Source organism: Diospyros lotus, chromosome 7 (genome assembly GCF_014633365.1).
Source record: "Diospyros lotus cultivar Yz01 chromosome 7, ASM1463336v1, whole genome shotgun sequence".
In the NCBI taxonomy this organism is placed as follows: domain Eukaryota; kingdom Viridiplantae; phylum Streptophyta; class Magnoliopsida; order Ericales; family Ebenaceae; genus Diospyros; species Diospyros lotus.
This window is the reverse complement of record NC_068344.1, coordinates 31,980,898-32,122,961: the sequence shown is the minus strand read 5'-3', so window position 1 is coordinate 32,122,961 and position 142,064 is coordinate 31,980,898. Positions and strand designations below refer to the sequence as shown.

The 142,064-nt window shown below is 34.4% G+C and overlaps 15 protein-coding genes across 28 annotated transcripts in view; 6 read left to right on the top strand and 9 right to left on the bottom strand.

Annotated features, from left to right (window-relative positions):
* Positions 1 to 2,204: 2,204 nt before the first annotated feature.
* LOC127806714 (protein RGF1 INDUCIBLE TRANSCRIPTION FACTOR 1) lies at positions 2,205 to 3,984 on the bottom strand. Its single transcript, XM_052344176.1, has 4 exons — positions 3,873 to 3,984; positions 3,484 to 3,729; positions 3,245 to 3,385; positions 2,205 to 2,846 (listed from the first exon to the last, which is right to left on the bottom strand). Exons 1-4 carry the CDS (start codon positions 3,873 to 3,875, stop codon positions 2,502 to 2,504), a joined length of 735 nt encoding a protein of 244 aa, XP_052200136.1. The 5' UTR covers positions 3,876 to 3,984; the 3' UTR covers positions 2,205 to 2,501.
* An 11,131-nt stretch (positions 3,985 to 15,115) lies between these two features.
* Positions 15,116 to 17,983, bottom strand: LOC127805953 (probable flavin-containing monooxygenase 1). Its single transcript, XM_052342807.1, has 5 exons — positions 17,015 to 17,983; positions 16,498 to 16,735; positions 16,134 to 16,309; positions 15,656 to 16,014; positions 15,116 to 15,564 (listed from the first exon to the last, which is right to left on the bottom strand). Exons 1-5 carry the CDS (start codon positions 17,450 to 17,452, stop codon positions 15,177 to 15,179), a joined length of 1,599 nt encoding a protein of 532 aa, XP_052198767.1. The 5' UTR covers positions 17,453 to 17,983; the 3' UTR covers positions 15,116 to 15,176.
* Positions 17,984 to 21,398: 3,415 nt separating this feature from the next.
* On the top strand, positions 21,399 to 23,798 carry LOC127806507 (protein CHLORORESPIRATORY REDUCTION 6, chloroplastic). Of its 2 annotated transcripts, XR_008024427.1 has the most exons (5): positions 21,399 to 21,708; positions 22,192 to 22,323; positions 22,495 to 22,703; positions 22,795 to 23,065; positions 23,356 to 23,798. XR_008024427.1 is itself a non-coding variant. In XM_052343856.1 (4 exons), the coding sequence occupies exons 1-4, from the start codon at positions 21,495 to 21,497 to the stop codon at positions 22,999 to 23,001; spliced, it is 762 nt and encodes a 253-aa protein (XP_052199816.1). In that variant the 5' UTR covers positions 21,399 to 21,494; the 3' UTR covers positions 23,002 to 23,354. The 2 variants fall into 2 exon arrangements, 1 of the variants encoding a protein (XP_052199816.1); XM_052343856.1 differs by lacking the exon at positions 23,356 to 23,798 and having other exon boundaries at positions 22,795 to 23,354.
* Positions 23,799 to 31,664: 7,866 nt separating this feature from the next.
* On the top strand, positions 31,665 to 34,630 carry LOC127805813 (uncharacterized). Its single transcript, XM_052342599.1, has 5 exons — positions 31,665 to 31,814; positions 31,917 to 31,966; positions 32,059 to 32,155; positions 32,549 to 32,613; positions 32,723 to 34,630. The coding sequence occupies exons 1-5, from the start codon at positions 31,754 to 31,756 to the stop codon at positions 32,906 to 32,908; spliced, it is 459 nt and encodes a 152-aa protein (XP_052198559.1). The 5' UTR covers positions 31,665 to 31,753; the 3' UTR covers positions 32,909 to 34,630.
* A 128-nt stretch (positions 34,631 to 34,758) lies between these two features.
* Positions 34,759 to 37,815, top strand: LOC127805812 (40S ribosomal protein S11). The gene is made up of 6 exons (XM_052342598.1): positions 34,759 to 34,856; positions 34,980 to 35,020; positions 35,116 to 35,216; positions 37,022 to 37,166; positions 37,272 to 37,361; positions 37,467 to 37,815. Exons 1-6 carry the CDS (start codon positions 34,845 to 34,847, stop codon positions 37,555 to 37,557), a joined length of 480 nt encoding a protein of 159 aa, XP_052198558.1. The 5' UTR covers positions 34,759 to 34,844; the 3' UTR covers positions 37,558 to 37,815.
* A 4,539-nt stretch (positions 37,816 to 42,354) lies between these two features.
* Positions 42,355 to 49,347, top strand: LOC127806985 (probable protein phosphatase 2C 27). Its single transcript, XM_052344635.1, has 4 exons — positions 42,355 to 42,728; positions 45,997 to 46,194; positions 47,329 to 47,540; positions 48,473 to 49,347. Exons 1-4 carry the CDS (start codon positions 42,561 to 42,563, stop codon positions 49,032 to 49,034), a joined length of 1,140 nt encoding a protein of 379 aa, XP_052200595.1. The 5' UTR covers positions 42,355 to 42,560; the 3' UTR covers positions 49,035 to 49,347.
* Positions 49,348 to 50,505: 1,158 nt separating this feature from the next.
* LOC127806989 (putative glycerol-3-phosphate transporter 5) lies at positions 50,506 to 54,502 on the bottom strand. 3 transcript variants are annotated; one of them, XR_008024555.1, is made up of 4 exons: positions 53,354 to 54,502; positions 51,879 to 52,808; positions 51,008 to 51,233; positions 50,506 to 50,889 (listed from the first exon to the last, which is right to left on the bottom strand). XR_008024555.1 is itself a non-coding variant. In XM_052344644.1 (2 exons), exons 1-2 carry the CDS (start codon positions 54,300 to 54,302, stop codon positions 52,258 to 52,260), a joined length of 1,500 nt encoding a protein of 499 aa, XP_052200604.1. In that variant the 5' UTR covers positions 54,303 to 54,502; the 3' UTR covers positions 51,859 to 52,257. The 3 variants fall into 3 exon arrangements, 1 of the variants encoding a protein (XP_052200604.1); XR_008024557.1 differs by having other exon boundaries at positions 52,040 to 52,808; XM_052344644.1 differs by lacking the exons at positions 50,506 to 50,889; positions 51,008 to 51,233 and having other exon boundaries at positions 51,859 to 52,808.
* A 404-nt stretch (positions 54,503 to 54,906) lies between these two features.
* Positions 54,907 to 64,511, top strand: LOC127806790 (uncharacterized). The gene is made up of 6 exons (XM_052344305.1): positions 54,907 to 55,259; positions 58,219 to 59,196; positions 59,613 to 59,786; positions 63,360 to 63,502; positions 63,751 to 63,861; positions 63,955 to 64,511. The coding sequence occupies exons 1-6, from the start codon at positions 54,966 to 54,968 to the stop codon at positions 64,037 to 64,039; spliced, it is 1,785 nt and encodes a 594-aa protein (XP_052200265.1). The 5' UTR covers positions 54,907 to 54,965; the 3' UTR covers positions 64,040 to 64,511.
* A 122-nt stretch (positions 64,512 to 64,633) lies between these two features.
* On the bottom strand, positions 64,634 to 67,375 carry LOC127806791 (uncharacterized). The gene is made up of 4 exons (XM_052344306.1): positions 66,906 to 67,375; positions 65,276 to 66,129; positions 65,122 to 65,193; positions 64,634 to 65,037 (listed from the first exon to the last, which is right to left on the bottom strand). The coding sequence occupies exons 1-4, from the start codon at positions 67,242 to 67,244 to the stop codon at positions 64,743 to 64,745; spliced, it is 1,560 nt and encodes a 519-aa protein (XP_052200266.1). The 5' UTR covers positions 67,245 to 67,375; the 3' UTR covers positions 64,634 to 64,742.
* A 1,522-nt stretch (positions 67,376 to 68,897) lies between these two features.
* Positions 68,898 to 70,342, bottom strand: LOC127805931 (probable E3 ubiquitin-protein ligase RHY1A). The gene is made up of 3 exons (XM_052342779.1): positions 69,915 to 70,342; positions 69,584 to 69,705; positions 68,898 to 69,320 (listed from the first exon to the last, which is right to left on the bottom strand). Exons 1-3 carry the CDS (start codon positions 70,077 to 70,079, stop codon positions 69,008 to 69,010), a joined length of 600 nt encoding a protein of 199 aa, XP_052198739.1. The 5' UTR covers positions 70,080 to 70,342; the 3' UTR covers positions 68,898 to 69,007.
* Positions 70,343 to 80,345: 10,003 nt separating this feature from the next.
* Positions 80,346 to 81,163, top strand: LOC127806478 (uncharacterized). Its single transcript, XM_052343814.1, has one exon. The coding sequence runs from the start codon at positions 80,455 to 80,457 to the stop codon at positions 80,893 to 80,895; it is 441 nt and encodes a 146-aa protein (XP_052199774.1). The 5' UTR covers positions 80,346 to 80,454; the 3' UTR covers positions 80,896 to 81,163.
* Positions 81,164 to 92,586: 11,423 nt separating this feature from the next.
* LOC127806189 (homeobox protein knotted-1-like LET12) lies at positions 92,587 to 101,898 on the bottom strand. 6 transcript variants are annotated; one of them, XR_008024364.1, is made up of 7 exons: positions 100,849 to 101,552; positions 98,906 to 99,026; positions 94,494 to 94,687; positions 94,275 to 94,406; positions 94,050 to 94,186; positions 93,763 to 93,977; positions 92,587 to 92,923 (listed from the first exon to the last, which is right to left on the bottom strand). XR_008024364.1 is itself a non-coding variant. In XM_052343314.1 (7 exons), exons 2-7 carry the CDS (start codon positions 101,401 to 101,403, stop codon positions 93,938 to 93,940), a joined length of 1,179 nt encoding a protein of 392 aa, XP_052199274.1. In that variant the 5' UTR covers positions 101,404 to 101,452; positions 101,779 to 101,898; the 3' UTR covers positions 93,496 to 93,937. The 6 variants fall into 6 exon arrangements, 4 of the variants coding, with proteins under 4 accessions (XP_052199274.1, XP_052199272.1, XP_052199276.1 ...); XR_008024365.1 differs by having other exon boundaries at positions 92,587 to 92,913; XM_052343314.1 differs by lacking the exon at positions 92,587 to 92,923 and adding an exon at positions 101,779 to 101,898 and having other exon boundaries at positions 93,496 to 93,977; positions 100,849 to 101,452.
* A 7,508-nt stretch (positions 101,899 to 109,406) lies between these two features.
* Positions 109,407 to 110,720, bottom strand: LOC127805763 (peptidyl-prolyl cis-trans isomerase CYP28, chloroplastic). Its single transcript, XM_052342528.1, has 2 exons — positions 109,965 to 110,720; positions 109,407 to 109,774 (listed from the first exon to the last, which is right to left on the bottom strand). The coding sequence occupies exons 1-2, from the start codon at positions 110,632 to 110,634 to the stop codon at positions 109,566 to 109,568; spliced, it is 879 nt and encodes a 292-aa protein (XP_052198488.1). The 5' UTR covers positions 110,635 to 110,720; the 3' UTR covers positions 109,407 to 109,565.
* Positions 110,721 to 117,626: 6,906 nt separating this feature from the next.
* LOC127806087 (receptor-like protein 56) lies at positions 117,627 to 135,475 on the bottom strand. 5 transcript variants are annotated; one of them, XM_052343093.1, is made up of 8 exons: positions 135,064 to 135,475; positions 134,797 to 134,955; positions 126,352 to 126,510; positions 124,715 to 124,873; positions 122,905 to 123,063; positions 121,082 to 121,237; positions 120,024 to 120,173; positions 117,627 to 119,875 (listed from the first exon to the last, which is right to left on the bottom strand). In XM_052343093.1, exons 1-8 carry the CDS (start codon positions 135,437 to 135,439, stop codon positions 117,714 to 117,716), a joined length of 3,480 nt encoding a protein of 1,159 aa, XP_052199053.1. In that variant the 5' UTR covers positions 135,440 to 135,475; the 3' UTR covers positions 117,627 to 117,713. The 5 variants fall into 5 exon arrangements, with proteins under 5 accessions (XP_052199053.1, XP_052199054.1, XP_052199055.1 ...); XM_052343094.1 differs by having other exon boundaries at positions 124,748 to 124,873; XM_052343095.1 differs by lacking the exon at positions 121,082 to 121,237.
* Positions 135,476 to 137,543: 2,068 nt separating this feature from the next.
* LOC127806090 (uncharacterized) overlaps positions 137,544 to 142,064 on the bottom strand; it is a 4,786-nt gene continuing 265 nt past the window's right edge. Inside the window, exons 2-4 of one of the 2 annotated variants that reach the window (XM_052343102.1) lie at positions 140,777 to 141,071; positions 138,443 to 138,564; positions 137,544 to 138,239 (exon numbers count right to left, since the gene is read on the bottom strand). In XM_052343102.1, coding sequence (XP_052199062.1) covers positions 138,099 to 138,239; positions 138,443 to 138,564; positions 140,777 to 140,897 — 384 coding nt within the window. In that variant the 5' untranslated portion in view covers positions 140,898 to 141,071 and the 3' untranslated portion in view covers positions 137,544 to 138,098. The remainder of the gene's footprint in view (positions 138,240 to 138,442; positions 138,565 to 140,776; positions 141,072 to 142,064) is intronic. The other variant, XM_052343103.1, reaches the window with a different exon arrangement.

Below are 142,064 nucleotides of genomic sequence, written 5' to 3'. Positions count from 1 at the left end.
GGATAATCTTGTGCAGTAATGAAAAATTTAGATGAATGAGAAAGTAAATCTAACTTCACTTCTTGAAAAACAAATTAACTAAGGAGAAATCGAAAGTAAATAATAATAACCTATATATAATCATATATAGTTGATGAAAGTAAATATTGAACTTGTTTATCAATTTCAAAATATCATGTGCTCTAATCCAAATGAAACGTGCACTAATTAAGGAGAAATCGAAATGTAGCGCCATCCTAATTAACTAACTCAAATGTCACTTGGAAGGCATCCAAGCCCACCACGTGGCCATTAATATATAAGCATGGCTCAATTAACATGATTTTCATTCAATTAACATGATTCTAATGAAAATCATGTTTGAATCATTCTATCCCATGTATGAGTTATAAAAATTCTTAAATTTTGTATAGTAAATATGCATTAATCTTTTTTTTTTTTTAAATTACGCACCATTACGGGAGTCCCCACCAATCTGCCCCCAAGCCATCACAAGAGAAATAAATCAGGATATACACCCACATGACCCAAGAATCGAACCTACGCTACCTGACGACATAGGCATGCATTAACCCCTTCTTTAGTTATTATTCTGTTCGACTTCTCATCATCGAACACTCACACTTGCGATTGAAATTTAACCAAGAAATAAAAGTCTCAAACTTTTAGGAGGTTGACTAATATTACCGTAGGCCACATTTTCTTCACAACATCAATAATTAATATATCAATAAAATTGCAAAAATAATAGATATAATTTTGCGCTGAATAGTTATATTCTGTGACATTAATTATGAATAGTTTCTATACATGTTTGGTCGCTTATACAGGGCATAGGGCTGCAATGGGCTCCAGGCCCAATTACCTATAACCAATCGAGGCCCAATCATTATACAACCCGTTACACCCATAGCAGAAGTGTTACATGCTCGTCCAAGAGATCATGGCAATGAGGGATTAAAATTCTTACTCTTTCTTTAATTAGTATCTATACGATATATATATATATACACAGACTATTTAATTAAGCAATTTTTTATTAATTAGCACCATCTGCTAAACATTTCCCTAATGTTAGATGGAGCTTAATTAATGTCATTTTAAAGCTTTATAAAGAGATTAGGGAAATATTAATAATGAAATTTGTATACAGACCAGAAAGTATTAGATAATCATATTTTTCCCATTGTTAGCAAGCTTCAGAGTGCCACATGGAAGATGATACATATATATTATATAAATCCAAGGGTAATCAGGTAGCTAGGATGCATGTTACCGCCCCAGTGGCCTCCTATGATTGGACTTCCATGAGCTTATGACACAAAAGTTGGGTACTTAAACCCTCACAAATTAAACAACTTGAACTGGTTCAAGGTTCAAACATCATGATACCCTTTCCATTGCTTTTAAATAGTTATCGATTCCATGTGTTGGGAGGTTTGACTAGTCAACGATTGCATGTTTAAACACACACGCTCTCTCTCTCTCTCTCTCTCTCCCTCTATTTTGACCAAAGAGGATCAGTTTGACAAAGATCCTTGTAGGCTTAAATGATAGTACCATTTGTTCTATATAAATATATAGCATATATATATATATATAGATTAAAATGCGTGCAACTTGAAAAGTAAAATGATCAATAGAGAACAACTAGAAAATTCTTTTGATCTCAGTTTATTAATTCTATAAGATTTAATAAGCTTGGGCTAAGAAATGAATGAGTTCCTTGCAAATTGTATGACAGCGGAATTGAATTCCAGAGCATGTAATAAACCTTAAAAGGGTACTATAAACTTGGCATTCCTCATAAGCTCCAATGCGGTTTTTCCCTTCTTCTTAGGTTCATTGAATCGAATTGTGTAAGCTAACTAGCTAGATCAATTATCCCCTTCCTTATGCTCTTGGGATTTTACTTTGTATGTGTTTCTAAGATTTGGCTTTTGAGCATTTGTTGATTGCATTGGGATCTTTTGTTGGCCAGAGGTTCCCTCTAGAGCTCATTTATGTTCTATCATTTTTGGATTTTCTTTATATATATATATATGTTAATACCCCTTCAAGTTTTTTCGGAGGTCATGGACGATTTTTATATTCTTTTAACCAATTAATTACCCTTTATGGTACGGTTGATCCTCTTTTAATTATAAGTGGAAAGCAATTCATTGAATACATCAAAAGGGTGTGATGAATAGAACAAGGGAGGCCCTCCAATTTATGACTTGAATCCATAATAAATAAATCATATAACATGACGAAACCTAAGAAAACAATGTACAAAACCATAACTTGGAATTGGGAATCACGTGATGCCATTAAGACAAAACCCCCCGACCAAGTAATTAATTAACCTAGAAATACTCAGAGAGAGAGAGAGAGAGTTAAAAGCAGTAGCTAGCTAGCATGAGTCAAGTGGCAAAAATCTCAGAAGAAAAACTCCAAAGTGGCAAATTAAGAAGAAAAAAAAAAAATCAAAGAAAAGGTTGGTCTTAATTAATTATTGCTTAACACAAAGGAGACCTATGGGGAATGCCTTTTCTTCTACTCATGCTGGTGGCCATGTCCTCCTCCGAGACCTTGTTGGCTGTTCTTCCACACACATAGAGTACTCCGCTCCTTTTCTTACGAACAAAGTCGGTGCAGATCACGCTCATGCTCTCGGAGCCTGACGAGCCCGAGGACCAGCTCATTGGCTCGTCGCAATCCACGATGGTCGAGTGAGGAGTCTCGTTCGTCGTCTCTTCGTCTCCCATTTCTTGGGGGACGAAGAAATCCGGGCTTAGTTGCAACGTATTGCATGGTCTTAGATAGGGAGACAGATCTTTGTAGTGTTTGAGCACGAAGTCCACCTAATTAATCCATTGGAACACCATCAAAAAAAGAAACTTTCTTTTTTTCAATTTGTTATTATTACTTAACCAAAAAAAAAAACAAGAATTCTTTTTTATCACATAGTGTATGCCATCTGTAATCAACTTAATTGTTTTGGGTTTTTGTAGAAGAGTTAAAAAACAAAAGAATGAAAATTGTAGGAATTAATTGTTCTAGTACAATTCTCCAATATAAACATGTTTTGTTTACAGAACTCGAACCATATATGAGAATTATGTATTAATTATTGTCGTTTGATTTTAAACCAGAACACATAATATTTTGGCTCAATAATGTATAATTTGGACTGAGAAATAGAAGTTAAATGGACTATGAAGTTTAAGTGGATGTTACATATATATATATATATATTTACCTTGCAGCCTAGAGAGCAATGGATATAAGGTTCTTGGAGGCTTCTGTCACAGGAAGTGCAATAGTTTCCGGAGCCTTTGAACTGCCTATTTTGGGGTCTCTTCTTGATGAACACCACCTTGGCACTGTTGATCGTATAAGCCTAAAACAAATTAATTCATTTCTATTAATTACCCAGATCACATAAAAAAAAAGGTTAGTGAGGGAGAAAACTAGGGTTTTTTGTGTTTGCTAAATTACTTGCACGTTAGAGCAGTCGATGAGCTTCTCAAGATCTTCCAACCGGACCACATCATGATAGACATAGCGACGAACTTGAACAAGGCGATGGAAGCGATGAGAAGGGACGCAGTGAGGACAAATACTGGTGCAGCAATCCAAGCAGAAGACGTTCTTCTCGTTCTTCTTCGCATGTTCGTGAATTGAGCATGGCACAAAGAACTTCTGAGTGTAGAGGGCTTCCAACCATGCTGGCTTCTGAATTCCCTGAAAATTAAACCATCCCATTTAATTAGTTACACGGTTAATCCTGCAAGCAATTGATTTCAAGTAATAAAACCAGAAGAGATAATTAAAGATGAAAGAATCGAGAGAGAAAGAAATCGAGAGAGAGAGAGAGAGAGAGAGACCATGATCACATAAACAGCTGAAAAAGTAGGGTACTGGTGCTGCAAGGTGTAGCTTAGTTTGGGTAGTAATGGTGTTAACAGAAGAGGAAGAGACGGAATGGGGACCGGAGATAAAGAGTATTTATGGAGGTTCACAAGGGAGGAAAGGGCATATATTTATTCCTTGGGCAGATACACAACATTTTGTCAATTGGTGCACTTCTCACATTACATATACATACATATATATATATATAGAGAGAGAGAGAGAGAGAGAGAGAGAGAGTAAATAAAGAGAGGGCAGTAAGATATGAGGAGAACGTGGGCGCTGTTCCCGGGTCTCCCATACTAGACTCTCACTTTAAACAAGTATTTCTCATCTCCTTGGCTTAAGAGCTCTAACCCTAAACCAACCAAGCTCTTCTTGAACCAGCTGCACCCTCACCATTTCTTTGTTTTTTTTTTTTCAAAATGGTTTGGCCAAGGAAATGTTTCTGATCTAGTTGATGGATCGACATACAAGATTAATTATCCATCGCCTTTGGTTTGGTGGAAGCTTCATGGATTAATTTCCATTATGCATTAATAATTGTTGCCTCGATGTTCATGGATACCTGAAGGTATATAAACACTGAACAGTGGAGAACGAATTGTATGAACAAGGAGGTTTGGTTGGTACGTAGTTTGGTTCTATTTGTGGACTTCTCTTGGTGAATTGTTGGGATTGTTTCATTATCACTTTGTCACACAAAAGGTTTTGTTTCTTCCTTGGGCCTGAATTTTTTCTTTTTCTACGAACATATCCTATGTCTTCAAAAAATTTCTTTTTTTTAAAAAAAAAAAAAAAAAGAGGAAGGTGCAAATTAAATATGCCATTACAGTTGGTGACCTAAAATAACCCAAAAGTTCAACTGTCACCAGCTATTCACTTGTTAATTAAAAATTACTACTTGTAAGGTTGCAAGCATAACTTTCAAGGACATGCTGTGCTTGCCCTAGCATACCAAATTTTAATTTTAGTCCTAGATATAAAATTACAGGAGTGGAGTGTCCCTGAAATAATTTACATGGAACTCTTTTTAGATATGTTAACAAATAAAGATGACATAGCTGAATTTGAAAAACTGGTAAATGAATAATGTTAGTTTCTCAAAACATAAAATACAGAAATAACAGAAACCCTACTTAATATTCTTTGTCAATAATGTTAATATATGGTCATGATCATTTCCAAAAAAAATTAATCAAGGGATGGTGAGGGTCTATTAAATCAAAAATTGAAGCTGCTTTCCTAAAATATTGATGCATCTATAATAATACTTACTTCTTTAGCATATGATGAGTTGGGCAAATATTGAACTGTATATATGAGGAAATATACTTGGTCAACATTGAAAATTTAAAAAAAAAAAACCCAAAAACTGAAGTGTGAAAGGATTTTAATTATAGCTTGTTAGAAGAAAATGTTTTTGAAAAATTTTTAATTTTTCCCTATAAGATTACAAGAAAATGTTTTTGCTATATCTGCAAAGCATCTGGTCATTAATTTGAACAAGGGGAGATCAAATCACTAAAATTGATGAGAAAAAGAAAGACATGCAGGAGAAATTCCGGTTCACGGGGAATCAAACATGGAAGCATTCAACAACAACTCCACTAATGAAAAACTGTGCTTTTAAACAATAATGCAGTTTTGCTGCAAGCAATACTATTGACAGACAATCACAACTCATTAACCACTAACTAGCTAGTTTGCAAAATTAACGCCTTATTATTAATTAATCAATTATTAAGCTCCTAATTGCTAATTTTGAGGACCTCTAAAGCCCTTAACCAAGACCTGATCTTGGAGTTTGAAGCCTCTCATTGAACATTATCTTAATATTATTTCGCTTGTACCCTTCTGCCCTATCCCCCATTATGATATCAATATTCATAGCATGTGAAATCACACAATTATACGTCATAGCCAAAATTTTTAATATATATATATATATAGATATATCTTCTCTAGAAAGTTCAATTAATGTTGGTTTAGCATAGCCAAAATATGTGATTGCATGGATGCATTAGACAAGAACTGGTTACCTAATCCCAGATTTCAATGTTACTAAGCAACGCGTTGATTGAGTTTTGGGCTCCTAGATCCCATTGTGTGGGATTAATCTACTACAAAGTGCATTTTCAAACTTTGGGGACCAAATGATTTTTTTCCTTAATCTTCCCCACAAAATAAAAGTCCAGAATTAGCGCCCTAAACAAAAAGCATTGAAACTTTAAAATTGTGGGTTTGAACAAAGCGTGAAAACACCAAGTCTGTCTGTCTAATTAATAATAATTAATCCAAGAAACAAGTGCTAGTGACAACCACACCTAATGCAAGTCTACATAATGTTTTTTAGCTTATCTGTTAATTTTTCTAGGAAAAACGCTTTTCTAGGTTTGAATTTTATGTTCATAATAATGGCGCTCTAGGTACATTCAGCAGCAATGTTGCTTTGCACTGGTATAATTTAAGGATCCTATATATATATATATAAGGAACTATGTATATGTATGTAAAAGCATATACAATAACTGACCAAAATTAAATAAAAAAAAAGAATCTTTTTTTTTTCGTTAAATAAAAAACAGAGATTATTACAAAAGGAGCAAAAATAGAGAAAAACCTGGGGAAGAGAATTTTACAGCAAGACTACACCAAAACACATCAGTCACTAAGCTAAAGAAGGGCCTTCCTACTTAATGATCTCTTGTCTTTTCCTTCAGCAAAGATCAAGAGCTGTTAATTGGTGCTAATTTCACTTTTTTGTTTTTGCAGTTGGAAGTTATTATAACTATAGTGTTATTATAACTATGGTATTTCTCAGTATCACCCAAAAATTCAATGTTTTGTCATCTTTATCTTTTGAATGTGAATTGGATAAATTCACAAATTATCTACAATAGAACACAAAAGTTCATCGTGTTTACTTGATTATTGGATTATTAATTTGGTAATTAATTAATGAAAATAAGTCACAAAAAATATAATGGCCTTTTAATTATCAATTACTACCTACATCACAATTTTTTTTAGCTTGGTGAACTACAATTTTATCGCACACAAATATAAATGCACTGCTCGCTTGACCATTTCAATAAATACATATGTTTACAGAATTTTGGTACAGAAAAACCAATTTTGTTATGGGTTTGCTCCTTTTAGATCAATTAATTAATTATTAAAGATCCACACCATTTTGTTAAAAATATAAGATTTTTACTTTTTCATTTTTCTTTTTATAAATACACATGCAATGAAGCTTGTATCTACGTTCCAGTTATTAATCCAAGAGAAGCATATAAGAAGGTAGAAAATTAAAGCTGGTCAGAAAATTCTAAAGGAAAGCCTCCAAGGCCTTAAATTAAGAATTAAATTTTCAAATTATTAATGTGCATAAATAACATCTTAATTCTCCAAACTTCTTTCTAATTTTTTTGCATCTATGATTAAGTGATTAGATTCGTAATTAAGCTAGAACTCCTCAGCGACACTGTGTACTTCATGTTTTTTTTTTTTAATCAAAGAAAAGATTTAATAACAAATTTAAGGTATATAAGAACGTCCATTTCTACATATAAATCTAAGACTCAAGTTGTATTTACTCTTTGAAAGTACCGTATGATATGTTTCTTTTATTTTATTATTTTATACATTTAGTTTGGTCGGATAGATAATCCTGTGCCACTGTACAAGTGCACTGCATAATTATATATTTGGATTGTAAAGCACAATGCTTGGGAGATAAAGTTTTATATAACTCATAAGCATCGAGTACTGTGCTTGTCACACAAGGATGATGCATTTTCCATTTGAACTTCTGAAATTTAATTGGGAAGCTTTAAGTTGTATGGCCAAAACTTATTCAGAATAACTAAACATGGTAAATTCAAATTTCCATGCATTTTTGTAAAGAAAAAAAAATTCAAACAAAAATATTGTACAGATTTGATATGAGAGAAGCTAACGAGAGAATTAAGAAGTTAATTAGGGAGGTAAATGAGTTTTAATTAATTACATTTAAAGTTAAGGATAGTATAAAAATGAGATATAGATACAAGTTTTATTTAAAAGTTTATCAAAATAATTATGTAAATGTGGTTAATTGGAAACCCATTTACATCCCACGCCTAGCAATTTTTTTTTTTTTTTGGTCCAATAAAAAAATGTATTTTTTCATGAGTGAAATTATACTAACAAAATATTTAATGTAAAGATACAATTAAAATTATGTTTCTTTTTAAAATTCACTCATTAAAAAGCAAATGCACTATCATAATTTCTTTTTAAATATCATTTCCTCTATTTTATACAATCTAGCTTTGCAGGCTTCTTTTAATTGCTTTTTTTTTTTTATGTTTTTAGTAAAAGTCCCTTGGTAATTGCCTTTTGAATTGGCCAAAGATGTGAAGAAGCAAGAAAGGATACTTCACCATTAAGTTGAAGGTTTTCTTTATTTTTTTTATTTTCTTAGTTTCAAACCCTAATAAACTGAAAGTTGCATTAAATAGTAGACAGAGGTCAAAACCTTCTCATTCTATACCAAATTTAGATAGATTAATTAAAAAGTTAAAATTTATATAATTGACTTCAATTAATAAAATTAAATTCAACAATGTAAAATTGAATTTTAAGAAAAAAAATAACTCAACCATGTACAAATAACACCTTCAAGGAATTGGGGCAGGTCAAGCGATCACCTAGAGTCATTTCCCAATAAAAAGGCAAAAGAAAATGATATATATATATGTTTAGGATGTTTTATTATGCATATGTCCCTGCAATACATATATACACGCAGACACACACACACACACACACATTGTAAATTTGAACAGTGATGAAGGTTGCTGAGTAAATGAAGGTCACGTGCAAGGGGGGATCCAATGGGACTGCATGTGAATCCAATTTGGGCAAAGCTCTTTTGCTCTGAGTACTCAACTGACCAAATACTCATTCATTCATAATAATAATAATAATAGCAAGATTAATAATACTGTCTCTTTCCAACTACTTATATTCCCACATTTTTCCTCTGCACTAATATTTTGTTCTTAGATTATTAGGGTAATGCTATTTGTGGATAGATTTTGTGTATTTAATTATATATTCTAATACAAATTAGGTGATATTTTTTATGAAATTATCAATTAATTTTCAAAAACCATACACTTTTGGTAAAAAAAAAAAAAAATCACTAATTTTATCGGAATATACAATAGAACATACAAACCCAGCTACAAATAGCATTTCTGATTATATTATATGTTTTTTTTTGTCTGAATGGTCAAAGGTCAAGGGATCCACAACTGCACGAGGGGGCAGAGGAACAAACAGCAGGTATCAGCGTGTGAGCCGCACGAGGGGCCATCTCTCTGTCGCTCTCTCTCTCTCTCTCTCTCTCTGAATATATAAAAATATATATAATTAAGAAAAAGTTTGGAAAGAGTCTGAAAGCTTATTACTTTTTTTACTGTTGAAAATCAAATGGGTGAGAGTCATCTCACGTGGGCTCTAACATCTACGAGTACATGCCCCCTTTATTTTATGCACTTTTATCACATGCTATTTCTTCTCTTCTGCTTCTGGGTAGATTGTAAGAGGGGAGAGAGAGAGAGAGAGAAGAATTTTGATTTATTTGGCTATTAATATGACCTTTTTTTACATGAAAAAGAATCAATTTGGGTTTTTTTTATAATTTTTATATGATAAGTTTAAGCAAATATGTAAGAGAAATTAGATAGACCACTGATGCATTCAACGAACTAAGAAATGGTGCATTTGGGAGAGAGAGAGAGAGAGAGAGAATGAAAATGGATTGGAAAGTGTTTTTTTATATATATTGTGAAGAGGGAAAATAGTAATATAATGAAATAAAAATTATATATATTTTTACTCTTCCAACTAAAGGATAAAATATTTTATTTCTAATCCCACTCAATTCCATTAATTCCATTACAAAACCCTAAGGCCGGGAACTACCTTAATTTTGAAAAAGTATAAAAAAAATAACCAAAAATTATTACCAAATGAAAACATGTACACAATTAGAAAATACTGTTCAAATCATACCATCACTGCATCACAGTGTTATCCATACAAAGCACTGATGGAATGGCTGCTACCCTGACATTACTCAGAATTTGTAAGTTCCATAGATCTCAATTATCACAATAACTTTGTAAAAATTCAGCAATTGTTTGACAACCTGTTCAAACAATCCTTCATGGTTCCTGGAGCACTTACTGTATCAATAAAAATGGAATCAACACTTTAATGAACAAGAAATCAACACAAGAGTATAAGACAAAGTGAAGATGGGGGAAATGATATTCAAACAGACTTAAGCCAAGTCTCAGTGTTTGATAAGATCACCAGATGCTGTACAATCTCCTCCATCTCATCTTCTGTCCGAACAGAGTTAATATTTTACACAATATTAACCAAGCTTGGACTGCATCAGCTCGTTTTCTAGTAACCAACAACACATCCCTTTCTAGAAGAGCAGTTATACTGTCCATATCTCAAAGCCCTTTACAGTTTCACAGGGCCTCAACCCCTTCAGATTTACAATATTTGTATCCTAGGAGAAAAGATGGACAACCTTCATAATTAGCAACTCATCGCACTGTGGTCAAGGGCAAATCGCAGCAATTAAGCCAATTTGTTTCATTGCATTACATCGGTCCTTGATGAAGTATTATAATCAGTAGTCAGTGAGCAGATAAATGTCCACCTATTTGAATGGAGGACGCAAATATAGGAATTTTTATTCTTTTTTTCTCAACCCAATAGAGAAACAAAATTGCACACTCATTCTTCTAGCAGTTACAGCTACAATAGGATCATTTTACAAAACCTAGTCACAGATTGCTTGGAGTTGAGGCAGCACGCATCTTAATTTAAGCCACTGAACACATTTTTTATAGAATTGACAAGTGAAGGCAAAAATTTAAGAGAGCATTGATTTTTAACATAATTTTTTTGTGTGTTCATGTATGAATATTGTAACACCCGAGAAGAATTTTGAGGATAAAAATGATGTTTGATAAAGGGCATTATTGGAATTTTGGGAAAAATAAGACTATAGGGCACACTGACACAGCTTTGGACGACCGAATTAATCAGAGGGAGTACCTCGGACCCTAGATAGCCAAGGAAAATGGTATAGTATCGACGAGCAATTAAAATTATGATTTTTAGTGATGAAAGAAATGAGATCGAGAACAGTTTTCGATACAGCAAAAATACAGTTGTCAATTAGGTCGTATTACCGAATTGTTATAAACGATGTCCAAAAAGTCAAAGGAGGGTATCAAGGACTAGTATTCGATGTATAGAACAACCCTTAAGAGGTTTCAGGTTGAATCGAGTGGATTTGAGGTCAAATAAATCAGTCGGGCCTAAGTGTAATTTTCTAAAAATGCCCGAGGGAGGTCAAAACGGTAAATTTTTGAAAATTTCAAGGGAGAAATGAGAAGTTCTAATCTTGTGGGTCTTAGTGGTATAGTTGGATAATTAAGGGGCTTGAGAATAAGGGCCAAAATGTAAAAGGAAATTCAAAGGGGGCCAAATCGCAATTTTTGAAAATCTGCCAAAGCATGGCAGATTTGGCCGAGATTTTGGCCTGATTTTCCGGCGATTTGGGCAGCCTAGGGTCATCAGGGAGTGGCCTAGGGTAGCCTAGGAGGCGTGGGGAAGAAGGCTTGGCTGGAGATCGGCCACGTGGGGGCGGATTTTGGCTATAAATAGCCAAGGGTTTCGGCAGAGAAGGAAGCACCAAATCGAGCTCGTTTTCGAACGATTTTTTGAGCTTTGATAGAGGGCTTTTGGTCTCTTGGAGACAAGGATCATTTTGGGATCGATTTGAGGCGTTTTGGAGTAGGTTTGAGGGGGTTTCGAGTTCGGCCGAGGGTTTGAGGTGGTTCGCCTAGCCGGACCTGCAACCGGCCATTTGGGCCACTTTCTGGTGGCCTTTCGGCCTGATTTTGGTGGGGATAGGATCGACTTCTCAAGGGCTTCCAGGGGGTACCAGTTTCGAGGCGATCGGAGCAACCGCCGGCGACCGGCTCAAGGTAGAAGACGACCCGCGCGTGACTGCCACGCGCCAGTTCAAGCCAGTCAGCCACGCGCCCGCGCGTGAGGGCGCGTGAGACTTCAGGTAAATTCGAAATTTTTTATTTATTTTAAGAAAATTAAATTATGAATTATTATGTAAAAATATTTGATAAAATAGTTGTGTAGATATTTATTTTGGATTATTAGAGAAGAAAATGGGAGAAAAATAGGAAAATTGTAAGAAAATTAAGGAAAATTATAATTGTTGGATAAATGTGATGATTAGGGTGCCTTGAGGGTTGAGACGAAGTGACTCGTGCGAAGTTCGAAGAAGGCATGCAAATCGAGGCAGGCACGCAATCAAGGCGTACCGCGCTTGTCGAGAAGAATTTAAAATTTCGCCAAAGGTGAGTGTTCGCCCCCAACTTTGTTTTGACTTATGAGTGGTTCTACCCGAAGGGACCTTGAGTGACATGTGAATGATTTACTGTGAATGCTCATCCCTATGGCTTGGTGTATTATGGTTGTCCAAACAGTTATTTACACATGCATTGAATTTCGTACAATAAATTGCATACATTGAGATGTTGATTTTTATGCATGTTATGATTTTTCGGCATTGGCTTGTTTTGTGTTGTCCATGTGGGACGTGGGTTGGTAACTTGTGACGTAGCCCAGAGTGACAGCACTCGGGATGCGTACCTAGGATTAATGCTAGGTGACCCACTTGGGACGGGGCTGAGACGGACCTCACCCTACGGGACCCAAGTGACGGGGCTGAGAGTGGACACCACCCCGGTTGTTGGCTCAAGTGGCGGGGCTGCGAGTGGACACCACCCCAGGTTCCTTTGAGCAATAGCATTAATGCCGAGGTGACGTCGATTCCGAGGATAGTGCTGGTGTGACACTCTTGGAGCTAGTGTTGCGTTGGGTTTTGGAATGCTTTTGAGTTGGAGCGTAAAGCCTAACAATGACAATGGGGTGATTCCCGGGTTCATATGTCGAGGTTGTCCCTCTTAAGCAGGATGGTTTTGCCAATGGGCCAAAGTGGTTGTGTCGCCTTTAGAGAGATTGCATTTTCCCTAGTTAGGGTTAAGTGCTATGTGGGATTCTCTTAGGCTGGTACATGTCGGGATTTATCGATTTTGTATATGATTTTTCATATCTGCATGAAAACGTTTTTGAACTCTCACTTAGATGATTCAGCATCTAATTTGGACTATGTCCCTGGAATATTCAAACGTTCCAGATGAAAGCGGTGGCGCCAAGGGAAAGAATATCATCGAGATGTAGCGGCTATGTTTAGTTTTCGTAGGTTTTGTCCATGATTACGATGTTCAGAGGTTATGTAATATTTCGATATTTTCATGTGAAACATCGATTTGGTTATTGTAAAGGAATTGTCGGTTATATATCATTGAGGTTTCGATCTTGCTTCCGCTGATGTGATTGTTGATACCTGTCTTAGTTTATTTATTATTAAATTTTGATATGCTAAGAAGGTACGATCGGGATTGACGGGAAATGATTATGACGAAAGTATATGTATTGAGAGACTTATGTTGTGTGTTCGATGTTGAAAAAAAAAATATTCCCGAAATCTCGAGTTAACGCTCGTTGTGAGAAAACGGGGCGTTACAAATATGAACATGTAAATCTCATTTGCATGCACAAAACATTTGCAATTGTAAAGTATGATGAAGCATCAACTAAACGTTGTCGTGTTTTATAAAGGGTGGAGGGCCACTTGGCAACTGCTCAATGGTTGCTCCAAAACGTTGTCGTTTTGGAGCAACAGAGTATGGAGGGTCAAACAACAACCCCCCTCATCATTTCACAACTTGTTTGATTTCTCCCTGTACCATCATATCCTTTAGCCTACTACATTTGAGGCTGTTTATCTGATTTTCAGGTTTTATCTCTACCATTGCTTCTGCCTATTTATATTTCTCTGTCTTCTTGAGATTTGCGTAGCATAGCTTCCGATTGTTTATACCGATTAGGGTTTCATTCTCTTCATTTTTACGATATTCTCTGTACAGTTTTCTTCTTCTCTCTATTAGGGTTTGTCTCTTATCTCTATTTGTTGTTGTTATGGGGCATTTTTGTTAGAGAGCTATCATTTGTCCGCGAGTAAATGAGAGAAATGTATATGAAGACTATAATTATTTTTTCAATTAATATAGTGAGCTTTTCTCGTCGGAATTCAACGTGAATGTAGCCCTATTTAATGGATGAATAATAGTAATATCGTTGTGTGTTATTTGCGCATGCTTTATTGTTTTATTTCTGTTTATAGTTATGTATTAGTTCATCAAATATTCTCCTTTTCAATATTTTGTTTTTAAATCCAAGAGTTGAGGCGGCCCAACAGAAATAAATAGTTTGATCCTGGTACTTAGGTCTTCCCGGTAACATTCATTTTCATCTCAGTCCCAGATGCAGTATTACAGTTCAGGCATTAAATTTAGTGAAGCATGCCAGTTCACAAAAACAAGGGATGTTGCTTTTGCAGACATTTATGGGCCCCAAAATAACAATAAGCCAAAAGGAAAAGGGCAATTAAATTAAAGGTATCTAGTGATTTTATTAAATAGGAATTCCCAATTAAGCAATAAACACTAGGAATGGACAAAATCTGCAACAATAGAAAAACCAAACATGTGCCATTTGCCTAAGAAAATTTGAGGGGTTAAAAAGAAAAAACAAAGATTGCTGGGTGGCGGACTTGAAGAGAAACGAAAATCTCGGGGCACCCTGTTGTTGGGTCGTAGCTGCATTAATGGCTCATATTAACAGTAAAGGAACAGCGAAACCTATAAAAACTTAAAACTTTCTCTCTACTTTCTAGCCTACCAAACAGGAAAAGTGAGTACCCGCTCTAGAATGACTGCTGGCCTTGCACTGGCTCTGGAGCAAAACAATGGAATAGAAGACTTGGGCCGGGACAAAATTGGGAATGATGGGAAAGGGAGGGTATATTGGGAAGCAAGTGTGATGAAGTGAACGAGGAGAAGAGGATAAAGAAGCAGCAATGGCCATTGCAAATTTATGGCTTTATTTTTCTTCTTATTTTTCCCCTCCATTTTCATTTTGCATCTAATTCACGCTTTGTTTTTTCTTTATTTTTTGTAAGTTAAAAAAAAAAAAAATTGAATAGAAATGCCAACATAACTTCTGCCTCACAGACTTCAAATTGATTGAACAAGGAAATCCAGATTTATTCAACTTAAGTTGAAATGTGAACTCAGTCTCTTAAGTCTCTTACTTTCTGCGAGTCCTGAATAATCCAATGGTCCATATGGTTCAAACAACTCTGCAAAGAGCCCCTTCTTTCTTCTGGGCTCACGTCCCATGTCTCTGCACAGCTGATCATTGCACCATATGGGAATTGAAATGCAAGTTTTCCAGAAATACTTGCCAGCATATCTCTTCATGTAATTTTCCCACTCTACTATTTCCTTCTCCATCTCTCTAATGCTAGGCAATTCAAAGTTTCCACATAGAAACTGTGCTAGCCATTGACAGCGGATTTCAGAACCCTGAAGATTTGAGTAACTCTCTGGATATCCTATTATTCCCAGTTGTGGAATTCGTGGCTCAATGATCTGTCTGCAATGACAGAAAAGAGGTATCATACCAGGCAATTTAGAAGGAAATAAAAAAAACAGAGTGATCAGAAATAATATCCCAGTGAGAGGACCTGTAGAGTGGAACTTGTTTGGCTGCTGGCCCCCTTATGCAGTTTCGGAAGGTTGTAGACATGAACATGTTCCTGAGCTTCTCATCTCCATTAAAGCCAGTGGCAAGGATTACAATGTCTGCTTTTAGGGGCTCATGTTCATAGTCTACAATTAAACCTTCTTGGCAGAACCTTATGCTTTGTGATTTCTTCAATATGATGCTTCCCTCCGCCACTTTTCGGTAGAAGCTTTCAGGCAGTAATGGGACCTGACATGAACAAAACTGCTCGAGGAAACTATGTTTCGGTATCATTCCATATTTCTTCAACGGAAGTTCCCACCTGAAATAGCTCTCAACAAGCTTCGATATCGCCCATCTCTGAAATATGAACAAACAAACAGGATAACATCATATAATTTTTTTTTGTTTTTGCAGAGAGATAACATTGTATAAATCACTTTCAGAAGTACAACATTTTTGTATGATTAAGTGATTACCAAAGGTGAAAGCAAGGTGGCCAAGATACTGTGCAGGGTTGTTTCACCAGGCTTGTGAACCATCAATTCTGAGAACCGGCTAAAGAATAAAAAGTCGAGATTGACAGTTGAGGAATGGCTATGGGGGAGCATCCAGTAAATAGTCCTTTGAATCAATGTGCAAGGGTTATCAAGTCCTAGCAAATTTCAGTAGGAAAGACAAAAAAATCTATTTGAGTTTATTTCACAATGCACCTAGACAACTTGAATAAATTCAAAACTTCTTGAGTTCAGTCCAAAATACAGAAGAGTGAAGCCACAATTGCAAGTATTTGAAAAGCAAGGTATCCTTCATTTTAACTGCCTAATTAGGAAGATGTCTCACCATTTACACTTGCACATTCGGTTGCAACATCAATAGCAGATTTCTGTGAACCAATTATTGCAACTGTCTTTCCTTTAACCAGTTCTGCAGCACGGGCATTTTCCAATGCAGAATACTCCATTGAATGCACCACCTTACCCTTATACACTTCTGGACCATGATCAGGAAGGAACTCTGGGATATTCGGGAAACCACTATGTTTCCCAATGCAAAGAATCACAAACTCAAATTGGTATTCCTACAAGCAAAACCATTTATTAAAATCCTTCGAATTGAAGTGACATTTGTGAGATCCAACATATCATCATCTTGATCCATTGCCATTTTTCAGATTCCTCTTTTCTTTTACTTCAACATTCACAAGAAAACATTGCTACCATACTTTGAATTAAAAACTTAACCTGGCATGCCAGTTGATTTACACTTGTAGTTCTTAGAATTAAAGAAATGCTGAAAATGCAGTGATTTATAGAAAGAAGTTGGTCTTTCAATGTAAATTCTAAGTGATATGGCATACCTCTATGCAGCCTCTTTCGGTGTTCTGGAGTTTGAGGTTCCATTTTCCTCTGGCGCTGAAGGCCCTCCCTGTTCCACCCCACAGATACCATGTTTGCATCTCTTCTTCAGGAACTCCAACATAATCTAAGCTAATAACTCTGCAATTGAATCTAATATAGGGGAACAAATTGAAGTGTTGAGCATATGATTCAAGATACTCCATTACTTGAGTGTGACTGGGATGCAGTTCCTTTACAGAAGCCGGCCACGGAAAATCAGAAAACTGGAAAGAATCTCTTGGGTTTTGGAGTTTAGTTGACTCCATCGTCTGACTCCAAACACCTCCGATGCTATCTTGAGCTTCAAAGACAGCAGGATGAAAACCATTTTCTATGGTATACTTACAAGCTAGAAGGCCACTTATCCCTGCACCGACGATCCCCACTCGTTTCTTCATTTGTCAATTCTTGCTCTTGGAGCTGGAGGTCCTGAAACCAACTCAAGGGTACTCCATTGGTTTCCAAACACGTTGAGACCCAATTAAGAAATTCATCAAACAGATTGCAGGCATTTTGAGTTGATTTTTTGGGTCTTTCTGGGAAAGCAAGTTTCTAGATCATAAAGATATTCATCCACTCTACTTTCGCATATTTTTTATTTATCAGAGACTTGGCTAGTATCTTGAAAATGAGATATTTGAACCTAGTGAAGATATGATCCAAGGAAAATCACACCTAGTGGACAAGCTGTTGAGATTCGTCAAGTGGATAGAGAAAGGTGAACAAGAAACACACATTGGATTTAATGAGTTTTGAGGTCCATACTCGATGCTGTGGCGAGAAAGAAAAGGACATAACTCGGATAAAGAGAAACAATGTTCAGACAGAAGCAACCTTATTAAAAGCTATCAGTTGAATAAACTGCCCTTCAATTGAATGTAAACAGATTCTAGGGTCTGCTTCAGCTGCATTTCACCAGTTTTTATCTGCATAATCCAGCTGAAAACAATGACCTTTCTTCAAATGACTGAAGATATCAAGGGCTTCATTTGTTTTCTCCACGTTAGTACATCATTATTGCTCCGAACATATTATTAGAGTTTGTTGTATTTTGGTACGTCTATATGTTTTGTCTTGTATTGTTATTGTATAGTTTTAGTTTTGTTTCAGTTGACAAACTAGGTTAGTAGCATTTTTGTAATTATACAATGTATTAGTTTTGGAAAATTCTATCCCCAGTCTGTGAAATTGCTCTTCACAGCCCACCCCATGCAAAATGCTCTACTAATTTTAAATTTTCAATTTTAACCCCACAACAGCAAAGAGAAGAGAGAGAGAAAAAATGGGTCGACTGCCATGGCCGACCCCCCCCCCCCCCACACACATATATATACACACACACGATTCAGCCATAACAGCTACAGCCATAGAAGCTGACTCACTTGGCGATCGTTGCACAGAGAGAAATAGTGGGTCGGCCATGACCGACCCCCCCACACACACATATATATATATATACACACACACACACAAATATATATACACACACATGGCAGCCGCGGCCATGGAACTTAGCCATGGCAACAGTCTGGGAACCCAGTGTTCCCTGACTCGGGGTGATGGTGGCGATATTGCAGCCGCCACTATAGCGGTTGACGAAGGCAGCGATGCTGCCATCGTCGCCGAGGTGGGGAAGGGTCGAGGCGGAGGTTTCAGAAACCTCTGCACCTCGCTATGTGGAGGTTTGATAATCCTCCGCACCGCGAGGTGCGGAGGTTGGAGAAACCCCCACACCTCGCAATGCAGGGGTTGCTGAAAACCCCCGTACCATGAGATGCGGAGGGTTCTGATGGCTGCGGCCATGCTTTTGTGTGTGTGTGTGTGTGTGTGTGTATATATGTGTGTGTGTGTGTGAGTGTGTATATATATATATGTGTGTGTGGGTTGGCTACCGACCCCCCCTCTCTCTCTCTCTCTTTCTCTGTGCAACGGTCGCTAGGTGAGTCAGCTTCCATGGTCGCGATTGCCATGGCTGAATTATGTGTGTATATATATATATATATGTATGTGTGGGTCGGCCATGGCAGTAGACCCACTCTTTCTCTCTCTTTTCTCTCTGCTGTTGTGGGTTAAAATTGGAATTTTAAAATTAGTGGAGCATTTTGCTTAAGGTGGGCTATGAAGAGCAATTTCACGGGCTGGAGATAGAATTTCCCATTAGTTTTTGGTATTTGAAGAAAGGTGACTAGGCATTATTTTCAATCTATCTCGTTTGCAAAATGGTATTAGAGCTATATTAGAGTTTTCCTTCTCCTTTCATTTGCGTCGATTCATCTCGTTGTCAATTCTTCGATATTCTGAGTTAAGTGATTTGTGTCGTGGTTTCGTTTTCTTCTCCGACGATTCTTTTCAACATCGTCGTATTATCAAGTTTTCTTATTCTTATTTTATCTCATCGCGATTTCTAATTATCTTGAATGTCGATTTTTTTCCAATCATTTATCTTGTTTCTCGTGGATTTCATCCAACAATCTTGCGATTTTAAATAGATCTTCTTCTTTTTTTCTATTGTCTACTAAAATTTCTTTTCTTATGACATCTATCGCTCATGATACATCTCCCTTATCGATGAGTCATTCCGCCATCAACAACGATTCCAACCCTTTCTTTATCCATTATTCAAATAGTTCAGGTCTTATTCTTGTCACTAAGTCTCTAATTGAAAAGAACTATGTTTCTTAGACTTGTCTGATGACGATCATTTTATCTATGAAGAATAAATTAGGTTTATTAACAATATAATTGTGCCATTTTCAAGTGATATTGTTCTATTTAATATCTAAATCAACTGAAAAAAAACTATGTTTCTTGAACTCGTTCGATGACGATCATTTTATCTGTGAAGAATAAATTAGGTTCATTAACAATACAATTGTGCCATTTGCAAGTGATATCATTCTACTTAATATTTGAATCAGAAGCAATAATATTGTTATTTCATGAATTTTAAACTCTAATACATATAATGAGTAGTGTCAAATACCTGTATCAATCCATCTAAAAGCTGAAGGAACAAAAAAGCAGGCGGCAATTCGTGTGTCTGCTTCAAGATGGCTCAAGGCTCAATGCTGCAAATTTGTTGGGAGTTGAAGGCTCTGATTTTTTTGAATCTGACGCAGTGAATTTCGGACTCATCAAGAAACCGAGCATCCTGTACAGAAGCCAGAAAAGTTGCCTACGGCACTCAAACAGGATCGGCGGAACTAAATGCTTGCTTGATTCTTTCATCGGAAGATGTGAAGATGGGCAGCAGATCAACTAAAATGATCCATTTATTGCACGCTGTCTGAACACCGAGCAACAGCCAGCTTTAATGGCGACGACGAAACTTATATTTTTGTCCTTTTTTTATATATTTTTTTGATAATTATTTAAATTTTTTATTATTTTAATTATATTTTTATCTATATTTTTTAATTAATTTAAGTTTTATACTTTAACTTTTAAAAAAAAATTAAAATTCTTTATTATTTTAATTATATTTTTAAATATATATTTTAGAGTCAACTAAACCCTTGTACTTTAACATAAATAGAATATACGTTTAATTTATCATTTCACTTTATTTTTTTTATATATGAAGGTATTAGAATTAAATTAATTTAAAAATATAGATTCACTAATATAATTGAAATAACGAAAAATTAAAATTATTACAAGAAAAAAAGTTAATTGTAAAGGTTAAATTGATTAGAAAATTATGTTTAAGAGTTAAGAGTGCAATTGAAATAATAAAAAATTTAAATAATTATAAAAAAATATAAAATACATAGATAAAAAATATAAATTTGGCATGTAGTAGTGATAGCTTCAGAATTCATACTTAGAAATCTCTAACTTTAAACTTGATATTCAATAATTATTTAGGCGACCATATGGCGTAAGAATTGAGTTAAAAATAATAAATTGATATATCGTTTATTATATCTATAAGCAAATTTAAAACTAAGTCCAAGTAATTAAATATATTTAGTACCATACCTTAAATAAATGAATGAATAATAAGGAATTAATTGTAACTTTTTCACCATGCTACAAAAAAAAAAAAAAAATACATTATATCTTGAATCAATCAAGTTTTCTTTTTTAATTTAAAAAAAAATACACGATAATAACAAATCAAATATTTTAATTGATGACTGGGATGATTGTATGAATTTTATATTTCTAAAACTAAAATAGACAATTTGATAAGGTGAATTATGTAGTCATTTATTTTATTTTATTTATTATTATTATTATTATTTATTTTTTTATTTTATTTTTTTTTTGGGGGGGGGGGGGGGGGGGTAAGTATATATAGTTATTTATTTGTTGTGTGGATATGAGTAGGTTGAACACAAGGACACCGAGAAAAGTAGATCAAGTGATTTAGCCAGACAAAACAACTTCAACCTGCCTTAGCCACAAATTTTACAGAGCCAATACCTGGAGTCAGCCATGGCTACTACCAGACCACTGTGCCCTCTTCCTTCACCATTAAAGCAGACCATTCCCTCTCTAACTCCACTGATTTCCTGCAAACCCATCTCAGATTTCACCTCTTCTTTTCACGCAGCATCACACTTGCGCCACCCAAGAGGACCAGTGACAGCCTCAGTTGCATTCAATCCATCGGGAAATTTTGACCTCTCTCTCTATGATGATGAAGATGGTCAGTGCTTGCCTTCATATCTTCTTAGCTCTTTGCCCGTTTTCTTCCTTCGTATGAAATCTTCATGGTTTGATGTTTTCAAAAGTTCCGTTTTTTCCATTACTAGAATGTGACGCTATTCCAAATTTGCATGAATGGTGGAAGATTTGTTCAATTTGAAATTAGAACTTTAGTTGTTAATGTTGATGAGAGAATTTTTCTATCAAGATTTTTCTTGGAAGCAACATATGGAAGAAAGTGATAAATTGGAACAGTTGTCAGTTGTGGTTCAATAGGTGGAAATGCAGATAAACTAGCAATTTCGGAACAGATAAAGCAAAATTTGGGGATTATAATTCTTGAATCTTGCAAAATTGCCAGAAATTTGTCATATAAACATGGTTTTTCAGTACTTGAGACTACCAGTGAACAAACAAATTTAGTCATAATCACTCAAATGATTTGGTGAAATTTTTTGACTTTGGAGAGCCAATTGCTTGACAGACTCATCAAAAGTTCCACCGCCAATGCCACCAACAGAAGGGCGATTTGAAGTAGTTCTTGACAATGATGTTATTCGCCGCCTTGACTTAGCCCCTTTCCACGCTGCAACTGGAATCACCTCATCTCAATCAGGTAAAAGCATCCATTGCAAAATGTGCACCACCCGCTTGTGCTTTTGCTTATTCCAGAACTGAATGTTTCCTGCTTGTACTGATTGCTATGTGATAACTAACGAATTAGAATTCATGTCATCCACCCATATAGTGGAATAAAGGCTTGGCATGTTCTTATTGATATGTGCAGTTGAGCCAAAGTTGTTTCTTGAACGAACAATTGGCTTCACCATTAACTATAGGAAGGAAGATCCACATGATCCCCGGGAACTTTCAGAATTTCCTGATATAAGGCTCTGGTTCGTTAGGCTAGACGCTGCTTATCCATGGCTGCCAGTTTTGTTGGACTGGCGAGCAGGGGAGCTTGCTCGGTATGCAGCCATGTTGGTGCCTCACCAGGTACTTAAACCTCTATTAACACAGTGGGTTGAATTCATAACATTGAGAGATTAATCCTAAAGCCTGAATGTTTCGGTTGTTTGGTTGGCAGATGAGCATGAGAATGGGGGTAGTCTTCAACCCTGAGGCGCTTGAATTGTTCATCATGAAGAAAGTTTTCATTGTCTACTCATGGCTGAAGGAGCATAACATTCCAAAGCCGAGATTGAAGGCAAGTGACATGGCCAGAATGCTTGGATTTGGGATTGGAGATGAACTGTTTGACTTGATTGATCAGAACCAAATTGCTGCATCCTGATTAAGAAGAATCCTACAAACTCAGCATTCATCATATACTACAAGAAACAGAAATCAGGCAAGAGGTATCGATAGAACCATTTTCTTGGATTTTGAGGGAATCGAAATTCTAAAAAGGTTTGGCCGAGGAACTGAGATTTGGCAGGCAGACGTTAGATCATGCCACTTGAAATGCTTGTAATGATCAATTGATTAGAGCATAAAATCATATTGCAGTAAAGTTTGAAGCTTGGTACTTGAGCTCACAGTAACGTACAAACGGATGGAAGAAATTCCAAATCCTTAACAGATTGGGTTTCTTCCAAAACTTGGTAAAATTTAATATGATAATACCATTTTGTGTTTAAATGTGCAGTTTAAAGCCTCTTTATGACTAACTCAGTGTCAGAAGAATTCGCTCAATGAATTAGCAAAAGTTAAGTGAAGTAATCAGTTAGAGTGCCACCATGCCCCTTGTGGATTAGCATTTCAAAACCGAAGGACATGAAGCTGGGCAGCTATATATGCTTTGGGCAGCCAACATGAGCATGTGGGAAGTTGCTCAATTTAGAATGGTGATTTCAAGCAAGTGAACTTGGGCTGTACTTGACAGGACCAAACATTACTAGTGGTAACAGCCCAAAGGGCTCACAAATCAAACCAACCCAGTGTCAACGGGTTGGGTTTGTTCCTTTTGGTAAAGTTTATGGTTTTGATCTGATTCAAAAATGAACTACTCTGGCTAGATTGGTTCATTAATATAACGATTGTTGTATATTTTGGGTATGTACTTCAAAAGTTGGCTCAATGATGTACGAAAACACGTTGAGGGTGCTATTTCAATATTTTTGAAACATTTTTTATATCAAAATGTTAAGAAATACAAAAAAAATATTTTTTTGCTCTTTTTACAATTTTAGAAACGTTTCACCAATATTTTGTAATATTAAGAAAATATTAAAAATCGTTTTGAATTTGAAAATATGTTTTCATCCAAAAAAGATTAGAGACAAAAAAAATTCGTCTCTAATTTAAAAAGTTTTATGTTAAAAATTATATAATTTTTAATATTTTATAATTTTTATATAAAAAATAATATTTATAAAAGGACACCTATATCTTTTTATTTACGTGTTTCTCCTGCATTTTTGTTTTCTATTTTTTTTAAAAATGTCATTTTTCTGTTTTCATTTTGTATCATATATGTTTTTTATTTTCATTTTCGTACAGCTTAAATTAAGTCAAAAACTAAAATAAATATTAATTTTCACAAATTAATTAATATTTTCTTTACATGTAAAATTTATTTTTTAAAAAAATAAAGAGAATATTAGAAATAATATGTAGTAGAACATACAAGTGTGGAAACATAAATCATTCTAAACACACAAAGCGTTTAGATAGAATTCAATAGGACAATAATACAACAGAGCAATATTCTAGCAAGCACAATTAATTTGTGAAAATTTTGTATACTTTTCAATTATTATATTATTAATGTTGTGACATGCATATTACACGACAAAAAAGATATACTTTAATTGGGTCTCCGTCATCTAAAAATAAAAAAATTCACATAATCTTCTCATTTCTACATATAAAACTAACCATGGACTATACGTATAATATTTAAAAAAAATCATGCAAGTCATGTCCATACGTCTTGGGATGACGTCCCCTTGTGAATATCGTGCTACCGCACCCTTTTAGTGACGAGAAAGTAAATCTGGATATTATTCACCAATAATTGTGTTGGAGACGAGAAAGTAAATCTGAATATTATTCACCAATAATTGTGTTGGAGAAGGATTCGAATCTGAAGATCAGACTAACCCACATCCTCCCCTATCTGCTGAGACCACCCTTGGGGTATGCCCATACCTCTTTGATCAAAACAACACTTAGTTGAAAAAAACATTAATGCAAAATCCTCCACTGAAATTACCAATAAAAGTCAAATTCTTGACATCGTTATGGACATATATATAACCAAAATTTTACACAATCAATATTGTCATGTTGATAGAACATTACATGATTTTGAGCCATGCATAAGGCGTGGCAGAAGAAGGGTCACGTCTCATTGTCCCATCACCGCAAGGCATTTCCATGGCAAGGGCCTCCCATGGTGGGGGCTGATGCCATGTGACAATGCATCACAGCCCATGTGATGTGAGGGGCTTGCCCAAGTGGGCATGGCAAGGGGAAACAAGAAGAAGAAGAAGGAGGCCCATCTCGACATACAGAAAGGCAGACTGTTAATTTGAACCGAAAGCATCGCCCCATTTGTGAGACAAGTGCACCAAAATTTCAATGCTGCATGCATCATCCCGACTTTTGTTTGCTTCTGCATGCATGTACAGTTAACAAGATGGATTCCTACTCTTGGAGTTTTCCAGGTTCTTGATGTGTTGCGAGGTTTGTTGGGATATAGTTTCCACATCTTGAGAAAACAAAGAAGTTGTCGACTTCTAGGGCTTGATTTGATTGTCAAGTACGTATATTCCCCACATTAATGGGCATCAAATTTCTCTTAGACTATTGAGTCCATCGATCTTTAGTTATAATTTGTGAAAATATCTAAAATTTACCCAATACATGTTTAAATGATTATGATTATTATTGTGTCATCATTTTAATCATAATTTTGTTAAGAGTTTGTCTAAACCCTAATCACATAGGAACAGGATTTTATAATTTCAGTTTCTAAGTCCCCACAAGAAAGATGATGAGATGGTATGTGCCAAATGGTGGTGTAAACTTTAGGAGCAATCATTTTCCACAATCATTTAAGGAGGTAAAACATTCTATATTGTGTCTTCACTTATAATGTATAAATGCGCTTCCCATGATGGTCTTGCACTGCTTGGGGAAACATGAAAATGAATCAAATTTGATTTTGTCTCTCTACAAGAATTCATTTGATTTATGTACCATTAATCTACCCCTCTCTCTCTCTCTCTCTAACAAACCATCTAATTATCTATGAAATCTTCATTCTTGCCCTAAAAGTGGGAGAGTTTTGAGTCTGAATTTAGGTTTGAATTCAAATGGATGCTTAATAATATTATCACTAACAATTTATTAAAATTATTTATAATAATTTAAAAATATATTTGTCGGGAGAGTAACGCAATATCCAACTAATTTAATCCTTTCCCCAAAGAATAAAAGAAAAAATATATATATATATTTGATCAGTAAAGGTAAAAGTGAGGCCTATGAGGAAGAAACCTTGCGATGTTGGGGTATGTCAGAGGCCCATCCCACCCACCTCAAGATGGGCCCCAGTGTTTCATCCTGTCCAGAGGCCCACAGCCATAGGGACCAGCCCAAATGCCGAAATTTAATTCTCTTGCTTTCCGGTCACGTGACTCGGAGTGTGCGCTTCCATCAACGGCTCCTGTTCCCTCCACAAAACCGACCAATTTGTTGCTTTAATAGTTGCTGCTTGCACCGCACAACATACCTCCCTATGTTTTTTCTTTTTCTGAAAAATAGGAAAAAAAAACTTATCTGGATAATAATATAACAGTGACAATTTTACACTACTCTCTGACTCATATAACCAAATATATTGTGAAGTATTGGTATCTTGTAACAAAAAAAAAATATATACTTTAGATATACTTATCAAATATTTAAATACGTAGATTCTATAAAATATTGTAATTCTTAAGTCGTTGATAATTAATAAAAAATTTAATATAATATTTCAAACAATATATAAAAAAAAAAAAGGATCGATTACCATGTCACATGTACCATAAAGTTATCTCTACATATCATTACAAATCACATGCAAATTTAATGCAACCTTATCTCTAAGTGTAAAAAGACATATTCTCCAAATACAATAAATTTTCTCTTACACATTCTCTCATCATTTATTGTCACATTTCTGCATTTTTATTCTCTAGATATATATAATATTATTCTTGTATTCACATATTCTCCGCTTCTATTAAAGTTTTCGACTTCTTCTAATTTAAGCATTAAAAAAATCTTTTTTCAAATATATCATAAGTTATCTTCTATTCCGATTAAAAATTTTCAAACTACCACCATATGTTTCTCAAGAAACCAAATGCTCTATCACTAAATCAAGTCATTTTTTTTTAACAAACTCTCTTTCGTACCAATATTGATCAATTTGCATTTGGTAATCTTTTTGGGTTTTTGTTTTGTTAAATTAAATTGAATGGTAAACTTTTGGGTTTGTGTAAACTAACAACCATATATAATTGAAGTGGCAAGGTTGCACAATTTCTTGAGGTGTGTGAATTAATGAACTTAACTGGGCTTAATTTTGACTTGATTTAAGAGAAAGTGGGATTTCTAACTGGCCTGTCTTGGCCTCGCCCGGACACATCTTCACAAAACCTGTGTCAATTAAAGATGAAGTGAAGCAGAAGGAATAACAATACCTGGGGTTTTGAACAAGGAAGGGAAGACAATTGATGCAGCCATTTTCCATACTTTTTCAGACTCAGCATTAATTAAAATTTAAACTGTCTCTTTGTCTCCCAAATCCCAATTCTATAATATTATCATAATATTCTAACCATGCATATCATTCCAACATAAATACACATCTAATTAGATCTAACCACAACCACCCACCCAGCCCTTTGTTTCCCACCTTGCCTTAAACGCCAAGATCGTTATTGTTAAATTAATTAAGATAATGGGGGCACTATATGATAAAAGGCAATATTAAAATGAAGAGAATTAATATGCTTAATTATCACATTTTGAGAAAGGAAATTAAATAGCGGGCTCCTTCTCTTACCCTTCTAAAAATTGATTTCAACACACTTTTGCACTATATTTTGGGACATAATAGGACTGTATGACAGTTCAAATAACGAGCATGAATACATAACTAATCTCACATTAATGAATTATTAATGTAGATTTATATTTACATTTTTATCGGGACATATTTGGAGTAAAATTCAAATGCTTTATTAAGAGTGGGTTAGGAACGAGTATAAGGCCGTCACTTCATACATAATTTAAATGTATGTAAATTAATAAATTTAATTATTTGATATTTAATAATTCAAAAGTTATTAACTATGAGCTTATAAATGGATGGTTGGCCCCCATTTGAGTATTGCACAATCAAAGTTCAACTAGATAAACAATAGCTATAAAAAATAAACAGAACCTTCTACAAGGAACAAGAGAATGTTGATGACTTCACATTGTTTTGGCATTAATGAATTGGAAATATAGCTAGGGATAACGAAAGTTATTAGGTGGTTTGTTCAATCAACTTTTTTAACATTAATATTTTATGTAGATTCACAAAGTCAAAAGTGTAAGTTAAGGCCATTGGTTTAGTTAAATAAATGTCAAGCTAGCTCCTCGACCGTGGCACCTGGGTTGTGTAATTGTCACTTTAATACACATTCCTTCTTTTATTTGTCGCATCCTTAATTAAATAAGATTAGTTCAACTAAACTATATAATTGGTGTTTCTTTTCTTTTGATATTTATAACAATAAAAATCTGCAAATATATATATGATTTTTTAAGTATGTATTAAATGAATTCATCAGCATAAATAATAATCTACAAATTGGGTCAAGTAAGAGAAGGTCAGTAAATATAGAGAAATTAATTTAAGAGTTAATAAGGCTGTTATTGAATTCTAATAAAGAGTATATAGTCAATCTCTTAACTGATCTCTATATGATAGTTTGAATATTATGAGAACATATTTAAATCGTCTTCTGTGAGTCAATGTGAAACTGACTTAAGCTGGCTATTTATTGGAAAAATAAAACTATTTATTTTCACAAGTTATTTAATTTAAAGCATCATCTTTTCCATAATTCTAGTTTAAGTAATATATACGTTTAGAGCCTTGATTATTTGGTTAAAGTCAAATATTTGAACTAAACTAAATAATTTTGGATAATTAATTCAATAAGCTTTTTTATTAATTTCAATTCAGTTCGACTTTTTATTTTTGGTTTGGCTTTGAAATTAGTATGTTAGTTTTTTATTGTTAAATCAATCTTTTTAAATTCAATTTTACATTAAAACAATTTAATTATATAGATCAGCAAACTTCACTATTTATTCGAACATAGTTCCGTAAACCACAAGCGCGGCTTCGGGGGACGACGATCATATTTCGAGTTACAGCCTTTATCAGTCAAAACAGCAAGTCACCGACACACCACCGCCGAGGCCAAGACCGAACGCTAAATCCAACGGTTCCTACTCCCAACAACGACGCCGTTTCAATCCCCTAAAGACAGCGCGCCGACATCGTCGCCTTTGGCGTGTCTTCCTGCCACCTGCGGCCCCAACACTCCCAACGACTCGCCGCTCGCCACGCGTCTATATAATGCCACGTCATCGGTCCTTGGAGAGCCCAACGATGTGGACGTCCACATGGGATGGCCGCCTCCGGGGCAACTAAACGACGAAGCCGTCCACTTCGGTGGCGGCCGACTGTACAGACAGGCCGGTGCACTCCATCGCCGTCGCATTAACTCCTTTGCTCCCTGCCACGTGGGCCTTGGATCCACGCTCCGGCCATGTGTTCCTCATGACGTGGCCCAACCCAATTCACTCCGAGTCTCATTAATTGCTCCAACTGTTTTTTTTAAATGTTATTTAGAAATTTAATATTTTTTGATATTTATATATTATATATTTATATTAATATGAGAGTGTTATAAAAATATCACTATTAAATGTTTAAAAAAATATTTTTATTTATTAATTATATTATTTATAAATTAACATATAACACTTAAGAATTATACATATTTTTTTAAGAAATTAAAAATATTTTTTTCGTAAACTATCAATTACTATAAACAATTTTTACCTTAACAAAAATATTTATAATTTTTTAAAAAACAATTGATAATTTACAAAAAAGTGTTGTTAATTTCTTAAAAAATAAGTTATAATTCTATGAGTATAAAAGTTAGTGTACAAATAATATTTTCATTTAATTATAAGTATAATATATATTTCATTCAAGAGTATAACAAACTCAAATAGTTAAATACAATTCATTAAGTAACAATGAATTACAAAATAACAAAATTTAACAATATGTTATAGAAATATATACAAATATGGGATTTGATGGGTTTCGAAATTGAGAATTGAATTTATGACTTGTTTGGAATAAATGAAATTTAAAATAGGAATTGATGGAGCATAAGAATATGTAATGTTACATTACATAAAAGGCTGGTGGTTTCAGGGGGAATTATATTTTGTAAAAGTCAATTACTTGTATGTCTAACAAGCTTTTATACTTTCACCCACATTATTCTTAATTTATGGCTTCATGGAGATTATAAGTAATTGGTTGGCTATTTTAAGTGTAGTCCATTTTTATTTCTTATCAAACGATTCCAAGTCTAACTTAATTAAAATCGATAAATAAGATAGTTCCCATGGATGAAGTACAAAATTTAGTTTTAAAATGTGGTTTTATTTTATTATGAAATAAAAGTGTCACTATTTTACCCTCTTTTTTTGTAAAATAATAAAAAAGCCCTTGTGGCTTGTAAAGTTGGGCACATCTACTAGTCTAAATTTACCAAACCTGTCCCATCGGAAACAGGCATAATAGCCTTCTAATCTGATTAAAACCATCCAAAGACATGATTAGATGGCATATCCAAATTAATCATCAGCTGTCACACATCCATATGCGGAAGATGATCAAGTCATGGTTTGGCAAATGGCATACTCATCAAACATTGCATTAAAGATGTGAGTAACAATAGGTTAGGCAAATGCTAAGCCCTAAACTTGATTCAAAAAGTAATGTCATTAATTTGTTAGGCTAAAATTAATCTGACTTTAATTATTTTGTAATTTGATCAATTTAATGTCTAAAATTCTAGAGTATTTAATTAGGTACAGTTGACTCAATTTTGCTTTGTAATCGGATCAAATTTAAGTCCAAAGTTTTAGACCCAACCATGATTTGGATACAATTTTATATAAAGTTTAAACCAACCCAACATGTGTACTCTATAGAATGACTAAAACTTTTTTGAGAAAAATTGCTAGTGACATAATAATAATGGTGGTATTAAAATGACATAATAAAAATTATGATTATATAATATTCTAATATTTTTTCAGTGTACAAATATATAATATATTTTTACGTAATCTTATCTATTTATATATTAATATAGAAAAGAAATAGGTGGTCCCTTAGAAATTAGAAGGTGAATGATGTTTGGGAAAACCCTCAAAGGGGGAACACCGTAGCCCCAAAGGGGTATGGCAGCTGGGGAAATATGCCCCAAAGATGGTGCACTTTTCCTCTTATTTCATTTCAAAAGATGACAAATTCCAACTCATTCTCTCCTTTTCTTTCTCTTTCATCTATTGCATGCAAATCATTCCCAAAGATGATTTGTCTTGCTACAAGGCTACCAATTTCATGGAAATGGAGAGAGAGCCCCCTCATTTTTTTAGGACTGTTTTGTCCCCCCAACAATAGTTTTAGAACCCCAATCCCATTATTGCATTTTGCACTTTCCTGAGAAAATATTCAAAGATGGAGAGGCAAATAGAAAATGAAAGAAATTAAATTGAGGTGAAATCTGATTCAACAGCTCAATGGACCCACCAAGCTCTCTTCTATATATATATAAAGCAGGCTGGAGAGATCCCCATATTATCAAACATTCATAAGCTTGAGAGTTCATAAATATCCAAGACAATTTCTTTTACAGAAGGAAAGAGAAGCCCTCTTCACAGATCTTCTCCAAATGAGACCCTCTTTGTTACTCTCTATTCTGCTTTTCTCCATTCTCATCTCCAATGTCCAAGGTATGTAAATATAAAAGATATATATTTTTTCATCAAAATTTAAATTTGGTCACGTTTGGCTATACATCTTGCTGGGTACTGAATTTCTTTGCTACTTTCTAGGTATACGCTTCAACAAAGAATTTCTATCTGCTTGGAAGAATAAACTCCAGGTTGGTATCATTTTCTTTTCTCTTCTTTTCTTCTCTTGGAGATTTTGTAGCTCGAATCTAATGGTGATGAACTTGGTTTATGGAACTTGCAGGAGAGTAGAGAGGCTAAGGCGGGAAGCAAGGGAGATATTGAAATTGAAGAGGCTATTCATCACTGCAAAGATGAGCATTGTTCTTCTTCTCCATCAGGTACCATGAAGAGAAGATCCATTGCTAGAGTTACCAAGGAATCCCACCACCGGTTTCCAAAAATTCATGAAGATTACTACGGCCCTAGGCTTCACAAACCAAGACACCATTGAATTAATCTCCATTTTGCCATAGTTTTCTTTTCTTTTCTTTTTTTTTTTTGAAAAGAAAAACTATATATCAATGAGATCCCACAACCATGATTCTTCGGGTTTAGCCATAGGTTTTCTATCTTATTTTTCTTAACCCATCAATGTCAACCATCTAACACTGCTAGTGTTTCGACTCGTCGTATGATGTTAACCATCTAATTACACTGCTAGTGTTTCGACTTGTCGTATGATGTTACTACCATTTCGTATCTTGAATGTCTTTATTTCTCCATTATTGCAGGAAGCAATAGAAAACTTATGGCCAGTGCCAAGTCTAATCCTACTTCTTCCACCACCATTTCAAAGGTTGGTTTCAAACAAAGAGCAAGTTAGTTGATTAATTAGTTAATTTCTGTCACCAGGACTTCAAAATTCCTTCTTCCCAAGCATGATTTTATGCTCTATATCTGTACAGAATGACAAGGGAAAACCAAAGAGTACTACCGATGGGCTTGGTGGGAAAGATCAAGAAAGCCTTCCCCTTAACTCGTCGCCGGATTCCAAGCACCGGAAGGCTGCCACCGAGCACTATCCGGACATCTTAGACATAGCTGGGATGGACTATACTCCGGCAAAGAGAAAACCTCCGATACACAACTGAATTCTAACTCGTTAATTATTTTATCTATAATCTCATCTCATCTTTCGAAAAGGAAAAATTAAACAAGAAGATAAAATACAGTTTAGAGATGAAAAGGGGGATAGAATTCAGTTGGACAGCATTACAGAAATGCTGCAGTTTTTTAGGGTTTTAGGAAAGATTTTGTACATAGTATATTCCGTAGTAGGTGTTAATTTATTGTTTCATGGTTGAGTCATAAGCACTTGGGTGCTTAATTACTGCATAGGCTTTGTAACCTCTATCATCGTATAATATATATATTAAATATATCCCAAGTACCATAATATAACATCAGTTTAATTAATGCTTCCTGTTTGTCAAGCTTCTATACATGTAGTTTTTGTGTACTCGGCCATGTGTTCTTCATTAGCTTCTACATATACATGCATCTTCCCCTGCACATGAGATGCATGTATTTGCAAGTAACGCATGAAATAACAGTCCATGAACTTAATGGCCATCTCAAAATTATATTCGCACAGAAGTTTTGGACAAAAATATTATCAAATAGCCAACAAGTCACATACAACCGAAGTGATCAAGGACATAACATTCTGTTTTTTTAATTTGGTAGGATCAGCATGCTGATCTCAACACCTAAATGCGACGATTCATATAGAACAGCGCCATTAATTTCACTATTTTTAAATTTATGGACCATATACGAGTGACCAATCAAACAAGCTTAGATACCAAACATGAACTTAGAATATTACCAATAAAACTACCACTGCCGTGACCCATCACCATATGATTAACAATACCTAACCCAAATGCTAGGAGCATCTTGAAATAAGGCTAGAAACATTACTGTGACAGGAAAATTCTCCAGTGTTTTTTTAATTAAGTTGGGGACCATACACCATTGAAGAAAGTGCAGTGCAGATGAGAGAAACTGGAAAAGAATGGATTCATTGAAGGAGGGATGCCAAATCATGTGACTTAAGCCTTTTTGTGTCTTGCTGCACTCAGGAAATGGGCCCACCAAGGTGTGGGCCCGGGCCCACCATGTTTCACTTATTTAATGCATGATATGAGTAGTCATTTTTGGATGTGGGCTCACATGTCCCCCTGCTGGGTCTAATGGGTTGTGGCCCAATGAAATGAGAATGTGGTGGGCAGTGAATAAATGGCATGGTGTTGAGATATTGTGTCTGCAATACGTTTGGACCAATGTGAAGGTGCCGTAAAGTGTGTGGAAAATAATATTGGGGCCTCCATAATTGGTATAGCAGGGATTAATATCATGTTGTTGGGAATGTACAATGAGTGCAAAATTGATTCTTTTGTTGTTTTCTGAGTTCCAAACGGTCAAGGAAACATACAATAGCTAGAAAATATTTCTTGTATATAAAGTAATAAATGATTAAGGTATATATTACTGTAGTGGTTACCGGTGTTTGATACTAAGTCATTAGTGTTAGGGTGTTTATTGGATAGATTTAGGACACAGATATAGGGATGATAATTTTATTTGATCTATGGGGTTTTGACAAATCTAATATATTTGAAGTGGGTATAAATTTAAAATTATGTCCAATCAAATAGGTATGAATGAATAAAAAATCCACACATACATAGGTTAGGCCTTTTTTATTTTAATTTAAATTCAAAAAATGCCAGTATTAGATAAACAACTGCAGCTGATTTATTGTCATAATATATATAATAATAACCCACCAAAGACCACAAGTACTACATTGAAAATTATGTAAATTTGCCACCAAAAACTTTGAACCCGAATCATAGTGAAAATTACTATAACCTCTACAGCCCATGGGCCTCAAGACCCGGCCCTCGGGTTTTATTTTGTCGGGCCCAATTAGGGTTTTAGGGTTTTTATTTGATCCTGTGACTTTCTCCGATTACTTCTTCTTCCTCGCACTCTCTCGTCAGCTTCGCTCAATCGCCAATCATGGCCGAGCAGGTTCTGGCATCTTATTTATCTCCAACATATAGATCTCATTATGTTACCTAATAATTAATTGAATATGAGTGTTTCTGGCAAATTTATGATGCGGGTCTTGGTTTTGTTCTCTGTTGTTTACAGACTGAGAAGGCTTTTCTGAAGCAACCTAGAGTGTTTCTATGGTAACCCTAACCAGCTTCAATTTTTATTTTTGGATTTTGTTGACTGGGCTCGGTTCTTTAATTTGTTTTCTGCTTTGTTTTGGATCTTTTATCAGCTCGAAGAAATCTGGGAAAGGGAAGAGGCCTGGAAAAGGTGGAAACCGGTACTGGAAGAGCATTGGCCTTGGGTTCAAAACTCCCAGAGAAGCCATTGAAGGTCTGTTTTCATCCCTTTTATATGAATGTGTCTACTTAGATTTATCGGCATTGTGTTTTCTAGGGGGGTTGTCTAGAAACATGGATGACATCTGAAGACTTGAGGCTTTGTTTTCTTGTCTAACGGTTATATACATATATACATGTATCAAAAAGTAGGGTGAGATAGTGGCATTACTCGGTGGATCTATGGTGAACTTTTTTTAGCGATTTCAACAATTTCTGTTGCTCAGTTACAGCATGGGATGGAGGCTTGGTGATTGTTTCCGAGCCGTTGTTCTTATTGCTTTGGTTGTGGTGCTTAGGGTGCCCTACGCTGCTTACTGCAAGGACAAAAGTATATATAAAAAAAAGTTGCTTTGCTACCCTCTGAACACTGGTCAAAACATATCGCATTTATGAGTATAACGTAGTTCTTAGCTGAGGAGGCATCAGGTTTTCCCTCTTGGCAAATATAAAATTGAGTTACTGTAATTAGGAGGTTATGCATCTTGCAAGTTTATGGACCTCAAGTGTATGACCGGAAATATGGGATCAATTGAACTGGATTATTCTGAATGACCGATGTTTCCACTGCTTAGTTCTATCTAGATTCTAGAAGCCATTTTAACACGCAACAATTAATTCTTCATGAAAGGTTATTCATTTATAAGCATTCCCCTGTAAAGTTTGAAGACACTTATCATCTGAGAATGATTCATGTCAACTCTCTGATCAATCAATTGTTGTGACCAAAAATGAAAACCAACAAAAAGCAGGCCAAGTTTATCTGATATTTACTAAGATATTTTTTTTTTTTTAGTTCAGTTCCCTTTCTCCATCCCTCCCTCCCTCTTATGAAGAAGATCTGATGTCATCTTGACCTTCACAAGGGCAACAGGCCTTATGGCTTTAACTAGAAATGTTGTCGCATCAAGGTAGAGATGCTGTACTTTCCTTGGGTTGCAGTCATCTCATTGCCCCTAATATAATTTCATGCATTATGCTACTAATACTTGGTTTGGAAGATTTCTAATAAAGGATTGAATTTGCATTTACAGTTCTCTATGGAACCTAACAGTTTTTTTCAAGGGCAAGTGAAGTTTGCTTGAGAACCAACCATAATAAAGGACAAAAATCATTCTTTAATTTAGGCAAAACTCACTCTTTATTTGAGTTATTTCCTGTGCTTGCCCCAAATAATCCACACGATAGCCAACAGAAAAGTTGACCGATTATCCACAAGTATGTGCATCCCTTCTGAAGTAACATGGTATGCCACCAATTTTTTGCCCCTGGCAGAGGTTAATTCTTTTTATAATCTCAACAAAAGACCAAATCATTAATGCGTTTATTTAAATTCTCAAGTATTGTCAATTGAGGGGGACATATGATAGCTGCAGTTCTATTTATAAGAGATAACTACATCATACCAATAACGATTGCTTCAAGTTGGAGGCACCATGTGGGATACATGATGCTGGAAAATAGGAACCCTACAAAGAAAAAGTGGAATGATGTTGAACTAATCTTTATTGTTGATGGTAAGGAGTAAGCACTTCGCCACTGGATTAAGGAATTAATTTATAATTTATATAATGAATGTTATGGTGGAGGAAGAAAATCTATAATTTAGATCTTGTTCTCATTTGAAGCTTGGGCTACATCTGTAGTTCAGTTGATTCCTTATTTATGCTTGGAGCTTGAACTCTTTGTAGTCCACCACGGTTTTATTAGGACATAAATTTTGATTTTTTTTTCTTGGATATTCAGTGTTAATAATTAGAAAGATTGTTGATCTGAGTCTGCATTATTGTTCGTTAACAGGAACATATATTGATAAGAAATGCCCATTCACTGGCGATGTTTCTGTCCGAGGCCGCATCCTAGCTGGGACATGCCATAGTGCCAAGATGATGAGAACGATCATAGTCAGACGGAACTATCTTCATTACGTGAAGAAATACCAAAGGCATGACCCTGTTTCTTTTGTATGGTTGTTTTTCATTGTGTTGAATTTCATCTTTTGAAGAAAATGATTAACACCCTGTCTTTTATGTTCCTTTCTTTTCATCAGGTATGAGAAGAGGCACTCAAATATTCCTGCACATATCTCCCCGTGCTTCCGAGTGAAGGAAGGAGATCATGTTATCATTGGCCAGTGCAGGTCAGTTTCCCATCTAATTGCCTTTTAAACATCTTTGCACACTATAATATCTCAGGCAACTCAATTTGTGATTTCTCATAATCGTTATTGTTTATGTACTTCTAGGCCTTTGTCAAAAACTGTGAGGTTCAATGTCTTGAAAGTGATTCCTGCTGGATCTTCTGGTGGAGGGAAAAAGGCGTTCACTGCCATATGAGCCATGTTTTACAATTGCTTTGATAGAACCTAGTCATAGAAGTGCTGTCTTAGTCTGAGTAATGATTCATTTGACTTATTTCTTATTTTTTTCCAAAATCAATTTTGAAAGTTTCTTTGCACCCACCTATTTCTTACAGATTAATGAAGTGATGGGATTTTAAATGCATTTGCTGATGCAGTGGAATCAGGATGCATGTTGTCAGATATTTATGGAACTTGCTTTACAAATTTGAAACTACTGTGTCTATCTTTTTTATACTCTTTGTTTCATCTTTTGTTTTGAAGGTTGTGTTCTGCCAACCAGACACCCTTCTTTTCTTTCTGCTGGACCATTTACCTCCATACCATGGCAGCTAGGACTGCAAATGAGCCAAGTCGAGCCCGTAGAGGCTCAGGCTCTTTTAAAGACATTTGCTAGGTTTAAGCCCAAGTTCAACCTCAGACTCTTTGAGTTTAAAATTGAGGCTTAATCTTGTTTATTAAGAAGTTATAATGAGCTGAGCTCTGCTCATGTAACAGCTAAGAAGCTTCAAACAAGCTATTTCAAGAGCTCTAACTTAAAGGTCGTTTTAAGTTTGAGAGTTTCTTCTAGAGTTCCTCTTCCCTTTGTAATTTTTATCTTTATCTTCCTTTTCCCAATGTCTTATCTTCCAATTTCTTAATGTTTCTTTATCTTTCTAACACAACCGTGGAGCTTTGATGGATGATGCCATGCTATTAGGCAAGCATTTATCTTTCCCCTTTCATCACGCTTTCTTTTAAGCGAACTTGTAGAAGCATCTGTATTAAATATTATAGTTATTAAAAATACAATATAAATTTAAAATAAATGGCCTAAGATATATATTCATGAGCATTTGATCGAGTCACAGTAAAACTTATTAGTCATAAACGAGTCTACAATGGAGTAGAACAAATTTGTTTGAAAGTCTAAGTTTGTCATTTAACTAAATAAACGAACGAACTTAAATAAACTGACATCAAACTGAATTTCGAACCATTGATGACTTGTGAGTAGCTTAGAGTATCTCCAATAGAGAGTGCTATTTGGGGTGCCATTTTCATAATTGCCAAAATAGCATTCTGGATTAAAAATCAACCACTCCGATGGGAGTGGCATATGGGATTGTAAAATGGCAATAACCCTCTTGGGGTGCCATTTTTACAACCTCTAAAGAGAGAAAAAGAAAGAAATGCAAATTTCAACTGACATTTTTAATTATTTTATTTTAATTTTTATTATAAAATATTGATTATTTAAATTTAAATTTTGATAAAAAAATATTAAAATATTAAATGATACCTCTATTTTGGCACCTGTCATTGGAACAGATTTATTTTTTAAAAGTACTATAACACTTCAAAATAACACTCTCTTTAAAGATGCTCTTATTTCGTTAGCAGCCCTAGTGGTTGCTTCATATAAGCTCCCACGGATGAACCTTCCCTTGATCATAATCCTCAAAAGAAACACCCAACTCATCAAACACCGCCATGTCAGAATGCCTCGAGGCTTGAATGTGCCAAATGTGGCCTGTGCTACTAACAGTCATTTTGGAGAATCACTGTAGTGTGATTGTGCGAATGATGTTGAGGCTGACCCTGACCCTGACCCTTGCAATTATGTAAGAGGGCTTGGTCTTGTTACCTTTGATTAGGAATAGTTATACAAATGAAAACATCTTATTACAAGTGGGTGATACTGTTTTTTACCTTTTGGAGTTATAATTCAATCAAATTGGAGCATGACTCAAGCTCAACTTGAGGGAGCTCCATACCCACTTCACAAATAGATATTTTTAACTCTTAACGATTATTTTGGTGATTAATGTGGTGATAAGAAGTTAGTTGTTGCCATTATAATTAGGAACTTAACATTTCTATAGGTAACCCACAGCAAATTTGTATGTGCTTATTTGGTACATAGTATTTATTTATGAATTATTGTACGTAATTATAGATTTATCTTATGTAATTATGAATTTTTATCATTTGAAAAATAAATAAATACAAGGGGGGAGATATTTGCAGAGAGATATTTTGGTGAAGGAGCTGCCATCCAGCGTGTTCTGAAACCAACCAAAAGACGAAAATTGAAGAAAAATTGGAAGTGGACAAAAAAATAAAAAAGATGGTGTGGATTCAAGAGGAGAGACATCCAGTGGAGGATGGGAGGCCCACACCCACACCCACAACCAACAGATTTTGATTGGACAACACTGTGCCACGTTATTCCACCGTTTACTATCTCTATCAAACTCTCTCCCTCTCTTTCACTGCAATCCCAACAACAGAGATGCTTTTCAAGGTCTCTTTTAGATCATCCCAATCGGAATGTCTTGAAAATCAATCCAAATATCACACATCCATTGTTAAGTTGAAATTTAAATTGGGTTTTAAAATAATTGTAACTTTGTTCTAAAAAATCAAAAAAAAAAATGTAACATAATAAAACTTTGATAATCTAGTTTAACCACCAGTTTTTTTTTTTTTTTTTATTTAAAGTCACTCAGACTGGTCAACAACCCTTTGGCTAATCTAATGTTTAAAACATTACTAAATAGTTTAGGACTTGTACAACATGTAGTGTGTTCTGGTTGTAAACTTAAAGATTTTTTTAGTTTTTTAGGTCACGCTGTTGGTATTGGAAAACTTCACTATCACAGTGTATAAATTAATAAAGCAAAGAATGGTTATATTTTGTATAAAAATTGTGTAGGAGATTGTATTTCCCCCTTAGACTTTAACATCACAACAGACAAATGGAGACCAATTAAATAAGAGAGAGAGAGAGAGAGAGAGCATCTTGCGTTTGTGGGGTGTGACTGTAAGTTGCAAAGAAGCGAAGAAAATGAAGAAGTTGGACGGACAAGTGAACGTGAAAGAGAAGCGCTTTATTTATTGACCGACTCACCATCCTTCCCTTTTCCAAAAGGCAAAGTAGAACAAATCCTGCCTCGTTGCCTCACGTCTTCTTCAAAGGCACCTTCTTCTCCGATCAATAAGCAATATATATTACATCTTTTTCTTTCACACTGGAACCAGACATGCCTCTGCTCATATACAAACGTATCATTTTGTTTGTATTTTTTCTAAAAAACAAACAAACCAACATCGTTATCATGTGATATTTATAGTATTTTTAATGCTAAAATCACAATTAGGCTTTTCTTTCACTTTCAGATCAGATCATTGCCAATTAAAAATCATGGTGGATTTTCTTCTGGTGGGTGAGGCATCATCTTAATAAATAGTTAAAGGGTTGCTTTCACAAGTTTGGCTAAATTTGGAGGTTCTGAGACACTCATCTTTGTTATAGTATGAAATTCACATTTAAGTTTCTTAACCTTCCTTCCCATAAGTTTAACTGCTTACTATAACCATTTGTTATGAGATTCTTCTTTGTGGAAACTACTATATATAATTTATAAATTGTAGCATAGTATATATATATATATATATATATCTTTTTGTGTGTGTGTTAAATATTTTCCCAACCCAAATCCCATTTCCAGTTCGTTTGTGAAGACATCATGTGGAAGAATAGGAGTGTCCAATTGATTGAAAGCTAAGATAAAGGTGGGATTGGGAAGACAGGAAAAAGTACAAAGATACCAAGTTTCCAAACCATCACCATGAAGGGAATCCTAGCTTTCTCTTTTGACTTGGGGGAGTGGTTTCTTTTCTCCACAAGCAATGCACAATTCTACATGGTTGGCTACCTTAAGACTAATTGATTTTTATATATCATATTGAAAGGCTCCAAATACTAGCCATCAGTGTATCATTAGAATACCAACAATATTGACTAATATATGCTTAGAGTGCTTCAACTTTTCACATTCATCAATTTTTGCTTTTCCCATAACATCAAAGGACATAAAAAGCTGCAGCTTTGGTGGCTTAGTGGCTGGGGTTTTTCGACCCACCAAATTGGCAAATTTCAGCATTCTTTTTGTTTGTTCGCCAATTTGTCTTCCTTGTGGTTGAAATGAGGTAAATTTGCAGGCAATTCCTCCTTCAACTTGCACTTGTTTATTCTATTATTATTATGATTATTATTGTTTTATCACAAAAGTTAAGGGTCAAATCTCACTATGATACTGTCTATATTTAATATTGTGTATTGTTTAATTTTGTTTTGATAACTCCATTTGAAAAATATTCAATTGTCATCTATAAATTTAATGAGATATCATAAAACTTAAAGTGATAATGCATAACTCTTTAATATTAAAATTTAAATTATCGTAAAAATAATTACATCTAGTCTTAATAAAAAAGAAGCTAAATCTTACTAAACACGAACTTATCTTAAATAACTTGTTAATATTATCACATGTCATTAAATTACTATCTAAATATTACATTTATTTCTTATTTTTGTTGTGGAGTTAAATTATCTGTATTAAATAACTAAAATGTGATAAGAAAGATAGAAGACAGATTTTAATATTTTAATATATAAGAAAGAAAGCAATTGAAAATACATATTTCAAGTGTAAAGTGGGCGTGACCACTTAAATTCACATAACTGCTTATATTTTCTCAATTTGTGAAAGAAATCGAATTATCTTAAGTTTAAAGTACTGATTAGTAAAAAAGGCTTTCAAAGTCTTGAGAGATGATCCAAATACTAAACGTTGAATAGTTGGTTTTAACTTTTTCATTATACACTATAATTTTTTTTTCAAATATTTGCAGCCGTATGAGACAAATATTTTGAAACAATACCACATCAAATCTTTCTCTCAGCCACGGTCCCTCTGAGAAAAGCCTGGAACTTAACGGCTCTCTCTCTCTCCAATAAAAACTACCACATAAACACAGAGCCTTCACATACTTCTTCAGCCTCAAAAAGATTTCATCATATTCCGCAGAATCTTCTCCCAAATACCCATTATTTTTCTTTCAGGCTTCCCCCCCCCCCCCCCCCCCCCCCCCTCTCTCTCTCTCTCTCTCTTGCAAGTTGCCTTGCAACTGAAAGCAAGGCCACGCATCATGTGTGTGCAAGATTCAGAGCAAGTTACGGCAATGGAAAATCGGGAGCTCTCTGACCACAGTGACCATCACAAAACCTGTTCTTTGCACTCTGAATTGCAGCATTCCCAGATGGAGAATGTGGAAAAAAACACTTCTTGTGACCTTTTTGGTCCCAATTCACTTCCTGTGAGTGATTCTTCCATCCTTTTGCTCTTTCATACAGTGATTCAAAATCTCTTCTGGGTATTCTTGTTTATTCTCTCAATTTCATTCAAGCTCTGCTTTTGTCCTTGGTTCTTGCCAAGATCTGGTTCTTTTTTTCCTTAATACCCTTCCCAATCTTTATGGTTCATGTAGATTCTACGAAAATTGGGTTCATAAACTTTGTTCTGTTCCTAATTGCTATGTTCTGGGATCATTTAGGTTCTTCTGACTGCTTGAAACTGGGTTGACTGTGTGGGTCTGTACTTTGAGTATCATAGAGTTCATTGTTCTCTCTGAATTTTTTGGTTTATCCTTGTCATACTAGTAAATCTCTTGATTTAGTATGCGTTAACCCCTTTTCTTGTTTCCTTCTTTTGTTATGTTCAGCGGGATGTAATCAATTTTACCTAGGGTTGATTCTGCGAATGTGATCGTATTTACTTTTCATTTTTTCCTCTCCATTAATTGATTCTTCACTATTATTATGCATCTATGTCCTGATGGTTGATTCTTCCCTTTCCATAGAAGATTATTTTTGTTGATATGAAGCTTTCTTTCATTTTTCTTTTCTCTCTCAAATTTCTTTTCAATCAGATAAAGTAACTCCCTCCCTACTTCAATTTCATGTCCACTATTTATGTTTCCTTCACATTTGTTTGTTGATTAATTGAAGGAACTGGTATAAGACTTCCTGAGCTACATTGGCAGAAATCTTATCTTGATCTGTTTGTGTGATTATTGTCGTATCCCCACTTGATATCATACTCTTTTGGTCTATAATCTATTTGCACTCAGGACTTTATTTGGTTTTTGCAACATGTGAATGTTGTTCCTGCTGAAACTCAAATTTTCTTTTTATTGTTTCAGTCGGTCATTTCACTTAGTGCTGCCCGAGCATTATGTAACACTGCAGTTATGATAACGATCCTATATGTTTCGATGCCTAGCAAAAACACAATATATGAAGCCGTTTTCCCTCTATGTGGGGTTAGAGCTACATGAATTTTAGCTCATCGATTATTTCTAGCTTGTCTTTTGAAAGGCCCTTATAACTCATATCATATCTAAGTGTCTTCCACCAAGTTTTATTTGGTCTTCCTCTACAAAGTTGGCCTTAATGGAATCTTGCTATCAAATAAAACACTAGATGCACTTTGCCATTGTAACCATCTTCTACGAGTAACAACCTCATTGATCCCTCCAAGGTTTTGGATTATTGATTCAAGATATTTGAACTGACCCTTTCTTGGTATGGCTTGATCTTTTAATTTTACCACACATATTCACACTTATATTTTTGCTAAACATACATTCCATACATTTGACTTTCAATCTTCTTTACTTAAAACCTCTAGATTATAAAGTATTCCTCCATATCTCGAGTTTAGTATTCGCATCTTGTCTTATCTCACCCAACAACACAATGCCATGAGCAAATGGTATACACCAAGCCAACTCAACTTGGACATGGTTAGTGATTTCATCAATTACTAGGGCAAATAATTGAAAAAACTTGAGTATCTCCTCCACATGTTTTGGCACCTATTTATGCTCCATGATACATGTCTCTAATAACTTATATAAACACCATATATATATATATATATCCTTGTGTTTATCTATACCTTTCCATTGAGGGTCTCAACAAATATATAACTTCTATTGTTGACCTACCAGCATGAAACCAAATTATTTTTTAGACATTTTGATTTCTCTTCTTAATCTTTGTTCAATCACTCTCTCCCAAAGTTTCATAGTATTGCTCATTAGCTTGATTCCTCTATAATTTTCACAACTTTGAACGTCTTTTTTATTTTGTACATATGCACTAAAATGCTCTTCCTGCCCTGATTAGACATCCCTTTTAATTAAAGGATTACATTAATAATTTTGTTAACCAAAAAATTCCCTCTTGTCCTGTGCGTTTCCACGCTTCTATGCATATATTATCCAACTACTTTATTATTTTTCATCTTTTTCAAATGCTTTTTTTTTTTTAATTTCATTTGGACATGTATGTCTATAGAATAAGCAATTCCTATCTTCCTAAGATGCCCTAACATAATACTTGTTTTTTACACCTTCATTGAATTAAAAAAAAAAAAATACTTATTGAACATGTTTCCCATTTGACAGAATTTTCACGTTTCGAGATTGTTCCAAGGGCATATCTCATTATGTGCTTTTCAGTAGCAAGCAAGTGCTTGAGTAACACATGGGATGATCATACCATCCCTACTAGGATAATGGCTCAAAAGGACTTGGAAACTTTTATGGATTATACTCCTGAATAACTCTTCATGCTTTTGTTTATTCATCAGCAACAAGAAGCAAACCTTGTTCATGAACTTGGGGAAGACAATGTATAACAGATTAGACATCAATACTAAGGCATGTTTAGCATTTCCTTATTTAGAAGCCATGTCACTAATTTGACATGATAAAATATACCCACAAGACTTTTAGTTATTTACTATAATTCCATTTTTTGACAATTTTCCTAGCGGCTAAATATCAAATTAAATGTGGGAAGAGGGTCTTCACATGCTTTCAATCAGAAAAAAAAAAAAAAAAATTGAAGAAGAAGAGGAAGAAGAAAAGAAGAGTAGATCCATCCATATTTTTGCATGCATATGGTGTGTGCCCTTCACTCCTTGTTAAACATGAAAAGGGCTTTGGAAATATTTTTTTCTTATTTCAGGACCTTTGTAGTTAACTAGCAGAAAGGCACAGTGACCTGATTTTTAGTTTTGAGATTCTCTAGAAATTAGCAAAACAAGGAGGGTAGGTCTGCATACAAAGACATCTATGTTGACCCTTGCAAAGTGGGGGGTCTGTCCACTTGGGACGTCTGAAGCCCCTTTTTATAATTATTATGTAGAAATTATCAGTATTCTTTTTAATAAAAAGTGAGCAGTTCATACTATCCTGGGTTCTACAATTCTATGTGAATTCTGTCATTTTCTTTTGATGTGATTTTATTTCTCCTTTTCCTCTTCTCTCCTCCACTGCCAGCATTTTTAAGAGATATCTTGTTGTAATATTCAGTTACTTTAATAAAATCCCTCCTTCCAAGTGAAAACAGTATTGGACTCATCAGCACGTCTTTAACATAATCTGTCAAAATTAACCAATTTGCAACATGAATCTCATTGTTTCAATTTCTTCTTGGAACTTTTTTTCTGTTTCTTTCTGACCTAATTAACTTATTATTTTCTTTTCATTTTATTTTTCTTCCCTAATATTCCAGCTGGAAAGCATTTGTGAGGATGGAGCAGTTGTAGAAAGAAGACATATTCCGTTAAATAACTTCATCCCTGCTCTTAGGTCTGGAGAGTGGTCTGATATTGGAGGCCGTTCTGATATGGAGGATACTCATGTATGCATCACTGACCTAGCAAAGAATTATGGTTATACCTCCGGTGAGGAAGCAATCTCCTTCTATGGTGTAAGTTCTTTAACCTACTTTTGAATGTCAATTGCTTGATGAGTAACTATTTCTTTTGCTAATTTAGTGAACTGCTTAAGATGGTAATGCACGGGATGGTTAGTGGAGTGATTATGAGGCTTTTATTTGTTCATGTTGTTATTGACTTACTGCCAATCTGATTATTAGTAGGGAAATAATTGTTTTAGTTGATGCTTATATGTGAGTGTGTGTTTGTTATGGGCGATACTACGAGACCTCCAACTAACCAAATTTACAAGCTTAGAAATAAAACTAAAACAGAATAGCTTTATTTCTATTTCTATCTGGGTTCGAATAGGACTATTTCTGTTCCTATTTTGATTAGGAGATTGTTTCCCTATTTTAGTCCGTTTCTTATTACTCTTAGGATTCTATATTTTCATCTGGGATAGGAGTGTTTGTTTCAATTAGTTGCTATTTGATTCCTAGTAGGAGTCTTCTAGGGTTTGATTATAAATATTCTCTTGTAGTTGATCAAAAAATAAGAAGAATTATTTTTCCAGCATACCTTGTGTGCAAAAGATCGAAGGGTTCTCTCTAACGAGCCCTCACTATAGCATAGGTCTGCAGGGGCAGAAGTCCTTGAAGGGATTAGCTTTTGATTTAGCTAATTGCCCGTGGACTCAATCGTTACAGTGTTTCTGATTGGAAATGACAGTTTAGCTAAACAACAGTATCATATATCATTTTCCTTTGTTCTATTTTTGTTTTTCTTTTTTTCTTCACAGAGTGGGTTCTTATAATACTGAGATGTGAGATATATAGTATTGAGTAGGGTGCTTTACTGAGTTGCATGTCTATAAGTTAGGTGTAATCATTGGTTTCTTCAAGTTTCGTGTACATTAATAAGGTGAGTATTTTAAGAAGCTTGATGACTATAGAACATCTGGATGTTTATATCTATATAGATCCTCTCTTCCTTCAAATGACACAAATATTGGATTTTGTCCAAAGAATAATTAATAATTACTACTTTCATTGCATTGGCATTCCTCAAATGAGCTAGATGAGTATTACCCATGATGCTCTTGGAATAGAACATGAAATTTCCAAGTAAAAACAGCAACATTACACACCAAATTTCAATAATGTACCCTTTTTTTCAATTAACAGGTGTTTGATGGACATGGGGGCAAGGGGGCAGCACAATTTGTCCGTGACCACTTACCCAGGGTCATTGTTGAGGATGCTGATTTCCCTTTAGAACTTGAGAAAGTGGTCAGAAGGTCATTCATGGAAACCGATGCTGCCTTTGCAAAGTCATGCTTTCTTGAGTCTACCCAATCTTCTGGCACAACTGCACTCGCTGCAATGATATTTGGGAGGTAATCCAATCTCCTCCTCTGTTGTCTGCTATTTGTTTTCTAAGTGGTGTCAGCTAGCCACATCCTTCAGCTAGCCAGTGAGATTTAAGTTTAATGAGGGAAGGTGATAAATAATTTGTCACATCAAGTAATTAAAGAAATGGTATTCGATCACATCAAGGGAGAATTCCCTCACTTTGTAATTGGTAGCATTATTTCTTGCTGTATTCATGCATTCTTGCTTGATAAGAATGCGTAGCTTAATTTTTATTGTACCTTTGTGATGAGAATATGTGCCTCTTTGTTGCCCCTTGAATATGAATGGCACCCACTTATTGTTATCGTTGTGGTGCCATTGATGGGCACAAATTTAGGATATAAAAAAGAGGAGGCTGGTGGAGGGGAGACTTAAATTATATTGTAAGGGTTAGAGATTAAGGGGCTCTTTTGCATGCCATGGACCAGACTGTTGCATAGAACTGATGAACACACGCATAAGAAAGCAATGAATAAAAGGAAGAACATAGGATTTATGTCGGTTGTCCATTTTTCCCATGTACATGGGAGATTAATTGTTACACTCAACAAATCTAAATACAAGGGCTATATTGCATATACATATGCATATGTTGATATCATAGCCCCCGACACTAACACATTGTAAAATGCTCATTTTACCTATTACCATTCCTTGGCCCCCTATTGACCTGCAGGACCTTGTGTAACTCTATACTTGTCTAATTCCACCTTTTGTTGAATCCTACTACTTTTGTAGTCGTGTCCTTTTGCATCATTCAATTTCCTTCTACAAGTTCTACATGAACATGGGACTCATGCAATAATTGAATGGGGTTCTCAAAGTTACAGGACTCCCAAACAGTCTTCATCTCTTTGACAAGTGCCATATGTACTGTGCATGCATCCGCTAAATTATTGTGTACGACTTTCTACAGATCTTTGCTTGTGGCAAATGCTGGAGATTGTCGGGCCGTACTGTCTCGACGAGGAATTGCCTTAGAGATGTCGAAAGATCACAGGCCTTGCTGTGATAATGAAAGGATGAGGATTGAGTCACTGGGGGGATATATTGATGATGGTTATTTGAATGGTCAGTTGGGTGTAACCCGTGCTCTTGGTGATTGGCATATTAAAGGACTGAAGGAAACTAGTGGAAGGGGTGGACCCTTGATTGCTGAACCAGAACTTAAGTTGGTGACACTAACAAAAGAAGATGAATTCTTGATAATTGGGAGTGATGGTATGTGGGATGTATTTCGAAGCCAAAATGCTGTGGACTTTGCCCGGAGGAAACTCCAGGAGCACAATGATGTGAAGCTCTGCTGCAAGCATATAGTAGAGGAAGCAGTAAAACGAGAAGCAACTGACAACCTGACAGTTGTGATGGTATGTTTCCACTTGGAACCGCCTCCCCAAGTCGTGGTGCAAAGGCCAAGAGTCAAAAGGAGCATTTCTGCAGAGGGGCTTCAAAATCTCAAGTTTTTGCTAGAAGGGTAGAACAAGATCGATCATATTTATTTGTTCATTTAAAGTTCAGTTTTCAATTGGCAGGCAAAGCTAAATGGTAGTCAATAAGAATTCTTAGTCACGATGATGATGATAATCGCCTCTTTTCAAGAGTGCTGTTGTACATAGTTACTTATCACAAGCACTGAACTTGGCTATCAAGAGAATGGGAGAAACAAGAAGAATTTTTTGGATGGGGAATTACTTCTCTATCTGTTGGGCTGCAAACCTTAATTTGTAAAATGGATACTCTGATTTATGGAAATTGTGTGAAACTATGATTAACTGTTGGCCGTGTATTTCAGTCTTTTTGCTTTATCGCACATCAGGCTATGGGCCTATTTGTTGCAGCTTAAAAGATGCAACTTTTAGCTTCTAACTTTAAAAAAATTGGAATGTAATGTTTGTTTTAACTTATAGAATTTTAACTTATAGCTTCTACTAGCTTTTAGAAGGGGTAGAAGCTGGCTTTTTCAAAGCTGGGGTACCCCAGCTTTTACAATTTCTGCTTAAATGATTACATTTTTATGACAATTTTACCCTTATTTTTAACAAAGAATTACCCTCTTGTCTACGCAATCATAAGTTTTTCTTCTCCACCACCATTTCCATTTTTGGATCTCTTTCTCTCTCTCTATACTTTAATTAATTTTTTTATAACATTTGAAACTTATATATATACACTAATTAATTTTTAAATTATCATTGTATAACTACTAAGGGTATTATGAACAATTATACAAAAATAAGTTATTTTACAACTTATAGTATCAAACACCACAACTACTTAACTACAACTTCTAAGAAGTTGCAGCAAACAGGTTCACAACTTATTTTAAGTTTTAGAAACTCTAATCTAAGAAGTTAGAAGCTATAATTTCTTTAATTAAGCTGCAACAAACGGGGCCTATAATTAGTCCAGATTCTCTGGCTCTTGATTTTTCTATAAGGTGATTATTGAATTCTTATATTTAGAATGGAGATAAAAACTAACTGTTATTTTTCCCTTTACATGGTTTTGGATATACCTACTTTAATTTCCTTTCTTGAAGACTTTTGTATGATTTCTCATCATTTCTATTTCTATTTTCCTCTTTAGTTCTTGTCCTGTAGATGGAAAAACACGATAAATTTTGTCACTTAATCCTTTCCCTTTACATGAGAGTGAGAGTTGTTATCTTAATAACCTCTTTTTGTGACCAAAAGATGAGTTTTAGTAAATTCATAAAAATAATATTTTTATAAAATAACTAAATAAGAGTACAGTTATACATAAAAATAACCTGCAAACAACCCTCCTTAGAGTGGAGAGCCTCATGCATTGAAATTCCATTCTTCTTCACATATGATAAACAGTAAACATATGGTATTAAGTAATAAGTAATTTGATTAATGCCCCCAAACTGAAGGAAAAATAATAACAAAATATAGAACACACACGCTTTGCAGAAACAACCTGCCATAAAAGTACAAATGAAGATAAACCTTAATTATAATATTCCTTAGGCACATACACAACTCATAATTTGTGCATCTCAATTAATAATAAAAGCAATATTTTCTGCCCCGACTGTCCTGCCATCATAGATAAGCTTCCTTCTGAAAATATTGAACCTTAACTACATGCTAGCATTAAAAATAACAACAAAAAAATAAGTCTAAGATGCTTTAGAACATATGCTGTGCAGCTGTTGTCAACCAAATGTCAGTTCTTCCAATAAACACGGTTTCTATTCTTTGTAGAACTTCATCCAACTGCCAATTGCCAACTACTTCGAAACGCAGCCCTGTCAAGGAAGCAACCAATGAAACAGCTGCTCTTGTTGGTTTGGGGCAATGGTACCAGCTGAATTCAGAGATGTGGAAATTAAATTAGTTTGGAAGTATAAAAGAAAAAGATTTCAACCAAATAGAGATTTTATGTCATATGGAAAATGTTCAATGCAAATAGTTCTGTACCATACCTTGTACTCAATGTCATTTCTAATGCTTCAAACAGCTCACTTCAGATGAAGAATGAGATACCATATATGCTTATGGCAATGGTAATTTGGCCCTCCAAGATTTCATCAACCTGCTCCTTATTCCTCAGGTTCAACAGATTGGTGAGAGCTTTCAGACGCTTAGGTTATCTTTTCAGTTTCATCGGAGCTCTAATTCTTCCATGGCTTTCAGTCCACAATATCTCTTCTACAGAGGCAGTAACATAGAGTCAACATTCCGAACTACAACTTCCAAACTCAAATCCTCTGACCTAACTAATGAGAAATGTCACCTTAATGGTCTCCCAAAAAGAACAATTATGCAGGCTACTGACAAGCCCTTCTTATTTTCTCTTAAGTACCAAGTTCCCAAAAATAATTGGAGACAAGTCAGACCACAAGGGCTAACAACTGGTATGGTCTCCCTCAAGTGGATCACAGCAAAAACTCTCTAAAATGAATTGAGTTAAAGGACCCGGAATCCAATCAACACAATTACTTAACAAATTTCACAGGATAAAAATGAAGGAAAAGTATGCCAAACCATCAGGTGAACATAGCCATCTGATGAATACTATAATGAAGAATACTGCTAGTTGCATTTCATCTCTACCTTCAACCAAAGGGGTAAGATTATGAGCAAGGGGATCCAAACAAGACCAAATGGAAGAACTAATGGTAGACTCTAAACAGAATCCACAAGAGGTAAACTAAGATACATGTGTAACTTTAACAAGAAGTCCTTGTCATAGAATTAACTTTGCAGCAGTACATAGCAAATAATCAGAAAATGGAACAATAAAAGCTCACATCTCAGATCTAGCAAAGAAACATAAACAAAAGGAATGTATACCATTAAAGGGGGTGAATCATCTTCTTGGGACCAAAACAAGCAAAGTTTTTATCTAGGTATGAATAAGCAATACAAAATTTGTTACAATATGCTCAGAAAAAATCCCTAATCAATGTTCAGTATGTGTAAGTTAACATCTTAATAAGATACAAAAGCCATACGCGTATTGTAGCTCTATAAAGTCTGCTGCCAAAGCTCTATCTGCTGTAGGAAGCCATTTCCTAATAATATACACTGAAGAAGTGAATGAATACTTGAACCACCACTGATTCTGCAAGCTGTCCACCCCTCCCCTCATCACAGCTTAGCAGGACCAACATTGGTTATTTCTTCAGTACGAGTAAAGTAATACAATTTGAACTCCAGATAAAATCCCCCCTCATTGTGCTGCTATGCTTGTGCCCAGCCCCAGTAATTTTCCTTCACTTAGCTTCCCTTTAATCTCAGTTTTGACAACATTAATCAAGAGCAAAGCCGCAAAAGAGATAGAAACAATAAGCATAAAAAACACGCTGTTCCATCCTCTAGTTGAAATATAACCTGCTAAAAGTGGGCCAAGAGCGGCCCCAATGGACCCAGTACCATCTATAATTGCGGTCACAGTAGCTAAAGCACGGGAGTTGCCCTTAATCAAGCTCTGTGTACCAAGATCAGCTGCAACTGCAGTGGTTATGAGTGCATATGGCCCATTTACAAGCAACCCAGATAGAAACATCAGCACAATATTGGCAAACATAGATATGCTTCCATAAGAGCGGTAAGCAACTAGGGCAGGAATGGACAGCAACAAGAATATAACTGAAGTAACACCACGAGCTTCAATCATATCAGAAATATACCCTGCGAGAACACCACCGCTAACCCCTCCAATATCAAATATTGTGGAAAGGATGCCAGCATTTTTGTGTGAAAAATGCACACCTGCAACAGCTGCAACAGAAAAACAAACAAAATATCAAGCATTAACCACATTAGCTGCGGCAACAGCTACAATAGCAGCATGACAAAGTTCAAAGTAATCATTTAACAAATCAAGGGGAGCCGTTTAATAAACTTACGTAAAAAGAGGCATTCAGATCCTACGTGCAAGAAGAATTGGCCATTTTCTTTCAGACATGGTTCTATGCAGAAATCCACCATGATAAATGGGCACGATGCAACTATGAAAGTCATCTAACATCCTAAAATTTCTCACAACATTCAAGCTTTTCTGTTGATGTTTCCAGACTTCTCTAACATCCTAATGCAAGAAAACCACCTAGCATGTTAAAGAACCACAGACTACATTCTAGACATTTGTTTGTACATTGTCAATTGAATACAATCAAAAGAAGCTGAAAAGGGTCTCCAGTTTGAGCAAGCATCTTGTATTGGCAATATAAATTTACAGGAATGGTGAATGCATGCAAAGGAGAACATTTTAACCAACTCGTATATGTTCATTCTAATTTCACAACCAAAGTACAAATAATTACCAGTGTGCCTTATGTAGAAGGGCAACCAGTATAAGAAAGTGTAAGCCACAAGCTTAGAGAAGAACAGACAGAATGCAAATGGTGCCACATTCGGCAATCTCCACGCCTCCAAAAACCCAATTGCAGCCAAAGAATCTGAATTCTGAGATTGATGCAGCCCTGCTTCACCAGACTCAAGTTCCTCCGCATCAACTAATGGCACTCCCTCCACATTCATCTCGATCTCCTTTCCCGGCAACTCCAATCCAACATCCTCAGGATTCACAACAAGAAACAAATAAACCACAATCCCCACCAATATAATGAAAATCCCAGGAAACACAAAGGACCAACCCCACCCAAAACCCAACACAGAAGATGCCACCACTGAACCGATAATATTACCCACTGAAGTGTGCGAATTCCATACCCCCATTATCAACCCTCTCTTGGACTTCCCAAACCAATTCCCAACCACAGCCACAACACAAGGCCACCCAATTGACTGAAATAATCCACACACAACCTGAACCAACACAAAGAAACCCAAATCATGAACTTCTAACCAATACCCAAACCCAAAAACCATCGTCAAAATGCCACTGCCCATCATCCCAGTTGTCAGGAACACCCGTAGATCGATCCGGTCGCCGACGTGGCCGGCGAAGTACATTCCGGCCGCATAGGCCGAGAGGAAGGCGAGATCGAGCTCGCCGAGGCGGTGGGCGCCATGGGGCCCATTGAACGGCCGCCAGCCGGCGGCATTCCCAGTTGAGTGGTCGCCTGATTGGGGGGCCAAAATGCTCTTGACGATGCTGGGAGGCTTTCGAGAGGCGTGGAAGGCGGCGTAGGCGGCGAATGTGATGACGAGGACGGAGATTTGATGGAAAGTTAGGGTTTTATCTGGTGATTTGAGGAACTGGAAGAGGTTGAAGCCGGGCGGAGCTAGGGTTAGGGTTTCTCCCGGCATTCTTGAATTGAAATTGAATCTGAATCAATTTTCATAGATTGATTGTATATACATAGATTCGCAAATACGTATACGTTACAACGGAAGATGGCGATGACTATTGAATCGAATTTTCTGACAAGAACGTGGGATTCAACAGAGCTATTTGCCAGATCTGTAATTTTTCGTGTAGTTTAAGGAACATGGCGTCGACCTGGAAGGAACTGTAACAATTTTGGAGAAAATTACATTCACAATCTCATTTTTCATAAATTACATTTACAATCTTAAGATCAAGTTATTAACTGTTTAGTCCTTATGCAACATGACATTAAATTATAAAATAATATTAAAAATTATAACGGATGACGGTATAATGTCTCCCTATTAAATATAGTTACAAAAATTATGTAATATTATTTTTTTAATATAAATATAACATATGATTGACGATATTATCATTATTTTAAATTATATCTTATATTAAGAATTTAGATACAATGTAATATAAGGATAAAAATTAATACAAGGGTTAGTAAAAACGTTGACTTCATTAACTAAATAAGTATTTATTAATATCAAGTTAAAAGTAACAGCCCTTAGTCTAAATGCAAAAAGTATTTACCAAGAAGTAGTAAGGAAATTAATCGATGAACATGAACAATCCAATCCCAATGAATCTAAATGAATATTAATCAAGTCAACAGGAAGTCGAATCTAAGTTTGGCTATTGGTTGCACAAATGATTGCAATAAATTTGAACATCTTTCCAATTTTGCCTTTCTTGCTGGCAAGTCTTGTCCATCCTCTCCGTTTTCCCTCGGCCAACGACAACAATCCTCCCGTTGGCGACCAGGCAAAGACGGTCGGATGGGTTCGGGAACCAGCCGAATGGGCTCGCGCCCATCTCGGACCCGGCGAGCCAAGCGGTCCGCCCTCTCGTCCTGTCTCTTCGTTTGCGGTAGCTCCGCCAACCAGGTACACCCGCCGCTGCCACCTCCATTATGTGTGTGTGTTTGTTTTTCCGTCAATTGATGGGCGTGGTGGATTGATCAATGGAATGCAAATGATGGGTTCGGTTTCGTATTGGATGAATTGGGCTAATTGACACGCAAATAGTCATATGTGTATGTATTTGTGTGTGCGTGAGTGTGTATTGGATTTGATGGTCTTAATCAGGATGGTGTAATTTTGGCTTGAAGATGGAAATTCTTGACCTGAAATTGGGTTATTTGGCAATGGAAGGAAAATTTGGACATGGGTCATTGTTGGTTTACTGGATTCATGAAATGAATTTCAGGATGGTTTGATGAGAAATGTGCTTAGATTTATACAATGACAGGATGTATATTGTCGAAATAAGTATCCACAATGCGTTAAGATTGGAGAGTTTCCTTTCTGTTTTCCTCTGAAGAGATTAGACGTCTATGTGTCTCGTAAGAAGAATTTGAATATGGCCAAAAAAGAAGGGAAGAAAGACATTGACATTTCAAATTTGCTTCTAATTCACTTTGCTTCCTGCATGCATACGCTTCCAATTCCTTTTTCTCAAAGCGATCTGATATTAAAACTTGATTAACCTTAGCGGACAGGTGATTATGTGTTAAATGTAAGTGTGAAAGTGGAACCTGGTAAGGCAGTGTCTTCTCAAAGCTTCTATAATTCTTGTTTTAAGATCACATATACAAGACAGACTTCTAAGCCTGTACTATTGTTGCTTTGATATCTCGTTAGAATATCCTTTTCTTGTAGACAATGGAAGCAACCTCTTTTCAAAGCAAGGGTAAGGCTGCGTACAAATACAATTATGGCCCTCCTTTGACCCTTGCATATCAGGGAGTCTCCGCATTGAGGACGCCCTTCTTTATCCTTTCCTTGGTATGCTTGTAAAGAAACATATGGTCCTCTTTCTGTACTGGGGACATTCAAACTTTTTGATGAGTTGCTTAATATGGAATTGGACTGTAAATTAGGAAATGCAATGACATTAGATATGTCAGAAGAAGCTTTTTAATAAAAAACTGTTCAACAATTTCTTTTACGGTTACTTGATATTGGGATTTGGAACCAGAACTTTTGCCCATTCATATTCTATATAATCAAGATGTTAAATACTTTAAAATGACATTAAGTGGCATAGAGGTGAATAGCGTAAGTATTAAGTACAAACTGTGTTAATATATTAATAAAAATATTGGTTACTCATGGTGACATTCAGTCAGATAAGGATAATTCCAGCCCATTCAGGTTTGAACTATACCGTAGGTAACCCTAATCTTTTAGGATAATTCATAATAGGATTGAAATAATAACTTCATCTCCAAGTGAAGTTGGCCTCCCAGGACTAAAATTGCCACCAAGCAAGAAAACTCCAGAATTCTTGGTTTATGTTACTCAAGGTACATAGCATTCACACCGTGATGCTCCAAGGACTGTCTCATCCCATACCTTTATCCCTTAACCAAATTGTTTGTTTAAGAAATGTACTATGTCCAGGCTGCACAAGTATTCCCACAATCCAAGTTGGCTAACCTCTGCATTACCCGGATGATACTGATGGTCTGCCTATATCAGTGTTTTCAAAAGTGCTAAGTGCACTTGAGCACAGGAGCCCATGAAGCTTAAGCACAAAGTGAAATGCACAGTTAAGTGAAGTGTGACACGTATGAGCATAAAAAATATAAACTACTAAAAAAGAAATCATTGAAAAGAAACTAAATAAGAATGAGGGATGCAAATTTAACAAATGATGAGAGATCATTTTTCATTTATATTTTATACACAAACAAGTTCATTTATATTTTATACATGTTTACAAGTTTATACAATCATACACCTATCCCCAATCAATCAACCCCTAATTTACAACAATCCCAAAACAATCAATCCCTACTTACAATCAATCAACAATCCTTAATTTACAACAATCAAGAATATATTAGCAATCCCTAATTTACACCTAATTATACGTATCCATTAATATTTTTTTGCTCAAATAAATACAGTCGAGTTTCTGTCTTTTTGTTTAAACAGCTTTTTTTGTGTAAGGTTTCCATTTAAGCAGCCACATCATTGCAAAAATTTAAACAAATTCAACTATTCATTTTGTCTGATAAAAAGAAAAAAGTGTATTTCCAAAGCGTGCTTATTTTCAAAGCTCGGGTAAAAGTGCAACCAGAGCATGCTTTAATCGTGCTCAGCTAAAGTCATGGAGCTTCACACACAAAATGCCCCAAGAATGCTGTGCTTTTTGCTTAAAGCATGCTTTTTAAACACTGGCATATATGCCCCAATTAGGCTAACACCTCAACAGGCACAGCATAATGTTGTCACATTCACATGATAGTACACTTTTATGTGCCTACAGTGAGCATAATTTTTTCTTTAAGGTGGTCTAAGTAGAGTTACAAGTTGAATGATTATCCATGCATTGCAACCACAGCTTCCTATTTTGTGGGTTTTAGTGCTGGCAGATTAGCTTGTGAAGGAGTGGTGTGTTTTTTTTATTGTTGCTACAAGCACTTTCAGGTTCTGACATAATTATAGGACCAAATCCGTATTCAGCATTAATATGAGAAATGACATGTGAAGATAGCTTACTTTCACAGGGTTAAATATTCTTCTTTCACAAAGTGACTGTTTGATCATTTTCAATGGATTTCCTTTTTTCTCCCCATTCAGTTTTCCCCCTAAGTTAAAGAAAAAGAAATGAAGATGATAAACAACTAGATTCCTGGACATGTAGGTTTCCGAGTAGCAACCTGAAAACCCCAAGCTGTTGGTCACATTTGAACAAGGGATGCATGGCATTAAGTTTCTTAACTGCCAAGAATTGTTTTTCTGCTTTGTGTACCCATGGTCAATTCCTGAATTCTCTCCACTGCTTAATATTCTCCTTTTGTAACGGGGACTGATTTGGTGAACTTGTTTTGTGCAGATGGAAGATGATCCATCCAATTTTCTGGTAAATTCTATGAAAAAAGGAAAGTCTAAAAAGTTGCGAATCCCAACAAAGGAATCTGCTTCAGCTTCTGGTGCAAGGACTGGTTTAATCAGTGTGAGAACAGAAACTGAAATTGGAGCCTCATCTGAAAATAGAGTGGACAAGCCTGAAAACTCTTCTTTTGAAGACTGTTTAACTGACATTGAGGCATCTAACCAAGGGAAATGTTTGTGTAAAAGTGATGAATCAGTTCCTCCTCACTTACCTGTCGATTATAGAACTAATGAGAAAGCTTGTACTTCATATGCCAATCAGTTAATATCAGACTCAGTTTCTGCAAATATGAGGTCCTATGTGGATGTTGTTAATGGCATTGACAATATGATGGACAAGGATGAGTCTCGGATTTGTGTAGGTGTTAGAGATTCAAGTGTTTCATCTTCTGAAGAGTTTGGAGATTCTTTCTCAGATGAGGTGTCTATTGAAAATCATGAGAGTGAAGGGATGTTCGTTGAAAGTTCTGATTCTTGTTCTAGCTATGTTCTTTCTGATTCAGCAGTAACTTCTCAGTCACCAAGAGATGATACTATTCAAGAGACCACACCTCCAGGACTGGGTACTTTTGTGTCAAATAGGGAACAAGGCCAGGGAAGTTCAAGTTTATTTCAGGTTGATATGGCGGGTACCTCTTCCAGCACTTCTAGTAGCTCCCCTGAAATAAATAATCATGAAGCAAGGCGAAATGGTAGAAGAGTGTTCTGGGATGCTTTTTCAAGACGCAGATTTGGAATGCATATTGATCCCCACACATTTGGTCCCTTGGCCGATGATACAGATAGTACCAGATCTCATGGAAGATGGCTTCTTGATTTTAATGGTGATTTCTTCAGTAACAGGGTTGGGCATGATTCTGGGCACATGGGAAGCAGAAGTCATAGCATGAATGAACAATTTTGGCATTCAGGATCAGAGGTGATCTTTTAAATACCTTTTTGTCTAGTGGGATTAAAGCTTGCAATTGCTGTTGTTCGTCTAGTGGCTATTTTTTTAACACTTCTGAAGTGAATCTTTATTCTTCTGTCTGATGCACATATTTGTACACTTACAGAGTAGCTCTGCATGCTGTCTTTCTTCCTTGACTAAGCTGGCATTGTTATCATACTCTATATTTGGTATAATTTTCTTGCTAGGTAACTTTTTGGACATTGGGCCTTTGAGGTGAGCATATTGTTTGAATGGAGGAACATTTCTTTAGCCGTAGGAATTTCTTACAATCAATAATGTTTACGATACTATTTATAAATTGGAAGACAAAAGGGTTATATTGCCTTCACTATATCTATTTTCTTTTCTGGTGTTATTTTACCAATTTGCAAAATTTTCTGCAGGCCTGGGGAAGATTCCATAGTAGCCTTGAAAGGGTTAACCGCCAAACAAATACTTGTCCGGCAGGGCTTCACCCTAGTGGCACCTGCTCATGTGAGTCAATCGTGACAGCTGAAGAATCTGGTACTCGTGCAAGTATTTCACGAATTGTTTTGCTAGCTGAAGCATTATTTGAGGTAAATTCCCCTGGATTAACATACATGCTTTACTTAGTTTGTGCCAAGTTCCCAATTATTTGTGCTAGTTATCTACTGTCCCAGACAAGGTGTCATGATTTGCTAGATCAATTTTGAGGCATTTGCATTGTTGAGTTTGTTCCTTGCAATGGCCTTGCTGAATTCACACTATGAAGTTGATATTTTATTTTTTAAAATTTGTCTATATGCCTTAAGCAGGTGGTACCAGTTGAATGTGATATTCTACCTTCAATTTGTTCTCGTTTGTGTTAATTTTCCTTCTGTTTATGCTAAAGGGCCTAGTAGTTATTTAGCATTCGATATGGTCATGCTCTGTGAAGACTTGCAAAAAATGAAGTTTTTTAAAGAGATGAAACGGATTTAATATGTTAAGAATGACTGTGTTTACTTTTGAATGAAGAAAAAAATAAAATTAGAATGGACATAATTTGTTTCATTTCAATATTTACCACCGCCAACTAATCATTTGAGAGTATGAAATTACCAGTATTACTGATTTTTGTCACTTAATTTAGGGAAATACTATATAAAATTACCTATATATTTTATAGTTTCTTAAGTTTTATTCTCTTCTTGGATTTCACAGATTTGGATGTACAATCTAAATCATTGATATTTCATTCTATTCTGAATTTCTGTGAAAAAGTTTTATGTAGGTCTTGGTTGTACATTATCCAATTCAGTCACCATTTAACAGTTCATTTTAGCTGCCTTTGCCTTCTGTCCCCCTTCTGGGGGGGAGGAGGTGGTGTTTAATAAAATGGAGAAAATTGGGAACCATAAAATAAGATTATTTGGGAAAGGATAAAATATTGAATGAAAGGAACTGCTTTGATTGATCATTTAAGTAGTTTTTTTCTTATGTAAATCTTGAAGGAAAATAATTATGCAAGAAAAATGAACTAAATATGGTTAATTTTTCATTTTGTTTCAGTTTGCTAGGGTATTTATGTTATGTTGGAGATTACCAAAATAATAATGGTGATGATAATTAATAATAATTGTATAACAATGGAATGATAATAATATTAGAGTTATATGCATATGTTCTAAGAAATACAGATATGAACATGGGACCAAGACACCCTGACATAGCAACTCCTGAAACAGTTTGGGCATGCCACAAGGATATAAAATACAAAAATGTACCCATTCTGTATATATAGATGACATAATTACTATTTCTTTAGTTTTTAACATCAAAGATAAATTTATAATTGAATAAAAGATGAGAATTATTTTTCGTATTATATGTTTGGAAAGAAGTATACACAATAATTAATATCTATTGAATTATTAACTATCATCTGATCTAAAAAGCTTAAGTTGTTAGACAGAAGATTAAATTTTGTCTTTTAGACTATTATTTTACTCTCATCACGCCCCCTCATGTATAGCCAAGTTTCACTGATAACTAGTCCAACACTTTCAACAATTTAAATTATTGGTTGGCAATGAAGTTTGAACTCAGGACCTTTGGTTATTCTGATATCAAGTTGAATTGTTAATCATCATTTGACATAAAAGTTTAAACTGTTAGATAGAGGGTTAATTTTATCCTTTATACTATTATTTTACTCTCAACAACATCCATTTCAGAAATCCCTATTCTTAACAAGCAGAAAGTTTGGGGCTCCAGAATTCTTGAAATTAAACAGTTTTGAGGAAGGATTAATAGATACAAATATATGAAAAATAATTCCTATCATCCATGTAGTAGATAATTCCTATTTAGGAATCCCTATTCATTTTTTTTTTAATTTTATAATGTAGGTCTAATTTTTTCAAGCGATATTATCAATATCCATATAGTCAACCTGAACTACTCTTACAAAACACCAGGTGTTGTGAATGAGGCAGCTATCCTAGCTTTGATATATCAGTTGTTGCATTTAACCCATCCAAACATGAACTGACTGGACAACATGTTGATATGCTTAAAGGATCAATAGAACCAAACTTCGTATCTTGCTTTTTATTTCTTTTTGGCAAGTAGCAGCTCTTTAGCTGTCTCACAATGTGACAAGAGGTGATTCCAATTCCATGTTCCTTAAGATAGACTAACTAGTCCTAGAAGCAATTAGGAAGCTTGTTGATCCTTAAGGATAAGGCCAGGACCTTTTGTGTTTTGATCCTAAGGTAATTGGTTAGAATTGGAGGCAAGGGTTCACCTCGACCTCTTAAGAACCATCTAGACTCAATAGTCGGATTTGTTCCTACATTTCTAGTACCTGGTAAAAAGACTTTAAGGCAACCTAATTTTTCACCAAATCCCTCTTGGATTTGTGGGTAGTAGTTCGTGTTGTTTTATTTAACCAGGCTGAATACAAATAAATATGATTCATGTTACATGTTGGCTGCATTTGTAGGAAGCATGACCAGATTGTGAGACGAAAACTAAGCGATTTGGCCAAGTTCAAGCAGTTTAATGTTTTTTTATGCTTTTATTTATAATCTTTTATTCCTTTAAATGCTTAGTCCTGGCTAGAGGGACAGGATTCTTAATATCCTATAGCCAATGATAAAAAAATTCACCCCAGTACCATGTTTTAGTTTGCTTGGAGATAGGGAGAAAAAAGAATTGCCAACCTAAATAATATACAAGACAAATAACTAAATAGCAGAAAAAAGCATGAAGTTTATACATCCCTTTGCCAGGTAAAATACAAATTGTAATTTAGAAATATGTTAAGTATGAATCAAGAGTCAGCAAAATTAATGTGTTTCATACAATCCTAATTGGGTATTTAAGCAAAATGTGTCGCATGACTTCTTTGCTTAAGAATGTTTGTAGCTCTGGTGAATATTAAATTAACATTTTTTGCACAACTAGCACCAGATTTGGATTTTTTACCATGGTAGCATCGGATGTTATTCTGGCCTGGGCAGAGCCCCCAGTTCTAATTGGCAAGTCTCTCTAGCTTCTCTTTGCAAGCACATTTTGCAAGTGTTTGGCATAGAAAAGGGAAACACCCCCCCCCCCCCCAAAAAAAAAAAAAAATTAATTTGTGGGTTTGCTTTGGCTAGCAAAAATTGATTCCTTTTAGACCCGCCAATTTAGCGGGTCTCTCTTGGCCAAGCTTAAAAGCCATCCAATGATACTTTAATAAAAATAACAAATCAGATGCTAGTTGCATAAAAACACAATAAAGTAACGCTAATTTAATAAACAAAAAATCCAACATTCAATAGGCAAGTTCCCTATTCTAGTGTGTTGTCACGTCATGAAAATAAATATTGACCTGCTTAGAACTATATGAATGCTCGGAGATTTAGTTGGAAGTTAGTTACATCAAACTATTTTGTTTTCTCTGTTATGTTGCTGCTTACATGTGCAATGCTGCTCTTCATGCAGCTACAATATTTTCCTCCTCTCACCAGTTGTAACCATTCAAGATAATATGTGATGCCCTGTATTTAAGGGGTGAAGGAGATCTTATATTCCAAATGTCCTTCTAAAAAGAAAATTCTTCTTTTGTTAGGGCCTGGGAGTAATATATTTAAGTAGTGTAGTTTATGTAGCTCTATTTTGTAATAATATGCAATTTGCAGGTACTAGATGAAATTCATCGTCAACCGGTGCCACTTTCCTTATCTGTGGTCTCACTCCCAGCTCAGGAGGCAGTTGTTGATTCTTTTCCTGTTAAGCATTATAGAGTGCCTGACACAAGTGACAGTGGAGATGATGCTGCACAGTAAGTTGCTTATCACATTCCCGCTTCATGACTGTAGGATTAATTAATTATATAAACAACAAGAATTTTTATGAAGTGCTTGAAATTTTATTGGGTTGTTTATAGCATTAATCTCTTAGTAACTAATCATCGGCAGCTTATGGTGCCATGATCACTTGTGCCACCTTGGAAATATGGTAGTCATTTGGGCACTTCATGTTGAGTTTTTGCTTTATTTACTTACTAGGATTTAACAAGTACATTTACAGGTGTTACATATGCCTGAGTGAGTATGAAGAAGGGGATAAAATACGGGTTCTTCCTTGCCACCACGAGTTCCACATGTCATGTGTTGATAAATGGCTGAAAGAAATACATGGGTAATATGTCTATGATGTTGCTTCCTTTCTGGATCACATGTATTTTCGACAACAAATACCTATATATTCTGTTTCTCTGCTGGTTCTTCTCAGGGTGTGCCCACTCTGCCGAGGGGATGTTAGCGAGGGATTCACAAATGACTCTGTCTCCAACTCAGGAGCACCTTCTTTTGATTAAAGGCTCCTCTGGTACTTGCATGTAAGGCAGTTTCTGTAGGAAAAAAATTTTCGCTTCTTCACAAATATATCTATATTCTTATCTCCAAATTCGTGTTGGAGCCCCATCCCTCCCCCCCCCCCCCCCCCCCCCCCCCCCCCCCCCCCCCCCCCCCTTCTCTTTCCCAACCCACATTTCTTAATTTCTTCGCATCTGTATCAACTTCTATAATGTTAAAAGGAAAGATATTTAGCTGTTTTACCAGTAGTTTTCCTCATTTCGCCGCAGACAAATTTATTCAACGGAATTTGTTGAAGTTTCATAGGATCCAGCTACGAGCAAAGATAGAAACATCATACAAAGTTATAATTTGTTTTTAGTTTGCTCTTTTACTGCATGATGAAGACAGTTTTAAGTGCAGCATATTACAATAACTGCTAATTGTGCCTTATGTCACTTAATATTGGGTTTGTCTATGTCTTTGCTGCCAGAAAGTTAAATGGTTTGAAGTTCTGTTTAATCCTTAAGTTCCCAGTTTACTTCAGGAAAACAATGATCTTTTTTCCTTTCTCAGCTGTTTCACCTTTCTCACCATAACTCTTAACTGATCAGAGAGAATAAGAAGAGGAATTTTATATATCAGTCAAGCTGGAATACAACTAATAAGAAGAGGACCAGGTTTGAAGAACAATGTTCTTCATAGTTAAGTAGGGAGCATTCTCATCTAATTTGGCGTGGAAGAACCAAGCTCTGCAGACCAGAAGGGATTCTGGTCTTGGAGAAATGCTGCTTCAGAGCTCTGCTTCAACCCACTGTAAGTATGGTCATCCTTCATCGTGCCATATTTTCCCTCCCGATGAGAAGCAAAATGATTTGGGTGACTATTTTCTTCATCGTCAAATTTTGCCCATCTTCTTGAGCTGTTCTGCTTTCGCAGATTTCCCATTTCTCCGACATGTTCCTTAAATTCTTTTCTCACCACATCCAGCACGACATCGCCATATCGATCACACCATGACCTAAACTCCCAAGGAAAAACAAGAATTGTAGAAGCATGAACAGGGGAAACAATGTTGATTTTCAAAGTAAGAATGTTGGCTCACTTGGGAAAGAAGTTTTTCAGGTCAGCCTTGTCAACTGGGAGCCTGGTTGAAATAGCTTCAATTTGATCGTTTCTGATAAGAAATAAATCACACACAAAATAAATCTATGAGCAAACATGAACTGTCAAGATGAGTGTTCAACAGAAGAGCTTACGAGAACTGAAGATTCGGGTTTTTAGCATTCAGCTCAATCTGGATTCGCGACAGCTCCTTCTTTATCTTCTCTCCCAAAACCTTATCAATGAAGAAGTCCGATGGTGAGCCATTGGAATGCAAGTTTTTCTTGATGTGTTTAGTGTTAGGCCCCTCTCCAATGGCATTATCAACAAGCTTGAATGCCTCATCGTCTGATCTTTCAGCAAGAGGCAGAGGAGCTGTTTCATCCTCTGGATCACTTCTCTTCCACTTCTTGAACCCATCAAATCCCCAGTTTTTCTTCGCCACTTTGGACAGATTTTCTTCAGAACTCTGCCCCAGATTACTACTTTCATGTCCATCTCTTTGCTCCCTCTGAAACAGATTCCTGAACGGCTTCCTCTTCGCCTTTTCCCCCTCACTCCTGCTCCCTACCTCCATGGACCCCAGTGGCAAGCTCTCTGCCATGAGAATAGACCGGGTTTCACTCTCTCTCTCCATCAGATGACTATCCCAGAAGGGGTTTTCCCTGGAGAAACAGACTTCAGGATCGATCAAAGCCTTGTTTTCCTTCCCTTTGACAGTTCTATCTGAAGATGATGTGAAGCCAAACATCGATGCTGCTCCTTTGATCTGCTTCATGGCTGAACTGGGCTTCGATTTGGTTTTTGAGCTTGAGCTCTCTCGAGTAAGCATCCGTTGCTCATCCTTCAAGTCGATAACTGACCACTCTTCCTCTGAACTCTGTTTTGGCGCTGCAACTACAACATCTCTTGCCTCAATCTCAGCTCCCTGAACTGCAAGTCTCTGTAACAAAGGCCTCTTGGACGAGTGGTACTCTTCCTCTGATATACAATTTGCATATAGCAATTCCTGCAACAAAAAACAACCAAAAGATTGAATCTAATTTTGACTTTACAAGCATCTAACAATCGTCATTTTCGGAACTTGAAGCTGCAACCAAAGATTTCCCAATTTTTAGTTTCAAAAACAAGCCAAATTATACAATGAAATCAAGTACTCATCAAAGAATCACCTGCAAAGAAAGCAATCTATTGATGATGAACAAAGAATAGCTTTTGGTACCACTTGTTAGGATTGGTTGGGGTATAATTGTACACAAAAATCATAATAAAACAAAACACAAAATCTTGCGTGATTCGCCCTTAATGTTTATGCTCAAATTTCCACAACAATGAAATAATCCACTGTGTTTTTGTTAGAAAACCACTCTAAAATCTTCACTCAATACAATCTTAGTTTCCACGACAATGAAATAGTTCACTGTGTTTTTGTTAGAAAAAAAAAAGTATAAAATCTTTATTCAACACAATTTTTGCATGGACAAACTAGAAACCATCTCACTTCACACAAGTCATCTCCCTAGAAGATTATTTCTGTTCAAGCAGTAACAGCAAGTGCTCACTTAAATCAGTCAAATTGTTTCACAAAATCAATCAATTATACCCATTCCGGAATTTCGCCATGGTATTCAGATTATTAACCCACTATACATTGACAGAATGATCCAATCAATGAGCTAAAATAATAATAATAATACAACTATCACTGAGCAGCAGCAAGCTGAGCTCATTGTTTCCATCATTTTCACCGATCGATTCCAATTAAGGAGAAATTTAAATACCCACCTGCAAGAAGACCAACTTATCTCTGAGAATCAGAGACTGTTCATGCTCGGCCGGCGAGACAACCAGAGTGTCGAGAAGGTGGCACCGGAAAGCCGAGACCTCCTCCTCAGGCAAGATTCCCTCCTTGCAAAGACCCATCAGCTTGAGGATCTGGTGAAACGAATCCTGCTGCCACTTCAGGTTGTCGGACTGTTGCTTCGAAAGCCGCTGCTCCGCCGCCACGATGGCCGGCAGCCGCCGCTTCTTGAAGGAGAAGGGGATGATGGATTTGCAGAGGGTGGTGATGGAATCATGGAGCGAAGTGTAGTACGTCGGAGTGTATGAAGAACTGTACACCATTTTGATCGAATCCTTTTCAATTTGTTCCAAAAATGGATTCGATTCTTTCTGGTTTCTGATTTTCAGAGCTCTCTTCTGAATTGATTTGTGAGATCTGTAACTTTTTGTGTTTATATTGAGCTTTCTTTTTTCAAGAGTGTGATGGGAAGTCTTATTCACCAGTTTTTGAATTTTAGATGTCTTGAAACGGTCACTTGGAACTAGCCGTTGAGGCCATAACGTTTAAACGGCGTCGTCTGCTATCGTGGGCCTGTTTCTATTGGGCCCAAGTCCCTTGAAGCAAAACCGGGCCCATTAAACTAGATTGAATTTTTTTTTTCCAGGTTTCTGTTTTTTTTATTTTTTTTCTTGTCTCTTTCTAACGTACAATATATATCCAAATATCTTCATTTTTTTACTATCTCTTTTTCAATTTTATTTTAATTTTTAGAAATTTAAAATTGAAAAGATTGTCAGATTAATATTGAAATTTAATATTTTTAATATATTAAAGTACAACTATATATATATATGTAATTTGTTTATAAATACTATACATTATTATGAAAAGATTGATTAATATATTAATTCCACCTCAACTTAAATAATAATAATAATAATAATAAAATAGATAGTGGTCTCTAGCTACTCTCTTGAGAAATAAAACAAATGATCGACTTTAGATGATTGGAGAGAAAAGGAATACGTGTCAATGGGATTTGATACACAAGATGACTAAGCAATTGAAATTTAAATCAATAGAAGACAAGGTACGGTCACCCCATTATCCATGTTAGTGGGTGAGAGAAATGCCATGCCGACTTTCGCAGTTAATGGATTTGTGATTCGTACATGCATTGCCCTTCTTTTTCCCCCTCCCAATGTAGGATGAGGTTGCTAATGTCTAATGATTTTTCATATAAAATTTATCTACATTGCTAGTATATATATATATATATATATATATGGTCCACCCATATCACAAGAGTTTACCAAATTGGTTTATAATTATGGAAATATTTTTTATACTAGGATCGGTAATGATGATTTGGGTATCCATACAGTGAGCATTTTTTGTACCAAGAGAGTCAGAAAATTATTAAGGAAAAAAAAAATAACACCCCCAAATAATATTGCACATTATCTAATTTACAGAGTTTAGAAACAAAAAATAAATTGGCATGTGTTTTTTATTTTTTATTTTAACGTGGCCATTAGCGAAGTGGCATGCTAAAATCCAAGCAGCTTTGGGCCCAGTGGGGGAGAAAGTTGGATCATTGAGCAAATATACAAATTCATGTGGGCACCTGGAACTGATAGATGGTGATCGCAGCTCCAATACACATCACTCACTTCTTCTCCTCATTATCATTAATGCCCAAGAATTGAGTGAAAACAAACAACTCTTACTCTTAGTAGACATTATCCTTCAAAATTGGGCTATAAAGTGATCACTATATTAGACATGAGCTAATTTGACCTATATATTATAGAATAATGATATTTGTGGAGATCAAATAGAATTCGTTATTATTTTTCTAAATTATCTTCGAAATTGGAGGGGATTATGCATTTCTCGCAAAAACAAAAAGAAATAGCTATTTCTAGACTCCTATTTTGTTTTCTTTCTTTTTACCAAGTTCGATTGCATGATTAAGACTTGATACGAAGGTGTTGCTTAGTCAAAGGCACAGAGAAACTTGCCAACGACATGGAAATTACATGATGATTTTCATGGAAACAATATTATTGATGGAAGCAAATTTTGGAGCGGATCGTTTTAATTAGTTCAAGATCCCCATTCTGCAACAAGGGCAGTGGGAATTGCTCTGCAGCCATGGGAGGAGACACCTGGAGTGGAACCTGTGGGGGCAAGGGAGGTTGACAAGGCTCTCACCAGCCTTGAATGCCTCCAAGCAGATGGCACACTCGTCTAAATATTGGTTTATTGCGGCTAATTTCCAGCCCAGCTGCTTTGCCCAGCTCATCAACTTCCTTGGCTTGCTGCTCTTCTTCTTGTTCACTGATCCAAACACCTCCACCTGCAAAGCCCTTGCCACCATTGTTCTCGACTCTATCCACTTCAAGCTCTCCTGGCTTAATTATTATAATTAATTGAAAACACAAAGTAAGTAACTAATTATAGGAACCATGCATCAGCGTCATCCACTTTGCATTTCAGAAATATCAGGTTGCTCACACACTCTTCACAGGCAGGAAAATGATCCGTTCTTTTGGGTGAAAATTTTCTAAGAAGAACCCACCAGATTAATTATCAAAAGGTTTAACCATATCATTTTATGGACTTCCATTAATAACCCCAGTACGGCAAATTTCTTTTTTTCCCTTTATTTAAATACCTTTTGGCATCCGATTTTTTTTGCGTTCTCAGCCTCTCATCTAACCTCTCCTTGGCTTCTCTAGCCACACATCCCAGCTTGTGGTCATCTTGATAGGCCTGTTTGGGTGCGCTGCTCCTTTGCTGTTTAGTTTGTGAAAATCAAACCCACTTTAGTGACATTTCGGTTCAAGAATTGCCAAACAAGGACTACTCCACAAGAAAAACAGCGTAACTTAATTGCTTTAAGAAAGCAAAGTCAAGTTCTTCTGTAACTTCAATGGCTAGGGCCGTGTTGTTTTAAAAAATTTATTTAGAGGAAAAAAAAAAAGAACGAAAGAAAGAAATAGTACCAGAGAGCTTGAGGAGAGGTGGGATTCATGGCTGCTAGCGTAGAGGCAAAATGACGACCGCCTCGTGCTGAAGTGCCCCGCCGTGCCCGGAGACTCCGACCACCCTCCGCTCTGGTGGAACCGCCGCCTTCTGGCACACTCCACTCCGGGGAGCATTCCGGCCATTGGAAACCACAAAAATTCAAAGAACAAAGACGACCTATATATGTATGTATATATAGATATATATATATGGATAGATATTTATGAATCTATGTGAGCTTCATATATATCTCTATGATCGATCTCATGCAGAATTCTATGTTTTCTGATTCTAGTACCTTAATTTGTTCTTGAATCTGGGTCATGACGAGAGGAATAAAGAGGAGAGGAGAGGAGAGGATAGAAGAAATAGCAGCGACAAAGTGATGGAATCCAAAGAAAATGGGAGAATGGCATGGCATTTAATTAATTAGGCATAACTGGAGTATTGGGAGACAAATGGGGGGACCATGCCACTGATGATTGAGATGCAGTTTCCTTCCATCGTTGTCATATATTCATTCATTCATTCATTCATTTCTCTCTCTACATCCATCACTTTCTCTCTCTAACAATTATTTGCAGATAATATACGTGGAAAGAAAAGGCCAAATTAAATTAATCACATAAAAGAGGAACATCAAATTAAGCCTGATGACAACTTACCACATGATCATGATCCAAATCATACCTTCCTCGTCAGATTATTTTATGAGATCATCACGAAATCATGTGTATGCATGTGTTACCTACTGTAGGGTAATACTTCTTGTCTTTATATAAGTTTTAAGATTTAATATTTAAATTTAATAAATAGAGTTGTAGTCGAATCAAGGTTGAATCGAGTTTTACTTAATTCAAACTTAGCTTGAAAGTCAATTTCTATATTCAAACTTGAATTTTAGCTTGGCTCAATTCTTAAAACTCAACTCTAGCTCGAGCTCGATTCATGAGAACTGAGCTCAACATCAGCTGAAGTTTGGGCTTTTCAATGAATTTGTTCTAATCAAAATATGTTATTTTGGTTAAATTTAATTTTTTATTTTATTTTATTATATATACATATACTATATTATGTTAATTGAGTATATTAATATTTATAAATTTCTAATCAAATATATTCATGAATTTTAATGAATCAAATTTTATTGAGCTTATTTTTAGCTTTTTCATAAATTGAGTTTCAAAATTTGTTTCAAATTCGATCCGTTTATCATAATGAACAAAAAAAAATAATTTTTTATTGAATTAAACATCAAACCAGTTACGAACAGCTCGGTTCATCTATGATCATATTAATAAATTTTAAATTTATTTTTTAGGCTTTATGTAATTATCATTATTACTAATTGCATTCACAAGGTAAAAGGACTAATAAAAGTTGTCAAAAGCATGGACGGTCATTGTGTATAAATAAACCAGATAATGCTTTACACACGTGGCTAGAGACCTCTCGACATGTCAAAGTGGTCAAACTAACTTTTAGCCTACTGGAACAACCTGCCCTTTTATTTTTTAAAAAAATGTTTAATTTAAAAAAATATATTTATAATAATTTTAAAATGCAAAAATTTGTAAAACATAAATAAAAATTATATCAAACATATTTATATTTATTTAAAAATAAATAAATACTATGCAACAAAACATAAAATGAACAACATGGGTCATATAATAGTCTAATTTTGAAAAAGATTTCAATTCTAACTTAGAATTTCTAAACGACAAAAGATAAATAAAGTAATTGTGCATTGAACTTATTCGGTGGTGTTCTCTTTATTTCAATTTTGAGTTTTGAATTTATTTTTAATTTTGTGTTTTGAGTATTTATTTTAAAATTTTTAAAGACGCGTTCTTTTTTTTATTTTGAAAAACTATTTTTTAAAATAGAAAACTGAAAAATACGTTTATTTTGAAATTTTAAGAAAATTTATTTTATAATATTTTGTTAAATAAATTTGATTTCAAATAAATTATAAATATTTATTAATACATTATTAATTTGATTCAAAGATTTAAATTATCATTCAAGAGATAATTGATTATTTAATTTTAAAAATGAAAGAAAGTAATTATAAATTACAAAATAACATAACATTATCACAGGTATAATCCAAAAATTTAAAAATATTTTTAAAAATATAATACAAAAAAATTATATTACATATTTAATTTAATAATTAACTAAAATAAAACAAAACAAAACAACCAACAAATCAAATCGCAAAAGGGAAGGGAGAAGAGTCGCAGCAACAAAAAGAAACCATGGTGAAGGGGAGGAGATGCTCGGCCGTTCGACGGTGGCGGGTTCAATGCTAGGATTTCGGTCAACTACGGTGGGTGGTGGAGGGCCAAAAGAGAAGAAAGGAGACGGGGGGTGATCAATGGCGGTGGGCGGTGGCGTCGATCTCGATGCCAGGGTTTGCGATGGAGGGCGGTCGACAGCGATGGTGGCGACGAAAGCAGTTAGCGACTGTAATGGCGATGATGGTGGCGGGCCAAAAACTCAGAGACGAGAAAGGAGACGGCCGGCCAGAAGCTCAGCAATGGCGGTCGACGACCAGAAAAGGAAAGGAAAAAGTAGAGAAGAGATGAGAGAGATAGGAGAGGTGGGGCTCTGCAGTCGGTGGGTGGGTGGGGTTGGATCCGTTTTCCGTGTTTTGGCATTTTCAATGTGTTTTCACTTAAAACGCCCAAAACAAGGTTTCCTTTACAATTTTTTTTTTTTTTTTGTTTTCGAAAATGCGTTTTTGAAAATAGAAAAGAAAATGCGTTTTCAGTGTTTTGAAAAACTGAAAACTCAAAACGGGTTGAAAACACTAAAGAGAACAGGCCCTTAATTTTTCGTGATCTATATATATATATATATATATATTTTTTAATTTTAACTTCCTTCCAATTTAAGAAGAATAACATGGGTCATATCTCAAGTTAGAGGAATTAAGTTATCCCATTTAAGTTAGTTAGGCTAGGTGGAACTAATGTTTACCTATCTAACGTCAATAGTATGTGGTTGTGTTAAACTAGCTAGGCTGGTCAATATAATACAATTGTTAAGTCCAGTCAATTTACAAGTAGTTAAACTCATTTGACATCTTTATATAGGTTATGATTAATTAGTTTTATTTCTTCAACATATAAAGGTTCATTTATAACCGTTTTACTCTTTTTTGAAAAAGGAAAAGAAATTATATATATATATGTGTTGTACGGATAATTATATATAATTCTTTAAATAGAGTAAAACAATCTTGGGAGACTACTAAATAATATTTGGGTCACAAAAATATCTTAAAGCATATATCTATAAACAAATAACAATAATTAATAAATTAAAATTTATATAATTAAAGAATAGGCATGGACAAATCAATTATTATTGTTGGCCAACTATGAGTCTATGAGAGCATGGGTGAATGACAGAATGAGGGGAACATAATAAATAATAATAAAATCAATTGAAGAATCTGATATATTGTATTATATGGATCATACAGACTCAATGAGACCTGGCCCAATAGAGGCCCCAAACCTCCACCTGCCTTCCAGCTCAATCTCGGCCCAGCTTCAACCTGTAGCGACCATCATTATTATTGGTCTCTTAGCGCATGACCACTCAAGAGAATAGTGAATTGGGCTATTAATTTTTTTTTAATTTTAATAAATATTTTTAATTAATAATCTTATTAAAAAATATATATTTGATAAATATAATAAATTATATTTAAAATTAATAATAAATATAAACTATAAAATATAACAAAAATAAATATAATGACTCACGACACAATTTATACTATTTCGATGTCTTCATACATACCTAGTCAATTCTCATAAGGTTTAATCACCATTGGATTCTACTAAAATAATTTTATCAAGATTTTCACACTATCTCATCTTGAAAACTAGATACATAACTAAATTATAACAGATTCTAGACAATCACTATACCAAGATTTTCTTTCTATCTTACCTTGGAAACTAGATTTACCTAGATTTTAATTATTCTAGGAAATTTATACAATCCACAATCTTAATTTAAATGTTATAAATAATTTGTTCACACTTGAACACAAATAAGCAATTAAAAACAAATTATACAAGACAATAATATTTAAATAAATTTGTAACCTCAAATGGAAAATTTTGGATTTGTCATAGAAGATTTGAAAAACTTTTCTCCTCTTACCTTGTGGCTCTTCGGTGGATATGCAATAATATTTTGAAAGTCTCGGATTGCTTGGATGCTTTACTTGAGAGCGTTTGAGAGTTTTCAGGTGCTTTGGATATGCAATGGAAGCACTTTGATGCTCAAAAAATGAGTTTGGAAGTATTTATAGCCATTTTGGGCATTTTTTCAATAATCAAAAATCTAACCGTTATAGTATGAAAACTTAGTATAGTTTAAAATTAATATGTGCACTCAAATATCCAAAAGCACTTGTAGATTAGCTAGCAAGGGAAAGTTTGGATAAATAGGAGATTTTGGGTTCAAACCCAATCACACCTAGTTGTTAAAATATTTTTTTTAGATACATATGATATAAAAATATTATATAAATTAATTTAAAATATATTTAAAAAATATTTTTAATAGAAAATAATATTTTTGATAATGCATATGCTATGAAAAATATTTTATAAATTAATAAAAAATAATTCCGTAGAAAAATACTCTTTTTATTAATCACCAAAAATATTATAATTTGTATATTACATTTTTTTTATTAATTATCAAAACTTAATTAATATGAACAAATTGACTCAACAATTACTATTGCGTACTAACACTCTCACGTCCATTATAAATCCCATTTACATTCATTGCAAGTTCCATCTGTATTCATTGCACCTCCATCAAGGAGTCTCGTCAACGTCGAATATCACAGTCCCATCACCTTGTGACACCTAAGACAAACATGCATACAGGGAGACTCCATCTTTTCTCATCTATATAAACAAGTCTAATCACATGTTAATATATGTTTTTTTTAGTCTATCAAGATTCTGCCAACATCATTCCTTACTTTATTATCGGAGTATTTTTGCAAGTGTTGCCTGCCTCCTTTTCCAATCACCAGAATCAGTTCCGACGTCTCAAAATCTCCCATTTGACAGCCCTTTAGGCCTGAAGGAAGAATATATATACTTAGAACATGCAAGATTCGAGAACATGCAAGATCCGACAAGATGTTGTCACCAGATCTCATGGACTAGTTGAACAACTAAGATGCATCAGGCATCACATATTTGTTGTGAGAGATTGGTTTTGAGAATCTCTCATAATTCTTTTAAATTATTCCCAAGATATCACTTAATTAAGATTTATTATATACTTATTTGAAGAGTGAACTCCCTTGAGCAATGAAAGATGTTTGTTACGAGAGATTGTTAACATCATGTGACTTAATCTATTTAATGTGAAATAATGATTGGACACCGAACAATTGAAGCTAGACTTAGAAGATAAAGATGTCAAGACGAGACCTCCCATCATCTGACCCAATTTAAAAAGCCCGCATCATAACACCGTGGTGTACTCATCATGTATCCATAATTATGGAATGAAATGAATGATTGACGCATACTTTTCGTTACGATATTAAAATAAATAAAATGGCTAGGCCGATCGATTAGCCCATAACATGGAAGGGAGCCAGGGCCCATGATGTGTATTCTATTTGGGCCATAATGTTCTGATCTTTCAAGCCCAGTCCTAAAATTTTAAAAATTAGGTCTCGATACCCGTGATTACTGTATTTGTACGGATTTATTTATTTATTTATAAAGCCGTTTTATGATTACGAAATATTTTAATTAATAATATCGTGACTATCATCAGCGAATTATATGATTTCAATAGTCTTAAGCTTTCACGTGGTGGCAGAAAAAGGCGTCTATCAGTCAAAATCGAATTGAACCTTCCTTACCTGTAATCATGTCACCGAAGGAAACTTTCAACCTTCCAGTCTGACTCATTAATTTTGACTATAAGCACCATTGCACTCACTTACTCTTATTAATTGATAATTGTATACATTCTCATCTCCACATGTACAACATAAAACACACAAAATATTTATACAATTTTTTAGTATAGTTTTATCATTATTTAATTCGAATTAATAATCTTAAACCCTAAAATATCTAATATACTATTATCTTAATTTTAACAATTGTTATATAGAATTGGTTAGACTTATGTGACGTGACATGTGAGGAAAACGCCACTACAATACCTTGGTTTTCGTGAAGAATTGATGAGCTGTCTGACTGGTTAATAATAGAAAATGAGTGACCACATGAAAATCCACAAAAATATACCTCGTCATTACTAGAAGCCGTATGTTATTTGTGGATCATATTTGTACCATTCAAATATATATATATAATTTAGGAGATTATATGGTATTTAAGTACATCAAGTCTTTTATACGAGAGAGCATTTCATATGAGCTAAAAAAATGCATGATGCTACTGCACCCAAAATATAGGTTAAATGATTAGATTATGATAAGTTGAGATTCATATTAATAGATCATAAATTTTTTATTTATGATTTATCTTTTATGTCGAAATTGAGGACATAAGTAAGGGATCGCACAAAGGCAATAATTTTAAGAATACATAACGTTGTCTTAAGGCACAGGTTAAGCGATTGAGTCACGATAAGTTAAAATTTATACTAATAAGTCGTGGGTTCGATTCATTACTTTGCACAATAAGATAAAGACTCTACCTGCAATTTATTTTTTTATGCCAAAATCGAGAATACAAACAACAAAGGACCACGCAATAATGATAATCTCGAGAATGCAAAACGCTGTTTTGTTTCACTTGACTTTTTTATTATATAATATATTTTTTTATAAGTTAAAATTTATTAAATTTCTTCAAACTTTATAACACTTATATCTTTCTAATTTTACTTTTGACTAATAACACATAATTTTATTATTATAAATTAATTAAAAATAAAAATATCAGACTTGCCCTTGATCGGACAAAACTAGTGCCAGCTAATTATTTGAGAAAGAAAAATAAAAAGAAAATGTAACCACAAGTTCTAGTTAGTCTTAAACCAAGCAAAAGCTATATTTAACTCCAAAAATATATAAAAAAACAATTGATACATAAATTAAACGAAATCAAGTTTTATCTTTAAATCATAGAAGCAAGGTAAATTTTTAACTTTTGAAATTAAAAACATAAATATAGTATTTGAAAATTTAATCAAAAACTGTATTTACTAAGAAAAATGAAGAACATTTAATCAAAAATCATATTTATTAAGAAAAATTTTAATTAATTTTTTGGAGATTACTTTGTTTTTACTATTCAAAGATAAATTCAATAGTTATGGATTAATTAATTTTTTTACTTTTATAAAAATGAATTTAAATCTAAGTAAATTATATGAAACTCTCGTATACTTAGGATGATCATTTTTGCATGGCCCCCATACTTGTGCTCTCGATTATATCAGGGGAGGTAAATCATAAGTTGAACCTTTAACCCTTACACAAGATAAGAATCGAACTCGTAACCCACTGCATTAACACGAATATATTGTTCATCTAATCACTCGACCTATAACTTGGAGGCGAAACTCTCTTACACTTAGATTTATGTGTAACTTATCTGCTTGTACTTTTGATTGTATTAAAAGACTCTCTTAGATTTTGAAAATGTTGTAATCATTCACCATCTATTATTATTATACATTATTTTGTGTAATAATCTACATACAAAATACAAAAATTCAAAATATTATATATTAAATAAATACAAAATTTTATGTTAATCAACTAATAAATTATACAAAATTCTATATAATAATAACATATGGTAGCTGATTATAATATTTTAAAAGCATAAAAAGATTTTTTAATACAATTGAAAGTACAAAAAATAAATTACACATGACCTTAAATATAGAAGAGTTTCATATAATTTACCTTTCAAATTTTATTTAGATTTGGAAACTCACTAGGGAAACAATGGTTCACTTTCTTTTTTATTTTTCTCTCTCAAATTATCAATTGACATGATTTACTTCATTTAAGACTATGTTTGATATTTTTATTTTTAATTTTAATTAATTCATAATAATAAAAATTATGGGTAATTATTTAAGATTAACTGAGATATTGTAATGATTTTTTTAGCAGGTAAGTATAGTTTTTTAATAAAATTAATGTCAAAGAGAATTTTTAATAAAATAAAAATAAAATTAAATAACCACAAATTATAAATTTTTTAAAAGTTTAATAAACTTTGAACCCTTTTTATCATATTATTATATAAAAAGCCGCTATGCAATTGATTGCTTTTGTTGGCGTCCCGGCTGCGGCATGATGACGACGGAGCCAGCCTTATCCTCTCAATCGAGAAGACGTGGCGAGTTGAGACAAAATGATGATGATTGATTGGCAGCGAAAAGAAGAACAAGAAAGGAGAACAGATCCAAGAGAACATTGGTACGAGGGCAAGCCGTCCGTCCATGGTTTTCCCCGACACAAACCCACTCACCTTCAACTGATTTTACTTTTACCCACGTGCCCCGCACATGCATAGCACCACCGCATCATAAGCATAATATTTTTTATTTTTTTGCAGAAATGGTAGATCGAATCGTTGGTCATCAGTACTTGATGATGAACGATCAGTACTTGATGATGAACGACCAAGATGGACTCTCCATTCTAGGGGAAAGCCATTTCGGTCTACCATTTCTTAATCTCAATTATTGTCCACAAATAATTCATCGAAACATAAATAATTAAATTAAATCATAGGGATGTATATAAAATGATTCAAATCATAAAGAATTGAAGTAAAATTTATCCCTTTTTCATTATTAATGACATTTTATAACCCTAGCAAGTATATCGAAGATGTGATAATTATAATTCAAAATTCTTTTTATTTGTGATTGACTTTCTTAATTTGACTATGATTATAATGTTGTCAAATTTAATTTTATGTGAAATTTATCTCATTTAGAGAAATATAATTATACATTATCTTTTGATCAATATATGATTTTAGATCTATAAATAAGTGTCCAACTCACATGAAATTAGACACAGAATGTGTAAGTCAATATCATTTTTATATTATTAATATTTAGTTAGTGATATTTTATTATTTTTGTCCTTAATTTTTTTTAATTTGAATTTTTTACATTAAATTCTATGTTCATGTGTGGTTAATTAATTTAATTATGATTTGTTGTTAATCTAATTTCGTAACAAGAGATAAATTTAGTTTAATTTTCTCAATCTTTTGACCATATTAATCATCGGGTGACCTCACCAAGCTCTTATCCATGCTAGTCATTTAACCAAGTCTCTCGCTTTAGTCTCTCAAAAGTCTTTCATTTGGGTCTCTCACCCTCAATTATCTCACGAGTCATACTTTGTGACTTATTTATGTGAATTTTTTTTTTTGATAAATTTTTAAACTTGTTTATTTAGATTTGGGCTTATCATTAAGTATGGGCCCACTTTCTTAAACACAACACTACCATTTAAATTTACATAAAATAGGCTTAAATTATGTAAACTAAATAAACATAAAATTAAATATAAAACAATATTTCAACTCTAATAAAAATTATACACATTATCACAATAACTTTTTATCTTCAACCAACTTTATCAAGCGTTGGTCATTTACTAAAAGTTCGGTATAGCATGTTGTGGTTATCGTGCAGTACAACGACAAAGAAATCAATGAGTCAATAAATGACTTTCTTTTACTTATTTTGAGTTGTAGAAATAAAATTTATTTAAAAATTTACTACAAGAAGCCATAATTATGTATTTAAATTTGAAATAAATTTAAAATGTTCATATTTGACGTATATAGACATAGGACATATTTTAAACACTTACTAAATAGGTATACAAATGGGTAAATGAAAGTAGCCTTGATAAAGTAATATTTAATAAATAAGTATAATATTATATTTACTAATGTTTAAAAATAGATAATAAATATTTTATTAATATGTTGTAAATATATAAAATGGCTAAAAATGATAATGAGATATGAATAGTTATTTTGAAAAGCAATATAATTATGAAGAGAGCTTAATATAAGAATAAATAATTTACTAATGGTTGTAGATTTCATTAAAAGTTGTTGTATTTTTAAAACCAAAAAAAAAAAAAAAACATGAGATATCTTACTTTTGCTTAAAATTAATTTAACTTACTTTTTAAAAAATAATAATTATGCTTTAAAATTATATCTATTTTCCAAATGGTATTTAAAAAAAAAAATAATCAATGTAATTAAAAAGGGGAATCACGGGGAGAAGATGAGTTAATGCCCAATGGGTGGCAAAACTGGATTGATAAGCCGCGTTCCAAACGCGGCCTATCCAATTGTCTATACAAGTAAGTATAAGCCATCCCAGAACACGCTCTTTTCGTCACGCCCCCCAACCTACCCCTCTCTCTCTATAAATTTGTGCCGACTCTCGCTTTCCGTGAACTACCTTCGTTCTACCATGGAAGACGAACAGCGCAACTCGCAGTCACAGTCTCTCAAACACAAGCTCAAGCAAACCCTCTGCCTTTCCTGCTGCTTCCGCCACCACCGCCACCACGACGACCGCGACTCCGATGAGCGGCCGGTGCTGCTGCGGGCGCCCTCGATCTGGCTCAAGTCGCGGGCCCAGGACCTGCCGGAGATACGAGACAAGTGCCGCCACCTAATCAACCGGATCGGCGGGCAACACCACCGCCGGTCCTCGTCCTCGGCCGATTTCAGGTACGATCCCCTCAGCTACTCCCTCAACTTCGACCGAGGCTTCGACGACTCTCTCCTCGACGAGGCTCCCCTCCGGAACTTCTCCTCTAGGGTTCCGGCTTCGGCGCCGGTGGCGGTGGTTCCGGAGGCCGACGGCGCGGCGAAGATGGCCGTTCCAAGGGTCGTCGCGTGCGTCTAGCGCTTGGCCGCAGGGTTTGATGAGGTTGCGGTGGGTGATCTGGAGAAATTGCAAATTGGATATTGATAAGCGATGTTTGGCTCTAGCTCTGCGACTGTACTGTACCTGGATAGGATATTGTGGAGTTTTCGTCAGCTTGTTTTTGTGTTGTTTGGAAATTGAATTACCCATCCGTGTATATAATAAATTACGCAAATGCAATTGAAGTGTTAAAATGGATTCAACATCAAATCTGATATAACTAATAACAAACACTATTTTGGGAATTTACTCGGTTGGATCGAAATTGAGAATTTGTTGATTTGGTCACAAATTAACTCCCAACTCCCATGTGGGTCTCTAGATGATGGTAGGAAATAATATTATTTATTAGTTTTGGATCTTCAATTATCTAGAAACTGGTATTTTTTAATTAAAAAAATTCAATAATCGTATATTTTTATTTTAAAAATACTATTCCTAGTTATTACAGAAAATAATAATAATTCCCAAATATTTAATTATAAGTATTAAAATTCCCATCCTTGAGTTATTTCTCTCTCCTGCTCCACATCAAACTAGGCCTACTGCAATAAATTCAACCTACCTGTCACACCGTGCTGCCAGCCCCAATCCTAAGTTAAATTGTAAGGCAGTTTTAGATAAAATTAGTAAAATTAGCTTGTATTAATACATAATTAAAATAATTTTTAGATTAAGATATAGAATGTAAGATTGTGAAGTATTTTAAGATTTTTATTAAATTATTTTTTAAATTTTTTAGAATATATTAGTGAATATATGTGTTTTTTTTTAAGTAATATTTATTAATCAAGATATATATAAAAAAGGGTAGAGTATAGAAAGCATTCTAAATATAATTAATTTTTATTGTATTTGTTAAATTTATCTAGTAATTTTTAAAAAATAAGTTACATGAGTTTTTATAAAGATTTTTCTAGATAAATTTATCTTTTCCTCCTCTCCAGATAAATTTATATTGGTTCTTACGGATAAAAAAAAATGATACATTATTCAGTGTATTTCAAAAAATTTAACAAATAGTTTGATAAAAATTTTGTAATATTTTTTAGTCTTATTTTGACCATTTTATACTCCGATCAAAAAAATATTTTAACCTTAAATTTATATAACCATATCTTACTCATTTTAACAAATGTTACCTTATTTATAAAGATCAAGATAAATTTATCTGAAGAGGAAAAGAAGTAAACTTATCTAGAAAAATTCAAATAAGAAGTCATGGGACTTCTTTTTTAATGGGTTACCATATAAATTTAATAAATATAATAAAAAATATTTTTATTTAAAATATTTTTTATATCTCATTTTTTTAGATATATTTTTTGGTTAACAAATACTATTTTAGTGAAACATTTATCACACACGTCAGCCCATTTCTAAATAAAGTTAGCTACATTTTTTCAACAAATATAAGATTATAAATTTGACATTTTTTTATATACACCTCTTAATATTAATATTAAAAATTATTTCTTTTTACATGTCGAAAAATATAATTTCAAATTTTCAAATAAAGTTAACTACCTTGATGGAAATACCTAATTGAGGAGGGCGGGGCAAGCAATTAATGGGATTAATCTTATTTAACAATTTTGGTTCATATAATATGGATGCCAATGAAAAAAATATATATATTATAAGACTTTCTCAATAAATTGGAGTGATCATTAGAAGAATAAGGTAAAAAGGATGTGGGAAATATCTAGCAATTACTTGAATTAATCTGAGTGTGGCCAAGTTTGGTGACTTTGATGTTACAAGCAAGAGGAGAGTGATGTACAAATATATATGTTAGATATTAATTTGTGGGGTAGTCTTCGAATCTGGACAAAGTGAGTGGGGGAGTGACATGACATTATTAGCTGAAGGGCTTATCCAACCTTGCTTTAATTTTCAATGCATTGCCTAATTTGTTCCTTCTTCTCTCTTTATTAAATTAAATAATTATGTTCCATTGGAATAGGCCCAATTTATTGCCGGTTGGGCTTGACTGTCAAACCACACTTGCTTGGTTGGTCTCGTCAAGTACATGTAATAAATAATTCATAAGTTACATCCTACACTAAATAATTTAAGTTGATATAATTAAAGATTGGCATCTATCCCTTTTGTGCATATAACCAATGTAGTACATCAATTATTATCCAAGCATAAATTCATAGCTAAAGGTGGGGAATATTATAGAAAAGAAAAAAGGAAAGGAAAATCAAAGAATGTGACACCAATTTAATTTCTTTCCAACTTGGAAGCATCCAAATGAATGGACCCAAGCTGTTTCCTTTCCTTTTTTTTTTTTTTTTTCTCTATAAAGAAAATTTAATTTCAAATACTAATATTCACTCACTAATTAATCTTAATTGAGGCAATTATTATATTTTATATTGTTAATTAGTATCTGATACAAATTTGAAGGATTCGGAATTAAACCACATTCACCTCCAAACACCTAACAAAACAGAATTTTAAATCAATTATACAAAACATTGATTTCAATTTGCGTGCCCAAAAATGCATGGAGCCCACCACCCATGCACCAAAACCCAAATATTGGATCTTTAATAAAACTTTAGAAAAACAAGGATTAATAAACAAAATGATCTTCTTACCAATTTTAAGGATAAATTCCACGTGATTACTTTGAGATTTGGCAATTAGGCGCTACCACTAATGTGGCTTAATTATTTTAAGGAAAAAACATAGTTAAGGGTGTGTTTAATAGCATTTAGTTGAAAAAGAAAATATTTTTTAATTTGCATGAAAAATAAAAATCACCCCCACTAGATGGAATATTTCGTGAAAAATATGCCAAATGATGCTTTAATGGTTGTTCTATGGAATTTAATTCTATGAAAAATATAATGTATCAAACAACTAACATGGAATTCAATTCCTTGGATAAGATATTTTTCATATATTTTTCGTACTATCAAACACACCTTAAGAGTAATTTGTGCCTCACGAAAAGTTTGTAGTATTTTTTAAAATCATAAAAGTAATTCGTACCTTTTAGCTAACATCAGAGATCTAATATCTATATCGTGTGAAATTTATCAATATTTTAGGTTGCGTTCTCTTTACTATTTTCAAGTCATTTTTAGTTTTCAGTTTTCTAAAATAATGAAAACGTGTTCTCTTTACTGTTTTTAAAAATACATTTTTGAAAACAAAAAAAAAATTATAAGAAAAACTCAAGACAACAAAAAATTATTTTGAGTGTTTTCATAAAAAACAAACTTTAAACTCAAAATACATTTATTTATTTATTTATTCATTCATATTTTATTATTGTAATGAAAAAATATTATAAAATTTATTAACTTTAAAATATATATATTTTAAATAATATATTAACATTAAATATTTATAATTTACTCAATAATCAAATTTATTGAATAAAATATCATTAAAAAATATTTTTTAAAATTTTAAAAAGAACGTGTTTTCTAATTTTCTATTTTAAAAAATAGTTTTTCAAAATGACAAACAGAACGCGTTTTTAATTTTCTAAAAACAAATTATCAAAACAAAAAATTAAAAATGAATTCAAAACTTAAAACTGAAAATTAAAAAATGAAAAGAACTCAACCTTAATTTTTACGACAAGAGATTTCTTAACATCGCAACAACATTAAAAAAAAAAAAAGTACCTTTAATTAGCATGAAACCAACAAGATTAATTACTTTATTTTAAGTCAATTGTGGAATCTATTTGCCTTATCCTTGCATTTTAATGTGGAAAGGAAAAAGAGATATTTCGTCCCCTCAGACTTATTAGAAGAATAACAATTTATGAGATGATTAGATTTTTTTTTTTTAATATTAAGTAAAATTATACATGATGTTTTTGTGTTTTTAGAAGTTACAAAATTTCCTTTTTTAACTTGTAAAAATTGGCATCACTTTGCCCATCACATTAATTAATTATTATTATTTAATTTTTTTCCCAAAATACCTAAAATGGTCATTACATTTTAATTATATGAAAAAAAAAAATCATGAGGTATTATAAAATTATTATTGCAGTATATATAGTGGCACATGCGGGCTAACGTTTTCAAAAACATCGATCAAATTATTAATCAATGGGAAATAATCCGGCTCCGCCGCCGCCGCCGCCGCCACAAATAGTGGTAATTCGGACGGAGCCGAATCCCATCGACCCGATGTTCCTCCGCATGATGATACAACAGTTAGTCCATGAAGCCATTAATAAGCATTTGGGTCTGCAGCGCGAAGGCACGAACGGGAGTAGCAAAACGAACAACATGGAAATAGCAGCTCCGCAGATGAGGGGCCAAGGCAGTACCACGTTGGCGATGAGAAATAGCGAAGCCATGCAGATGCAGGATAGGATCCCGGACGTAGGAATCCCGCTGGAGCTTCGTGACAGACTCCTGGACCGGGAAGAGCTGACGAGGTACTTGGAGATGGATATTCCGCCGGAGGCCATGCCCGCCATCACTGCCGCCCTCACCGGGACCGGCCTCCGAGGCTGAAGCCACCTACGTACGGCAGTCCGTACATCGCTAAATTGCATATACGCATATACGTACGGGTAGACGGTGGGTGGGACGACATCCCATGCGTTACATACGCAGGATTAATATGTTATAAATATATATATATATATAGGTACTGCAGCATCTGCTTGCCTTAGAATTTAATTACCTGTTTGTAATTGTCGCTGCTGTGCTTAATTAATCCGTCATCATATATATGTACCTACTTACTAAATAAATGCATGACAAGTTTATGTGGAAAATTTAGATTTACATCTTGCCGTAGGTTTGATGGTATTTTTGCCTCGTGAAAAGTGTTTTTTTTCGGTTTTGATTTTGGTTTTAGTTTCGGTCTCAGTTTCGATTTCGGTTTCGGTTTCGTTTCTGGTAGCTAGATAAGGGAATTGGAATTAGAAGTGTGCAGTGAAGTAATTTTTTTTTTTTTATTGGGAAAACAATAAAAATGGATGGAATGAAAAATATTTGGTTAAAATTTACTATATTTCTTCGAAGTACGAAACTTGTTGTTTATATATAGTTTTATTTTTTGAGTGAGAACCCCATTTGATATTATTTTTGACCAAAAATGATATTTACATATTAATTAAAAAATAAAATAACCGTACTGTCTCGATTAATCTTAAACAATTATACATAATTCTATTATTATTATTATTATTATTATAAACTAATTAAAAATAAAAATACCAAACTTATTCTTAAAGTAAATGAATGTAGCGCTAATTGATGATTTGAGATGAAACAGTATGGAAAAATATTGAAAAAATGTAACTACTAGTAATATAGTTAATCACTCTTTAAACCCAAACAAAACTCAATTTGTATAGAGAGAAGTGCAGAAGTCATTCACTCCATAATCTAAGTGATATCTAATTTGTCTTTGAATCAAAGAGATAAATTAGTCACCAATTTATCTTTAAATTGTGAAAGCAAAGTAATTTCTAACTTTTGAAATTAGAAACACAAATATAATGCTTGAAAATTCAATTAAAATTCATATTTACCTAGGAAAAAAAAAAAAGAAAATTCCATGAATCCTGTGTTTGAAAAATCAATCAAAAACCATATTTATTGAGGAAAAAATTTGTAACGACCCGTAAATCATAGTTTAATTTAGTTAGTAGCTATTGTGTTGATTTAATTTAAAGAGAATATTAATCAACAATAATAATAATATTAAGTGTAAGAATAAGTTTATAATCAAGCATTATAATAACAATTTATTATTAGATTAAGGAATTGGAATGGAGCAGTGCGTGAAGTGCTGGAAATTAATAAAGGCAATTCAAGTTAGCAATTAAATATAAGTGAATGTGTATTATATTAACAAGGTGCTTAGTAGATCAAGTGGCAGGCGTGCATAAGGGCTGGGTTGTGGACTCAGAATCGAGCTTGAGGAAGGGCTGCACTGTTGTTGATTTTGCTGGAATTTAATTCCAGCCAATTGAGGGCCAAAACGATGCCGTTTGCTTAAGAGGCGGTGGCCTCCAACGTTAGTCCAAGCAGCTGCCACGTGGCTGCTTCCCAGCCACCCCTTTTTGCCTTATTTAAGCCCGATTTCGGGCGTTTCTTTTGCTCAAACAGTGAGCAAATTTTGGCAAAAAATTCAGCAGTGCGTGCGACGTAAATCTGAGAATTTTAGGGCTTCAAAAATCGGATTAAACTCCGTTTAATCCATGATTTAATTATCCAGGTATGTACTTCAGCTAGTAATTAATATTTTTTGGGGTTGAAATTTCATTTGGGACCCAATTTTATTAATTTTGTCTATAATTGGAATATTACAGTTTGTATAACGTTGACCGCGTTTGGTCAAATTGAGCCTAAGGTTATCTCCGGAAAGGCAAGTTCTTTATACCCTCATTGTCGATTCTTTCAATGTCAATTTATTTGACCTCCCTTCATTGGTTTTGGCTGTTAATAAATTATAAAATTTAAACGGTGTGATTAATAATTTAATTTATTAACCTAGTTTTGAGGGTATTATTCATTGATTACCTATGGGGGTTTGTATCACGCCCAAGCCTATGGGAATGATGTTGTACTCACCCGGGGCTAGGTTCTTAGCTGTCAGGTATTATGATTAGATTTTTGGTTATTTATTGGTTAGAGTGATTAAGCAGTGGGGGCAAGGGTTAGCTGTACGGTGACGGTGTGACTGTTATACGGTCTATTTTAGGCCGTTAGATTGTCTCTCCTAGTCACTGACCGCTGACCGGTGTCAAGCACTACTGACCTACTCTACTGTTATGTGATTATAGCATGCTTGATTATTTTATTTTTGTTGCATGGTTTGATATGCACATGGGTTCGGGCTGCATGATGGGATCATCATGATTTGGTTATGCTTGATCACGGACATTTTAGATTGGTCAGGTTGCATCCAGCACGGGCATATGCATCGCGTGTGATTTACTACGTGGGCGGAGCATGGCCTGATGCCTAGATGTATGGGCGCCTTGTATCACGTTGGTGCTCATTACGCCTTGCATTTTATATGCATTGCATAGTTACTAGTAGTTATTAGTTCTCGGACGGGAGTACCGTTCAGAGGGAGCCTTTGGCTCGACTGTCGGGAGTACCGGCAGGGATACGGGTGACGGGAGTACCGACCCGGGACAGTGCGCACAAGTTTGTGGTGATTTATGTTGCCTTTCAAGGCAGCGGCAGGTTGGTATGGGACTTGGGTGCCAGGTGTTTTATGTGGGCCCCAAGGACCGGTATATGTTTTATTATGCGGCACTGTTGCGTTGTTGCATCACATGACTTGTGTGTACATGTGGGTTTATATTTGAGGTGATCTCCTCTTCTGTTTCGTTTACAGCCTTCCTTTTCATATAAACTTGCTGAGTCTTGCGACTCACCTTGCTTTCCATCATTCCAGGTAAGGGTAAAGCAAAAGTTGAGGGCGAGGACCGCGCTACCTAGCAGCCAGCCGTGTCGGTAGGGTGTACAGTTAGTGTAAGCACCCCCGCCTGGATATCCCAAGCACCCGGACTACCCGAACGGGAGCGCCTACGGGAGGAGAAAAGAATGAGACACCAGACAAAAACCACCCCGGCATGCATACTCAAAGATGAGAGCAACGGAAGCGAAGAAAAACACATGCATGCACTATGGGTACCCCGCTAACACAGCGGTCACAAGATAAATAAACAAACACAAACTCCTGTGCCGAAATACACAAGACTCGAGAAAACACCTGGCACAGTAGAAAATAATAGAGTAGACCCTACACAATCATCAGAGTTGACAGGGATTGACGAGACTGCCTGTACACCACACCGACTCTGCCGTTAAAGCTGACTCCCTTGCTATGGCCCACGCCGCCACTACCTGGAATGATGGAAAGTAAGGTGAGTCGAGAGACTCAGCAAGCATAAGGAAAAGAAAGGCTGTAGGCTGAGTATAACCAAAAAACTCTTCCCAAAATAAACCCCCAGGTACACACAAGCTATGAGACGCTACAACACAACAGCTCAATAGCATAACAAAATAAAAGCACATACCGGTCCTTGGGGCCCACATAAGACACTTGGCACCCAAGTCCCATACCAACCTGCCGCTGCCCTAAAAGGCAACAAATGTCTCCACAAACCTGCGCGCGCTGTCCCAGGCCGGTACTCCCGTCACCTGTATCCGTCGGTACTCCCGACAACCGAGCCATAGGCTCCCTCGGAACGGTACTCCCGTCCGAGAACTAAATACTACCAGTATCCATGCAATGCACATAAAAATGCAATGGCGTAGTGAGCATCAACGTGATACAAGGCGCCCATACATCCAGGCATCAGGCCATGCTCCGCCCACATAGTAAACCACACGCCATGCATATGCCGCGCTGGATGCAACCTAACCAAGCTAGAATGTTCGTGTCCAAGCATACTCAATAAATGAATATCCCAACATGCATCCCGTACCCATGTGCATATCAAATCATGAACAGTAATACAAGGTATCTAATCATGCAGTAAATCACATACCGGCAGAGCTACTCAGTAGTGCCCGACACCGGCCAACAGTTAGTGACTAGGAGTGTCCGCCCGACGGTCCACTTTAGGGCCGTACCGTAGTCTACCCCAACGTCACCAAACGGTTGACCCCTGCCCCACTGCTCAATAGCTCTAACCAAATCATACGTAAATCCGAGAAAAACCGTAAATAAAACCCGCATGACTAGGAACCTAGTTCTCCAACTGGGTTCAACATCATTCCGAAAGGAATGGGGGTGGCACAAACCCCCGTAGGCTCACAACAAATAAAATTATAAAAGTCTCAGATTTAATTTAAATTAAAACAAATGAATAATAGTTCAACCAATAAGACAAGGTACCGAATTAAAGTAAGGGAGGTGATAAAATACAGGAAATCACGGAGTCTTTCACGGGAATTAAAGAACACGAGAAGAGGGTTAGGAGCTTGCCTTTACACGACCGTTTCCTCAATTTCTTGCATTCCCGCTGCGAAGTAAAATGTTTAAAAACGTTTGATAACAATTAATAAAACCCGAGACTCACATTAATTAAATCTAATCGTATAATATAATTAATTTAGCCATCTAAATCCCACATAGGCACCTCGTAAATAAAATCCCAATAAATCTCATATTTCTTTTAAATTAAATCATGCCCAAAACATTCCTAATTCGTATAATTAATACGCAAAATCAAACCGAATTAAGGGAAGACAAGGGATTCACCAAATGGAAATAGATCGCAAGGGTAGAGGAGAACTTGCCTCGCTTAAGCTGATTACAGCGTTTCCATGCTTAAACATCACCAAATTAATACACGCTGTAAATTAGATTAAACTCCCAAAATTAATAAAATTGAGCCCAAAATTAAATTTCAACCGTAGAGAATGTATAACACATAATTATTTACTTACCTGATTAATTAAATCACGATTAAACGTAATTTAATCTTCAATTTTTCTCTAAAAAATGACCCTCGCGCGCGCTGCTTCTTCTTCATTTTTCTTCCTCTGGTTCTGTCTCAAATTTGGCCGAAATCGGCCTTAAAATCGCAGCAAAAATGCTGCTTTAACGCGAGGCAAATGGGCGGCCCACAGCGCGCCACGTGGCGCGCCCAGCAGCTGCACATGGCTGCCACCGCCTTGCCCAAAACGACGCCGTTTTGGGCAAGGATTTTGGCTGAAAAATCAGCCAAAATTCTCCAGCGCGCGCGCACACCCGAGGGGGCTCGAACCCGCGACCTCACCCAGCACACGAGCACTCGCGACCGCCCGCGCTAGCCGACTCCTTTAACCATATAATGCCTTCACTTATATTTAAGGTGATTTGCGGCCACTTCGGCAAATCACATTTCAGCCCCCAGAACTTTCATTATTGGCACACACACCCCAGACTCCAATTTCCTTTATTGCACTTACACCCGAAAACTTTCAAAAATCCATTAAATTAATTTATTTTTTCTTATATCTCCAAATTCCCAAATAAATTAATAATTTCCATAAATGCAAGAATTAATAATTATCTTATTTACTTATTTTCTCAAAATAACATAAGTAAATATTTTCTCTTAATTTCTCTAATACTCCAAAATGACATCAAATGCCAAAATTATTAATCATTATTTATTTCTCAAATTTTCGGGATATTACAGTTAGCTGCCCCCGTTTTCTCTGATGTTTTGTTAAGAGTTCTGACTCTCATTTTTGACTGTGCCCGGCTGTTTCTTATATCTTTTATCGTTGGCACAGGTGTCTCTATATTTTTATATACTCCTTAACTGCTGTTCCAGCAGGGTACTTGTAAGCGTGCATGTATATTGTTTTGCTTCCGCTGTTGTATTTTTCGTATGTATGCATGTCAGGGTATTTTTGTCTTGTGTTTGTTTCTCTTCTCTTATGTAGGCGCTCTCGTTTGGATAGACCGGGCGGTTGGGATATCCGGACGAGGGTGCTTACAAAATTTAAAAAAAAAATCAATTATATGGGATTAATATCTTTTCACGATTTAAAAAAAAAATGGAGATTAATTTGCATTTTTAGTTCGAAGATGAATTGGATTTTTCTTAGATTATGGACTAATTGGCTTTTGTATTTTTTTTTTTAGAGTAAATTTAGATTTTTCCTAGTTTAGGACCAATTAGGATTAATAATTACATCTTTTCTCTATTTTTTCTTTTAAAATCATCAATTGGCATCATTTTCTTCCTTTTAAAGGTAAGTTTGATATTTTTATTTTTAATTATTTTATAATAATAGAATTATATATAATTATTTAAAATTAATTGGGACATTATCATATTTTTTTAGACGTATAATAGTGTTTTTAAAGATGTCAAATGAGATTTTCAGTCAAAAATAAAAATTGTAAAGAAGTCAGGTGTTATAAATTATAAACTTTTAAGGGAATAATAGTGAATGTTAGCTAAAATATTACCAACAATAAATTGGAAAGATGGACTGTTAATAGGTGAAGGGCAAATGTTAACTTCCAAAAAATTAAGTTTAAAATTAGGGAAATTCTATTTGCATTTATCTATTTCATTTTCGATAATCACCTTCTATAATTATATAATTATTTTTTTAAAAATACCCTTATACACAGCCATCCCACTTGTATCCTCATCCATCATCACATTTGACCATCATTGCCCATCATCGTCGATGGCCAGGAGAAATGTGGCCACCTATCATCGTACTCGCCAGCAATCGCATTCCATTGGCCGTATCGTCATCATTACAGACGATCGCAAGGAACGTCAATGCGAGAGAGAGAAAAATGAGTGCAATGATGGGTGGCTTATAATCAAAGATAAAAATAACTTGAACTCTTAGGTATTTTTAATATGGGTGTAAAGAGCAAAAATGGTGGTTACATATAAAATTTCCCTTAATATTGTTTAATTAGCATTTTACAAAATAAAAAAAATTGTTTGAAATAATTCTATTAACTTAAAATATTTTTAACCAAAAAGTTTTTTTTTTTCAATAGATATTGTTATTATTCCAAAGTCCCGGCCCTCGTTATTCTCTCTACTCTAGTGCAATAAGAATAAATTATTTTCCTTTATTCTCTAGTTGAGTTATCAACAAGAACCTACGACTTACTTAAACGCAAAGAATAAATTTATCACTAGAGCTGGGAAAGGACCCACTCTTTTCTTTCATTCTCTCCCTCTTTTCATCAACTTGGAAGCATCGTTAAGAAGCAAAAGAAAGAAAAAGAAAAATACATGAATGTAATGTGATAAATAATGAATATGCCAGTTCATAGGCTTACTACACGTTTGTTCCAATTTAGTTAAGTAATCAGTTCCAAAATAATGGGTTAGTTAAATCATTCATCTTGTACTTCACTGTTCGGTAGCTACTTATGTAACTTTTTTTGGCTCCATCCACTTTGACCATTTGTTTTGGATCATTTATGAGTGCTCACGTTAACTATTGCAGAGGAAAATAATTTCTGGATCCCGTTCCGTTTCCACCATGTTCCGATGCTGCTCTTCTGATGAAATCTATCGAAAACAATGTTCAGATTGAATAGAAAGGCAAAGCAATACCAAACAGATACTCAACAGCAAGCCCCCTCCATGTAATGTAGCCTCGAGTTATGAAGTTTGAATATCAGCCAGCCACTTCCTTTTTGTGGTATTGGAAATTACTAGCCAATGCAGTGGCAAGAGATTTTTTTTTGTCCCTTAGTATGGGATTCAAATCTTAAATCATTCTAATTGCAAAATAACTCAAATCTCGTGACGCCAAAAATAATAATAATAATAATAATAAAGCAGTGCATAAAAAAACCTGGCCGTGCATTACGGTGCCTAAGGTAACTAACATTCTAGTCTTCCCGACAGTGGATATAACTCAATTTGGACATCCTTAACGAGAAAAAAAGCTCATGATCATGATGGTCAGCAGGAGTTGTTACATTAGTCGACAAATCATCCTCTTTATTTAGCAAAAATAATAGAAATCACTACACGTTGCTTACTTGTAGAGGGAAGAAACAGTAAATGGATTGAATGCTAGTGTGTGTGTGACCACGGCCTAACAGTGGTCATATTCCATAGTGACACACAAGATATAAAAAAGGAAACCGTAAAGAAAACTGCTCCAACAAAGAGAGGAGAGATGAGATCGTTACGTTATATAACCAACGCATACAACCCATTCCTATTCACATTATATAAAAAAACAAGAGGCTAAGACAAAATTTACAGATCCACTAGCGTGTGTAACAGCTACTGATTTCTGTTATCATAACTTTGACATGCTCAACATTTAAATCTATTTAAAATGAGGTACTGCCACTACATACTTTCTTATGTATCAACTAAGCCATGAAGAATACCTGCTGGCGTGGCAGCCATTTTCTTGATGTTTTGGTCCGGCCAAACGAGGCCTCAATTCTTTGTTACGCCAATTGATTTTCTTCTACTATGAGTTGACCTTTGTAGCGTGTGATGCTTTACTCCATCCAGTTTTCAGAATAAATAAGAGATGATGCTCGGGTTTTGAGTCCCTTTTTACATGAAGCGTTCGTTGCTTGGCTCACCTGCATTACTTCTTTCCAAATCAAAGTTAGCGAAAGAGTTAATTAGCCTTTGAAAGCGGTAAATGTAGCAGTGATCAACCTACTTCTTGCGTTTGCTCTTTGGAGTTGAAGAAGATGAAGGGTTACTGTGCCAGTTCCTTTTCCTTTGGTTGATGAACCAATTATTAATTTGCTTTAGTTGCAAACCTGTTTCTTGCACCAATCTGGCCTTATCTTCTTCCTGAAATGGAATTTTGACAAGAACATAGGCTGGGTTACCTGGAAAATACCCTAATATTGAACTGATAACAGAAAGTATACACTCTTACTGTTGGATAAGGCCACTTCGAATGTGACTGCCACCAGGCTTTCAAAAGGGATGTGGTGTCACCCGGCAGCTTTCCTGCTCTCCTTTTTCGAAGAATTTCCTCTCTGATATCCACAATCTTGTCCTTGTAACCCTAACAAGGAGAAGGGAAAAAAGGTGATTAGCTGCAGTGGATTTAGAAAAACTTTAAGCAAATGTATGATAAATCAATAATTCTTACCTGTTTTAGCTCATGCTTTAACTCTTGCCTCACCCGTTCCATCAGCGACCTTTCATTTTCAGTTGGGACAAGAGGACCAAAACCCATGCTGTCTGGTCCATCCAGGTTTCCGTCGAACAAGTTGGTGTCACTATCTGCTTGGTCATCATCATCGTCTGACATAGTTGCACCTGAGCCTTCTCCTGGTGCTACGCCTGTTTATCCATCATCATTAGTTATCTCCAAAGGAAAATAAGTTAAATAGTGGTGGATACAGGTTTGGAAATTAGGCACGGATACAGATATCTCGAAAGGAAAAAAGACGGCTGAAAGGCCAACTAAGTTTATCGGCTAAACAGGCCGCATTAATCGTGTATTTACTATAGGTGTGAACTGAAGACATGGCGGAAGAAAACGAGGAAGAACCACAATAGTAACTAAAACCGTGTACCAAGAAGACAATATGCCAAGCCTTTATATGTGAGGCTGCAACTTGAATCCTCTCTCTCACATTTCCCCCAGCAAGTTCTTTTTTGTCTTCCTCAAATCTCATTTGCTAAATACTTATTCCATTTCATCTACTCCCCGCAGGAATGTACCAAGAAAACAAAATGACTAAAATACTACCATGAAATGGTTCATTAGTTAACCCCAAAGAACCGAAGCGAGGTTTTTGTTTACCAAGAAAGAGGATTGCCACAATGATAATATAAAGCAAAGCTGAAATACTAGTCAAGCGTATGAAACGAATTCCTATCAATTTGTGAAATGACGTATCAGAAAAGCATAAAATTTTGTGAAAGCAGGTATACTGGCAGAAGGGAAAAACTAAAAAAAGGAATTCTTCCCAAGTACAGATGGGAATCCAAACTAAAGAAGGAAATGGTGAAGAAGAGTCATTGCTTTTGTTGACAGATGAAGAAGTTTCCACAAGGTAGAAAATACATTCAAATACTGCAAATAAAGAACTAAGGGTGTGTTTGATTGCATTACCTAGAATTTAATTCTAGGTAATGATTGACTAGAAAACAAAAACCATCCCACCCCCTTAGAAAATGAATTATATGGAAAGAAGCTTTAAATGCTTGTACCATACACATTTTTCCATAGAAAAGTTAAAGAGTGTTTGATTGCTTCCATAGAAAATGTGTAATAATTACATATTTTCTATGGTAAATGTGTGCAATCAAACACACTCTTAAGTCAAGATTTTGAGCAGACATTGACCTCCTCTTCCTGTCAGCCTAACATTTCTTCACACACAATGTCGAATGATGAAAATCCATTGCCGTATAGAAGTGAGAACTTGATAGTGTTAAGCTTCTTGGGGAGACCCACTGTATTGGACGCATTTGGTTTTAGATTCATAGAGAGAGAAATTTATCTTGAATTGAAATGAAAATTGGGGCAACCAAAAGGCCATCTAGTAAATATACAATTACACAAACAATGTTTTTTCACATGTAAGATCTAAGGATGTGGAGCCCAAAAAGAGCATTTGTACAGGAATGATACTAAATACCTAGGAAGTAGATGCACTTGCTCCAACTGATTTTTATGACTTCTACCTATTATAATCATTTTCAAACAAGGTTATTTCCTATATCTGGTGTATTTTCTCTTAGAATTTGTCACAGATCATAAGATTCTCTTAAACAATTATAAAGACCAAACAGATCTTGTGGATCTTGGGTCCACCTAAGTTACTGACCTTGAGACCTTGTAGATCACTAAATCCAAAAGCAACACAAGTTCCAGTTCAGTTGCCTTTGAGATCTCATGTATCACTAAATTCACCGTCTTCGTAAAGAATGTGTTGTCAGTTTTCAAACCGATCAAATCAATTTGCAATTTGTTAGAATGCAACCTTTCACAAAGAATGGGTTGTATTATGATTCATTCCTTGCTATTTTACAGAATATCAAACTAGCACTATGTCTGCCAACTTACAAATTTTGTGCATGCATTTGAGATGAAAAACACTTCTGAAAAGAACAAACAGCAATCTAATGTAGTTTTGAGACAACAAGCCAAAGCAAAGATAGGATTTACATTGTTTCAGAACATTCAACTTGCCCAAACAAGGGCACATAGTGTAAGAATCATTTTCATGTTTTCCATGAACACAATAAAGCAAGTACTACATCGACTGTAAATAAACTGGAAATTCCTATAGTTTTAGAGATTGAATATCGTTAATGAACTACATATGCTACCTATATTGTTACTTGTTAGCCTTTTCCCCTCGGTTCACATAATTGAAATGGAATAAAAAAATTGTACACTTTAGTTTCAGTTTTGGCCACTTGTAATCCAAATTGAATCAGCTAATAGATTAGCCTAGAAAAAGTATGTTCCAGTTGTTTTCTACAATTAAATTTAGGAGCAAAAGCAAATACACATTGTGACAGTGCTCTTGAAACAATGGAAACTTTCTCCATACAAACTTGAAATTTTTTTATCAATTCCCCCAATCTGACACTCTCCTAGAAAGAGGATCTTAATTGCAAGTTCTCTAAAACCTGAGTTTAACAGAGCATACTTCTGGTAGAATATGATCGACATAGTCACCCATGGATTCTTAGGTCCTCTCATTCCATACACAGAAGATGAATAAATAAGAATATCATCAGAACAGCTTTGAGCTAAGATGTAAATTTAAACAAGTAAATAAGAGTCACACATGCCAAGACCCTAGGGTATAATGGTCATTAAAGCTTGCGGCAATTACTGCTTCGTATTTTCTCTGTTACAACTTGTATTTTTCAGTTACATTTCTGTTTTAGAATGAACTGCTGTAATACTTTCAGCTACAAATTATAACTGAAAGAACTAACGGTAGGAGTGGCTATATAAGCTCGGCGAGATGATCTTTTGGAGACTGTTGAGTAATAAACAGGATTCAAGATTTCTCTCTTCAATTCTCTCCTGAATTTCTCTCTGATTTCTCCCTATTCTTTCTCTCTTTCTCTGTTCTTCTGAATTCTCTCTCTCTCTCAATTTCTTCCAATTTCCACTAAAAACCCTAGGTCAAACCTAGATCCCTGACATCACAATGGTAGCTTCCGCCTCTCAAAAGTGCTCAAACCTGACTGAATAAAAGGAGCCGTTAAGAAATAAAAGCTAACAATAGTGTCATTTTGTGCTCCTAGCATACATTTTCATCTACTAAGCATTATGAACCTATTACCTTCAATATGGACCCAACTCACATGGGTAACCTCTTTATCTTTCTGCCAAAATTCACAATGTAGCATAATATATCAAGATCCAGAAAACCTTGTAAAATTGATGGGAAATACATTGATTTCTTCATCTAACAAAAAGAATATTATCTTCTATGCCAAACTTCACCATGTTAACTGCACTGGCCATGTATTTTTTTTTTCTTTTTCCTTTTTTATTTTTCGTTTTGGTGGACTAGTCCAAACACTAATCATTGTTCAAACTTCACATCTAAATGAGGTGGCTGTTATTTAGCACATGAAAGCAGGGCAAGAACACGGTCAGTGAACTTCCTTACATCCAAATGCCTTAGGCAATCAGAGAACATCTCTTTACTATTATGATTTCTTCTCAAGATAATTGCAGAATCACAGGCCAACAATCACAAACTTAAGCTTCAAACATCATAATCAACATGTTGCTGCTAATGCTTGCATTAGCCAAATAACACCTACCTCATTTAGTAGTCTGAACTAGGATTAACATCTTCCTTGGTTAGTTTTAACTGCTCCCAAGATAATTACACAATCACATGCTTAAGCTACAAACATTGTAACTAACGCACACTAATACACCGTGAAGAGTTTAGTCAGGCACAACAACTAGCATCTCATAAAATGAACTACAACCCATATTATGAAACATAAGCATTAAGTGTATGTTATTGTTACCGCATATGCATATAGTTATTGCATGGCATGGCATTGTCCCATTTTACCATGGAAAATATCTACTCTCATTGATTTTCAAACTGAAGATGGTAAATAGTAGAGAGAGAGAGATACAGAGACAGAGAGTGTGTAATGAACAATTGCTTAAGATACTAAAATAATCAAGGAACAATTGCTTCAGTATCAGAAGTAGATGCAAGAAGATGTTTGTTTCAAAAATTAAAGCATGAGAATTGGAAAAACAAATAAACTTGTGAAACGTAAAGCATCTTCAAAGTACCTTGTAAATAACAATAATTATAATAATAACAATGCATCCTCAAGCAAAAGGAATTAGCAATCAAAAGCAGAACAGCAGGCAGACCATAAATGATGAAAAAATCACAAATATATGAAATTTATCTAAAGAAGAGAAGTAATTAACAAAAGCCATAAACTGTACCATTTACTAGTTTAATTGTACTTGACATATTCAATTATTGATTATGACTGATACATATGTAGAAAATAAATAAGTAAAGCCTAACAAGAATCCACCTGTTAAACTTAGCAGAGACTGTTCGAGCTCCCAACAAGCCATAACTGCTTCCATTGCATGGACACGGACGTGTTGTTGCAATTGTTCTTTGAAGGAAGAGAGTAACAGAACATAATGTGTCTACATCAGAAGAAACAAAGACGGGGAAGGAAGGAGAAAAAGGAAGATTCAGACAAATACAATGATTAATTGTGTTAAATAAAACTGGTTCCTGAAGATGCAAAAAAGTTACGTAATAAAAATTGGTTCATGATTATCTATAAGATTTCTGGAGTTCTACAAGAATCAGGGTATATTTTGATCAATATCTTTATCAGTAATGGGAATAATAGCAAACTTTGCAACAGAATATAATGGCAATAACTTCAAAGAAAGATAAAAACTGTCAAATTACTTAAGAATCATTGACCCAACTGGTCCAGCTAAATGACAAAGGAATCTAAGCATAAGAACGTGAATACTTCAAGTACTATGCACCACAGGTATCAAATAATTCTCTAAATGAATTAACAGCACCATTGTCACGTTGCAGCCTGGACATCCATTATTACAATCCAAAAATCAATTAATGCTACAAGTTGCAACAATTATTTCACAAAGAATATTACTGTTTCCATCAATAAGAAATACATAAAAAGTCTTTTAATCAACAATAACATTATGATTGAACTTGAAAGTTTTTCTTAATTGATATTGAATGAAAACATTTTCAGCAAAGCAAGATTCTCAATCTAACCTTTAGTGAGAATCTAATTATCAGAAAAGTTTAGCAAAACTTCAAATGAAAAACAACAACTGTATTCTCTTAAGATTCAACAGATTTTAGGTTCTATTTTGATAGAGCTTCTTAGATATCAACTATGTTAGCTGGGTCTTTCATAGAACACTCCTTGAAATATAAAAAATTGTGAATACTAATATAAAAGTACACAAAAAGGATTAATTAATTCTGATCAAAATCAATAGTACTGAACTACGATGACTGGGCTTTATTCAAAGAAGAAGACATTATTGAGAAGGTATTTTTGCAAGTTGAAGCATCTTAAATTCTTTGAATAACAAACAACGCTGGTAAGGAAATATCAAATTATTAAAGAGAGCATAAATTTTGAACTATCAGTAACTTAGTGACACTAAAAGAACCATCTTAGGTAAACCATTAGCTCCAACGGCTTTACTCAGGATGTCTTGTTCCCTAAAACTAAAACCCCAGTTTATTCTGTACAAAAAGTTAAAAGTTAATTAATTTTTCTCAGAACCAGAACGTCGTCCAGAATAAAACAGAGACCAATCCATCAAACGAGTGGAAGGAAGTACCTACAAACAGATTCCCCACCCAGAGCACTCTCAAAGTCTGAATAATTAGTGTACCAAGCGAAATTATTCCTCTTATGACGTGACAATAGGACATTCGGGCTTCACATTGGCATGTTAAAACAAATATCGGGAAAAGAACAAACTTGAAGACATGATAATATATATTCTTTGTTTTTCACAAAACTTCACCAAATGTACACACACTACTCACTCTTCATATCCCGCCACGGCTTAAGTGCGACCGCCCTCCCTCCCGAAAGCACTATAATAAAATAAAAGGGCAAGGAACACCCCACCCCCCCCCCCCCCCCCTTTTCTCTCGCTATACATACGGACACATGGAAAGAGTTCTCCGTCTATAAATAGAAAGAGTAGTGCATAGACGCATAAAAACATAGAGAAAATCAAGAAATTTGGACAATTCACGGAACTAAAATATATTTGAACTGGGACAAGCGCCAATCAGTTGGAAAATTTATTGAACCAAAAATAAATCAATTTGAATATTGCATATTAGTCGCATAAAATTGTATTAAGCAAGCACAGGTAGAGTTAACGCGTATACATGCACCAAAAGGCACAAATTCTGGATGAAAACGCCATATGAATACGTGAAGAAATTTACCATGAACTGGTCCAGGTCCTTGTCGTCCAGAGTCTGATTGCCATGTCCGAGAACAGAGTACTTAGCCACCACATGCTGCGACTGAGCGAGCTGCGCATCGATCCTCGGCAGCTGATCGACCGGCGTGGCGATGCGAAGGCACTGAACATGCGCCGATAGCAGCTGCTCGTACAGAGGATGCGCCAATATGTCGGCCTTGCATTTGGCGCTCTGCCAATCGCTCTCCTCGTCGCTATCGCTCCTCCGGCCCGCCTTCTTCTCCTGATTCATCGCCTGAACCTCGTCCCCCTCGCCGTGCACCGGCCGGGAGAGCCACTGGTTCGACGCCGACGAGTCCGAGTTCGCGTGGCGGAGAATCGCGCTGTTAAGCCACGTCGGTGCAGCTCCTCCGCCGCCTCCGCCCGCAAGACCCTGCGTCTTCCCGGCGGCGTCCGGGGAGGAGTGCTGAAGCTGCTCCGGCAGTATCCCCCGGAGAACGGCCGTGTTGTCGGTCAGGTGCTGGTCGGTAAAGTGGTGGAGAGCCATTTCTTGGGAGAGATGGTCGTGGAACGCCATTAAGTCGTTCACAAACACACGCCTCTTTCAAAGCTCTGCTCTCATTTTTCTACAGAGAGAGAGAGAGAGAGAAACAAAGAGGGAGGAGGAGAGGATTATTCCAATTTAATTGTCGTATCGTATCACAAGTAGATGGATGTAGACACCATCACCACCATTGCTACAGAAATTTATAGAATTAAATGCTTCACAAATTCACCTCTAAATTTCTCAAATTCAAATTTGTGTTAATCCTGTTCATATTTTAACCTAATCAAGTAAAGGTTTAATTAGTCAAATTATTGTCAATAATTCAATATTAAATTAGTGTCATCCAAATTAATACTCTGTTAATTTATGATTCAAATGGTTTGTTTGCCGAATATAAGGAGCTACCTCGCGTGGAACTGATAACGGCGGACCGGCGGATGGCGGCCACCGACGCAGCCGCGTGGGGGTGGAGAGAACGGTGGCGGAGGAAGGAAAATAAATAAATAAATAAAGGTGGTGGAAAGCTTTATTTGATTTCTCAAGGCACGGGGGCGTGATAGACGGGTGGATGGGTGCCACGTGGCATAAATAATGGAAAAAAGACAAAAAAATAGGTCACTGATTGTGTGGAGGTGAGGCAGGTAAGGTGTGGCTTTGTTTCTGAGGCTACGCTTGGGTGCGGCCTAAAGCAGAGTGGTGGGTCGTGAAACTCTTTTGCTCTCCGCTGAGCAATAAATGCACACCTCAATGACTCCTTGACTTTTGGCCACGTAGATATTTTGTGAATGAATACTTGGTATTAGCTTTTTAATTAATTTTCTCCCTTAAAACTGTCAGGTGTTTTATTATTATTTTTCAAATAAACTTTTAAATTTATATTTTAAACTTCTAACACTACTTAGAAATAAAAAAAATTGCATCAATAAATTCTTTAATAAGAAGCTATTGATATTATTATACCAAACGTTTTATAAATCTTTTTAATAAGAAGTTATTGATATTATTATACTTTAAGTATAATAAATGTATTCTATTAATTAATAATAAAATAATTATTTTATAACTAAAAATAAAATAACATAAAATACAATTTATTATGAAAATAATGATTTTTAACATTTTCCTTTCCCAAAATTTTAAAACAACTGTTTCTAATTGCACTGAGTTTGCTAAAAGAAAACAAAAATTAAAGGGAAGCAACAAAGAAAAGAATCAATCAAGAGAACACGAAAGAGGATTCAAGGGAAGACGAGGTGGACCGCGCGGCAGGTGATTGTGTGACATAGCCGTATTCTGGACCACTCGCGGACAGTGACCCTCACGTCAGTACAAGAAACACGCGTCAACCTATTCTTCGGCTGGACCACTTGTGGGGACCACATCGAAGCACGCGCCATCGATTTCCCAATGCCCTATGGCCACGTGGACGTGGAAGAGGGGGCACCTTATGGGGCCCGCACAACACGGCTTTGTGTGTGCTTTCTTCTGCGCCGGCGGCTAAAGTGACAGGGTGTTCACGCGCGTGCTTTGTGGTCCCCGCCCCGCCCGTAGTCTTCGATTTTAATTTTTGGAGACCAACCGACCTAGGGCTGTATCCAACGGCTTGCTAAATGGATCATCAATTTTAAATTTAACGAAGTAACCCTAAAATCTCAATTTTAAATTTAACGAAGTAACCCGAAAATCACGTCACCAAGAGTCTCACCAAATTCATTCGTCAAATTTTTTACCAATCTCAAAATCATTGTTAACTGTACTGATCAAAATTTATAAGAATAACATTGACATCCCATCCCCCCCCCCCCCCCCCAACAACCATTAAAATTGGAGACACGACATCAATTAAAGAAAAAAAAAAGTACAATTGCGGTGAAAGATAAATTGACAATCGGATCCGATAATTGTGGCTACTTCACAAACGACAGCAACTTATAGAATGGTTATAGCAACTCTACGATCAACTATGACAAAAATGAGTAGTAGAACGATTGGTTTGTGATTTTTTTTGAATTTTTTATTTATTATTTTGTAAATTTTTTATTTTTTATTTTCTAAACATGTGTATATATGATTATTGATTTGTATATTTGATTATTGATTATATGTATATATATATCTAATTATTTTGTGTATTTAATATTGATTATGTGTAGTGAAAATTATCTATAAAGTAAAATAAATAGAATTAAAATTTATTAATAAATAAATTAAAAAAAATTGAAGTATTGTTGGAGCAATTATAATTTTTAAAATAAAATTAATTATATATAATATAATAGGTGGATCGTTCGGACCAATCTTGACCCTCTTCTTAGGTCCAATTTCAATCATTTTCTTACGTTAATAAAAAAAATATCATAATTTACACTTGAAAAAGGTTTAAGTATATATATATATATATATATATGCCTTATTTGGGAAAACTATAGAAAGCAACAGAATGTTCCATTATCATAATAATACACCAAAAGTCAATTAATATACCTTCATAATAATAGATCTATAAAAAGAATTCTTAAAAAAGAAATAAGAATATGTCTATTCATTATAACATAGATTTCCATCTATTCTCTCCCAATTTAAAAGAGAGAGGAAAAATGTTGATTTGAAAGAATATTGGGTGGAAATTATTTTCATCCAATACCAACAAATATAATGTTCCATTTGATAAATAATAATTAGAAGAAGAACCCCTTTCCAATCTCCATCATTTGCCCTACCATCCTTAATTTCCCATTCCATGATTCTAGTTTCTAGATATGCTTGGACGTGGCTAGGAGGAGTCTAGTCTAGGACGGACGGCAGCATTTAAATTAATATATATGTTTAAAGACACCAGCTTTACCCTGATTGGTTGTACTAATTTAGATTAATTTAATTTATCATTGATTATCAGTATGGGTTTGCTTTGTTAGGCGCTTGATTTGGCAGGATTTGGTTTGTTCGTAGGTATGGAGACCAAGGAGCAGGATCCCTTTTGAGATCACATTAATTAATGCTCCCTAGTTAACAAAAGATATCATGGGTAAGTAAGTTGCTAAGATTTTTGTATCATATGGTGGAGGCACGGTCTCATTTTCATTATTATTTATTTATTTATTTATAATGTTAGTGGAGTTCAATGTAGCAAATTCAATACAAGAGGATTAATGACTTCTTCAATTGGGGGCTCTGAATTTGGCAGCGGCTTAATGGCCAAAAACGTTCCCCACAAGAAAGACAAAACCCTTATTTACTGACAAAAGCTGTGTACTCCTCTTATCGGAGTCTCAACTGGGGTTAGCAGTAAAGATTCAGTACGCTCACTGCCACTGCGGAGTACTGATTCACTTAATCTCTACTGTTGATTTCATCCGTACCCGACACATCAAGCTGAGATTGATTTGATCAGTCTCTCTCTCTCTCTCTGATTGTTTTGGAAAACAATAATAATGCTTCCCCCCAGTAACAGGGTTCTGTTTACACAGATTAAGTTCTATGGTAATACAGTGCGACGGGCTCATGGGGCCCCCCATTTTGAATTCATGCCATGCGCTAAACTTTGTGCGGCCGTGCTTCTTGCTTTCAAAAATTATGGATAAAGAAATAATTTACAAAAATTATAATCTACGGTAAGAATTTTTCTTTAATAATTCAAGACAAATGATTTTCGGTCCAATTCAGTAATTTAAACAGATTAAAATATCAATTTTCATGTCGCACCAATTAGTGAAAGCAAGGTTAAAGTAGATATTTTATCAAGAAACAAACGTATTTTAAGATCTTAATAATGTGTTAAACTATACAATGAACTTAACTAAAATATCCTCTTAAAACATTTAAATATAAAGTGTGTGACTCATATATGCACCTAAGCATATGCTTTTCAATTTTGTGGACTAAATTCTAAATTTCACTATCTTTGTCTTTTCTTTGGTATGACATTGATACTTTGGTTTGAAGTCTATATTTTTAGTGAAAAATTATGAAGTTAAAGTTAAGTGATAGTGAAATTGGATTTTTGAATATGTATGTAAACCCTAAAGAATGTTTATGTTTTAGTGGGTAGGTCACATCTGCTCTTTTAACCATCTCCAACCTACTTTTGAATGTTTGGCTTGATGGGAACTTTGATACCCATAATTCATGGATTCATTTTAGCAGCAAATACAGAGGCATTGTTTGGTTTTAACAATTAAAAAAAACAAAAAAAGAAAGAAAGATGGTCCAACATCATACAAAAAATGAGGAAGCCCACCATCAAATAATGTGTTGTAACATGTTGGTATTCTATATTTCAAATGAAACATCCAATCAATCAATTACAAAATGCCCTTAAACAAGATTGCGTGCACTTCTTAGTACAAATGAGATTGTCTTTAATTAACAAAATTATTATGTTATTTGCATTAGTCAAGATAATATTTACCTGATATGAACAAAATTAGAAGGAAATGTAGGCCCCATGCCTCAGAGGCGGAACCAGAATTTTGATTTAATGGGGGCGAAATTAAATACAAAAAGTATAATTTTTAAAATAAAATAATAATAATATTAAAAGATTTATTTTTTACAATTATTCCTTACGATTTTTCATACTAGAAATTGCAATTGTTCAATAAAGTTACCTTAATTATTTAAATTTTTAGACTCATTATGACTACGAAAGGCTAGTTCTTGTCATAGAAAAAGTCGAATACAATCAATTGATACATTCAGATGAATTCGATAATCACACAGTATTCATTCAAACTGCTTAAAGAAAATTGTCTTAATATTTTGCTCTTGATTCATTAAGATTTCACTATTATTTCAAATTTAATTATGTGCACTATTAACATCTCCAACATGAACTTCAAATCTATATATATTTTTTTAAATTAGTAAAAAAAATTTTCACAAAAGAATCGCTATCTCCTTGTGCCCAAATATTTGTTTTAAAAAAATAACAGTATAAGCAAAATTTGGCATCTTTATTTATATTATATTCCAACTAATTGTGTGTACTATTAGCATCTCCAACATGAACTTAAGTCTATCTTTTTTTAAAAAAAATTATTAAAACTTTTTTTCATAAAAGAATCACCATCTCTTTGTTCCCATTATTTATTTTAAAAAAATAACAGTATAAATAAAATTTGACATTTTTGCTTATATTATATTATAACTAATCACCAAATCTATTAAATCAATTTGGAATGAATCGTCTTGGTTTCGAAGTTGATACAGATCTCTTTGCAAGTAGGCTCTTTTAATTTAAATTCGAAAATTAACATTGTAATCTATTATTGTAGTTCTTAGGCCGAGATCCATTGAAAGTTATGCAATATCAATTTGCTCAATACTTGCTTTGTTAATTTGTTCTTTTTCTTCAATATAAATTTCCATAATACTTTATTTGCTTCACAATTTTCATCGATACTAAGCTTTATTTGTATCATCATTGTAAAAAAATAAAATTATGAGCAAATTATAAAAAATGTTGTGATGGTTACTACTGAACTATTATATATTTATTTTTTTAAATATTTTTTTATTTTTAATAGTAAACTATAATATAATTTTTTTATTTCTAATAATAAATTATTGTAAAAAATATATATTTTTTAAAAAAAGCTGCCCGCCTCACATGAATCTGCCCCTGCCACCCTCTCCTTTTTGTATGCTCGCGTCGGACAAACTCAAACATAGGTAATAGTAATATAATCTATTCAAATCTGTTCAATATAATAGAGCAAATCCGTTCAATATAATCTCAATAGTAATATAAAAAGAGTACAGATGAACTACTAAATTTATAATGGAATGTGAACAGTTGATTTCATTTAGTTTTATTTCTATTTTTTAACATCATTAACACTTAAACGAGCTTAGATTAAACTAATGATCTCTCCAACTGATTCAACTCGACTTATAACATGGTACCAGAGAAAATTGGTAGGAAAATACAAGGGGAATAATCACCTACTTGTGGATTGAACAGATGATGCATGCAACAATGTTAAGGAGAGGATAAGCTGGAGAGAAAAGCAACTTTTTGTTTGTGGTCCCTAGAGGAGGGCTTTGGTCACTTAATGTTAATCCCCACCCCCTTTTTTAAGCCCAATTGACAAGGCCTTGTTTGGCTAAGTGTCAGTGGTCCCTTGACGCTTTGCAAGAGAAAACCATCGCTCAGACCTCTGCTATCACTTTCTGATTTGATCCCCTGCGGGTAATTACAGCTCTGCCTGTCATGGAAAAAAGGCTTTATATCCAGGGACTTGTTTGCCAAACAAAAACTGGTCCCCCCCCCCCCCCCCCAAAGGGTTTTCTCCAAACATCATCATCTCCACCATCTTGAAATCTGCGTGTAAATTCATGGTCCCTCCCAAGGGTTCTCTCCAAGGTGATCCCAAGTATGAAGGATAAAATGTGAAGGCATCTTATATGAAAATTCAAAGCAAAGGGGGTGGGCCTGGGTGTTTCTTTGGAGTCCCAGAAGTGGGGCTGGGCGGGCTTTGTAGGAAGGACATGTTTGTCAAAGTTTCAGTGGTCCCCCTTGTATTCAACTCCAAGATGATATCCATTTATCAACATCATCGTCAGTACTTGTGAAAGGAAGCATCATTAGGACCCAACTTCTGGTACGAGTGACTCTTTAATCTACAAGAGTCAAAAGCCCTTTGTTTGTATCTAATTTTTAAATGAAGAAAAGTTTAGATTTATTTCTCTATATTTGAAAAAAAAATGTTACTTTTGTAAATAAATTTAATAACTATTTTTTATGTATTGATGTGACCTACATAAAATATATAATAATTTTATTTATAATTAACTATAGTTCATAATATTTGAGAGACAATCCGGTAAGGATATTTGTACCCCATCATTTAGAATTTAGAATTTTAAATTCTAATTTTTTTTATTTATAGATATTTCATTCAAGGTAATTGAATTTTGGTCCAAAACTTAAAAAAATTTAGTTTTATTTTTTATGAGCAAATCAAACAAAAATAGATAATTATATTGAAAATATCTGACCTTGTTGTCGTATACCTCAATATTTAAATAAAAGTTTTACCAAAATGTCACTAATTGAAATATTCTGTTAATTACAATTAACGACTAATTCAATTAATTGAAATAAATGCAAAAATTGTCTTAGGCATTTATTTAATTAAAATAACAATTAAAGAATTTTATTTATCAAAATGTCGAACATAATATATACCTCGTTTATTCAGTTATTCAATAAAACATAATAAATATTATTGCGTTGGAAATCCTTTCATTTATTACATTTATCCAAACAATTCAACTATAAATAGTAAAATTTCAAACAAATAAATTTGAAATGTGAACGATACATTTTAAAATGATATAGTTCAAAATTAACCGATATAAACCTATTCTTACAACTTTTTATTTTTCTCATCTCTAACCACTCATATTTTGAATTATATGGGATTGACTATATAGATATGATTTGTCAATTTGATCTATCAACAACCACATCTGGGACTCAACTAAAAAAGGGTAAGATAATTAGGAGAAGTTTTAGAGTACAAAGAGATAGCACTAATGTTGTACTCTTTCACTCTTTTACAGGGCCTACTTAACCCCACAGTTAAAAAAGAGGAAATTTAGCCCAATATGGACTACCTATATGTATATATAGTACATAACACCCAACACATAAGTTATCCATCCATCAAACTCACACCCAAATTACTAAGAGACTTCCCATTATGGGAGAAGGGGAAGCTGCTTTGCTAGGAATGAGAAAATGGGCTTCAAATTGCTGAGGCTTCAAGCCTAAGCAGTTTTCTTCAGGAATAAGCAGGCTTGGGCTTCCAATTCAGTAGGCTTCTACAGTCCCCAGTTCCCTCATCATTGCCTGTCCATTTGGATTTTTTATATTTTTATTTGTATGTCCATAAATCAAATGAGCCTAAATAATGAGATCCCAATCCATTTATGTTATTTGGAGTATTGATTTTTTTTTTATTTTTTATATATTTTACTGAAAAAAAGGCACTGTAATTAAAAATAAGAGCCATTTTTAAGATTCGGACTTGTGACTACACAATTCTAAATACATCATCAATTAAAATTTATTTAAAAAAAAAATTAAATTACAATTATTATCATAAAATATCTTAAGGTCTTCAATGAAGTCTTTAATTATTTTGATGTATCTAAGAAACAAATAAATGGGGAGGTGTGTATTATTATTAAGGAAGAGATGGAGAAAGAGACGGCTTGGAGACCAGAAGCTCCCCACAGTCACTGATGTAAATAGTCTTTAGGGGCCTGTCCCATATTGCCCTCGCCGTCTTCGCCCTTTCGTCCCCCAGTAGCTGCGCCAAGCTGTTGTATTGCCGGATTCTCTCCCCCGGTTTGTACGTCGGAATCGAAGCTATCGTGGTCACCACATCCATCCCTGTAGCATGATACCATTCTAATTACTTCAAATTGGGTTTAATTATCTAAATTAGATTCTATCTCCGTATCACAAACAAATTTGGGGAGTTATCTTAGCCGGATCCGACATGCAGATTGAACAGATCGATTTTGCTCAACAATATTTCAATGATTGGTTAATTTAGCAATGGAACGATCAATTAGTATACCTTCAAGCACTGTTCCGAAGACAATGTTCCGGCTGTCGAGCTGAGGGCAAGGACCAGGCCCTGTGGTGATCAAGAATTCGACGTTTCTGTAATCGGGGTTCAGTTTAATCTCGTCGTCGTCGTCGTTTTCCGACAAGCACAGTGAAAGAACGCCGGGTCTGGAGTGGCCAAGCAGGAAAGCCCGAGGACTGACCGTCTCGGTGTTGCGGGCCAAGAAGTCCAGCGGCGGCTTGACCTCTCCCTTCTCGCGGCGGCCTTGGCGGCCGGCGACGAAGAACTGGCCCGGGAAGATCTTGTGGACGAGAGTGCCCTTGTAGGAGGGGGCGGCGGCGGCGCACATGGTGACGAAGTTGGAGACGGTGAGGGGGACGAGGTTGCCGTAGAGGCCGAGGACGAGGCGGCCGAGGGGGTCGGAGGAGTCGCAGAGAGAAGGATCGTCGCCGAGGGTGCGGTTGAGGAAGTAGGTGGGGCAGACGCTGAAGTCCATGAAGACGCGGTGGGTGATGGTGGTGTCCGGAGGCGGGGCGGCCGCGGAGGGGGAGAGGGTGAGGGGGGTGGTCGTGGTGACGGCAGTGGAGAGGAAGAGGAGGGAGCGGCGGGTAAGGTGGAGGGGCTTAGGCTGGGTGGGGAGGATGAGGGATGAGGGGAGGGCGGTGGCGGAGCAGCCCATGGCGACGGTGCATGCCCCAGAGAGAGAGAGAGAGAGATAGAGAGAGTTAGAGATAGAGAGGGAGGGTGAGTTTTGCCACGTGTGCGCTTCTGGTTCCACACATGAGGTGGGAGAGGGGCCCCACTCCTTATTGCTGAGATGATCTTATGGATAAGGAGGAGAAGGAGGAAAATATCAAAAATCAAAGTACAGATTTTTCAGTAAAATAAAAATAACATATGTTTATTCATTTATCTTAAATGATAGCAACCTACAGTCATGTGAGTAGTAGTACTCTTCTTCTTCTTCTTCTTCTACCAAAAATGACGACTTTTTTTTTTTTGTTCTTAAATTGACATGCACGTACTGCTTTAGCGAAAAACAAGAATAGTAAACACCTTGTTTAATTAATTGAAGGTACTTTAATTTATTTCCTCTCTCGTGGAAGGACAACTAAATATTGCAAAAGAGTTGTTTAATTGGCATATATGATAGTAGAAGTACACTTATTTGTTAAATAAATAGATTTTTTTAGTAAATTATCAATGAGATTTAGATATCTTAAAGATGAAATTCTACTAACAAATTTTATAATGACAGTGTTATTGAAATTGTTCTAACTCAAATAAAAAAATTAAGATTTATTAATTTAGAAAGTCTTTCAAAACTTACAAAAGAAGTAAAATTAATAAATATTTTTATCTAAAATTTAAGGTAGAAAAATAAAAAAACAAATCATGAGACTTGTATATAAAATAGTTTCTAAAACCCACTTACTAGAAAATATAAGACTACATAAATTCTGAAAATAACACAATTACTATTATACTAATATGCTAATAGGGAGTTTTATATTAATATGCTAAGGGGAGAGCAAAAGTTTGGTCTATCTGAACTAATTGAATTAAATCGATTGAATTTGTTAGTTTGATTCGATTTTTTTCTTGTATCGATTCGATTAATTTTTCGCAAAAGTTTGTGTTGGTTTTGTGTTTCCTAATGAGGTCCGAGGCTATGATGATTTTTTCGAGTGGGTTTTATCTTCATAGGGTTTGGTCCAGGATTGAAGAACCCAAGTCCATCACCATTTTTAGACAGCTCATTTTAGAAGTTAGGCCACAAACCCTATTCCCACTTTAGAGAAGAAATGGAACTTAGCCCATTTACTCAAGTGGGGGGAAGCCCAATGTTCTAAGCCCAAAAGCCCATTATCTCCTAAGCTCTAAGCCCACATATAAAAGGCCCGTGTACGACCCATTTTCTTGGTGTCTCTCTCTCTCTGTCTCAGCCGAACTCTTGCCCCCCATTTCTCTCTCTCGTTTCCTTACTTGGCCGATTGCTTCATTCGTGGTTTCCTTTGTGGTTAATCCCCATGGCTTCGTTTCCATTTCGGTCCGATGCCTCTTTCCGTGTTGAGAGGCCGCATCATTTCTTGTTGATCTTGGCCGATTTGTTGTCAATGCGGATCCCCTATTTAGGGGGTTTCGATCATCCATTCTTGGTAAGCTTTTCTCTTTACTTTGTGCTTTATACCCCCTATCTTTGTGACCGATCTACCTTTTGTGGTAACCTACCTTATGTGGCTTTGATCGATTGGGTGAGAGAAGTCTTCGTTTGTGTTTGACCGAGAGATGTTAGGGCTTTTTGGGTTTTCGGTTTGAGGGCTAGTTTGAGGGTTTCGTTGTGGCTTGTGGTTCCTATTCGTTGGCATTACCAAAGTGGTGAACGGACTCATAGATTTGAGCCTTGAACGTTATTTAAACAGGGAGTTTTTACTTCGTGTTCATCTTCTTGTTGCTATTTTTAGTACTTTGTGTATTGTTCTTTATATTCGATTAAATCTAGTTCAATGTTATTGCACTAACCTTACTATTTTGTAGAGATCTTCCGTAACAATTGGTATCAAAGCCTTGTGTGGCTCCTGGGTAGTGCTTGTTCGAATCAGATCTGAAAAACCCCATCGTTTTCAGATCCGAGTTCACGGTGAGTTTGTTCCATATCAGATCTGATCTTAGTTCGATTATTCTTTGCAGGTTGTGAGTTGGGTCGAAAGGACCCCAGATCCGGATTTAGTAAGTCATGGGTCATCTCCCTGAGCAGCACGTGGTTTCTCACTCGCCTGCAGGCTAGCGACGCATGAGCTTGTAGGCGGCAGCGTGTGAGGCAGCATGTGGGGGCCGGGGTGCCCTTATTCTGTTCCAGATTTGATCCTGCATCACTCACAAATCTCAATCCTAAGATCTGTACTGGTAACCTCTGTGGTTTTAAATTCTGTAATTTTTTCTTTTCCAGCATCTAGTAGGTTATTGTGTGGGGGTGGCCATTAGGTTTTGGGGGTTATCTTATGGTGGTAACCATTGCTTGTTGCTAGAATTGTGATTACTTGTGTTAATCTGTGTGATTACTGAAATTGCTAAGTACTTGAAAAAATCTTTTACTAATTGGTCTTTGATTCTTTGTGAATTTGCTGCCTAATTTTTTTTTTTTTAAAAAAATTATGTCTCCTTGGGTGCATATCTATTTCCTTATACTCTTGCGGATGTTCTTTTTTTTTCTTTTAAACTGCTTAGTGTTTTAAAAATTGTGCCTAGTATATCAATATTATCCCAGTTTAAAATCTGCCCTTGATTGAATTTGTTTTGTGTATACACATTGTTTAGGATTTAGTGTGAAAAACTTAGCGTTTGTTGTAGGTTGCACTACTTATTTGTGTCAAGCATATACTTAGTGAATATGTCCACACATTTTGAATTGGGGGTTTTCAATGGAAAGGGATATTTTTCTATATGGCAACAAAAAATGAAGAAAATTTTAGTTTAACAAAGAGTCTCTAAGGCTATAGATGGAAAATATCCTAAGGGTACTAAAGATGAACTAAAACTTGAATCTAATGAACTTGCCTATACTTCTATAATTTTGCATCTCTCTGATTCAGTGTTAAGAAAAGTATGAAAACTTAACACAACTAAAGAACTTTGGGAGAAATTAGAGAAATTATATGTTAAGAAATCCACCCCTAATAAGCTTTATTTGCTTGAAAGTTTCTTTAGTTTTAAGATTGACCGCTTTAGGGACCTAGATGACAACTTAGATGTCTTTAACAAGTTGGTTCAAGATATCATAAATTGTGGTGAAATAGTGTCGGAGGAATATAAGGCAATTATTTTGTTAAATGCCATTCCTAATACTTATAAAAAAGTTAAAAATGCCATTCAATATGGTAGGGACATGTTATCACCTGAAATTGTCATAGATTCTCTTAGGAGTAAAGAATTGGAATTAAGAAGTGAGAGAAAATATGGTGAGGTCCACATGATGAGGGGTAGAACTAAGAATCAAGAGGAAGGTAGCAAGAAAGGGAAGAGTAGGTCAAAATCCAAAAATCAAGGGAAGGGTAAGAAGTGTTATGGTTATGGGAAAATCGAACATTTCATTAAGGAGTGTTATGCCAAGAAAGACAAACAAAAGGAAGAAGCCAATGTAGTGACCCCTTATGACCCTAGTGAGGTTAGTGAGGTATACATGCTTCTAGATTCTAGTGCAAAATTAGTGGGCGAGGACTATGTGTCCGTCATTCCATTTTAGGGTGGGTTAAGTATCCTTATTCCCACCACCTTGAGCAAGGTGGAGATTCATACCCTAAGTGGGAGGATTAGTTAGATCTAATCCTAAGTGGATGGAGAGCTAGCTCATATTTATGCATTTGTTGCATTTCCTATGTGGATGATATGCATTTGTTGCATGTCCTATGTGGATAATATGTAAGTTCATGCATTTGTTGCATGTCTAAGCATTTGTTGCCTATCTTATGCATTTGTTGCATGTTTATGCTTTTTGTTGCATGTTTATTTCATGTGTGGATGATTAGGTTTTTGTTGCATGATTAGGCATTTGTTGCTAATACATGCATGTGTTGCTTAAATTGTGCATTTGTTGTATGTTGCCTGTGTGTGCTGGCCTCATTAGGAATCAAGGTGGAGATTGTTGGTTTTGTGTTTTCTAATGAGGCCTAAGGCTGTGATGATTTTTTCGAGTGGGTTTTATCTTCATAGGATTCGGCCCGGGATTGAAGAACCCAAGTTCGTCACCACTTTTAGGCAGCCCATTTTAAAAGCCAGGCCACAAGTCCTATTCCCACTTTAGAGAAGAAATGGGCCTTAGCCCATTTGCTCAAGTGGGGGGAAGCCTACTGTTCTGAGCTCAAAAACCCATTATCTCCTAAGCTCTAAGCCCACATATAAAAGGCTCGTGTGTGGCCCATTTCCTTGGTGTTTCTCTCTCTCTCTATCTCGGCCGAACCCTAGCCTCTATCTCTCTCTCGTTTCCTTGCTTGGCCAATTACTTCATTCGTGGTTTCCTTTGTGGCTGATCCCCATGGCTTCGTTTCCATCTCGGTCCGATGCCTCTTTCCATGTTGAGAGGCCGCATCATTCTTTGTTGATCTTGGCCGATTTGTTATCGATGCGCATCCCCTATTTAGGGGGTTTCGATCATCCATTCTCGGTAAGCTTTTCTCTTTGCTTTGTGTTTTATACCCTCTGTCTTTGTGATCGATCTACCTTCTGTGGTAACCTACCTTGTGTGGTTTTGATCGATTGGGTGAGAAAGGTCTTCGTTTGTGTTCGGCTGAGAGGTGTTGGGGCTTTTTGGGTTTTCGATTTGAGGGCTGGTTTGAGGGTTTCGTTGTGGCTTGTGGTTCCTATTTGTTGGCGTTACCAAAGTGGTGAATGGACTCACAGATCTGAGCCTTGAACATTATTTAAATAGGGAGTTTTTACTTCATCTTCATCTTCTCCTTGTTGTTATCAGTACTTTGTGTATTGTTCTTTATATTCGATTAAATCTGGTTCGATGTTATTGCACTAACCTTACTGTTTTGCAGAGATCTTTCGCAACAGTTTGGATATTTGATTTTGGTTCAATTTTTATGGTCGGAATAACCAAACTGACTTTAAAATGATGTTAATTATTTTTTGGTTTTTCGATTATTTTTTAGTTTTTCATTTATTTTTGTGGTTTTCGATTATGTTGGTTTCTTTGGTTTTGTCGGTTATTCAATTTTTTCGATTTGTTTGGTTTGATTTTTTTTCAGTAAACTTATTTTTTGGTTTGATTTTTGTTGGTTTTGTCGGTTATTCAACTAGTGAAAAGCAACAATGGGTTTAGCATTTCAACATATTCTCTCTCTCTCTCTCCCTAAGAGAGAGGGAGGGAGAAATGGGTGAGAGATGGAATAGTTGTATTTATAGTACTGATGATGAACTGTGTGATATCTTTGTTGGCCTTTCAAGTTGTTTTTGGAGATGATTTATTGGCTCTCTGTGGACCTTGGTGTTCCCTCAATTTATCAAAATATCCATGCTTTAGATCTTTATTGTACTTTTTTTGGCCCAGTTGGTTCTCTATTAGCTGTGAATATGCATGGAAATCTAGCATGACAAGAGCGAGTTTTGCTTACTTTTATCTCCAACTTTTTGTATCTACTCTCCTATTTCAATGGGAACAAATTTTTAACCATATTTTGGTTTCAAAGGAAAATAGGAATTCTCAATTCACGTCTGATTAGTATAGTAAAAAATGAATTAAACTTGACAATCTAACTAGAAAAGTCCGCAACTTATTCTTGGATCAGTTCAATTAAAAAAAAATAATAGACCGACCAAAAACCAACTAGTTTTTGGTTAAACTAGAGAATCAAATTATAAATAAAATGACCTGTTTTAGTTTAAATAACTTGCTAGCACACAGGTGACTTACATTCTTTGAAGGCGTTTGGCTTACATTAAATTACAGAAACTTTTAAACTAAAGACTTATAAATTCTAAAAACTTATTTAGTTATAAGCTATTTGAATAAAACATGTTTTAACATGTGAATTATTTACTTACATGCTAAAACAAAAGTTTATAAACTATATATCAAAACAGCTAAAATGGCCAAAAAGAAAAAAAAAATTCATATAATTTAATAATAAACCTACCTTAGGGCTATTTTTAGGCCAGAGAGGATCTCTTAAAGTATAACTCACTATTATCACCAGGTAGAAAACAAAATAACAGGAGAAAGAGAATGAAAAAACAAAAAGAAAAAAATAATTATAAAAAATATATTTTATAATCCTTATATATAAACTGTACATATTTTTCGTACCTTTAGTATATACTTCTAAAATTTATCTAATAATTTTAATTATAGATTACTGTTTTCTTGTAGTTATATTTTATCATTAATTACTGCTATTATAAACTATCTTGGATGATTTGATTAATGAAATGTTAAAGAACTTAAAACACACGATGATGAGAGGTGACAAATCAATATTAACAAGATAGTACTCTCTCCCCCTCCCGCTTTTTTCTTTCTCCTTCTCTTAATTTCCTTAAGAAGGCTCATTAGTTTATTTCAAATGCTCCACCTCTCATTCCTCATTTTTCTCTCAAAATCTGGGACTTCTTTGATGTTGAGGCTCCAAATTTGGCTCCAATATTGTTCTTTGTCATCAACAATCACACTGTACATTGAGCGTGTAATAGTATGGTAATAACAAACCAAGACTACTTTAATTTTGATAATTTTATTAGGGTCTACTTGATATTAATGCTCAACAACTAAGTGCATTGATAACAAGGCTGAAATACTTTTGCTTGATGGTACTAGTTTTCCAATTTTATCTCCAAGCTTAGGACCTCTTGGTTACTTGGAGTTCTTGCTGAGTCTTTCCACCATTCTCTGAATCAATGTTAAAAAAGAAAATTATTGGCATATCATATACTTAGTTTCCTAAACTCCAATTTTCTAAACCGAGCAATTGTCTCAACAAATATTTAGTTTTTTAATTGTTCTTAATGTTCAATTTCCCAATTATATGTTCGTCTCCTTGTAAATCCAATAAATTAGGCATTCTTAGTGTTATATATAAATCTCTTATGGTCAAAAGAATAAAATAAGAGAAGAATTTATTTCTAAATGCCAAATTGTTTAGAAGACATGCAACACCTCTAAAGAAAGCCAAGAGAGATTTTTATTTAATGCAAACAACTACTTAAGAAAGAAGTTTATTAGAAAATACATACAACAACATTATTACTTCACTGGGGTGATTATCCATATTTACGAAGGAAACCAACTTTGATTCTCCACATATTATCCACAACAAAGGTGATGAAAACCTCAATAATATGGAACCATACTTGTCTCCAATGTGGATTTATATACAAAATTCCCGCAATAGCTAGTAAAACAACTGTGTAGGACCCTGCAAAACTCATATAAAAAGTGTCCACATCGATAAAGTTGGATACCACACTTGCATTATTATTGGCTGATGGAACTGATGGAGATGAATCCATGCAATTATTTTGTAATGGTTTTCCACAAAGAAATGGATTCTCAATATAGCTACTTGAGTCAAAAGTTCCAAATTGCTTTGTTGCCTGAGGTATCCTTCCACTTAAGTTGTTGTAAGACACATTGAACTTCTCCAATGAGTATAGATCAGTAAGCTGAGAAGGGATATTCCCATTCAAGTTGTTGTGAGAAAGATCCAAGCTCTCTATGTTCTGTAACTTGGAAAAAGTTGTGGGAATTCCTCCAGTTAGGTTGTTGTGGGATAGGTTCAGTGCTTTAATTTTGCTAAGGTTGCCAATTTCAAGTGGTATGTAGCCAGTTAATTTGTTGTTGGAGAGATCAATTGCTGAAAAAAAGAGCAGAGGCATTCCTGTGTAAGACAAGATCATTCCTTTGGTTGTGAACTCCACTTGTAATGAGAAAAATCCCCCCATTGGGCTTGAGATATCTCCATCAATACCAGCACTATACTCATGATAACTATAAATCTTTTGGTCATCATTTAACATGGATTCTTGAGTAGTACTAAAAACACTTACAGATGAATACACGTTCATTATTTCTCCTGGCTCAAATGTGAAGTTATTTAAGCAACGGGGAATGTTGCCCGATAACTTATTGGAAGAAAGATCAATCAAGGATAATCTAGACAAATGACAAATCTGATCTGGTATATTACTTTCAAAATGGTTATTTTTCAAGATAAGAAAGCTTAACCAGGAGAGACTGTCGATCCAATCTGGAATGCTGCCATTAAAATGGTTATTTGAAAGATCTATCAGAATTATGCCATTCATTAATTGATGGAACACCTCCGGAAACGGTCCATTTAGACTATTGTTGGATAGTTGAATTTGCTTTAGGAGTTTCATATTGAAGCAAGATGATATTGTCCCAGTAAATTTGTTGTCAGAAAGATCCAAGTGTTCTAATCCATCAAATTGACAAAACTCAATCGGAAACTCACCTTCCAAATGATTTTGGCTAAGATTCAACAGTCTCAAGGCACTACTTATGGATAAGTTGTGTGGGATTTCTGTGAACTTATTTTCATCCAAATGCAACCACTGTAAGTTTCGCAAGCCATTTTGAGGGGGTAATATAGGGCCTGTCAAGTTGTTGCTTGATAGTTTCAGCAATTCCAAGAAGTTACAACCCATTGCCAAATGTACAGGAATTTTACCAGATAACTGGTTATTTGACAAGTCTAGAACCCATAGAGAGGTCATGTCACCTAATGAAGATGGAATCATGCCTTCAAAGTTATTTCTAGACATGTTTAGAATTCTTAACTTGGGGAAATGACTACCAATCTTGTATGGGATAGTGCCATAGAAATTATTGTTAGAGATATCTAATGTTACAAGTTCTTTCATTGGAGACGAGGGCAATTGGAAATGTTCAAAAAATGAATTTTTTGTTAGGCTAAATGCTTGTAGTCCAATATTGTTCTCCAACAACCACCTTGGGAATGTTCCTCCAAAATCAAATCCAGAGAGCTCAACAATTTTGAGTTGATTTTGATAGTAGAAAAAGTTAGGCAGGGACATGGGAGTATTTATTCCACGTTTAGAAGTAGAAAGACGGATTTGAAACAATTGGAAACTTGGGGCAGATCCAAGAATGTCTTCTTCTTCTAAAAACATGTTGTCGACACTTTCTAGGACCATAAGTTTGGAGAGGTTGTAATATGATTTGAATGACATTGGGACTAGAAAACTGTTATATGAAAGTATAAGATATTCCAAGGATATGAGATTGGCAAGAGGAGACAATGCAATATTCCCAGTAAATTGGTTGAGAGAGATATCCAGAAACCTTAGAGATGTCAAGTTTGCCAGGCACCTAGGCAATTGACCCCCCAGTCCATTATAGCTGAAGTCAATCTCTTGAAGAGTCTTTAATTCACAGAAACCTTGAGAAAAAGAAAAATGAGTTAGATAGTTATCAAGAACCATATATAAACATCTATCTCCATTATTGAATGAAAAGATAAAACTATATATTTAAGTCAAATTACTGATTTGTTAAGTAAAAAAATATATATTTTTTGTTTTCTTTACCTTGATGGGAGGGCAGAGACCCAGTGAGTCTTGATCCACGCAATGACAAAACTTGAAGTGATGTCATGGCACCAATGTTTGAAAGAAAGTCATTGGATAGGGTAGCATAGTCCAAGTACAATTCTTTCAAGAGGCTCACGTTTTCTAAGTCTATAAGATGACATGAGTAAAACAGGGAACAAATGTGTGAGTAGAATTTGATAAGATGGATTTATATATGTTTTAGCTGGAAGAGCCACACTATTCAAAATTTATAGTAATTAAGGCTGTATTCTCTTTACTTTTCAATTTTTAGTTTTGAGTTTTAAATTCATTTTCAGTTTTCTATTTTGCTAGTCTATTTTTAGAAAATTGAAAACGCGTTCTCTTTGTCATTTTGAAAAACTATTTTTCAAAACAAAAAATTAGAAAACGCGTTCTTTTGAAATTTTGAAAATGATTTTTTAATGATAAAATTCAATAAATTTGATTATTCAGTAAATTAAAAATATTTAATGTTTATAAATTATTAAAAAAATATCTACATTTTAAAGTTAATGAATTTTGTAATATTTTTTTCATTATAATAATAAAATATGAATAAATAAATAAATAAATATGTTTTGAGTTTTGAGTTTGTTTTGGATGAAAATACTCAAAACAACTTTTTGTTATTTTGAGTTTTCTTTACAATTTTTTTTTTTTTTCAAAAATGCATTTTTAAAAACAATAAAGAGAATGCGTTTTCATTATTTTAGAAAATTAAAAATTAAAAATGACTTAAAAATAATAAAGAGAACGCAACCTAAAAATTTTGATTATTTTTATTAATATATCAAATGCATGATCATTTATATTGATCCCTATAGTTGCGCCAAGCAATTGTTAAAGGATGGTTTAACTCAGATGAATTGGAAAGTATTTTTACTACAAGTTCATTAAATAATAAAATTTGGAATACCTTACATCAGGTTTGGAGCATAGCATTAGAGAATGTAATAGCATTTTCATTGTTTTAGCCACATGACATGCAATGATAATGATTTTACTATTAAATTTTAATAGAAACAGCTGCGTACCTTGACTAGAAATACTCTCGTTTATATAGTTCTCACTCAAATCCAATATTCTCAATGAAGTAAATCCTTTTAAAGAACACCATATGATGTCTGTTATCAAATTACCAGACAAATCAAGAACCTCTAGATTTGTCAATTTTGATTTCTCGTTTAGACCTGTTGAATTAATTGTCAAATTTAAAATTAAAGTGCAAAAATAATCTTAAAATCTTCAACTAAGAGGAAAGATGAAAATATAGTTTTGAACAATATCAATTTCGAATAAACATATGCATGTTCCCACGTCCATGAATTCTTTTATATTTTTGAATGATGACATTGACAATGGCAAATTCAAAACTTTTGTACAGTGGAGGCATAATTTAAAATTTTAAAATTATTATGCACAAAAATTATAATTTGTAAAGCTTCATTTCACAAAAAAAAAAAGATAATAAATATATTTTTGTGACATATTAATTAAATAGAAAAAATTATCTCTCTTTGCGTAGTGCACGCATATATATATATATAGTGATACCTAAAAAAGGTCAATATGCCCAACATAGTGGTTACATAGTGAACAAGTAGCTGTTTTATATACATTTTATTCAATATTTTATATTCATAACTCAAAATATTTATCCTATTATATATGTATTAAAAAATATTTACATTTATTTTAAAATTAAATTATATTTTATCTCAAAACTCAATGGTACAGGTGAATGTACGTTCTTTGTAAACTTGTATATTCTTACACGAGATGAACTTTTTGAAAATACTAAAAAAAAGATAAAAAATATATAGGAATTGTTTGGTTATAATTTAAAAAAATTGGTCGGACAAACACTAAATTGCATATATAAATGAATTTACTAGTCTAGTCAAAGGATCCTTGTATGTCATTTGTTCCAAGGCATAGAATCTTTAAAACTTAAATTCCAACAATAAATTTTAGAATACTAGAGTTATTGAAGGCATTCTAACTTAAATCAAGAACTTTAAGATAATATAAAATATCTTTTCTAACTTGAAAAAGAATTAAGTGATTATTCTTATAAAAATCTCAATAATTAAGCATAAAAGAAAGATAATAAACATATTAATCATGAAACTTCATTCTTTAACTCAACCCACTTGTGAATTATAAAGCCAAAAAGTCACGTGCAAGAGAGGAAATAAAGCAGCATTAAAATGCCAATATTCTAATTTTGCAATTCTTTTGTGTCTTAAAGAGAGAGGTGAATCACTCGGAGGGAAGTGTTGCTTTATGCAACTCTTTCCCAATTTGTAGTGTCAGGCCCACTCTTTTCTTTGCCCAAGAAGTCTAGAAAACTATCATTTGCCAATATGAGTTCAATTTGTAGTCATCTCCAATTAATGTAATTGTTTAAGAACACTAGGATATTAGGATATTGGATGGTGATTACTGAATTCTCTTTCTTAGAAATTTAAACATATTAGGAGTTGTCCACAACAAAATTTTTATATTATATATTTTTAATTATTTTTAATATATTTGATTTTTGTTTACTTTTATTTTTATGATGTTAAATTCCAACAAGTTTTATAGGGATTTTAAACTTTTCCTAACAATATTAGTACGAGTCCATTGGGTGTTGGTGGAGTGCTTGTAAAGGGTAATGGCATGTTTAATGTCTTTAGTAAAAATGATGTTCTTATGTTATTGTTAAAGTTAACAGGTTCCTAAATTCTATTATTACAATTAATTTCTTGTTTAATAATTAAAACATAGCTCATAACTCTCCTTTTCCTTCAAGGAATTTCTGATATTGCAAGAAATTGCTTTAAAAAGGATTTGATCATAGAAGAAAACTTACATGTCAAATCACCCAAACTTTCCAATCTATTATCTCCAAGATTTAGAGACTTTAAAGATGAAATTCCACCAATAAATTCTAGAATTTTAGAGTTATTGATCCCGTTGAAACTCAAATCAAGAAATTCAAGATTGATCAACTTAGAAAGTCTTTCAAAACCTATAAAAAAAAATAGAATTAGTAAATAGTCTTTTCCAAACTTCAAAGAATAAGAACTAAGAAAAAATGAAAAATACAAGAGAGATTATTAAATAAAAATGTTAATTACAACTCCCCTAGAAGAGCAAACAAAGACCGAAGTTATTACTTTCTAACAATAGTAGCCTCATATAAGCAGAAAATCAAGGACAAAATATAAGCACTCAGCTGAACAAATTAAAGCAACATGAAATAAGCTACTGCCCTGCATTACACAATTTTGAATTTTTTATATCTTATATTATGTAAATACTCTTGGGTAGTCCTTGCAGGCACAGTAACGTGCATCACCGGCTCCGTTTTTAGTTAATTCAATTTTTGTTATAAGCTAATTTGTCGACTTAATCAAATTTATATACGATAAGGCTTGATTGAACCAAAGTTCTAAAACATCCATTTAATAATCCACATCTTTCTATAAAAAAAAAACATCAATATAATCAAATTTATTTATTTCTCATATTATTTATTTTTTGACACATATGGGTAAAAGGAGTTAACAAGGAGACTTTTGATTCGGTCACTCTAAACCTTCACTAGATAGTTTGAGTCTATTTAAAAAAAAAATAGTTCACATAAGAAGTATTACTATTCAAGAAGAAAAGTGGCATTTGATCATTTGACTAAAATTTTGGTATATTCCTTCCCTCAACCATTTTTTTTTTTCATCATCTTAAGTTCTTGGCATTAGTCTTTGTTAAAGAGTGAATTACACGTCCGTTACAAGCATATAAATGAGACAGATGATAGATAGGTAAGCAAATTTTAGGGGTTTAATACATAAATATGTCTTTAGTTTTTAACCCATCAATTAAAATTTAATTTGACATATTCTCTTACTCAACAATTTATTTTTCATCACCTTAAGTTCTTCGATTAACTAAAAGTTAATGACTCAATTAATGGTGGCAAGTAAAACTAAATCTTTCTAATGCATCACGTTAAATTATACACATCAAACTATAATAAGCTTATTTTAAAAGGAGAAAGTTGTCAAATTTGATGAAAAAGAAACACATCTACTCTTATAAGAGTTCAGTCAAGATGTCTTGATTTTCTTTTATAAACCATTTCTAAACTTTCTGATTTCATATTTTTTGTTATTTTTATTATTTGCAGTTTTAGATTAAATAACAGAAAATATAAGTTTCTTTATTTTATACCAATATATGCAATAGGCCTAGCACGTGATTATTGTGAAGTGAGCTGATTATTGTGAAGTGAGCTTACCATTCGAACTGGCCATCCAACCCAAGTTGTTGGACCAAAGGTTTAGAGATGAATGTTAATTATGAGAAGGAACATACGAAGGGAACACTTCAGGTAAATAATTGACAACAATTATTTTCAAACAGTATTCATAAATTTGATAACAATATGAGATAAAGCAATGGGCAGATATGATCCCTTTTTTTTGTTCTTTAACTAACATGCACTTACTTCTTTAACAAAAAAAACAACAACAACAATAATAATAATAATAATAATAATAATAATAATAATAATAATAATAAACACCATGTTTAATAAATCAAAGGTGCTTTACTTCCCTTCTCGTTGAAGGGCTACTAAATATTCTAAAAGAGTTGTTTAATAATAGAAGTGAACTTACTTGTTAAATGAATGGAGCTTCCTAGTTTATTACCTCTGAGATTTAGAGACTTCAAAGATGAGATTCCATCAACAAATTCTAGAATAATACTGTTATTGAAATTGTTCACACTCAAATCAATAACTTCAAGATTTATCAATTCAGAAAGTCTTTCAAAACCTACAAAAGAAGTAAAATTAATAAATCTTTTCGTCTAAAATTCAAGATAGAAAAATTGAAAAAACAAATCATGAGACTCGTATATGATTCGTGGATCCACAAACCTTCATTTTTATCCCAACTAACTAATGCATATTATCCCTTAATTCAAGAGTCTTAATGTCTTTAAAACTAAGAAAGAAATAGAGAAGTATTGAAATACGAATCTAAAAAAAATCTTAATCTCTTTGTGAGTTACTGCATACATAGAGTTTACTTAGTACACACTTGAAGAATTTAATTGTAAATTTTTTATTATAAAAACATAAATAAATCTAAAAAAAGTGCTTGAAGTGATAGTATGGGAATGATTTATTTAGAAATTCCAAAAAAAATTATTGAATACTAAATTCTCCAAATGAAATGTGATAGATGCATAAAGAGGAGAACATGCATGCATACAACATCCAAAATGAGATATATAAACTTCAATTTTATATGAACTATCTTATGGTAGATGGCAGATTTTATATGTGAAGGGACTAATTTTTGTTATGTAATGATAAAAAATGTTTATCACAAATTTTCAGCTCAACTATATATAGGATAGCCTCTATTCCACAAAGGTACATCATTTTTATCCCTGAAAGAGTTTTGTTATCTCTTTTAATTACGGGAATCTGATTTAAGTATTGGAGTGTTTCTCTAAATAATGTTTTGTACCCTCTAATTATTTTCTTTCTTACAAAATCTTGAAGATTGTAAAACAAATTTTTTAACATATAAATTTATTATTGAATTAAGACAATGACAGTTTGTTTGTATTATTTACTTTTCGGAGCATATGGGTAAAGTGAATTCCCAAGAAGGTTTTTGATTCGATTGGACTACACCTTCACTAAATAGTTTCTTTCTATACGAGATTTTCTAAATTCACGTAAGAAGCATGCTTCTATCCAACAATTTCTAAGAAATTGTAATATTTTAAAAGGATAATGTTGTCGAATTTGGTGTAAAAGGAAACACGTGATCAACACTATTTCTAAACTTACTACTTTCATAGTTCTATTATTTTTATTATTTTCAATTTTAGATTAATTAACAGAAAATATAAGTTCCTTTAATTTATATCAGTATACCATATAGGCCTGGAACATGATTATGAGAATGGATATGTGAAGGGAACACTTCAGGTAAATGACAGCAATTCTTTTCAAACAGTGTTCATAAACACCTTGAATTATTATATATGACTTTATTAGCCTTTTCTAAAGTTTCTGCATTTTTATCTTGCTCATCTGGAGATACAGGCCCGTAGGAGATTGGTAGTACTTCTCTTCCAGCTTAATTAACATGCACCTAGTTTTTTAGCAAAAATAATAATAATAAACACCTTATTTAATAAATGAAAGATGTTTTACTTTCCTCCTTGTTGAAGGGCTACAAAATATTACAAAAGAGTTAGTTTAGCTAGCATTTAATAGCATAAGTGAACTTACTTGTTAAATGAATAGAGCTTCCCAACTCATTACTTCCGAGATTTAGAGACTTCAAAGATGAGATTCCACCGACAAATTCTAGAATAATACTGTTATTGAAATTGTTGTCACTGAAATCAAGAACTTCAAGATTTATCAATTCAGAAAGTCTTCCAAAACCTACAAAAGAAATAAAATTAATAAATCATTTCATCTAAAATTTAAGATAAAAAAATTAAAAAAATAAATCATGAGACTCATATATAAGAGACTTGTGAATCCACAAACCTTATTTCTTAGATGCATATATATATATAAAAAAATTATTCTTGACAAAGTTTTGCTATCTTTTCTAATTATAGGAATTTGAGTTAAACATTGCGCACCTATTATTTTTGCGTGCAGGGAAAAGGCACCCTAGAACACCTGACCCAGGATGAGCTGGCTATAATCTGACAGGTTGGCTCCATATTTATTTGTGAGTTTTTATTTACATGATGCACTTTGGCATATGTTGATTTATGGCTTACGAACCTACGAGATTTGATACTGACATTAATTTATATGCACAATTGCATGGTGATATATGATAGCATGATGCATTTAACTTGGAGTTAATCAAGTCATAAGTTACGAATCTTGCATATAACTATTGAGTCCTTGATTATTCTTTTTTGTGTCACTATGTTTCTTGGATCTTATGCATTGTTCCTTGTTTCTCGAACTTGTTGAGCCTTGTGGCTCACTTGATCTTTGCCATTTTAGGTAAAGGGAAGGCCTTTATTGGGGGTGAGTTCAGTAGGACTAAGGCCGAGAGATAGTGGTGTACGGAGATATGTCCTAACTTGAAGATCCTAATTTGTATTTTGATAAGGCTTAAGATGAATTGATTTTTATTTTGTTAGTTAACATTAGAGTCTCTTATCTATTTTGTATGGCTGTCGAACCCAAACTCATGAGATATTGGAAATGTAACTGAACTTTAATTTAGTTTTCACTACTAGTAATGAAATGAGTTGTCTATTTGTTTATAATTTATTCTATATCATCTCTGTGAAGACCCTCATCTCAAATATCCTATGCTAGCGAGAATATTTGAGAGTGGGCCCTTACACAAATCATGAGACTCATATGTAAGAGACTTGTGAATCCACAAACCTTCTTTTCTATCCCAACCAACTAATGCATATTATCCATTAATTCAAGAGTCTTAATCTCTTCAAAGGGAAGAAATAGAGAAGTATTGAAATACAAATCTAAAAAAATCTTAATCTCTTTATGTGTTACTGTATATATAGAGTTTACTTAGTACACACGTAGAAGAGTTTAATTGCAAATTTTCCACTATAAAGAATAAATAAATCTAGAAAAAAAAGTGCTTCAAGTGACAATATGGAAATGATTTATTTAGAAATTCCAAAAAAAAAAAAAATCATTGAATACATAATTCTCCAAATGAAATGTGATAGATGTATAAAGAGGAGAACATGCATACAACATGCAAAATGAGATATATAAACTTCAATTTTATATGAACTCTCTTATGGTAGATAGCATATTTTATAAATGAAGGGACTATTTATGTTATGTAATGATCATAAATGTTTGTCATAATTTTTCAGCATAAAGGATAGCCTCTGTTCCACAAAGGTAGGCCATTTTTATCCTCTGTTATCTCTTTTAACTATAAGAATTTGACTTAAATATTGAAGTGTTTGCTTAAGAAATGTTTTGTGCCCTCTAATTGTTTTCTTTCTTACAAAATTTTGAAGGTCATAAAACGAATAAACCATAAATGATGATAATAATAATAATAATAATAATAATAATAATAATAAACACCATATTTAATAAATCAAAGGTGCTTTACTTTGCTTCTCGTTGAAGGGCTGCTAAATATTCTAAAAGAGTTGTTTAATAGCAAAAGTGAACTTATTTGTCAAATTAATGGAGCTTCCCAACATATAGTTACGTCCAAGATTTAGAGACATCAAAGATGGGATTCCACCAACATATTCTAGAATAGTACTGGTATTGAAATTGTTCCAACTCAAATCAAGAACTTCAAGATTTATCAATTCAGAAAGTCTTTCAAAACCTACAAAATAAGTAAAATTAATAAATCTTTTGTCTAATATTCAAGATAGAAAAATTAAAAAAACAAATCATTTGACTAGCATATAAGGGACTTGTGAATCCACAAACCTTATTTCTTAACCCAACCAACTAATGCATATTATCCTTAATTCAAGAGTCTTAATCTCTTTAAAGGGAAGAAATAGAGAAGTATTGAAATACGAATCTAAAAAAAATCTTAATCTCTTTATGAGTTACTGCATACATAGAGTTCACTTAGTACACACTTGAAGAGTTTAATTGCAAATTTTCCATTATAAAAAATAAATAAATCTAGAAAAAAAGTGCGAAATGATTTATTTAGAAATTCCAAAAAAAAATTATTGAATACTAAATTCTCCAAATGAAATGTGATAGATGCATAAAGAGGAGAACATGCATGCATACAAAATGCAAAATGAGATATATAAACTTCAATTTTATATGAACTATCTTATGGTAGATGGCAGATTTTGTATGTGAAGGGACTAATTTTTGTTATGTAATGATCAAAATGTTTATCACAAATTTTCAGCTCAACTATATATAGGATAGCCTCTATTCCACAAAGGTACATCATTTTTATCCCTGAAAGAGCTTTGTTATCTGTTCTAATTACCGGGAATCTGATTTAAGTATTAGAGTGTTTGTCTAGGGAATATTTTATGCCCTTTAATTATTTTCTTTCTTACAAAATCTTAAAAATTATAAAACGAATTTTTCAACATATAAATTTATTATTGAATTCAGACAATGACAGCTTGTTTGTATTATTTACTTTTCGGAGCACATGGGTAAAGTGAATTCCCAAGGAGGTTTTTGATTCGATTGGACTACACCTTCACTAAATAGTTTCTTTCTATAGGAGATTTTCTAAATTCACATAAGGAGCACTACTATCCAACAATTTCTAAGAAATTGTAATTTTTAAAAGGATAATATTGTCGAATTTGGTGTAAAAGGAAACATGTGATCTACACTATTTCTAAACTTACTACTTTCATAGTTCTATTATTTTTATTATTTTTCATTTTAGATTAATTAACTGAAAATATAAGTTCCTTTAATTTATATCACTACACCAAATAGGCCTCGAACGTGATTGTGCAGATTAATAATGAATGTTAATTATGAGAATGGACATGCGAAGTGAAGGGAACACTTCAGGTAAATTTGGCAGCAATTCTTTTTCAAACAGTATTCATAAATAAATTTGATAACAATGTGAGATAAAGCAATGGGCCAACTTGAATTATTATATTTGATAACACTATCCCTGGGCCTTAGCCCGTAGGGGATTGGTAGTACTTCTCTTTCAGCAAAAATGATTTAACTTTTTTTTTTCCTTTAACTAACATGCACCTAGTTTTTTTTAGCAAAAAACAATAATAATAAACACCTTATTTAATAAATCAAAGATGCTTTACTTTCCTCCTTGTTGAAGAGCTACAAAATATTACAAAAGAATTAGTTTAGTCAGCATTTAATAGCAGAAATGAACTTACTTGTCAAATTAAAAGAGCTTCCCAACTGATTATATCCAAGATTTAGAGACTTCAAAGATGAGATTCCACAACAAATTCTAGAATAATATTGTTATTGAATCTATTCCAACTCAAATCAAGAACTTCAAGATTTATCAGTTCAGAAAGTTTTCCAAAACGTACAAAAGAAATAAAATTAATAAATCCTTTCATCTAAATTTCAAGATAAAAAAATTTAAAACATAAATCATGAGACTCATATATAAGAGACTTGTGAATCTACAAACCTTCTTTCTTAGCCCAACCAACTAATGCATATTATCTATTAATTCAAGAGTCTATAATCTCTTTAAAGGGAAGAAATAGAGAAGTATTAATGAAATACGAATTTAAAAAAAATCTTGATCTTTTTATGAGTTATTGTATACATAGAGTTTACTTAGTACACACAAAGAAGAGTTTAATTGCAAATTTTCCATTATAAAAAATAAATAAATCTAGAAAAAAAGTGCCTGAAGTGATAGTATGGAAATGATTTATTTAGAAATTCCAAAAAAAAAATCATTGAATACATAATTCTCCAAATGAAATGTGATAGATGCATAAAAAGGAGAACATGCATACAACATGCAAAATGAGATATATAAACTTCAATTTTAAATGAACTCTGTCATGGTAGATCTTAGATTTTATGTATGAAGGTACTACTTTCTGTTATGTAATGATCATAAATGTTTATCACAAATTTTAGCTCAAATGATAGCCTCTATCCCACAAAGATACCTTATTTTTATCTTTGAAAGAGCTCTGCTATCTCTTCTAACTATAGGAATCTGACTTAAATATTGGAATGTTTGTCTAGGGAATGCTTTACGCCTTCTAATTATTTTCTTTCTTACAAAATCTTGAAGGCTGTAAAATGAATTTCTCAACATATAAATTCATGGTTGTATTCAGGCAATAATAGTTTGTTTCTTCTATTATTTACTTTTTGGAGCATATGTGTCAAAATTCAAAAAAAAAAAAAACTAAATTAAGTAATTTAATTAAATTATATATATAAAATAATTAATTAAAAAAAAATGAAAATATAAAAAGAAAAGGGGGAGGCGCTCGGCACCCCCCCCAAATCAGAAAAATCTCTCTCTCTTTTATTCTCTCTTGCTCCCTCTCGGATTTCCTTCGATTTCAAACGATCGAACCGTTCGATCGACGATCCGACTTCGTTTTCACCGTCAAAGTGCCCTCGATCTTCAAGGAGGTAAGTGTTTTTTCTTCATTTTTTTCTGTTTTGCTTGTTTTTTCGTGAAATGAGGGTTGAGGCGCGATGGGGTTTGTTGACTGAATGTTTGAGGTTAGATCTACGAAGATCAAACCGTTGGATTTCTATGATTTTTGGATATGATGGTCGGTTTGCTTGAGGGAGTTGGGTGGCGATCTTGGATCACCGAAAATCGCCGGCCACGGTGGCCGGCGACGTTGGTAGTGTTTTGTCCCATTTTAGCCGAGACTTTGACTCTAGATCTACAAAGATCTAGCCGTCCGATCTTTCTCATTTTTGGGTATGTTGCTCTCTTTAGTGTTGCGCACCTCGGGGTAGTTTCTGATCGTCGAAAAAATGGCCGGCGGCCGGCGAACAGCGACGGCCAGATTTGCCCCTATTTTTGGCCGAAAATTAATTCTCAGATCTATTAAGTTCTGATCGTCCGATGGGTTTCATTTTAAGATATGTTGTTATTCGTGGCGAGTGCTTCGAATCGGTATATTGATCGGCCGTTTTTGGCCGGTTGCCGGTGGTCGCCGGCGGTGGCAGTTTGATAGAAAGAAAAGAAAAGAAAAAGAAAGAAAATAAAAGAAAATAAAAATAAATAAAATATAAGGAAAAAGGAAATGAGGGTTTTTGGGGTTGGGCATGTCGGGTTAGGTTTTAACCTAGGATGGCGGGGCCCGATTGGGTTTTAGGATGGCCCAATGTGTTGGGCATGACTGACCCAGTTGTGGTAGCTCTTGGGCTAGCCCACTCGGCTTCTTTTCCCTTGTCGTTTGTCCGTGGACCTAGGATGACTTGGTTAGGTTGGTCTTACTTAGGATATCGAGGTTGGTCTGATTAGGGTTCTCTTTAGGTCTCTTAGAATTGGCGATATGATTGTCGAGTCATTTTGTTGATCGGAGTCCTAAGGACGAAGCCCTATTAGATGACTCGAGATCGAGTAAGACTGACCTCGAGTGCGTTTTAGGCTAGCCTATGATGATGACGTGGGTTTATTTCGAATCCTGATTTCTGATGGATTATTTTTATTCTGAGGCTAGAATATTGCATTTTATTCCTTTTAAACCATTTATTAAATTATTAATTAATTATTAAGTTTTTAAGAAAATTTATCAATTTAGTTATAAATATATATATGTATGTATTTTTGATAAATGAGGAATTTAGATAAAAAAAAAATATTATCTATATTAAAAGAAAACTAGTTTATGGGTAAATATATATATATATATATATTATGTTATTGTAGCCTATAAGTGGCTGTGTAGTTCCACTATACACTTACGCGTAGCATGCAAGGTGAGGCATGATGACGTAGTCGATGACTTAGCTCGACGAATTCCATGACGCCAGATTTGAATATTGCACGGGCCAAGGTATAAAATAATCAATTCAGGGTGTTAGGTAATGGTTAGAATTTTCGGTAATTTCATTTCATCGTACTCTTGTTACTTAAATATGACCATCCCATTCTATTTATTGTAGGCTCGGATTCTCAGGACTTTGTTCGATCTTCTCCCCAGAATCGAACTTGAGTCGTCATTTCCCAAGCGAGTAGACAGGATATGTTATGTTTACCATATTTTTATGTACGTATATAAATTGTTCTATGCATAACTTGTAAATGATTTCTATATGCGAATCATTGAAAATATTCTCTTTTAAATGTTCCTAAATTGCATGAAATATTTTCATCCTAGTAGGAGAGACATAAACAGAAAGATACCCTAATTGATTTCTTGTTTTGAGAATGTGAAATGTTAAATGATATGGTGTATTTTAGGCACCACATGAAATGATAAATGGTTATGACTTGTGCATAAATTAAGGTATCATTTGCATTATTATTAGAGGACTATCTAGTAGATTCCCTGGTGACTCACAGTAGGAAAAGATCATGGTACTGTGAGGCTTGGCATGCCAAGGCCATGAGAGACACGGATAGTATGTTTCAACGCTGCTATCACGTGGGCCTTTATGACGATATTGTGTGATGATGATGTATGTGCCGATATATATACTTGTGTGCATGTGTATATAGGCGTTAGGCCAGTTTCTACTAGCGTGTCCTCAGAATCAGTGCATGCATCTCATATAAAAGTATAGGGGACTTAGGTGGTTAGGGAACAACTTATGGTGGTTGTCTTTAGGCACCTATTTTTCCTACACTATGTTTTCCTTTACCTTAAATTATTTAAACTTATGGTTTATATTTCCACTGTTTATACTGTTATTATGTTATTATACTCATGATGATCATCCTAGCATTTTATTGTATACTCTCATAGTGGGCATGACATACCTTATACTCGCGAGTTCACAAGACTCACCTCGTTTTATTAAAAATATTTTCAGGGAATTCTCCTTTTGATTATTGATCCAGCAGATCTTCTGGTATGATATCATACCCTCTTTTGATTCCGGATGTATTATAGGATGCTCTGTGGAGATATACACGTATTGTAGAGTCTGATGTTTTGTCTTTTATTTTTGTTGGCATATAATTGTGCCAAGGGCCCGAGATTCGGGATCGAGTATGTATTTTTGACAGCAGTGTGATAGATATTCTTATTTTGTACAGCTGCTATATATAGAATATTGAGATATTATGTTGGAAGGTGAATTGGTATTTTATTCATGTTCTGTATCTTGTCAGTAATATTGTTTTATTCAAATCGAGTTAGAGAAAAGGCTTACTAGTCTATTTTGGGGCCGCTGGGCCTAGGGATTAGTGCCGATCATGACATATCAGTTTTCGGGTCGTGACAATATGGGTAAAGTGAGTTCTGAAGGAGGCCTTTGATTCGATTAGACTGCACCTTCACTAAATAGTTTGTGTCTCTACGTGATTTTCTAAATTCACGTAAGAAACACTACTATCTAACAATTTCTGAAGAAACTATAATATTTTAAAAGGAAAACGCCGTCAAATTTGGTGCAAAAGGAAACAGGTCTCTCTCAGTTAGCATGTCTCGATTTTCATCTATAGACTATTTCTAAACTTAGTGCTTTCATATTTCTATTATATTTACTATTTGCAATTTTATATTATTTAATAGAAAATATAAGTTCCTTTAATTTATATCAGTATACCCAATAGGCCTGGAACGTGATTGTGCATATTAATTATGAATGTTAATTATGAAAATGGATATGTGGAGGGAACACTTTGGGTAAAATTTGGCAGCAATTCTTCTCAAACAGTGTTCATAAATTTGATAACAATATTAGATAAAGCACTAGGAGAACTTGAATCATTATATATGATTCCATCAACAAAAATAGTAGTAGTTTTCTTCTAACAAAAATTTGGCAGCAATTCTTTTGTTAAATTTGAATCATTATACAGTGTTCATAAAGTTTCCGCATTTTCGTCTTTCTCTTTTGAAGATACAAGCAAACGAGTAGTAGTTCTCACAAAAATAGTCAGTATTTGGTTTTTTTAACTAACATGCCCCTAGTTCTTTAGCAAAAAACAATAATAACAAACACCTTATTTAATAAATCAAATATGCTTTACTTTCCTCCTTGTTGAAGGACTACTAAATATTACAAAAGAATTAGTTTAGCTAGCATTTAACAGCAGAGTGAACTTACTTGTCAAATTAATGGAGCTTCCCAACTGATTACCTTCAAGATTTAGAGACTTCAAAGATGAGATTCCACCAACAAATTCTAGAATAATACTGTTATTGAAATTATTCCAACTCAAATCAAGAACTTCAAGATTTATCAATTCAGAAAGTTTTTCAAAACCTACAAAAAAAGTAAAATTAATAAATCATTTCGTCTAAAATTCAAAATAGAAAAATTGAAAAAACAAATCATGAGACTTGTATATAAGAGACTTGTGAACCCACAAACCTTCATTCTTAGTCACAGCAACTAATGCATTCCCACTTAATTCAAGAGTCTTGATCTCTTTAAAGGGAAGAAACAGAGAAGCATTGAAATACCAATCTCCAAATTTCCAATCTCTTGTATCATTAAGAGAGAGTCGAATCACTCGGCTTGAAGTGTTGCTGCATTTAACCCTTTCCCACCGACAACAATTGGATGATTTATTATCCATCCAAGAAGGCAAAAGGTTGCCATTTGAGTAGTTGATGGAAGCTTTGAGGTGCAGCAAAGCAATCCTCTCTTCCTCCCAACACCCATGACAACACATTTCATTCACCAACATTGACACTACCATGGTCATCATCCACACCCAAATAGAATGAGGTGTAGTACTTGCCATATTTTTCACCAAGATATATATCTCCTTACTCGTTTCTGTTATCTCTTTTTTCTTGTTTTAAGAATCAAGCTAGCTCTATTTTATATCATTACACTAAAGCTGATTAATGATTATGAAGATGGCTATATTTTCAAGTCTTCACCACCATTTCCAAGTCTTCTCTTACAAGTCCAAGTCAATTTGTCTCCACTTATTCACAACTTAATTGATACGTTGGAATACATACAAGTAGATAAACTTAGTATGGGTCCCAATACAAACTAATTTAGTTATTGATCACTACCATTTCCAAGTCTTTTCTTACAAGTCCAAGTCAATTTGTCTCCACCTATTCACAACTTAATTGATACGTTGGAATATATACAAGCAAATAAACTTAGTATGGGTCCCAATACAAACTAACTTAATTATTGATTAATATGTAATAGCTAATCCAATAATGTTTAGTAGACTTATGATAGTAATTCGTCATTTGGTAGAGATAAGATACAAATGAAGTATGAGCATCCAAATTCATATGCCCAAAACAATACCATCCATTTATCAAAACTAACAAGGAGTATTATAGTATTTTTCATTATTGTAACCAAATGACAGTTATTGTTATTTTTATATCTACGCCTAATTAATTTGATCCAAATTAAAGAGGTGTTTTTAAGTGGGTGTTTGTGTTAATTAGAATTAATTATTTTATTATACTCATTGTACCTAAATTTCTTCTCTTTTCTTCCTTCCTTAATTTGTTGTTATTCTTTGACAGTTTTGTCAACAAAGAAATAGGGCTTTGAATTAAATGGCTGAGAAGATACATCAAGAAAATAAGTTAGTATTTGCCTTGATCTAATTATAGAGAGTCAAGTGGAGACAAGTTGACTTGGACTTATAAGAGAAGACTTGGAAATAATGGTACTTGAAATTATATCCGTCTTTACAACTTAATTCATACGCCAAGAACAACACCATCGTGTTTGTGTTAGAATTAATTATTTTATCATACTTATCATTGTACCTAAATTTCTTTTCTCTTTCTTCCTCTCTTAATTTGTTGTTATTCTTTGATCGTTTTGTCAACTAAGAAATAGGCCTTTGAATTAAATGGCTAAGAAGATACATCCAGAAAACAAGTTGGTATTTGCCTTAATCTAATTATAGAGAGACAAGTTGACTTGGACCTGTAAGAGAAGACTTGGAAATAATGGTACTTAGAAATATTGTCGTTCTTACAACTTAATTCATACGCCCAAAATAGCACCATCCATTTATCAAAATTAACACGGAATATTATGGTATTTTTCATTGTTGTAATCAAATGCCAGCTATTGCTATTGATATATAGTTCTATGCTTGACTAATTTGATCCAAATTAAGGAGCTTCTTTTAAGTAGGTGTTTGCTTTAGAATTAATCATTTAATTATACCTAAGTATTTATCACTATAGCTAAATTTCTTTTCTCCTTCCTCTTCTCTTAATTTGTTGTGATTTATTGACCATCTTGTCAATTAAAAAACGCGTTTTAAGTGAATAAAATGTTTGGATCAAATATGTTCAATAGAAGAAAAACTTATAACTTGTAAAAATTTGTAAAATAATCAAAAATCACATATAAATAGATTTATTAACAAATAATTATAATGAAAAATTATAATTATTTATATTTTATAGAAAAAGGAATAACATATATTATGATTTAAATCTATATCTAATTAATAAAAGTATCTATTATAAAGAGTTTTGATCTCTGCTTAAGCAACGTTGCTTAGGTTATATTAAGTAACACTGATGTGACAAATCAAATATAATGATATAAGACCTACCCTATCAAGTTATTATGCTAAAAGAATTAAATGGGTGAACCCCACATAATCATTATATTTGATTTTTCATATGAACGTTACTTAATATAAACTAAACACCGTTATTTAGGAGATCAAAACTCTTATTATAAATATATATTATATAATTATATTTCATAAACTTTTATATTTTTAAATATATACATGCCATTGATGTATATATTAAATAGCATGCACCTATCAGTGATAGGTTTTGCTGGTGACTCAATCTAGTAGCCAATAGAACCTATCATTAATGGAAAAAAAGGTTCCAATTAAAACCCATTGGTGCAATGGGTTCCAAATTTGAAATGCCATCACGTTGATAGGTTTTAGATCACGGAAATCTATAGAGAGAGAAAAAGACAAACAAATAAAGAGAAAAAAAAGAGACCATGGAGAAATAAATGGTGACCAGGGTTGGCTTAAGAGTTGGCAACAATCAATGACCGTGCGTTTGCCTCTTGCTCTTGGTCTCCTTCCTCCAATCATCCCACATGTCGTGATATTCGGGACCAGTCGGCGACCGTGTCTCCTGGTCTCCCGACTCTCATCGACGTCTCTTGGGTAGTCTCTTGCTCTCTCTCTCTCTCTCTCTCTCTTTGTGGCATCTCCTCCAGCGTCCCCTCCGACATCTTATTCGGCATCTCTTATTTGTTTCTCCTGTTGTTCCCATTTTTTTGGGCTCCCTTTTTGGAGGCGTAGGCATAGACCTAAATGGCCTAAGCCTTTAGCCGGCCCTGCCAGTGAGTGATTGCTGGTTCATTTTCATATGAACAATTCCGTTAACATCTCGAAATAGGATGGAAATGCTAGCTGTGATCCGTTAACATGTCCAGGCAAGCTGATGTCGCCAATGCTGTAGGCAAAGCTTGGTACGATGCTTAATAAAACGAGCCTGAGAAAGTGGCTTGCTAAAATTATCAGCAAGTTGATCAGCTGTATGAATGTATTGAACCTGAAACACCTTGTTGGCAATGCACAAAATGACAGTCCAATTCAATGTGCTTTGCACGAGTATGAAAAACTGGATTAGCAGTGAGTTAAATTGCTCCAACATTTTCACACCACAAAGTAACAAGCTTTGGAATTGCAGGTTCTTGGAGTTCATGGAATAAAACTGAATCCAAAGAACCTGTGCAGATACATTGGCAAGAGATTTGTACTCACTTTTAGTAGAGGATCGAGCAATTGTAGGTTGTTTCCTAGCATTCCGAGAAATAAGATTAGATCCCAAATACACAGCAAAGCCATCAGTGGAACGTCGATCGTCAGGACAACCACCTCAATCGCTGTTAGCAAAACAATTAATGCAGGTGAAACGAATCAAAAGGTTTAAGAAACAGTCTATAGTGAAGAGTGCCCTAGACATAACGTAGTAATCATTTGAGTGCCTTGAGATGAGTATCATTTGGACAATTAATGCATAAATTGATAAAGACGATTAACTACAAAGGCGAGATCTGGTCGAGTAAAAGTAGCATATTGAAGTGCTCCCACAAGCTATCTATAGATTTCACCATTCATCAAGGTAGTTCCAGTAGACTTGGAGAGTGGTGGAGCAACAACCATTAGTGTAGGACTCGACTTGGCTTTGACAAGAAGATCTTGTAGGTAAATATGCTAAGTAAGCAACAATCAAGAAGAAAATTATAAACTGCAATGCCAAGAAAATAAGACAAATGTCACAAGTCTTTGATATTGGGGAATTGGAAATTGCAAAAACTAATCATGCATGTCTCAAATAGAAAATTCGTTATTAATTATTTTTCAAAAAAAAAACGTTTTTAACCATTCAAATAAATTAATTGCACTCTATAAATTTGTAAAATTAGTTGGTAGAGTGACTATAGAGTGTAATTAGTTTGTTTGAGTAGCTGAAAATATTTTTTTTTTTCAAAAAAATGATTGTGTCAATTTATTTTGAGTTAATTATGAATTATTCTCGGCTTGCAACTTGTGAACAAGGGCATCAATGGCAGTTTGTGACGAACCTATGATAATAAGATCATCGACAAAGACTCAGACAAATAGACAAACATGAGAGTGATAGAAAAGAACAATGAAGAGTTTGTCTGTGAATTCTTAAAATCAAGTCGATGAAGAAAAAAAAAGCAAGTCTTGTGAACCATACTCTCTGTGCCTGGTTAATGCGATATAAAAAAACGTTTTAATTTGCACACATTATCTGGATGTATTGAATTAACAAAACCAGTTGGTTGTGCCATGTAAATGTCCTCATTTAGTGACCCATGAAGAAATGCATTTGACACATCAAGCAGATGAAGGCTCCATTGATAACGCACAGCTAAGGCAAGTATGTTGCGAATTGTTGTAGCTTTAACAATAGGACTAAAACTTTCATAGAAGTCAATCCCAACCTTAACCTTTGGTAATAAGACCTTAATTATATCGATAAATTGAACTATCAAGCTTTTGTTTAATCCGATATACTCATTTACTTCCAACAAGATTGCATTTAGCTGGCTGAGGGACAAGGGACCATGTTTGATTGATATGCAAGGCATGAATTTCACGCGTAGCCTGCTGCCATTCTTCATGAGGACACGCTTGCTCATATATTGTTGGTTTGGTTTCAATATCATTAAGAGAACAAGTAGGTAAAGGATATTTTAATGCAGTACTAGTGTTGGCTTCATGGAGTTTAAGAGTAGAGGAGCATAGAATCATAGGATGTGTACGTTGTGAAGAGTTTGTACTAGATTTAGGCGTCTGGAAAGTGGGGAGATTCACAACAAAATCAATACTTGTTTGGATTAGACAAAATTTTCGATAATCTAAGTTTGAAAGAACGGGCGAAGGGCCCCAAATATCCATTTGAACAATTCCTAAAGGAGCAGTACTAACATGCTTAATTGAAGCCAAAGGAATACGAGCTAGCTTTCCTAGATGACAAGGAGAACACAAGTCAAACTGTTTATTGGAAGAACATGGCAAATCAAACTGATGAATAACTTGTTTGATGAGTTGAGAGTTAAGAGTGACCAAGGCGATTATGCAACTCTTGCAAGGAAACTGGTTCAGTCTCAGTCGAAGATTAGGCAGAAAAGACTACTCTAGGCTCAGAAGAGGCTGCTGCAATCTTGTACAGGTTCCGCGAAGAAGCACTTGTCTAGTTTTCAGATCCTTAACAAGAAAACGAGATGGGTGAAATTCAAAATAGCATTGATAGATCTTGTGAAAACTTATGAACAGAAAGTAAGGATTTGGTGGCACAAGGCACACATAAGACATTTGTGAGATAGAGAGGACGGGAAAAAAGATGAAACAGAAGAGGAACCAACGTGGGTATCCATGGTAACACTTGGTTGTGAACAGAAAACTGATCGGAAGCGGATTGGGGCATTATCATGGCGTGGGTTTGAGAAGCCTCCTGTGCAGTACGAAGTAGAATTTCATGAGCTACTAATTGGCTATGAAGCTCATGAAATGGTACGGGCTCAAATCGCAGATTGAGTGCAGTGATAACAGAGGCAAACTCACTGCCTATATTTCTGTAATTGATAGCATTGAATTCTGCTGCAAAAAGTGGCTTCCCTGCAGCACCAACCTCATCAGCAAGAGCTTTGGCCTTCTGCAAAATACTGTGAGACTGAAAGATCATGACGCTCGGCTTGAGCTCCCGAAGATCAATATGTAGTTGTAATTGTCGATTTTGAGAGGCAAACCCAAAAGCCTGATGGAGAGCACTCCATACTTGATAGGATGATGCAAGCTTAGCCCAATAACATAGCCGAAGACTTCTTCAGACAGAGGAGAGGAGCTAAGACATAAACATCTGAGACACAAAAATAATTTATTATCATTTAGCAACCAGGCAAATTCTTTCTATTGATTTTAAACTCAAATAAAGGAAGAGAAATTGTATTAACTACGTGAGAAGGAACATAAATAATGTATCGAATAAATTCTAAATAAATGATAATTCATATAATTCACATAAAAATTTGATATTTTAATTACTTTTTTCATAGATATTAGATATCTTAAATATCATTATGGATAAAAAAAAATTCACCCCAACTTAGCAATTACATAATTCATGAGATTAGATATTACTTTGGATTATGAAATATTAAGAAAGTATAAATAACATTTTCTGTTAAAAAATTGGCGTTGGAGGTAAAAAAAAAAGCGGGAACCAACCACGTGACATGTCACATGTTGGAGCAGGAGGAGAAAACGGATGCCTTGCTGGGTTCAATTCAAGTTCTCCCAAGCCAGCTGGTGCCACTTTCCGCGTTTGGACGGCAAGAAAACACTAAAGAAAATTAATATTCTTTTACTAAGATTCCTTCTTTTCATTTTTTATTTTTTTTTGATTTCTGATCTGTCATCTTGGTGGAAAGTTGGGAAGCTCACGAGTCACGATATTCATGCTCCATTGAAACTGGAATATTTTGCTAAACGGAAATGGAAATACTAATTTTACTTTAATATTTTTATTATATTAATACAACACACAATACAAAATATAATCCAAATATCATTTGTCTTCGCAAGAGCCAGAAGGCCAACGGACAGAGGAATTTAGAATCGCCAAATTGATTCCTCAGCCCACATGAATTGATTTACAGAACATTTTGATAATAGATATTCAATTCGTACATAAATTCTATATATGCAAATATCACCAAATTATTTGGATAATAGATATTCAATTCGTACATTTGATGATCAACAGCCATTTCATAAGATCAACCATGTAATCGAAGATCAGTCTTGAATATTGAGTCAATCAAACAATTACATTAATCCATTCTCAGGAGGC

Bases quoted from the DNA above. Each gene is read 5' to 3' on its own strand.
- LOC127806507 (XM_052343856.1), top strand. From the start codon at position 21,495: ATGGCTACTACCAGACCACTGTGCCCTCTTCCTTCACCATTAAAGCAG. The intron at 22,324-22,494 runs GTAAAAGCATCC...TGATATGTGCAG, and splicing joins AATCACCTCATCTCAATCAG to TTGAGCCAAAGTTGTTTCTT. The intron at 22,704-22,794 runs GTACTTAAACCT...TTTGGTTGGCAG, and splicing joins CCATGTTGGTGCCTCACCAG to ATGAGCATGAGAATGGGGGT.
- LOC127806791 (XM_052344306.1), bottom strand. From the start codon at position 67,244: ATGGTGTACAGTTCTTCATACACTCCGACGTACTACACTTCGCTCCAT. The intron at 66,130-66,905 runs GTGGGTATTTAA...TTTTTGTTGCAG, and splicing joins ATAAGTTGGTCTTCTTGCAG to GAATTGCTATATGCAAATTG. The intron at 65,038-65,121 runs GTGAGCCAACAT...TTGGGAGTTTAG, and splicing joins CTGAAAAACTTCTTTCCCAA to GTCATGGTGTGATCGATATG.
- LOC127806790 (XM_052344305.1), top strand. From the start codon at position 54,966: ATGAATATTAATCAAGTCAACAGGAAGTCGAATCTAAGTTTGGCTATT. The intron at 55,260-58,218 runs GTACACCCGCCG...TGTTTTGTGCAG, and splicing joins GCGGTAGCTCCGCCAACCAG to ATGGAAGATGATCCATCCAA. The intron at 59,197-59,612 runs GTGATCTTTTAA...AATTTTCTGCAG, and splicing joins TTTGGCATTCAGGATCAGAG to GCCTGGGGAAGATTCCATAG.
- LOC127805812 (XM_052342598.1), top strand. The intron at 35,021-35,115 runs GTAACCCTAACC...ATCTTTTATCAG, and splicing joins CAACCTAGAGTGTTTCTATG to CTCGAAGAAATCTGGGAAAG. The intron at 35,217-37,021 runs GTCTGTTTTCAT...GTTCGTTAACAG, and splicing joins TCCCAGAGAAGCCATTGAAG to GAACATATATTGATAAGAAA.
- LOC127805763 (XM_052342528.1), bottom strand. From the start codon at position 110,634: ATGGGCTGCTCCGCCACCGCCCTCCCCTCATCCCTCATCCTCCCCACC. The intron at 109,775-109,964 runs GTATACTAATTG...ATCATGCTACAG, and splicing joins CTTCGGAACAGTGCTTGAAG to GGATGGATGTGGTGACCACG.
- LOC127805953 (XM_052342807.1), bottom strand. From the start codon at position 17,452: ATGAAGAAACGAGTGGGGATCGTCGGTGCAGGGATAAGTGGCCTTCTA. The intron at 16,736-17,014 runs GTATGCCATATC...TTTTGCTTGTAG, and splicing joins CCGAAAGAGGCTGCATAGAG to GAATACCAATTTGAGTTTGT. The intron at 15,565-15,655 runs GTCCTCTCACTG...CTGTCATTGCAG, and splicing joins AAACAAGTTCCACTCTACAG to ACAGATCATTGAGCCACGAA.
- LOC127806478 (XM_052343814.1), top strand. From the start codon at position 80,455: ATGGAAGACGAACAGCGCAACTCGCAGTCACAGTCTCTCAAACACAAG.
- LOC127806714 (XM_052344176.1), bottom strand. The intron at 3,386-3,483 runs GTAATTTAGCAA...AATTTGTTTTAG, and splicing joins TCGACTGCTCTAACGTGCAA to GCTTATACGATCAACAGTGC. The intron at 2,847-3,244 runs GTAAATATATAT...TGGATTAATTAG, and splicing joins ATTGCTCTCTAGGCTGCAAG to GTGGACTTCGTGCTCAAACA.
- LOC127806189 (XM_052343314.1), bottom strand. From the start codon at position 101,403: ATGGCGTTCCACGACCATCTCTCCCAAGAAATGGCTCTCCACCACTTT. The intron at 94,187-94,274 runs GTAAGAGTGTAT...ATTCCATTTCAG, and splicing joins CGAAGTGGCCTTATCCAACA to GAAGAAGATAAGGCCAGATT. The intron at 93,978-94,049 runs GTAGGTTGATCA...TGATTTGGAAAG, and splicing joins CCAAAGAGCAAACGCAAGAA to AAGTAATGCAGGTGAGCCAA.
- LOC127806087 (XM_052343093.1), bottom strand. From the start codon at position 135,439: ATGGCAAGTACTACACCTCATTCTATTTGGGTGTGGATGATGACCATG. The intron at 121,238-122,904 runs GTAAGTTTTCTT...TTAATTCAACAG, and splicing joins AAGTTTGGGTGATTTGACAT to GTCTAAACGAGAAATCAAAA. The intron at 119,876-120,023 runs GTAAAGAAAACA...CTTTTTCTCAAG, and splicing joins GTCTCTGCCCTCCCATCAAG to GTTTCTGTGAATTAAAGACT.
- LOC127806989 (XM_052344644.1), bottom strand. From the start codon at position 54,302: ATGCCGGGAGAAACCCTAACCCTAGCTCCGCCCGGCTTCAACCTCTTC. The intron at 52,809-53,353 runs GTAATTATTTGT...TTTCTGTTGCAG, and splicing joins CTTCTACATAAGGCACACTG to CTGTTGCAGGTGTGCATTTT.
- LOC127805931 (XM_052342779.1), bottom strand. From the start codon at position 70,079: ATGGCCGGAATGCTCCCCGGAGTGGAGTGTGCCAGAAGGCGGCGGTTC. The intron at 69,706-69,914 runs GTACTATTTCTT...CAAACTAAACAG, and splicing joins ACCTCTCCTCAAGCTCTCTG to CAAAGGAGCAGCGCACCCAA. The intron at 69,321-69,583 runs GTATTTAAATAA...ATAATAATTAAG, and splicing joins AAAAAATCGGATGCCAAAAG to CCAGGAGAGCTTGAAGTGGA.
- LOC127805813 (XM_052342599.1), top strand. From the start codon at position 31,754: ATGAGACCCTCTTTGTTACTCTCTATTCTGCTTTTCTCCATTCTCATC. The intron at 31,815-31,916 runs GTATGTAAATAT...GCTACTTTCTAG, and splicing joins TCTCATCTCCAATGTCCAAG to GTATACGCTTCAACAAAGAA. The intron at 31,967-32,058 runs GTTGGTATCATT...TGGAACTTGCAG, and splicing joins CTTGGAAGAATAAACTCCAG to GAGAGTAGAGAGGCTAAGGC.
- LOC127806985 (XM_052344635.1), top strand. From the start codon at position 42,561: ATGTGTGTGCAAGATTCAGAGCAAGTTACGGCAATGGAAAATCGGGAG. The intron at 42,729-45,996 runs GTGAGTGATTCT...CTAATATTCCAG, and splicing joins TTGGTCCCAATTCACTTCCT to CTGGAAAGCATTTGTGAGGA. The intron at 46,195-47,328 runs GTAAGTTCTTTA...TTCAATTAACAG, and splicing joins AAGCAATCTCCTTCTATGGT to GTGTTTGATGGACATGGGGG.